The 105,885-nt window shown below is 46.2% G+C and overlaps 1 protein-coding gene and 1 pseudogene across 1 annotated transcript; both read left to right on the forward strand.

The window, feature by feature from the left end:
• Positions 1 to 326: 326 nt before the first annotated feature.
• Positions 327 to 496, forward strand: LOC125174321 (uncharacterized; annotated as a pseudogene).
• Positions 497 to 4,120: 3,624 nt separating this feature from the next.
• Positions 4,121 to 92,196, forward strand: PLPP3 (phospholipid phosphatase 3). The gene is made up of 6 exons (XM_047870786.1): positions 4,121 to 4,795; positions 49,964 to 50,121; positions 65,386 to 65,666; positions 66,106 to 66,163; positions 77,029 to 77,205; positions 90,258 to 92,196. The coding sequence occupies exons 1-6, from the start codon at positions 4,657 to 4,659 to the stop codon at positions 90,381 to 90,383; spliced, it is 939 nt and encodes a 312-aa protein (XP_047726742.1). The 5' UTR covers positions 4,121 to 4,656; the 3' UTR covers positions 90,384 to 92,196.
• Positions 92,197 to 105,885: the final 13,689 nt, after the last annotated feature.

The raw sequence follows: 105,885 nt of genomic DNA on the forward strand, positions 1-105,885 counted from the left end.
ATGAGCTAATGTTAGAATCATTTCCATTTTACCTCCGGGGAAAACCAGTTCTAGCCAGTTAAATGGGCTTGCCTCAGTTTTCTCATCTATAAAATGGGCTGATGAAAGCAACCCCACCTACTTCAGTGACTTGTAAGGATAAAATGAGGTAATAGATGTGAAAGTGCATTTACAGTGCGAGTACTCTCACTTGTACAAGATTGTTAGTTTAAGCGAATGGCTTTTCTTGAGTTTCACAAACAATCCTGAAGAAAACAACATGTAACTAAATAGGCTTTTAAAAATAAGCATGTTTGATTTACTTCAGAAATCTCAGGAAATTGTGCATCACTTCTCGGCCTTTGAGCTAAGATCAAGTGTAGTATCTGTTCTTATCAGGTTAATATCTGATATGTCCTTTATCTGAAGACAATCTAGTAAATGGATTTTTGGAGCTTGCTCAGTCTACTCCACATGGACCTGGGAATGCAGTACCTCTAGGAACTGCGCACCCCCTCAGGGCGGGGAGGAGGAGAAATCTCAGGAGATCGCACATTTAGAAAAAAAAGACAGGAATAAAGAAGCCTAAGGTATCATTGCATTTAGGGAAGGATAAATTCAAACTAAATGGTATATATTCAGAGTTAATAGTTGATAAACACTTTTTGAATATGTGTGTTTAAATTAGGTGTATTGTAGAAATAAAGTGTTCGCTTAAAATACTAACATTCAACTAAACATTTATCAACATTTATCAAAATGTGTTCTTTCATTTTTAATGTTTTAGTCCTCAAAACCAGAAAAAAATTGAAATTAAATTGAAATTGAAATTAAAAGTTGAGAAAACTGAGATTCAGAGAAGTTGCTCAGTTTGCCTCAGGTCAAACAGCAGATCCAAGATGTTCAGACCTCAAATCCCCTGTTCCTTCCTGCCTTTTCTTTTTAAGTTTATTTCCTTATTTTGAGAAGCAGAGAGAGAGAAAATAGGGGAGGGGCAGAGAGAGAGAAGAGTGAGAATCCCAAGCAGGCTCCTCTGTCAGCACAGAGCCCATGTGGGGCTTGATCCCACATACCAGGGAGGTCATGACCTGAGTCCAAAGTCAAGAGTTGGCCCTTTAACTGCCTGAGTCACCTAGGTACCTCCTTCCTGCCTTTTCCTAGGCCCATTACTGTGGCGGCCTCTACTCACTCCTGTAGCAACACTCATGATTCCAAATCCAGCACTTACAAAAAAGCAATCTAGCAATTTTTGTCTAGTATAATCCAGAGGTGGAATGTACCAGTTTTAAAGAAACTGGATAAATGGGGTACTTCATAACCAAAACTTATCTGTCTCCTTAAGTGAATTTCAATGGCTTGCTTTGACCTTTGGACGACACACTCTCATGTAAAGGCACTCAGTTACCTTTCCTCTAAATATTTCCAGAACCAGTTCGTGCCTTTTCAAAAAACAAAACAAAACAAAACAAAAAAAAAAGATTAATTATTAAATGTTAGGGGTTAAAGAGAAAGAGAAATAAAATAATGAGGTAACAGGAGATCTTAGAAATGAAAGCCATTTAAATCTCTTGGGAGGTATCAGTTATTTAAGAATATGATGTGCTGTGGTTGTCACACATAATAAGTTAATCTTAAAAAAGGCATTTATCCCTGCTGATGCTATAGTTCTTATACAGACTAGTTTAGTGAACTGGATGCCATTTTCAGGAGTGAGTTTTGGTAAGCTATGTTTACCAGGAATTTTAATGACTTAATTACTTTGAAATGACACCATTCTAAACTATGAAGTCTGTTCCACTGCATTTAACTTGCTAGTTAGATTGCTCAATTTTGGAGTTTAAAGCAAAGATGCCTTCACGTTCACGTATCTGGTTAGGTGGTTTGATTTCCTATTATGTAAAGAATGATATTGACACTGTACTTGTGATTTGTTCACGTCAATTTTAATGAGTATCTCTGCCATTCTGTTCCCTGGAAGAGTAATTCAAATACAGTACTTGTTTGCATACAACTACAGGCTTCAATCAGCGCTGTGATCTTTTTGTTATGAACAAAAGATAACCTGCAGAGCCCTGTGAATGGAAATATAAAACTTACTTCAACATCCATTCATTTTCCCTCTTATCTGCTCTTGGAACAACAGATTTTTTTGCCTTCTTAGCAAGCAGCTGAATTCAACCTGGAGAACTTGAATGTTAGGTTCTTAGTATTCAGTCTAGTGCCAGCTAAAGTTAACAATCTCACCCAATTACTTTAGGAACCGACAAGATTGAAGAGTTGTAATACCATTTAGCTACAGTAAAAGGCTGGCTTTTACAATGTTTATTCTTAAATATGTTTATTCTTAATACAAGTCATTTCGCAGATAAGGAAAAGCATACAGGAAATGGAAAAGGAGGTAACTCTAAAATTCTAATGATAGAACAGAGTAGAATACAAGGAGCCATCTGAGTGGCACAGGTGCCCAAGGAGGGGGGAAGATAGGAGGGGTCTGAGGTTTCAACAAGACTTGGACTTACTCGCAGATCAAAATTCCAAAGACAGGGGTTGGTGACTTAGAACTTCAAGGGTGATTATCATTACAAAGAGGGTTGAGTGGGCAAGGGAAAGACTCCAGAATCCCCATCCCCAAATTCCTTTCAGAATGTCAATAATCACATTGTATTGTTTCTGCCATTTTAACATTTCAAGAGGTGGGTCTCACTGAAAAGCTACGGAAGGAATCTGTTCTCTTAGCTATCCTGGCTTTTACTTGTTGCTATTTGAATTGAGAGTGCTGTGTGTGTGACACATCTGGATGCCCCAGCTCCAAAGCTGTCTTGGAGATTCCAGAAGACAGAGATTTTACCTTTCTTTGCCAGCCCGACTTGTCGTCCAGGGTGGACGTCACCTTAATTCAGCAGATACCAAACCCTGTGCTGGGGACGGTACAGATGCTGTGCAACTGATTTTTCCTAACTATAACGCCAAACCAGACGGTGATAAGTGCCACGACAGTGTTCTAAACAAAGGTTGAAAGTGAAGTTAATTCTGCCCAAGGGTCAAGAAAGGGCTCAGAGAGGTGACATTTCAGAGGACTCTAGAGCAACAGAAGCCTTTTGCTAGCTAGAGAAAGGATAGATGTGCGTCATAAGCAGAGGGAGTAGGAGGGCAAGAGAATGGTGTCAAAGGACTGTTCTGGAAAGGACAAGTGGTTGACGATGGCTGGATACAGGTGTCACTGAACCCCACAACAAGTCAGTGTAAATGTATCAGCAAGCTACAACTCTTTGTTGATACACAAAAAAGACAGCTGGAAAACGTGTCCATTTGTCGTCCACTGTGTGCCCAGCTCTCTGCCAAGCGCTATAGAAGATATAGGGGAAGACTCTTGACCCGTAAATGTTGATAGAGTATTCTACCTGGAAGAAAGATGAACTCATATAAAATAATGTAAAATAATATTACAGATATTGCAGAGTGGCTTGATGGCTTGGGACGCCTTCATCCCCAGAAACTGGAATAAAGGTCATGGCTAACTCTTACGTAGCATTTCTTTGTACCGGGCACCGTTCTAGATGCTTACGTGGATTAACTAATTCGATCTTTACAGTTACTGTATTTGGGAGAAACAGTTAACATATGCATTTACATATGGGGAAACTGAGGCACAGAGCCACAGTCGCGATTCAAATCTACAGGCTCTGGCTCCAAAGTCTCAAGTTCCTATCTTCAGAATCTAGCTCAGAATCCAGTGTCGGGCGTTTTTCCCTGAGCATTTTCACGATTAATACGACTCAAACCGAAATAAATCCTTGAAAGCCCTGAATCTGTAAGGGAGGAGAAACGAATGCATACAGCCTCAACTTTTGGCCGACCCAAGGGCCAGCAAGACAATGTTTTTTTATTTATATCGTTTTCCTTTTGTGACAACTTGGTGTTTCTGAACGCTAGGGGCTCCCGGATTCTCTGGTTTGAGAGTTAACTTTTCCTTTTAGGATTTTTTTTTTTTTTTTTTGAAGGGGGTGGGGGAAAATGTGGCCTTAATTATCCTACGTCTTAGGCAGTTTAAGGAAGGGGCTGTGCTTTCGGGATCTCTTCGGAGCCAAGTAAGGACCCCCCCCCCCGCCCCCGCCTTCTCTTTTTAAAAGGACCTCGTGCAATAAAGTGCAGAAACAAACACAGGCGACCACAACAGCAGCCGCTACGGCAGCAGGAGGAGGCGGAGGAAGAGGAGGGAGGAGAAGTTGGGAGTCGGGGCAGGCGCTCCGGCCGGGCTCGGAGCAGCTCCCATTCATTAAGGAAGCAGCAGCCGAGGAAGGTGGCCGAGCGCCCGCGCTGCCCACTCGCCCGCTCGCGCAGCCGGACACGCGCCAGCCCCGCGCGCCCCGGGCAGCACAGCTCTCTGCAGAAGTTTCTGCTCGGCATCTGGCTCTCGTCCCCCCGGACTCTCGCACGGCTGGGGGCTGAGAGAGGAGCGCGGAGGAGCAGCGGCGAGCCGAACACAGCCCGGGCTGCAGCGGGAAGCGCGCGGCGGGCTGCACCGTCGCCGCCGCGCCGCCAGCGGGGGCCGACCCTCCGCGTCCCCGAGCAGCCGCGGCCGGGAGGCGGGCCGGGCGCGCGGGTGTGTGGCCGCCGCCGCCGCCGCCGCCGCCGGGCGTCTTCGCGGGGCCGGAGGCTCGCGCCGCAGCCAGCGCCATGCAAAACTACAAGTACGACAAGGCGATCGCCCCGGAGAGCAAGAACGGCGGCAGCCCGGCGCTCAACAACAACCCGAGGAAGGGCGGCAGCAAGCGGGCGCTGCTCATCTGCCTCGACCTCTTCTGCCTCTTCATGGGTGAGCTCGGCCCCGCGCCGTCAGCCCCGGCCCCCCACCCCCACCCCACCCCAGCCTTGTCCCGGAGCCCTCGCGCCGCCCGAGCCCCGGCGCCCGCCCTTCCCCGGGCCGCCGGCTTCCCGGCCTGGAAGCGGGCGTGGGGGCGCGCTCAGGCTCCCCGGGCCACCGGAGCCCGCGGCCCCTTACAAGCCGTCTCCGGCTGGGGGCGCAGGCAGGGTCCCGCGGAAGGTGCGGGGTCGGCCTCCTGACGCAGAGCCGTGGGCGGAACCGTGACCCGGAGCCCGCGCCGAGCCTGTGGCCCCGCGTCCGAGTAAAATGGATCTCCGGGGGCGCCGGGCCCCTGCCTGCAGCCGCGCTGCCTCCTCGCTGAATGTGTGTAAACACCCAACCCTTCCGCTCGCGCCGCCGCGGCCCGGCGGCTCTCGGGCTGGCCTTTCCCCGCGCGCCCCCCGGGGGGGGCAGGAAGGTGCGCCCCGGGGCCTTGATGCGGGCGCCCGTTCCGCTGCAACTTGTTGGGCGCCTACTGTGTGCCAGGGGTGGGCGGTGTCGCGGTCCTGGCTTCAACCAGCCCTCGCCCTGACTCGGTGCGGGATGGGTGAGGAACCCCGTTTCACCGATTAGGAAGACCGAGGCACGGGGCAGGCAAGCCAGGATCGAGTTCGTGTTGTGGCACCACGGTTAACGGCAGTCCCAGAAAGTTGAGGCGATGGTCCTTTGCTGTTTTCCCCACTAGTTGGATGCCCCCGCCGGAAGAGCGGTGGGCGTTAAAGAATGGAGCGGGGAGCGAGGAGGATTTATGAACATGGTAGGAGGCAGGAGAAAGCTATTGACATGAATCTACAGGAGTTCCAAGGTTGAAGTCAGAGTAGAATTTTTTTTTTTTTTAAAGCGCTTCATGGCGTAATGGAAAGCGCGCAGGACTTGTCATCAGAACACTGCCACTTGCTGGGTGTGCCACCCCACTGCCTCATTGGCCTCAGTTTCCTCGTCAGTGGAGTGAGTGGGTTGAATTAGATGCTCTCCTAAGGCCCCTTCCTGCATTAAGAACTCGGATTTGGTCCAGGAGCTGTTCTGCCAACTCTGCTAACTGAAGAAACATCTGTGTTCCCAGTTCAGTTCCCTTAAAATAGAACTCCTGCACGGAGACTTAAGTCCCCTTTGAAATGGATTTGTCCGTGCACATTGTGCAAACCAGAGACTTAGTGGGCTGGAGGTACACTTCTCTTTGTGTTTGCTGACTCTTTCTGCAGCGAGGTCCTTACTGACGTCCGTCTGTCCTTGGCTTGACTGTCCGTAGTAAGTTTGGGAGTCAAAGAAAGATGGGACCCTTAGGGTTATGAAAACATAAGAATGGTCCCCTTTGGGCCCAGAGAGACAGCTGTCCATAAAACTGTGCTCTGTGGAAGGGAAGAGAGGCACAAATCCCCTTGGCACCTCTTGCTAGAAATTGAACGTTAAGATGCTATGTAAAGGAATTGTCACTGGGGGGCCTACCTTCCTGAGGGCCGCGGGCTTATTATCCTGCACAGTGGGAAGATTAGTATTTCAAGTCTGCTGCCAAGCTATTGAATTTTTAAAAGGCCCTCCCTGGTCCTGGGGGAGTACAAGGAAAACACTAAACACATTGAAGCTGTTTGCTGTAAACTTGTCTGGGGCTTCCCAGTGTTTACTGGTGCGTGTTGTTGGCGGTAAGGTAAACTCTTCCCAGACGGTCTGTGCCTCGTACCCTCCTGCCTCCCACTTTGTGATTAGGAAAACAAAGGTAGAACATGCCTGACAGCCTTTGAACAGTTTCATTGTTCTCCTCCCCCCTTCCACTCTGCTGATTTCAGAAGGCCGTCCCCAAGAGACGATGCATTCTCAGTAAAGGGAAAAGAAGTGTGAAGGAATTTGCAAGAAGACCCAACTATCGGCTATGGTTTAGCCAGGGACACTCTTGTGCGTGGAAGGTGCGAGTGATGTGTATGATTGTGCATTTTAGGTCATCTGCCCCAAATCTCCCTGTGTCCCCCCCCCCCCCCCCCCCCCGGAAGCTAATATTCTCTACTTTGCTATTATGTTGACTCACTGCAGGTCTGGTTGAATAAATGATTTTGTTTACCTCGAAAAGGTGATAGCCGGACCCTGCATTTTATTATGAGGCATGTAGCTATCTATTTTAAGGGTATATGCCGTGCCATTAAAACTATGTCAACAAAGTCCTTTTCAAAGTGACTTATTATCAGCGTCTCCCCTATGCATAGACCAAAATACATCATCACCAACTTAATGCCTAACACCTTTAATTAATGGGAAAAGCCATAAGGTAAGCACTTGAGAAACCCATGCAGGAGAACTCTTTGACTTCCAAAAGAAAGTTAATAACAAGCATGTGATTTTTAATATCCCCTACACAACGGTCCTAAAACATTGTTTCTACTTGGTTCACTTTTTGCCTCAGACTGTCAGTATGATTTAATTTTTATATAGTTTATTGATCATATGGTCTGGATTACAGGGCACTAATATATTAAAAAGAGAAGCATAGTTTTCTGTTTATTCTCTCACAGGAATACATAGCAAGCTTCATCTCCTTGTATCTGGAAAAAATAAAAGCTGATGTGCTACATAAGTGTTATGTGAGTGGAAATATGCTAGTGGTTGAACTCGTTTCTCATACCTTCTTGGAACGCTAAATTCTTAGTGAAAAAAACAAAACAAAACAAAAGTCCACTCTTGGCTTGAAGGCCAGAAGAATCTGGTGTCTGAGGACACCAAAGGGAGTTTACCTCCCATTGAACAGCTGTCTTTGCCAACTAATTGCTTTTGTAAACACAGTTAAGAATCTTTGTGTGGTAGTCTTTCCGAAATTGGTTTTGTTTTCCTTCCAATTATGTAACATGTACCGCCTCCTGTGTTTTGTGCCCGGGTTCTGGTGTAGCAGGGGACATGAGAGTGGCAGAGGACCTTCCCAGGCAAGAAGGGAGGAGCATCCACTGTCCTTCTAAGCCCTGTTCACCTCTTCTTAATATAAATGTATCTCCTCTTTGCTGTAACCTTTGTGGGGAATTCACCTCCATTTCCTAGGTGAGAAGACCAGCGTGTCAGAGAAGGGAAGGACTGAGGTTCACACTGAAGTCAATATGGGTTGAGGACTAATTCTCAGTGAGCAGGACTGGAGTCAGTCTCCTTTTCAAGCTCAGGTTTTTATTTTTTTAATTTTTTTTTTTAACGTTTATTTTTATTTTTGAGACAGAGAGAGACAGAGCATGCACGGGGGAGGGTCAGAGAGAGAGGGAGACACAGAATCTGAAGCAGGCTCCAGGTTCTGAGCTGTCAGCACAGAGCCCGACGCGGGGCTCGAACCCACGGACCGCGAGATCATGACCTGAGCCGAAGCTGGACGCTTCACCGACTGAGCCACCCAGGCGCCCCTCAAGCTCAGGTTTTTTAAAAAATGTTTATTTATTTACTTTGAGAGAGAGTATGTGTGAGCGAGGGAGAGACCGCGAGGAAGAGAGAGAGAGAGAGAGAGAGAGAGAGAGGGAGAATCCCAAGGAGACTCCACACTTAGTGCAGAGCCCTGCGTGGGGCTCGATCTCAGTGGACTTTGAGATCCATCATGACCTGAGCTGAAATGAAGAGTCAGATGCTTAACTGACTGAGCCATCCAGGCGCCCCTCAAACTCAGATTCTTAGCAGAAAATTCCGAAACCGTTCGCACAAAGTCCTCCCTCTCTACATTTCCCAGTTACCCATTTGCACCAAAGCAAATGGATAAACGTGATTGAACTCTTCTAATTAGTGATACGGTTTTGTGGCCCCATGGCATTGTTTTGATTTGGGGCTGGTTGTGAGTCTAAGTAGTTCACAGATTTTTGAGGGCACCTTTTTACTCTGTGCAACTGCAGTTCCAAAGAAGGAACACCAGCAGTCCGTGGCTGTAGCAAAAGGCAGAGATTTGGTAAATCCATGCGGAGCTTCTATGCCCCTGCTTTCCCTCTTTCCTGTCCGTCAACGCAGGTATTTACTGAGTGCCTCCTTCCAACACATGCACTTTGAGGTCTAGGCAGTTTGAGACAGGTCCCGCTTTTTATGCGTGGGCTTTGTTCCAGGCCCTTCATCCTTCGAGCGCAGTTAGCTAATCTGCAAAACAGTGGTCAGCCTGGCCACTTCGTTATGTTGCTGCAAGGATCAGAAGAAATACTGGATGTGAAAGTTTTTTGTCCTCTCTTAAGACTTGGGCAAATGCAAGGGATTTATACCTGAGCCCTGGATGAAGGTTTTGTGGTTGTCTTCATACATTGTATCTCAGAATAATAAGTAGATGAGACCGTGAAATACTCAGTAAGAATAGTATGGTGAAGACCAGAAAGCTTCATTTCAAATAGGAGAATGTCACGTTTGCCCAGTAAGTTGAAGACAGATGATTCCCATTCATCGGGACGCTAAACTGTAGCTGAGAAAGTGGACCCTAAAACTGAGCAGAATTCTTGAGCCAACTGCTCAACAACAGCGTACCTGAGCTCTCTTTAGAGAAAGTTGTTTGTTCAAAAAACAAACAAACAAACAAACAAACAAACAAAAAACCCAACTGTCCTCATTTGGCTTTTGATACCCGAAGGTAGGTAAGTTGAACTTAAGGTAGGGGGTGGGAGGTGTTTGAAGAAGCAGGTGCTTGGTCAGATTTAGCCTGGAAGGCTGGATTCCTGTGCCCTTCCCCGCCAGGAAATGCAGTCGATGGGTGTAGTATCACGAAGCAAAGAGAAAAGAAGCTCAAACGGGTAAAAATCTAGAATCTGGACACTCAGCAACTATGCTGGGTAATTTAGTGATTCCAGAATGTTCTTGGATGTTTCTTGATTTTCACTTAAACAGTGGAGGTAAAATCCTAGAACTGGTTCCATATATGGGCTACAGAACACTATCTTGTGTTATTTTTTTTTTTAATTTTTTTTTTCAACGTTTTTTATTTATTTTGGGACAGAGAGAGAGACAGAGCATGAACGGGCGAGGGGCAGAGAGAGAGGGAGGCACAGAATCGGAAACAGGTTCCAGGCTCTGAGCCATCAGCCCAGAGCCTGACGCGGGGCTCGAACTCACGGACCGCGAGATCGTGACCTGGCTGAAGTCGGACGCTTAACCGACTGCGCCACCCAGGCGCCCCTCTTGTGTTATTATTAAACTACCCACTTTTAACTGTGGAAGAGAGGCTGTGTGGTGTAGTGAAGAGAGCAGGAGACTTGGAGCCAGAAAGCTTCCAGTTCCAGGGTGGCCAAAGCTACCATCCAGTTGTGTGGTTGTGGACAAGTTGGTTTTCTGTGGATCTCGGGGTTTTTTGTTTTTTTTTTTTTTTTTTTTTCCCAGTAGTAAAATGACTTGTTGGGCGGGATTATCTCTAATGTGTAAAGCTGCCTTGCAACATTCTGTGACGGATTTCTAGTAGAGAGGAGTGACACATTTGTGGAATATCTACCCTCATGGGTGCACTCTGCTTAACTCTTCATTGTCCATTATCTCAGTGAGTCACAACAGTGATGAGCCTAGAAATAGGGGTTCTGGCCTCAGACTGCCACTAGGTCACTATGTAACTGTGGAGAAAGTCACTTGACTTCCCTGGGCCTGGGTTTCGTCATTATCACAACAAAAGGAAGGGACTAGATCATCTTCTCAGATCTCTTGCAGCACTAACAGTTTTATGATTCTGTGCTGGTAGATACTGCGATGTAGAAACCCAGTTGTTCCTTCTGTTGGACCATTTACCATCAACTGAAGTGTCATCTTTTTTAGCAAAGAATGAATGCTGACCATAAGGTAATATTGGTATTCTTTCTGGAAGGAAAAGTAAGCACCATTACTAAAGTTAACCCAATATGCTGAGAAACTAGCTAGATTTTTCCTTGGCCAGATGTGTCCCTTAACCTGCCTCCTGAAATGTATAGTACAGCTGACCCTTGAGCAATGCGTATGACTTTTGACTTCCCCAAAACTTTAAGGGCCTTCTGTTGACCGGAAGCCTTACTGGTAAACATGAACATCAATTACCACGTATTTTGTACGTTATAGGTATTATGTACTGGGTTCTTACGATGAAGTGAGCTAGAGAAAAGGAAATGTTATTAGGAAAATCTTAAGAAAGAAAAGATACATTTGTAGTACTGTACTGTATTAAAAAAAATCTCTGGGGGCGCCTGGGTGGCTCAGTCGGTTGAGCGTCCGACTTCAGCCAGGTCACGATCTCGCGGTCCGTGAGTTCGAGCCCCGCGTCGGGCTCTGTGCTGACTGCTCAGAGCCTGGAGCCTGTTTCGGATTCTGTGTCTTCCTCTCTCTTTGACCCTCCCCCGTTCATGCTCTGTCTTTCTCTGTCTCAAAAATAAAATAAAACATTAAAAAAATTAAAAAAAAAAAAATCTCTGTAAGTAGACCCATGCAGTTCAAATCTGTGTTGTTCAAGAGTCGGCTGTAGTCACAAGCATACCATCACAACAGGTGACTTTTCCCTTTTTTTATTGCTCTTTTATTATAGTCACTATGTGTTTTTAATAACTCAATATGTTTTGATAGCTTAATCTACCATGTGAACCACAGAATGTAGAAACAGGTTTTCATTAATCCACTGGTGAGCTGTCGAGCCAGGCATCCTGCGTGGGTTGAAATAAAGAAGGGAACCTCCAGGGGCGCCTGGGTGGCTCAGTCGGTGAAGCGGCCGGCTTCGGCTCAGGTCATGATCTCGCGGTCTGTGAGTTCGAGCCCCGCATCGGGGCTCTGGGCTGATGGCTCAGAGCCTGGAGCCTGCTTCAGATTCTCTGTCTCCCCCTCTCTCTGCCCCTCCCCCATTCATGCTCCGTCTCTCTCTGTCTCAAAAATAAATAAACGTGAAAAGAAAAAAAAAAAGAAGGGAACCTCCATTTCATAGGTAAGCCATGATGACTTTTCCAGAATGGTTGAAAACCTCAGTTTCCCTAATTGCCCGAACGGCCAGGGTCTTTCTGTGCTGTTTTTGTTTTCCCTTAGCTCTTTCTTCCCAAGACACCAGGGGGGTTTAGCTGTCTTTGTGGGAGGCTGTTAAAGCCAGAGTTGGTGGCCTTTTCCACTTTTAGCCCCTTTGATTTCCTGTCAGTTTTGGATTTTTTCTTTCCCCTTCCTGTGCAGTTGTTTGGGCTGGCAAACCCAGTTGGTCACAGCATGATGCTAATGAGATTGTAGTCGAGGACCTCTTCCCTGTGTGGGCAGTTATATTTATGGAGACACCCTACCCAGTGTGTCAATTCAACCAGCGCACATTATATGAGGGGTAATGACTTATTTGGGGGATGCCTACTATATCAGTATGTCACAAACTCACCTAGTAAGGAAACCCATCTGATGTGAAATGGAGATTCTCAGGCTCCTTCTCAGGAGATTCAGATTCGGCAGGCTTTGGGCCAGGACCTGGGGTCCTGTTTTTTATAAAAGCTTCTGTTGATTCTCATCAAGCCAGTCGGATATTAACTATGTTGTTCAACAGCTGTGTCTTAAGGGCAATTGGTCATGTGCTGGGCCTGTTGTCCCTGAACCGATTGTTCTGCCAGTTTTCACGTTGTTAGGTCGTCTGTAGTTTTTTCGTTGGTGGCCAGCACACCTGTCTTTCAGCAAAGATCATGAAGCTTGTTAGAATTCTTTCGAAAGGAGGGGCGCCTGGGTGGCTTGGTCGGTTGAGTGTCGGATTTCGGCTCAGGTCATGATCTCACAGTCCGTGAGTTCAAGCCCCACGTCAGGCTCTGTGCTGACAGCTCAGAGCCTGGAGCCTGTTTCAGATTCTGTGTCTCCCTCTCTCTGTGACCCTCCCCCATTCATGCTCTGTCTCTCTCTGTCTCAAAAATAAATAAAAATGTTTAAAAAAAAATTAAAAAAAAATAAAATAAAAAAAAGAATTCTTTCAAAAGGAAAAACTACCTCTGCGTGCGGGCCTGAAGGTCTGTGATTTTTAGTGCAGGGACTAGGCGTGATGTCTTCTGATTGCCGAGAGGCCGGGATTTTTTATTTATTTTCCAGGTTCTAAACTGAGTTCTGCTCGGTGAAAGTTGCCAGCCCAGTGACCACTTTGGAAACATGAGGTGTTAACTTTGTAAATATTTTCTTTTGAGATCTTGAAGTTTGTGTATGAGTGACAAGCGAAATGAATAAATGAGGTTCTTGAACAGAGCCTTCAATGGATCAAAGTTAGCCTGGCAAAGTATTGTAGAAACAATACCAGCTTTGGATTCACTCAGATCTGCGTGTAACTTGGGCAAAAATTGTTTAACCTTTCCAGGCTTCACTTTCCTCGTCTGGAAAATAAGCAAGAAACCTAGTGACCCCCTTGTCCGGTGAAACTCGGATGAGGTCATGAATCTGAAAGCACTTTGGGAAGTTAAAAAGCACTCTATCACTACTAGGTATTGTGTTGCTATTATTACTCCTGGTAATAGTAGTATTTCCCTTTCTTTCCTAGTGTTCTTACTCCCCAGTGGTGCTATGAAATCCTTGCATTTTTTGGCAGCAGAATTGCCTGAAAAATATGCTAGGGGGAAAAAGTGGGAAGAGAATCCTAAGAAAAAGCCAGGCAGAGGGAACACAAATGTTTTCCATTAGCGGAAGAAAAGCAGGGGCAGGTTTTCTGATCCCCTGTGGGAAAGTCACAATACAGGAACCTCAGTAATGTCTGATGGCTGCTTTCTTCCCCTTTGCAAGGGACACGGCTGCATCATCTGGAGAGAAAGACAAACACACCTTAGGAAAGGTGGGAGGGAGTTTGGACAAATGGTATGTCTCAGGGTCACCTCTTATCCGTGTCTTCTGCCATGCCAGCCCAGGGAAAAATCTGACTCAAAAGAACAGCCATGATTGACAGTTTTCAAAATGCCTGTCGTCCAGGGCACTCTGTATTTCTTGAGGAAGTGGGGGACCAGCCGTGCTAATTATCAGATTGATTATGCAGGCCGACCGTGTGGGGTCGGTACCAGATTCCTTTCCTAGATGAGGAAACTGCAGCTCAGATGAGGAAACACGGGCGCCTAGCGGTCATTAGTCATGCAGTTTTCCAGAGCTCTTGTCCTCTTCCATCTGTCTCGCTGCCCACTTTTCAATGCAATTAATGCAGCGAAGACTTGCTTTTTTCTAGTTCATTCTATTTCATTCATTTCAGTTTTATTGAGTCCGGATATGTACTGTATGTTCTACGGGACCCAATATAGGACATACGTAGGAGTCTTTTTTTTTTTTTTAATTTTTATGTTTGTTTATTTTAGAGAGAGAGAGAGAGAGAGAGAGAGAGAGAGAGAAAGTGGGGGAGGAACAGAGAGAGAGAGGGAGACATACAATGCAAAGCAGGCTCCAGGCTCTGAGCTGTCAGCAGAGCCCGACGTGGGGCTCGAACTCACGAACTGCGAGATCATGACCTGAGCGGAAGTTGGACGTTTAACCGACTGAGCCACCCAGGTGCCTCCGACATAAATAGAAACCTGAAGGATCACGTTGGGCAGTGAAGAGCTAGCTGTATATAATTAATGGCAAAACAGCTCAGAGTGTGTTGAATGAGCCTTTCTGTAGGAACAGTTCTCCACTGCCTTAGATTCATGGAATCGTTAGAATTTGGAAGGGGCTTGGAGGCATGATGATCAACAATATCAAGGTCTTTTTTTTTTTTTTTTTTTTTTTTTAATTTCAGCCAGAAACACAGGGCTCTTGGTCGGGAGGTCGGAGAGGGAGGCACAGACTTTAGAGTCAGACAGATGAGAGCTTGCCTGCTAGTACTGGCTTTGTACTCTCAGGAAAGTCACTGAGGGGCACCTGGGTGGCTCAGTCGGTTGAGTGTCGGACTTTGGCTCAGGTCACGATCTCACAGTCTGTGAGTTTGAGCCCCGCGTCAGGCTCTGTGCTGACAGCTCAGAGCCTGGAGCCTGTTTCAGATTCTGCCTCTCCCTCTCTCTGCCCCTTGCCGGCTCATGCTCTGTCTCTCTCTGTCTCTCAAAAATGAATAAACGTTAAAAAAAAAATTATAAAAAAAAAGGAAAGTCACTGCATGTGTGCGAGGCCTCCGTTTTCTCCTTTGTCGGTGGGATGGTACGTGTGTTGTAGGGTTGTGAGACTCTGCCAGGCATAGTGCCTGGTGCGGGACGCTCAGCAGGTGGTGGCGGCTGCTGTCATCCTTGTCACTGTGTCCTCATCTGGGCCCTTGATCTGATAAGAGGAGCCTGAGGCCTGAACTGGGTGGTGATCGCCTGGCCATCATGGAGGAGCAGGGCCTCCAACCAGTGTCTTGCCTTTCATGCCATTTTTCCTGTGTTGTGTGGCTGTGAGTTTGAAATCAGCATCGTTCGTGAGGTCCAGTTCTCCAGAACTTCTCTTTTTTCCCTTGCTGGTGTCAAAGGAAGAACAAGGCAAATGGGTTAACTTGTAATCTAAATCGGCAGGTAGTAGTTGAGTGAGGCCAGAGACACAGGCAAATTTGAAGGACAAGGCAGCTTTTCGATACCATTTTTCTTCAAACCAGCACTTGTTCTGGAAAGTGCTCATTACCAAAGATCGCTGCTGACTGATTGGAGTTTGAACAGGCGCCCACTTTTTCAAACGCTGTATCAGGAAGGAAGAAAAAGAAAACCAAGTTTGCGAAGTTTTTGCTTTTTAAAAGCTTCTTGAGGGGCGCCTGGGTGGCGCAGTCGGTTGAGCATCCGACTTCAGCCAGGTCACGATCTCGCGGTCCATGAGTTCGAGCCCCGCGTCAGGCTCTGGGCTGATGGCTCGGAGCCTGGAGCCTGTTTCCGATTCTGTGTCTCCCTCTCTCTCTGCCCCTCCCCCGTTCATGCTCTGTCTCTCTCTGTCCCAAAAATAAAAAAAAAATTAAAAAAAAAAAAAGCTTCTTGAGGTAGAAAATATTCTCATGTGACTGAGGAGGAAACAGAGGCTCTCAGATTAAATAATTTCCTCAGGGTCATGCACTAATTACTGGTGCCAACATTCAAAAGAAAGCTGGGTCAGGTTCTCCAACATCCTTGTGGAACTCTCCTTCCTTTAGATCCAGATTTATAAATTAGAATGTGCATTAAAGTCCCCCCAATTTAAAAGCAAACCAAACAACACACATGAGATCCAGTTGGAAACTTTTGAAAGGAACTTGTTGATTTCTGTGTTCCTTGAAAGTATATGTTGCAATCAGAATATTGGTGGTAAGTGTGTTTTTGAGGTTTGTCACAAATTAACAAAATTATATGCCTCGAGAGTTTTGCAGAGAAATGCAAATCAGTATAAGCGCCTTGTCATAATAAGCAGTATGCTTTGGTTCCTGTTTATGTACCCCCAAAGCACATAATGCACATAATTATATTGACACGAAGGAAGCCGTTCTCATTGATGGTTTCTTTATATCTGGCCCCCAAATTAGTTTGTGGTATCAGTCAGTATAATTTCTAGAGAGCCTGTTTAATTAAGTCTAGGTTGGTACCTGTCTTTCGAGTAGGGGTCTTGTCTTCCACGGATGTTCCTTGAACACCTACTATATGCTGGGTCCCTCGGGGTGTCTTGACCTTTAAGAATTCCTCAGGCTGGGGAGTGAGAAACAGACTTGCATACTTGTGCACACTAAGTGTCGCTGATGTGGAGTGATAGAGGAGGGGCTCTAGCAGAGAAGTGAAGAGTGGGGAAGTTTGCCTGAGCGACTGGAGCTGGGTCATGCAAGAGAAATCCTGGCTTACGTGCCCGGAAAGAGGAGACGGCGATCCAGCAAAGGGACCAGCAGGTGCTGAGCCGTGGAAACAGGAACATACATCCGGGAAGGGTGCGTATGCGAGGCTGGGGTGTAAGCACAGCACTGTGTGTTTGTATTGTGTGTGGGAGGGAGAATGTTGTGGATGAGGCTAGAAGAGAAGCTTGGAGCCATATTATAAAGGGGGGGCTGTGAAAGGCAGGCAGCCGAGGTACTTGAACTTTATTTTGGAGGACCAGCCGAGCAAATGAAATTTTATTTTTGTTTTCGTTTTCCTTTTTATTATGGAAAATGTCATATAGAAACCAAACACCATATATACCTAGGCGTGGAATTGCTGGGTCATATGGTAACTCCATGTTTAACTTTTTGGGGAACTGCCAAATTGTTTTTCCATGGCGGCTGCAGCATGTTTTAGAAATAGCATAACATTAGTTGAAATATGTCAGGAAAAAAATTAAAGGTTTTATAGACAACGTTTCGAATTAACATATTCATGAACCATTTTTTTTAAATTTTTTTCAACGTTTTTTATTTATTTTTGGGACAGAGAGAGACAGAGCATGAACGGGGGAGGGGCAGAGAGAGAGGGAGACACAGAATCGGAAACAGGCTCCAGGCTCTGAGCCATCAGCCCAGAGCCTGATGCGGGGCTCGAACTCACGGACCGCGAGATCGTGACCTGGCTGAAGTCGGTCGCTTAACCGACTGCGCCACCCAGGCGCCCCTCATGAACCATTTTTAAGAGAGGATTCATCTACTCTGATTTGTGTTGGAGATCACTGGGTCTGAGAAGAGGGAAATTGGAGAGTGAGGACCAGTTATTAGGGAGGCAGAGAAGGTAAGAAAGATGACAGAGGGGCGCCTGGGTGGCTCAGTTGGTTAAGCATCTGACTTTTCATCTCGGCTCAGGTCACGCTCTCACAGTTTGTGAGATCGAGCCCGCTGATGGGCTGTGTGCTCTGGGCTCTGTGCGGATAGCACAGAGCTTGCTTGGGATTCTCTCTCTCTGCCCTTCCCCCAGTGGCACACACTCTCAAAATAAATAAATAGAAAGAAAGGGAGGGAGGGAGAAAAATTAGATAGATAGATAGATAGACAGATAGGTAGGTAGATAGAAAGAAAGAAAGGAAGAAAGCTAGATAGACAGCTAGTTCCTGATCTCCTTGGTGGGAACCTCTGAACAGTGGTGCTATTATTACCTCCCTCCACACTTTCAAGGCAGTGCTTATATAAGACTCAATGAAACCCATCTTGTAGGACTACTAAAACGCTTCATGTTCATAACCTTACTAGACAAGTGAACTTGTGAGTTATCTCTGCACCCCTGCCTCCCGGAACTTTTAGTTTCTCAAATGCCCCTGAAAATAAACGGGCCATTGGATATCCTCCTGGTTTAGAGAAACAATTTTTCTTGGATTGTAATGCTGTCTTTAAAACGGCGTTGTTGAGGTGTAATTCAGGTACTGTATAATTCACCCATTTAAAATGTACAGTTCACTGGCTTTCTGTATATCCTATGGACTTGGGCAACTGTCACCACATTCAATTTTTAGAACATTTTCATCCTGTAAAAAGAAACCCGTACCTGTCAGCGGTCACTCTCCATTTACCCTCCTGGTCCCGCCATCCCACGGCAAGCACTTATCAACTCTTTGTGTCTATATGCATTCACCTCTTCTGGACGTTTCATGTAAGTGGAATCGTCAATGTGGTCTTTGTGAATGGCCTCTTTCACTCAAGATAATATTTTTAGGGTTCATCCATATTGTATCACGTATGAACAGCGTGTTTGTTCAGCATGTATCAATACTTCATTTACTTTTATTGCCAAATAATATTCCATTGTATGGCCATACCACATTTATCAGTCAGTAAGACCTCTGGGTTACTTGCACTTCCTGGCTACTACGAATAATGCTGCTCTGAACATTCGTTGTACAGACTTTGTGTGTGGCTATGTTTTCAATTCTCTTGGGCATGTATACTTAGGAGTGGAATTGCTGGACCCCATGGTGACTCCGTGTTTAACTTCTTGAGGAAACCGCCAAACTCTTTTCCACAGCGGCTGTACCATTTTAGAAATATCTTTAAGATCGGGGCCGCCTGGGTGGCTCAGTGGGTTAAGCATCCGACTTCAGCTCAGGTCGTGATCTCACACTTTACGCGTTCGAGTCCCGCGTCGGGCTCTGTGCTGACAGCTCGGAGTCTGGAGCCTGCTTTGGATTCTGTGTCTCCGTCTCTCTCTGCCCCTACCCCTCTCGCATTCTGTTTCTCTCTCTCTCTCTCTCTCCCTCAAAAATAAACAAATAAATAAAAACATTAAAAAAATTAAGGAAAATGTCTTCAGATTAATTAAAATATGTAAGGAGAAAACACAAAAGTTTTACCAAAGACCTTTGGAATTAACATATTCATGAAACCACTATAGTGTCCCTTTGTTCTCAGGGCCATTTTCCACAAAGAAGCAAAGTTTCTAATCAGTTTACTACTGTCCCTGGGTTTAAGATGAGTGGGCAGAGAACAATAAAGCGGACCGAGGAAAAAGATGCCGGGTGGTCAGCTAGACCGCTCACCCGCTGAGTAACCTATTTCCACAAACCGGGATGTTACAGGCAGATTCCTGCCTCGGCAACATGAAAACAAGACTTGGATCTTCAGAGCCTCTTGAAAACAGTTAAAAGTGCAAATGTTTATATTAAGACCTGAGTATTCCTGAGATCTGTCTTACAGTATTTTTAAGGCTATGGAATAGAGCTGTCGTGTCTGCTAAGATTGTTCCTTCACTCTCCCCCCTGCCCCCAGTTGTGTGGCTGTGTACATAATGATCATGTCAGAAATGAGAATTACCACCTGTCTTTTGGACTTGGGCTGGGTGCCAGAGATGGTAAAGAGCGTAAGACCCGAGCACAAATCTTTAGGAATTAGTTTAAGTATCATGCTGTAAGTTGTTCTACAAATGAAACGGTAAGGGCGTGAAAAGCCACAGATATTACAAAAGGGTGAGGAAGAGACTCACCTTTGTTTATTTTTTAAAGTTTATTTACCTTTGAGAGAGAGAGAGAGAGAGAGAGACAGAGCAAGGGGGGAGGGGCAGAGAGAGAGAGAGAGAGAGGGAGAGAGAATCCCAAGCAGGTTCCACGCTGTCAGTATGGAACCTGATGTGGGGCTCCAACTCCCAAACCATGAGATCATGATCTGAGCCGAAACCAAAAGTCGCATACTTAAGACTGAGCCACCCAGGCGCCCCAACACTCACCTTTATTAATAGGAACATTAGTTGCTGTCTCGCTTGATCTCTACAATAACAGAATAAGGTAGATGTCAATGACTTGGTTTTACAACGCGGAGAGGGGAAATGATTCGGCCAAGTTCACACAGCTCATGTGTGTTGGGGCTGGTCTGGGACTTAGGCCTGCCAAAATAATGTTAATTGCTGACATTTATCAAGTACTAGCTCTGTCCCTCTCACTGGGTTAAGCAGTGTGCCCTCATTCTCTTATTTAATCCTCCCAATGAGCTTGTGGAGTCCTTATTACCGATATCTCCATTTTATAGGACCGAGGTTCAGAGAGGTTAAAAAATAACTTCTTAAAGATTATGGGGCAAGTGAGTGTCAGTGTTGGGGTCAGAGCTAAGCAGTCTGTCCCATAAGACCAGGCTTTACTGCTTTTGTTCTCCAGGTGCTTCTGAAGCCCCCTTTGTCCATACTAGTCCGTGCTGGCTTTCACATTGGTGACACATGATGAATTGTCCAACATGAGTTATATTTGTGATTCTCACCCTGGGTTCTCTGGGCCTGTAAAGCTCCACTGGGGCAATTATGGGGCATCTTATGCTATTTTCTGTACTTCAAAAATAGCTAACATGTACTGCACATTCATTTACCCACAGTCAATTAGACTGGACTAACTCAGACCATCAGCCTCTGCCTAGACGAGTCAAAGCATTGGTGTTCTGTGCTGTGACTTGAATGTGTAAGGACACTTGTCCACTCACTCTGGTCCTGCTGGTTATCTCTGCTCATTCGGAGATGGGATTGGCACTGTCTATGCTTTGTTTTACAAAAGCGGAGAAATGATGTAAAATACAGTTTACTTGGTAAATAAGGACATCTTCCAGAGGTCACAGAGGGTCAAGAAGGAAGTGGCAGGTATCTTTGGTGGTGAAAAGGTTGAGCATTCCTGGATGGAGAAGCCGCTCTGTGAATCTAGAGCAGAGGAAACCACCAGGTCATGGGAAGGTGGCCCAAATGGAAGAGGGGCTGGAACCAAGCCTTTGTCACCGGCATCAGGCAGCAGTAATGGGTTGTTGTGTTAGTGACCTTTTCGTTCCATGGGCTTGATGTGCTGTGCTTGTGGTGTGATGTAACCTTTGGGTCCCATGGAGAAATTGGCGCTTTTCTGGTTAGTGGCTGTGGGTGCAGTACCTTCATTAGATGCGGTGAATAGAACTTCTCCCAATAGCCTCTTCCCCACAGATGACCCACATTTTTGTGGAGTTGGTGACCACCAACAGGAAGTTGCAGACATGCTTGTCAGCCGCACGGTGGATTTCATTAGACACTTGCCCACAGTAGCTGATTTGGTCAATTTGGCCTCCATTGGTTTCTAGGGAAGAATGACCTGATGTATTAGTTCTCATCATTGCATTGGTCTTGGCTGTCATCTTGGCCTTGATGGACATTTTGATGAAATATATAGTGTTGTCTTTTGAACAGCTGTACCTACTTTCAGCAGGCTAGGATTTTTAAAATATTGCCAAGGGTGTTACCAACTTAGCCGAGTCTTTTGTTTGATGGGCTTCTCACTTAAATCTCTTTGGAGAGAGTGACTCCAATAAGTAGGCAGGAGGGATGGTCTCCACTCATTACCTGGTAAACGATTGCTTTGGAAGATCTGTATCATAGGCATTGGGTGAATGCATGATTTCCAGGGGCTGGCTGGAAAATTAAAATATGCTTCTTGGGTCAAAACATTCAAACTACTGGCCTTTCAATCCCATGGGAAAATAAGCCATCTTGATTTTTTTTTTTCCCTTTGGTTCAATTTCCCTAGGGCCACTGATGATTGGAAAAACCTTTCATCAACATTTTGCCTTAAATTTGGTGTCTGCAGTCCCGCTTGTCTGGGTGGTGAAATCCAGTTATTATTAATTAATAATCTCTTTCACTGAACAGTTCCATCAAATGCATCTGAGAATTTGAACGTAAATATTTTGTTTTGCCCCAATTGATTTCTCTCATTCTAGATAGATCTCTGGCTACCTAAACCCTGAAAGCTAACAAAACAAAACACAAATACCCCCACATTCAGACTATTTTTCTCCAAATGTCAATTGGAAAAAGACTAGGAAACGAACATTTTTTGAGCCCTTCTGGTATAGTCACGCATGATGTGTATCTCATCAAATTGTGTAATGCCGAAGGGGGAGATACTGCCATAACTGATTTTTAAAGACGAAGCAGTTGCCCTTTGGAGAGGTTGAGTGGCTTGCTGGGGATCCTGTGATAGGAAAATGGTTGAGTGCCTGGGGATAAGAAGCAATCAACACCTTAGCTCTTCCCTCCCACAGTGAAGACTAGCATTGGAAATTGCACTGGCTTCTATTTTCAATAATAAGCTTATGAAGAAAGCAAGCAAGCCAGAAAGTTTTAGAATGAAATGATCAGGCCTTCTAAAGTGTTCAAGTGTGATTTGGGATTTAGAGCCTTTTAGTTTTTTGCCTGTTGCTTTGCAGATTCCTGGAGGGTCGAGATTAGACTCAAAACCTTCAGGCTGGAAGGGGGAAGGGCGTGCATTTTGCTGGAGACTTATCTGGCAGGCTGTAATGCAAGGGGCTTTACAGGCATTATTAACTGACTTGAATTTCACAATAACTCTGTGAAGGAGCAGGTTGGAGTTCATTTTAGTTTTCTCTGAACTTAGTTAGCAATGCCTGTCTCAACTCTTTCTGGTGAGTAGTGACACAACGTATTAATAATTCAACTAGTTAATCACTAGCAAAGATCGTTTACTAAGATTCCAGGGGAAGTGCTTTTCTGGGATCTGTTTTGAGCTGGTCACTCATGCCACGCATCCGTTTTTATTGAAAATACGCAGGAGATTCTTAGCTCCAGCTCCGTAGAGCATTAAAGAAGGGCAGGGGCCTGGCAGGAGAATAGTTTGCCAATTTCATACAGAAATGGATGGACTTTTCTGTGTAGAGATTGGGGACTTCAGATTCTGTCGTTGCTGCTTATCAGTCTTGCCCAAAAGAGTTAAAAAGACCCCGGGGAAATGCAACATTTTGAGGGAAGTAGCCTACACTTTGGTTACAGGCTCTGTGTATTTCCCAGGCTATTGTAGGTTTCCTATTCATCTGGTTTTGAATGGTGGTATGATTAGCATGAGAGCAAGTGTATAAAGTAGGTCTTTTTCTCCTTTTCCTAAAAGAAGTTTTGTGGCGTTTCTTTTTCTGACAGAGTTGGCATGAAGCTTTGACAAACACAGACCCATGGAAAAGTTAAATAGGACTTAGAGCAGACCCATTTTGTACAGATCCTTCACACTTAGCATGCAGAGCAGCAAAGCAGCTGGCAAGAGGCACTTGGGATCATAGGAGTCATAGCAAGGGCTGTTCCTCCCCTGTGGACCAGTGATGAATGGGAAATACCCACACAAAAAAAAAAAAAAAAAAAAAAAACCAGTGAGAAAGTGCATTCTTGGCTATTGACCATTCTCTGTTGTCGGAAAACTACAGATGAGAACATTCCTGGGACTCCCGGTCTATCTTATCTATCCTTCAGTGTTTATTGAGATACATACAAAGGCTGAGAGAGACACAAAGAATCTGGAGAGATGGATCCTGCCCTTAAGGGGCAGGTGAGAAGATGAGAAGATAGGTACACAGTCAGTTGACCTAGAAAACACAGCCAGGTGTCTTGGGTGGATAATTAAATGAAAAACTTAAAATGTGGAGTCTAGGAAGCAGCTCCTTGCTGATCCTGGGCTGTCTTCCCTGCTTTGCTGTATTGGTTGGGGGTCCCCTGGCAAATCAGTACTACTTTATAAATGATACGGTGGGGGTGACAATTTATTTTCTGCTGACCTGTTAGAGCTATTGAGACCACAGGGTATGGTGTCACGAATATACAGGAAATGCCTTAGGCTGTAAAATCATGTATGTATTATGCAATGGATATATATGTGTGTGTGTATTCATATATATATGTATATGTATATACATGTATATGTATATATATGTATATGTATATATTTGTGTATGTATATATACATATATATGTATGTATATATTATCTTCTGAGTTTGCTCTCTTCTCCATTCTCCCTGTTTCTATCTCATTTTAGATGCATGCTATCACATACTTGTGGCTGAAAACATTTCTTCAGAGGTTTTATTTCTAAGGTGATAGTGTCTCCCCTCCATATGCATTAAGAATAAAGGAGTAGGGGCGCCTGGGTGGCGCAGTCGGTTGAGCGTCCGACTTCAGCCAGGTCACGATCTCGCGGTCCGTGAGTTCGAGCCCCGCGTCGGGCTCTGGGCTGATGGCTCGGAGCCTGGAGCCTGTTTCCGATTCTGTGTCTCCCTCTCTCTCTGCCCCTCCCCCGTTCATGCTCTGTCTCTCTCTGTCCCAAAAATAAATAAACGTTGAAAAAAAAATTAAAAAAAAAAAGAATAAAGGAGTATTTCTTGGGGGCGCCTGGGTGGCTCAGTCGGTTGAGCTTCCGACTTTGGCTCAGGTCATGATGTCACAGTTCGTGAGTTTGAACCTCATGTTGGGCTCTGTGCAGACAGCTCAGAGCCTGGAGCCTGCTTCAGATTCTGTGTCTCCCTCTCTCTGCCCCTCCCCTGCTCGTGCTCTGTCTCTCTCTGTCTCAAAAATAAATAAAAAAAAAAAATTACAAAAGAAAAAAAGAATAAAGGAGTGTGTCCTAAAACAGCAATTCAGATTGCATAGGCCTTTCTCTTCAGACCGGGACTTTTATGACCTCTTATTGACAGCAAAGTAACCTTTTATTTTATTTTTTTTAGGTTTTTAAAACTTGTTTTGAGAGAGAGACAGTATGAGTAGGGGAGGGGCAGAGAGAGGGAGAGAGTGAGAATCCCAACTCTCCCAACACCAGCGCGGAGCCTGATGCAGGGCCCAAACCCATGAAGCCGTGAGATTGTGATCTGAGCCAAAATTAAGAGTTGGACGCTTAACCGACTGAGCCACCCAGGTGCCCCTACAAAATAAACTTTTAAACGTATTTGAGACCCTTCGGAGTGAGGCCCCAGCCAACTGTTTGTGTTCCTCATTCCCTTGCTTCCCATTCCCCCTCTCCTCCCCTTCTCCATGCCCTTGGCCCCGGGCATCTCCCTTCTATGACTGCTCACTGGCTTCCCCACTGTCATGCTTTCTCTTTGTTCACTGTATGCTACGTACCTCCCCATATTCAGTCCAAGTGCAATATCTGTGAAGCCTTACTCTATTTCCTCTGGGCAGAATTAGACCTTCTTCGGGCCCTCATAGCACTTTGTGTTGATCTTTCTCAGGTAGAGCGTTTGGTTTATTTTCACTTTTGTATAGTTCCATCTTAATAGATTATGACTTCCTGGCATATAATAGGTGCTCAAGAAATTGTATTAAAGAAAATGTCAGCAAAAAGTTATGTTAGAAAGTAGAGACAAGAAGCAAAAAAGAAAAGTAACATTTTGCACAATCCTAAGGTAGCCGCTGGCACACTATCTCTTCTTTCTATAAATAGCTACATTATTATTAAGTATAATTATAATGCTAAACACTGTATGCTTACTACATACTTCCTGCCAGTCAGTGTGATGAAATAGGAAAAAAAACCCAAAAAAAACCCCTTTGCTTCCTAGACTTGTAACAGCCCATCATAAAGTACTAATGAACTTGAGAAAATTGAGAGTATGTAACAAAATTAAATGCCGCTAGATATTTTGAGTTCGGTTTCACATTCATACAGTGTTTTGTGGTCAACAGACTGAATTTGTACTAACCACGACAGCTTCTGTTTTAAAAAAAAGTGTTTAACTTACCTTAAAAGCTAGGGCTATTTTTAAACTATTTCTTTACTTTTTTAAAAAATATTTTTTTATTTTTTAGAGAGCATGAGCAAGTAAGCAGGGGAGGGGCAGAGAGAGAGAGAGAGAGAGAGAGAGAGAGAGAGAGAGAATCCCAAGCTGGCTCTACGCTGTCATCACAGAGCCCAATGCAGGGCTCGATCTCACAACCCTGAGATCATTACCTGAGCCAAAATCAAAAGTCGGACGCTTAACCAGCCGAGCCACCCAAGTGCCCCAAAAGCCAGGGCTATTTTTAGAATGAGAGATTTTTCTCATCTGGTCCTGTCTGAAGGTAGGATTCTACATGGAGAGAGAGAGGAGGCCTTCTGTGGAGGAAAGACATCCAAACTGGGAAAAAGAAATCTAAATCTGGGCTTCTGTTCTAACCTTCTAATTTTACTGGATCACCTTGGCCAGGTAACTTTCCTTCTCTATGACTGTTGCCTCAAAGACTGTTAATATGCAATCTGTCTTGCTATAATTTTAATCCAGCATGAACTATGTTTGGTACTGTGTCGTTAATTATTAGCATTATTAATATTAATCAGCTTTATCATTAAAAGCCCTAGAATAAATGGTCATGGTGTGTCATTTCAACAGATATTCCTTGAGCATCTTTTTTTTTTTTTTTTTAACGTTTATTTATTTTGAGACAGAGAGAGACAGAGCATGAACGGGGGAGGGGCAGAGAGAGGGAGACACAGAATCTGAAACAGGCTCCAGGCTCTGAGCTGTCAGCACAAAGCCCGATGCGGGGCTCGAACTCACGGACCGTGAGATCATGACCTGAACCGAAGTCAGATGCCTAACCGACCAAGCCACCCAGGCGCCCCTCCTTGAGTAACTTTAATGTACCAGGTAAAGTGCTAGGTGTTGGGATCTAATGATGAATTGGATGTGGTCCCTGCCCATGAGTATTCTGGAGCAGACACTGGGCAGATACGAATCTAGAAGTTCAACACGGACATTGTATGGGGGTAGCAGAATTGGTCTGGGGAGACCGAGGGTAGTAATATCACAGTTGTTTGGACGGCAAATCGGGAGAAGGCCGTTAGGCACCGTTGTCAAATAAGGCATTACACCAGCAGAGTGGTTCTTCTTTCTCAGCCCTGACCTGTACTGATGACCATCCTTTAGAAAAGTCTTAGAATGCAGAAGGCATTGGGCACAAGCACCAAGGGTTTCCCCTGCCCACCCCTATTTTATGGGTGGGAAAACTAGGCTCAGAAAAGTTAACCGTCTTGGAAAATGGGTAAAACCCAGAGGAAATAAAACGCTTACCTTGTGCAGGTTCAAGTTTAAATCCAGTAAGTACTTTATTTTAAAGCATCCCTGCACGCTATGGATTTGGTCGTTTTGCAGATCAGATACTGACCCCATGTGTCAGTAATCTACAAAGCCTTTTAAACCTTAACACAGCATACCAGAGCACAGCGAAATATTCTTACAGTAAAAAAAAAAAAAAAAAAAAAAAAAAATTCCAAAAATATGATAATGTTAAAAGGGAATAAATAACCCCCTCACCCATCATCCCTCAAAATCCTAATCCCCAGAGGCATCTACTGTTAACAGTTTCTAGTTCCTACCAGGCTTATTGTGAATACACAGGTATTCTCCTTGACATCCACATTCAGCCATATTGCTCTCATTCTCAGTGTTTCCTAGACACGCCCCACAGATGGCTGCCTTCTGGCCTTTGATCACGTCTTCCCTCTTCAAAGCACCCTCCCCTTCCTCTCTGCATGTGGGAAAGCGTATCCATTCTGATGGCTGGTTTCTGCTCATCCCACTCCCTCACTACGTCCACCTCATCTGAAGTCATCCCAGCTGTGGCACTAGTTAGCAGCCTTAAACAGAGCCCTGAACTCTGTTGGTCTAATATTCCTCACTTAAATAATGGGGCAGTTGAATTAGGTGGCCTTTTTTTTTTTTTCCCCTCAAGTTTATTTATTTATATATTTCGAGAGAGGCAGAGAGAGTGAGAACAGGGGAGGGGCAGAGAAAGAGGGAGAATCTCAAGCAGGCTCCACACTGACAGCGCTGAACCCCACTGATTCACAGGGCTTGAACTCACAAAACTGATATCGTGACCTGAGCTGAAATCAACAGTCGGGCACTTAACCGACTGAGCCACCCAGGCACCCCTAGGTGGTGGTTAAGATCTGCTGAGGTCATACAATATTAAAGACTGCACCTAACACAATGCTTAGTTACTTTGGAGTCTTGATCGTATTGGATGGCTGAGTCCTGTCCCAGGATTTCAACACAAGAGAGATGAAGAGATTGACCGAACAAGTTCCCCCAGTCCAGCGCTTGCCCAAAGTGTTAACCCTTTATAAAAAAAACAGTGTGGCACAATGGAAAAAGGATGTGTCTTGGGACAGTTCTGGGCTCAAATCGTGGTTCCACCATTTGCTAGCTTACAACCCAAGGAAAGGATTGTAACCTCTCTGAAACTCAGTTTCCTCATCTGTAAAATGGGGGCAGTCATCCCTATCTCAGAGGTTGTCCCAGGATTGGAAGATGCCCTGGCAGACAGCAGCCTATTCCACACTGACCTCTACCTCTGCCCTGCCCCCCCCAGAAACTTTTTGTTTGGAAACCGTTATCTGTCTGAGGTAATTGGCAAACTTCAGAACCAGTAAGTGTGTCAAAGAGTGCTACCTGGATTTATAGCATGTGTAGTATACAAAGTGTGGATTAGATGTAGTTTATCTGATCTTTGAAAAGTCGCTTTGGAGCCCTTCCAGAGAATCCTACGGCAGCTGCACAGATAGCTACCTTGCCAGCTGCTCTTGCTAAAGGAAGGTGTTTTCCAGTTGGGAGAGAGTGTGCACGCTGGGGTTTTGTCTTTAATGCATTCCAGTGTTCTGAGGCAAAACTTGCCCAAGAGATTAAGCTGAGCATATTAACCAATATCATTTAAAGTTGATTAAAACTATCATCTTAATTAAATACAAGGGAACAAGAAGTTCTCAGTCTTCTGGTAGCAATTAAAGACTAAAGAGTCAATTTGAAGTTGTTTTTGCAACTCTTAAAATAATACTCGGTCTCCCCCCCTCCCATGAAACAGAGTTTCTTAGCTATAGACATGCCCTCACATTGAGGTTTTTGAAAGCTGTTAGGACTACAGACCTGCTGGCCAACGCTTCTGCTGCCAAGGCATCGGAGTTCTCAAAAGCAAGAGGGTTCAAGCTCAGGATACGCTGATTTGGAAAGAGAGCCCAAACAAAGGGCCTTTTGAGGCAGGAAACGGGGCTTTGGCTTCAGCACAGAGCCGTGTGGGATTGGAACAGCGCCCCGGGACTTGCCGAGGAGGAGAGGGACTATGGGATCGATGGAGGAAGTATAAACTTTCCCCATACGGTGAGAGTTTATTCCAAAACCCTCGAAAGTCGGTTTCAGAAGCTGTTATCTTTCCTCTGTCCGCTTAATCTGCACAGCCTGTCTAGTGTGGACTTAACACTAGTATGTCTTTTAGCAGAAGACGGAAATGATCCGTGAAGGTACACACAGACATGACCACTCTAGCAAGGATGTCTGACCTGAGACCAAAGGTTTTCCTCTCGCCACCCAAAGTGACTGCGTTCATGAATTCACTGATGCACCCGCTTATCTGTGCAACATTTTCTGATCACCTGCTATCCGCCAGGTTGATGGAGCTGAGTTAAAGGAGTACGATTCCAGTACAAAGGAGCTTAAACTTGAGTGGACCAGAGCGCGAAGATTGGAAGTGAAGGAGACTGCCTTTCTTCATAAGCACCCACCACCGCGTTCACATACGTGTGGCCCTCTCCCAACCAACAGGCTTTTAAATTTGACCTTCCCTGAAGTGAGACTTCAGTGGTCGCCTCACAGATTTTCTAAACAGCAGCAACCCCACCAACAGATGGAGCCCTGCAGGGACGGTTCGTTAGAGAAGGGCTATAAACATGGAGAAGACTCAGCGATATAACTCCCGGAAGAGCAAATAAATTCTGGCAGAGCCCATTGATTTTTTTGTTTTCCTTTTCTTCATTTTTACGTATCTAAACAGTACCTACTAAGCAAAAACGTCCATGAGCAGTAAAGACCCACTTCCTGTCAACTGCTTCGTAAGGTTGGAGCAGGGGGCGTGGGGGTCGACAGAGAACAATGGGAACAACGAAAGGAAATGAGTGGGTTTGGCAGAACCTTTGACAACAGACAGGATTCTGGGAGGGCCTGGGTCCACCGGGACTGTCACCTAGACGAGGCGCAGCGACTCTGGGTCACCCATTTGGAAAACTAAGATTTCAGGGCAACAGGACTCAGAGATGTGAGCAAGGAGGGACAGTTTTTCGTAGATTAGTGATCTTAACTATTTGTGCTCTGTGCCCCAAATGGGTGTCAGTAATGTAGTCCATGCTAAAAGGCTCCTGAGAGTCAAGACCTAAGCCTCTGCCTTGTAGCATTATTTATGTGGTGGCAGTTAACGAGTATTGTTCTTCCCCTAGTAGTTTTACGGACGCGCTTGACCAACAAAGTCAAGCACACCTGAATTCAGAGGTGCCAGGGCTTTGAATCTGCATCCAGGCTAGGTTATTCTTACCCTAGTTAGGTGTTGTCATGAGATGTAGGGACAGCATGTCTCTCTCTTTTGATTCAGGTGGACTTAATTCACTTTGACAACTGGACTCAATCAGAGACATTATAACAGCTGATTGGTTTATTGAACAATGACATTTAGAAGAAAAGTGTCCCATGTGTTTGTAGATATCTGGACCACGCACACAACTTTTCTTTCCCTCTTTGAATGAGAGCATTTTGTATGGTGGATTAAGATTTGGAGAAAATACCATATTCCTATACATATTGGGAGAGACACAGAGAATAGCTATAGGTCTATGTAGAACCCTGAGAGTGAAATCTGAGGCAGGGACTTTCTCTTTTTACTTCTGTATTCCTGTTGCCTAACTCAGGGCTTGGTATACATAAATTGTTCAGTAAAAATTGAAAAAAAAACAAACAGATAAACCGAAGTGATTTTTACACTAGCATAAATGTTATAGCCTTTCTTTCTTTTTAAAAAAAAATTTTTTTTTCAACGTTTATTTATTTTTGGGACAGAGAGAGACAGAGCACGAACGGGCAAGGGGCAAAGAGAGAGGGAGACACAGAATCGGAAACAGGCTCCAGGCTCTGAGCCATCAGCCCAGAGCCTGACGCGGGGCTCGAACTCACAGACCTGCGAGATCGTGACCTGGCTGAAGTCGGACGCTTAACCGACTGCGCCACCCAGGCGCCCCGACTTTCTTTTTTTTAAATAATGTCTTTTTTTTTTTAAGTTTTTTTTAAAAAATTTTTTTATGTTTTATTTATTTTTGAGAGAGAGAGACAGCATGAGCAGGGGAGGGACAGAGAGAGAGGGAGACACAGAATCTGAAGACAGGTTCCAGGCTCTGAGCTAGCTCTGAGCACAGAGCCTGATGCGGGGCTCGAACTCATGAACCGTGAGATAATGTCCTGAGCCGAAGTCGGACGCTTAACTGACTGAGCCACCTAGGTGCCCCTGTAGCCTTTCTTTCTAAACCTATCAGTTTGTTTTTCATCACTGATGTTTTAAACTTGCCCAAATTTGGGAAAAAGGGAGAAAATCACTCATATCCACCACCTGACACAAATTCTACCACCATTGGGGCATATATCCCATTAGCCATTTTTATTTGAGTTTCTTTTAATTTTTTAGGTATATATATGTACATATATATGTATGATTTTCTGTGTTGCAAAGAATTGCCATAATCAAAGTTATTCATCTTTACCCTTATTCAGAATTAAGGATTACCCTGTAACCCTGTACCTTTCCTCCCCGCTTCTCCCCTAGATTGATTCTCTCTCTGGGGTAGTACTGTTGGCCCTGTTTGCTAGGGCTTCTATTAATAAAGTACCACACACTGAGCGGCTTAAACAGCAGAAATCTATTGTCTTACAACTCTGGCGGCTAGAAGTCCAAGATCAAAGTGATGCACGGTGGTTCCTTCTGAGGGCTGTGAGGGAAGAGCTGTTCCATGTCTCTCTCCTTGGCCGAAGATGGTGATCTTCCTGGGCCCTTGGCGTTCTCTCTCCATGTGCCTCTCTACGTCCAGATATCCCATTTTATTAGGTCACTTGTCATGTTGGATTGGGATCCACCCTAATGACCTCACTGTGAATTACCTCTGTAAAGACCCCATCTCCAAATAAGGTCTCACACTCTGAGGTCCACACATGTTGGGGATGGGAGGAGGAGACACTTCAAGCCATAACACTCTTCCATTTATACGCGAGGAAAACGAGTCCCAAGTCAAGTAACCGGAGCTTTGAACCTAGGCTTCTGTGACTCTGAAATGTGCATTATCCTCACATCCTGTTTTCTACTCATGAATTGAGAATGCCATGAACGGTGGGAAAAAAAAATGTCTTCCTTGATGTGATTTTGATTAGTGTGAGACAATGTTTGATGATGGTTAGTAACTGCTAAATTTAACTGCTTGACCCTTGGAACCTGGGTAATCATGTTATCTAAAAATGAAGAGAAGTACAGTACACTTTGCTTTGTGAAACCTTTCTATTGTTCTGCGGTGTTTGCTAAACCTGTTGCACAGATTGTTCCGTTCCTCTTGGCTCCGTGGCATCCCAATGATTCCCTGGCAGTCGGATCACATTTCAGAGTGAAAAACCTATCAATATTACATAGTGGTCATCCGTTTTTATCTTGTTTCTCTTTTTCGTAGATCCCTTTTAGTTTTTCGTTCTTCGGCGTGACTATGGCCAACTAGGAGTACACACGTGCATACGTGCTACACCCCCACATACATACTATTGGTAAGGAAAGTAACATGTATTCAGTAATGTGTAATACGTGGGCCATCCTCAAAATGGCAGAATGGGCCCAATATGTCTTTTACAGGTGTTTTGGATCCAGGATCTAATCAAATTTCACTCAGTGTATTTGATGACTGCCTCTTCAGTCTGAAAGGAGACCAACGATCTGTAGCAGATTCTTTTCTCTTCTTTCTTTTTTTTATAACCTTGAATTTATTGAGGGGTTCTGGCGAGTTGTGTGAAAGACTGCCCCACACTTTGGGCTTTTCTGTTTCCTTATGACTCGATTCATCCAAGTTTGGCGTGAACATCACATACACCCCAGTAGGCCCCAGGGAAGGCCAGACCCAGCGTAACAGTGCCCAGCTGACGTCATCAGCCAGGCCGTGGTCCTGAGGATGCCATGCTCACAAGAAATCCAAGGCCCCTGTTGAAGCTATTGAGTAGAGGAGGTTGCACGGGGCCTGCTCAGCCTTCTCCATGAGGCAGGAGTGGAAATGGCCCTTAGATTCAGGCCTGGCTGACCCTGAAGCCTGTAAGTAGTGACCTTTGGGGTCGTGCTGTACATAAATACCTGAGTCCCTTTTTCACTGGGTGCGCTCGGGCAGGTCACTCTTCTTTTTCTTAACTTCCTCACATGAGCTTTAAAAAAGGGTTTGACCCGGGATTACCCCCAGCTGCCCTCACATCTGTACTTTGTTCATTGTGGGTGCATAATAATATTGATTGGAAAAAAGTGAATGAAGAGAAGGTGAACCAGTGGTTTCTGTCTGTATGGAGACTATCAATATGAAGTGAAGGCCCCAGGCAGTCCCAAGGGACATTCCATTCAAACCAGCCTGCCGTGTTGAGAAAATCCCCAGTTATTTTCCGTTAGCGGGAAATAATCCAACATCCAAAAGGCTACTGGTGTTTTCGAAAACTCTGCATATGTTGTTGCCCTTGACTGCTTGAAAGGAAATGAAGAGGTCCCACTCGGGGACAAAGGACTCCCCTAATCTCTTGGTTCTGATGGGTTTTGTAGGAAAGACCGTCAGCGATCACGATCACCTCTATGAACGGAGTGCACTTTATATATCATGCTGTATGTTTCAACCCCACACTCTCCCTTCAGGAGTGGCTCAGCTAGCCCCACCTAACAGATGGCCTTACAGACTTCAGCAGCTTGCCCAACGTCACAGGTCTAAGAAGAAACCGATCCAAGCTTCAAATGCAAAGTGAATTGACCCCAAACCCTGTGTGCTTTTTCTGATCATCTATATTGTCACTCACTCTCTCACTCACTCACTCACTCACTCACTCACTCACGTCTCCTCAAAAAGCTAAAGGCTTGGTGACCGTCATGGTACATATTCGGCAACTGTACGTAAAGTAAACCGTGGCCCTCTTCATGGGCCAGGATAACACCTGTCTCTCTCCTTGTTACAGAAGGCACGTCATCCCATAGTCCCGATAGCAACGGTTATTGGGCGTTTCTGTGTGCCAGGCATTGAATTAAGCATCTTTGCACCCAATGTCTTATTCGTCTCATGTCACCGTGAGGCATGCTGACTTGGTTAAGGTGGAGATGAGCCCCAGGTGTGTCTGACTCCCCAAATCCACCTGCTTAGAGCACCACTGAAGCCATCATAGTTCAGTTGCCCATAGATGGATTGCCCCTTCGGCAGTCTACACCGAGGCGTGCTCCTGAATAGTGCTCTGTGTTAAGATAACCCGAGAGTCTGAACAGAGAGGCCGCAGCAGTCTGTTTCAGAGAGGTGTTTAAAAGCAAAGAGGGAAAGAGCCCCAGACTCTCCCGGAGAGCAGGCCGTGTTTATTTGAGTTGTGCTGGCCAGGACCTAGTATGGCGTCAGGGCTGTGGGAGGCCTTAATACATCTTATTCAGAATTGATGGGGATGTGTCTAAAAAACGCGGAAGGCTTTTCCTCGGGAAGGTGGTTGGTCACACCTCAGTTAGCAGGGAGCATTAGTTCTAAGGGCCCTGTGCTCCAGTCTGTCCTCCACGTGGCTGCCAGAGTCATCTTTGTAAAGCAGCCTGGCCATGCCACTGCCTAGCGTAGACCTCTTCCTTCATTTTGAGTGTCTGCTGTGTACCCAGCACTGCAGAGAGTAAAGAAAAAGCCCTGTCTCTGCCGGCTAAGAAACGAGTCTTGTTTGAAAGCCGGCTACATGAAACCTAATTTTAGAGCCGGTCAGAGATCCTTTAGTCGAGCTTTTCTTAGAGAGCGTTCTGGAGAGCTACAATTCTTCCAGTCTTGAAGACTCAGCAGAGAACTTTGATGAAGGCTCCAGGGAAAAGGTTTATGCTACATATGCTCTCGGGTGTGACCACAAGGTCCAGTCTCCCCTCTTTAACAGATAAGGAGGCACAATGAGGAACGGAGGCCGTAAGTTGAGAAACACTCCGACCTTGGGCTCTTTCAAAACCCAGCCCAGGGCTCTGTCTGCTGTATAGGGAACCACTCTATTTCTCTGTGTTCAGACTAGGCAGGCTTAAGGCACATATTTTCTCCTGGATCTTGAAACCATATGTTTCTCAGGCTTTTCCGCCCCTTCTAAGATAGGCCTCTGATGTTTGGTACCTGAAATCATCCTGTTTCGTTTTTGGTGCCATCTTGGCGAAGAGACTGGAAAGCAAAGTTGACCATGAGACAAAAGAGAAAGCGAGGAAGAGCCGCGGGTTTGTAGTCTCACAGGATCCCTGGGTAAGAACCGCTGGCTTTCCTGTTGGGATGTCACTGCATCGCTAGACAGCGAGCTCTTCTGAGAGCAGGAACCCTGGTTTTTTCCCCTCGGTTGTCCCCTACTCTCACACAGTAGGTGCTCAGCAAACATTTGATGTTCATTGTGGTTCAAAATTGTAATCATTTGGTGTATGCATATATAAATTGCATTTTATGTATATTATTCATCAATTTTTTTTATTAAAAAAAAATTTTTTTTTTAACGTTTATTTATTTTTGAGACAGAGAGAGACAGAGCATGAACAGGGGAGGGTCAGAGAGAGAGGGAGACACAGAATCCGAAGCAGGCTCCAGGCTCTGAGCTGTCAGCACAGAGCCCGACGCGGGGCTCGAACTCACGGACCGTGAGATCATGACCTGAGCCGAAGTCGGACGCTTAACCGACCGAGCCACCCAGGCGCCCCCGTCAATTTTTTTTTAAAGCCCTCGAGTTCGACAGTGAAATTGCTTTTACTTTTTAGAGCAGTGATTCCCAAATCACCTGGGAATAGAATCATTTCAAAGGCTTGTTAAAAATGAGAATTCTCAGGCCCTTGTCTTGGGAATTCTGATTGAGTTATTAAGTAGGTCTGGGTAGGGCCTGGAATGTATTTTTTCATGAGTGCCCCTGATGATTTTGTTGATTGGCCAGATCTGAAAGTCGCTGTCCAGAGGATAACTTGGTTCAATCCCCAGCTTTACACTTAAAGACAGCCATGAAAATAGGCACTAGCCTTCAGGCCTGGAGCCTTGAAACAAAGCGTGCTGAGAAATGCAGAAAGGTTATTCGCAGAACAATTGGCCAGTATACCTGGTGTCAGACTGAGAGGGGGTGATGGAGAGAAATGATTTGGAACCCTAATTAGACCTGCTCCCTAGTTCTCAAACCTGCGGCTCTAAGCCCCCTGCTAATTGGCAGTCCCTTAATAGATTAGGACTTGGCATCGGGCTTGCATGTTATTATAAACCACACACAGAAAAACCCAGTGGCTGAGGAACTCCTGCCAAACCCAGGCCTGGGTTTTTGTGAAGCTTTTGAAGTGCGCTGGTCTTTCAGTATTTTGTATAGTCAGTGTACTGAAAGGCATCAAACCGTTCCTTTGGATGGGATTTGTGAAGGGCCAGTTTGTTGAATACTTAATTCCCCGAGACCCATTCTGTCATCTTGATGGACAAGCAGGGGCCCACATACATGGTTTTGCTCCCAGCGGTACAAGGAGTGTGATAGGAGAGATTATTTCTCACGGTTCCTGTCCTGTGCTCAGCAATCTGTCCCCCTCCCCGCTGTGCTTTCGGGGGAAGGAAGAAACAGGCCATCTACTCTCGTGTCATGCCCAGCTGTTTAACACCCTGTCTTAGGAAATCCTTAGAGCAGCCCTTCCAGGCTGCATGACCTCTTTTGAGGATCCGGAGGTTCTGAGAATTCACTAATCTAGGGTCACAGTGCCACAACAGAGAAGGGAGGGACTCCTATCTAGGTCCGCTAATTCCAAACTGTCACCAAACTGGACCAAACCCGGAAAACCATTTTTCGTTTTGCTTGGTGGTCAGTTGATTAAGATGGCTGTGGGGGCGTCTGGGTCGCACCACCGTCGGACTCTTGATTTTGTCTCAGGTCATGATCTTGCGGATTGTGAGTTCAAGACCCGCATTGGGCCCCGTACTGGCAGCATGGAGCCTGGTTGGGATTCTCTCCCATTCTCTCTCTGCTCCTCCCCTGCTAATGTTTGCTCTCTCTCTCTCTCTCTTTCTCAAAATAAATAAATAAAACAAACAAAAGATGGGCTATGAAACAGTTTTCTGTCGTTGACCTCCTGAGCCAGGGATACCTGGGGGTAATATATGCACTTACAGTGCTCCCCTTTCCCCTGAAGTTCTGTAGTAGGGTCCCTACTCTGGGGTGAGGCTGCCCCTTACAGAGAGCCACATTGTGCAGGCGGATGAGTGGCTGGAGAAGGCGGGCTCTCGAGTGTGCAGAGCCCCGTTCCAGGCTTCCGAAGGCAGTCAGGTATTCCTCAGGCCTCCGAGCAGTCCCAGGGGCCTTGCTCTCTGCTCTCGTCTGCCCAATTAGGTTCCAGTTAGAGGCCCTTCCATTTCTTTCCAAGTCCATTTCCACAAAGGGAGAGCTGTAGTGGAGGCCGAGATTTCCATGAAAACCTTCCAATTTTCAGGCACACATACCAGGCAGCTCTCATGGCAATACCATGGTGAAGGGGAATAATGTTATTTGGCATTTCGCCCTTAAAAAAAAAATGTATGTGTGGGGGGCGGGGGGCGGGTAGGGAGGCTGTGGGAGGATGGGCAGAGAGAACAGTGGGGGCTTTGTAATTTACTGCTACAGAGAGGTCAGGTGGGCAGGGCCATGAGGGGAGGTGGGGTGCAGAGGAGGCCTGAATGCTCCCCTCCCCACCTTGGGATTCACTACCTGCTTCTCCCCTTTTGCCTGATTCACACATTTTGAGAGGTTGTAAGGAGGAAGTTGAGGAGTTTTTATGTTTCTGTTTGGAAGAAGGACTCTAGACATTCTGTCCCTCTGAGGGAAGCTGGCTCCTTGCTGCTTTGCAAGGATTAAGGGCCTGGTTTCCAGTACCATTGAAGAAACATCCCAGGAACTACCCTTTTCTCTCAACAGCTGAAAAATGCATCACAGAGCAGTGGCTTCCTGGAGAGTTTTGGCAAAAGAGCTTCCCTCTGGAACAATAGGGTTCCTATAGCAAACCACCTAGGGTTTTGGTTTTTTTTTTTTTTACTGCTGCCAGTTCTCCTGTATCTGAATGCCCACATTTTGTTATCCCCATCCTGGTGGGGGGAGGGGGGCTGCCAGAGCAACTGAGGGTGGCCCCAGAGACATTTCTGGGATTTCTTACTACAGAAGGCCAGCCAGTTCACCAGAGGCACCCCCTTCTCAGTCTGGGCAAAAGCACCTAAAGATAGGAAGTGTGGTGACTGCACAGAACTGTGCAAAGCCAGTCTGACCCGATGGCATTTCTGCTTTGCTGTTCTGTGACCGTGTTTCTGATCTTCAGTTTGGGCCTTTGCAAACCCTAGGTGGTGCCGCTTACGTGGAAGGGGTTCCTGGGAGGAATAAAAGAGGCTCAGCTCTAAATCACCTAGGAGAGTATCCAGTTGGCTGCAGTAGCTGATGCGAATTCCCACCTGCTTCCAACCCACACTGCATTTTTGCTGATAACCTGCTTCTTTGACAGAGCCAAGAGCTGCCAATCATTAACTCACTTTGGATGGGAAGGCCTGCAGATTTGGGGATGTTTTCTGAAGCTCTTGTTTATAAATGAGCACCTTTGAATTCTGGAGGGTTCTGCTTGGCCAGTCTCTCTTCCCCAACTGAAAGTAGCACCCCAACTGAAAGTAGCACCGCTCCTCAGTTACCCCAGGGGCATAGCGGGCAGGTGGCGAATCCGCCCTGTAAGGACTCCGTGGGAATGAAGCCTGCAAGTTTGTTTATAGAATGCCTATAGGCTAAAGGCAAAAACTCTCCTGAATTAGAAATGTCCCTAAGCCACCTGATGAAACCACCCCTTTCCTTTTGCACATGAAGAAACAGAGCCTGAGAGAGCAGAAGTGAGTCTCTGTATAGTTAGCCAGCCGCGGAATGAACGCTGATGAATACGGGTCATTATTATTGTCAATTATTGTTAGTTGGTATTAGTTTTTGAGGTCGCCTTGCCAACAGAAACTTCCCTCGTACTCCCAACTCACTTGTGGTAACAGGTATCTCTTCACCGAGTCAGGGACTAGTGTGGAGACCATTTTCTTCTCTAGGACCCTGGCTGAGCTGACCCAGCTCCGACTACTTGAGACTTCATTAGTCAGTAGGTGAAAGGTTGCCTAATTCACTAGGATAGTCACACAGTGTAGAATGACCCTGATCCTTCTATTTGGATTTGACTTACTTCCATTTAGAGTAATCCTGGTGATTACTATAGATCCTTTCTTAAACTAGAAACCTAGTTTAAGGGTTGGGGAAACCTTCCCCTTTTGGGGGGAAACCCCAAATAAGACATTTCTTCTGGAGTGAACAACATTTTTAACTGCCAGTTCTCCCTTTGTAGCATCTTTTCAGCATCTGTGAAATTAGATGGGCTCCCTCAGACTCCCTTTTCTCATTTTTCCTCAGAGTTAAAACTTGGGTAGGAAATGAGGGTAGGTTGCAACAGCAGTATTGTTAACTGGCTCGTCGGGGTGGTGGTGGTGGGGGGGGTGGTTTCCAGTTCTGAATTTTTATTTATTTATTTATTTATTTATTTATTTTTTTATTAAAATTTTTTTGTGTGTGGCCTTACCTACATTGTTGGCGTTCAGATGACAGCAAGGAATCTTTGAAATGTGTTTACTGGATTAGTCAATAAACTGGTGCTGCGCGTCTGCTGGCTTTCACGTCACGTGCTAACGTCTGTCCTGGACATTCCTGTCACGCTGCATCATGGGTACGCCTCCACAGACGCGTGTGCTGTCCCCCGAGCGTGCACTCTTAGAGGGCAGGGGCCACCTCTTATTAATTTCTGTAGCCCGTAATTCTCTCAGTACGGACTCTCCTTCAAAAGCAGCCTTTTTCTCCTTCACTTTCTTCGCCACCCAGTGCAGTTCGGAAAACTCGGGGCCTACACCAAGCCTCAGATGTCGGGGCAAGAAGTTTGCCTTGTACTTTAATCAGGTGTTTTGTAATGCCATCCACTCCCTGGATACTTCTAAAACGAAAATGTGGCCCCATAAGTACAACACATAGGGAGGAAATACACTACAAATTAAAAAGTGATTAGCGCGCATTTAGGCAGAAGGTCAAAGGGATTATTTTGGACTTCAAACTTTTCAGCTTTTAGGGGCCTTGTATTCGGTTTCAGAATTGCATCCCTGAATTATTTGTGCAGGTGGCAGCTGTCAGATTTGAAGGAGGCTTCTGGGTTTTACAAAAGGAACGTTTGACAGGCTGGGGAATGGGGAGTGTGCTCCTGGCGTGAGGCTGGTCTTATCCCTGAAGCTGGAATCGCTCCAGCTTTACTGAACTCCAGTGCCGGTCCTTGTCTTGAGCTGACACAGCCCCGGCCAGGGTAGTCTGGCCACCTTCTTGGGGAAACCAGTCAAGCCGGCTGATACAGCTGGATAGTAGATTTGCAGGCTGGGAGGGCAGGGAACTCACCTTTGTTAAATACCTACCATGTGATCTGTCATCCTCCCAGCTCTTCCAAGTGGGTATTGACCTCCTCTTTTGAAAATTGGGGCTCTGAGAAATTAAGCAGCTTGCTGAAGTTTGCATAGATTTCAAGTGGCAAAACGGGTTTCCAAACCCGGATCCGAGTTGCCTTCTTGAGATTTGTGCCCTTCCTCTGATTGGGAGCTCTCTCCTGGGCAGCGGCTCCCAAGAGGATCACAGGAAGTGGGTCAGAGGTGTGCTGAAATGGATCCCTTAGCCCTCGGGGTGGCCGGGCAGGGTGGGGTGGGGCGGGGCGGCTGAATCACTGAGTGGCAGCTTACCTGGGGCTGCCCCACAAAGTGTTTTCTGATAGTTTCACTACCTGAAAAAGATGAGGAAACTGAAAATTCGGGGTCTTTGCGGTCATCCAGCCCAACAGCCAGAGGCTTGAAGCCGGTTAGGTTCCCCGTAAATAACTCCCGATGGATTTGTCTGGTCTTCATGAGGTTGTGTGGCCGTGTGTTGTTTCAGGGGATTGTGTTAGAAAAACAGGATTGGAGATGTGAGAGAGATCAGATTAAAACTCCGAAGGGTGGGGGAAAAAAGGATTTACAAGCCATACACTGTATCTGGGGCAGCGCCAGGTCATCTGGATTTTAGTTTATTTCCTTTATGCATTTCTCCAATATACGTTGGTGGAGCACTCACTAGGCACCAGGAATTAGTCTTTTTGTGCGGGGTATGCAGAGATGAATAAAATATGAACCCTTTTCTGAAGAGACTATCAGCTGATGTAGGGGGCTTACAGAAAAAGGAATAATTAACGGTGCTAGGATGTGATGGATAAATTCTTGGATTTATAGTTGAACACATAGATAGGGTTAAGATGAAAACATATACATGGGGTGGGGGGCGTGCCTGGGTGGCTCGGCTGGTTAAGTGTCCGAGTCTTGATGACTCGGGTCATGATCTCACGGTTTGTGAGTTCAAACCCCATGTCGTGCTTTGTGCTGACAGTGCAAAGCCTGCTTTGGATTCTCTCTCTCTCTCATTCTCTCTCTCTCCCTCTCTCTCTGCCCCTCCCCTGCTCTTTCTCTCTCTCTCTCTCTCTCTTAAATAAATACACATTTAAAAAAAATTTAAGCAATGGGTGTCCAAACTGAGCATCTCTGCCAGCCGGATTTGGCCATGGGCTGCCAGTTTGTGACCTTTGACCCAGGTTGGACCATGCAGCTGGGCCCTGGTGGCCTTGGATTGCCTACCAGCGTGATTTTGTTCTCACAGCGTCTCCAATAACACTCCAACTCTTCATTTTTGGCACCGCGTCTGGCTCCAGTCTTGCCTTTTGACTATCTCGAACTTTGGCCCTCCCAGGTGTCTGATGTCCTGCCAGTCCACATGTTGTTTATTTTACCGCCACGTGAACCTGGTATTTTGTGTACACCTGGGCAGCGTGGCTGGGGTGGGAGCATGCCTGCTGACGCATGTGTGCGTAACTGTTGGGAAAATAACATTTTTTTTCACCCTCGTGGACTTCCCTCCCATTCAGCCTTGTGCGACCCTTTGATGACACGCGGCAGGGTTCCTGCCGTGATATTTCTTCTCTGCATCAGGGTGCCAGGTCCTGCTAACCACTGCTCAAGCCCCTTCTGTTTATACAATCCCGAGAAGTCCCTGGAATTGCAGGATTTTATGAGCATGCTTTTCCCATGGGATCAGATTGCAGTTGGGAAGGAGCTGGCGAACCCACAGCTGCGTGAGTGAGCTTTTGACTGAACTCTGATCACATCTTATACCTGCTTAAAAGCTTTCAGTGGCTTCCTGTCACCTACAGGAGCAGGAGCTAACATGGAGCCAGGCAATTGGATATTTTATAAACTGTGTCTTCGTGCATTGGGAACTATTGTACAAGGTCCTGTTGTATGATGATGAAGCTCAGAGAGGTAAACTGACTTGCCCAAGGTCACACCATAAGCATGGCAGGTGGCAGAAGTAAGACGTGAAATCCTGTCTGCCTGACTCTGAAGTTCACAGATAAATTGAAAAAAAGTAACTGCCAGAGTAGCTTACATGGCTCAGTGAATCCTTTGTAGAAGAGATATCTAAGTCTTACAGGATGAATAGGAGTTTGCCAGTGGTACTTTAATCCAGATGTTAAGACATCATTTCCTGGAGTTGTTAGGAAGATTAAATGTGGTTATTTATGTAAGAGCTAATAAAACCCCATGCACACATGGGATTCTTGCTGTGTCCTAGCTCTGGGGAGCCATATTGGAAATAAACACATTGGGTCATAACAGAGACTGAGGCAGGAGAGTAGGTGGATCTGAGAGATCCAGAGAGATCAAGAGGGTAGGTGGTAAGTCCATCTTACATATAAGGGGGAGCCCTGCTTTTTATCCTCGTTCAAGGTCAGCCTACACTTTTCAGAGCTTTGTAGCTTTGCTAATCTCTACATAGACATATTTCCTATGTACTTAGCAAGAAAGGCTAACTGGCCCCATCTCTGAATGAACTCTAAGGGTCTTGGTATTCTATGATATATCCTGGTTACACTGGTTATCAGCAGTGGCAAATTATAATCTCTCTGACTCTCAATTCTTTGACTGTATATTAATAATTATTTTAGAGGATTGTTTTGAGCGTTACATCAGTTGACTTATACAGAGCTCCTGGCACGTAGTATGGGTACCCAAAGAATGCGTATTACTCTCGTCCTTATTGAAAAGAGGGGTCAAAAGAGGAAGGACGTGACCCAGTTTGACCTGGGGAAGAGCAATTATAAGTCCTTTTAATTTTGGTAGTTGTGTATTACTAGAAATATTATGTCGAGGGGCGCCTGGCTGGCTTAGTCGGTAGAGCATGTGGCTCTTGATCTCAGGGTCATGAGTTCGAACCACACATTGGGTGTGGAGCTCACTCAAAAATTAGACATATCATGTCGACAAAAGAGGGCTGGGACTCTCTTCGTGAAAGGTCTGAATCATGCTGTTGGCTAGTTTGTTTTTTAGGGGTGGATCTGACACCCCTTTCAAAGTCCAAATGAAAAGGCCAAAATAGCGCTAAGAGTTTTAAGGTGGCTGATATTATTTTGGAGAATAAAGTGGGTTTTTTCCCTTTAAGCACTTCCAAATAAGAAAGGCCATCCAAAGTTCTTTTTCACATCCATGATTAGACTAAAGACAGATGTCCCTTTGTCACGGAACCGGAGACTTTCCAACGTTGAGAAACTCAGAAACAGTGTGGTTTCTCGATACTGTGTGTCCCCAGCACCTAACAGTGCCCAGTACTCAGGAACTGTCAGTACGTGTTTGTGGAATTGCATTGAAGGCCTTGGATTTGGGCTCAGGAAACCCAGCACCGGGACCAGATCTGCCACTAATGTCTTTGTTTCTCCCATGGAGTTGCTTTCGGTTATGACAGTCTTCTTTTTGTAAAGAAAGGTCTGGACCTTCCAGCTTTGAAGAATGACCATTTGTCAAGGCAAACCCCTAGACCCAGAATATTGCATGTTCACACCAGCCCACAGCGAGTGTTTTTCATGGCAGCCCTTTTCAAAGGTAGGAAACGCCTTCATAGTAAACTCAGTTTTGTCTCATCTGGATTGTGTCCAGTACAAAAATCTGGACAAATAATCGTAAACCAAAGAAAGTTTGCACACTTCTAAGACCAGTAGCAATTAATTACTTTAAATAGAAACCTTGTCACTTACAAGCAACATAAATATTTGTATTTTGAACCTCTAAGTAGTAGTTGGGTTGACCATTCTGGCCTTAAGTGATTAAAAAAAAAAATCGGTCATATTTTAACAAGGCATACATTTATAAAGAAAGGGAGGGTCAGGTCATGGAGTAAGAAAACATGAACCAAAAGACAGACAGACCTGGGTTCAAATCCCAGTGACCAACTGACTCAGTGTGGGAACCTTGAACATGTTACAAAACTTCTGGCCTCAGCTTTCTGTTGGGTACAGATGAAAATAATAATGCACATTTTCACAGCTGTTGTGAAAATTCAGATACATTAATTCCTAATCGGATTCCAAGTTTGAACTCAGAAGCCCAATGTCTTCCATCTATATCTATCTATCTTTCTTTCTTTCTTTCTTTCTTTCTTTCTTTCTTTCTTTCTTTTTCTTTCTTTCTTTCTTTCTTTCTTTCTTTCTTTCTTTCTTTCTTTCTCTTTCTTTCTTTCTCTTTCTTTCTTTCTTTCTTTCTTTCCTTTTCTTTCTGTTCTTTTTTTTTTTTTTTTTGAGAGAGAGAATCCCACGAGGGGCAGAGAGAGAGAAGTGGGGCTCACACGGGGCTTGAGCTCACCCGATATGGCACTCGAACTCACTAACTGTGAGATCATAACCTGAGCCAAAGTCAGATGCTCCACGACTGAGCCACCCAGGCGCCCTTCCGTCACTATTTCAAACATCCGGTCCACGTTGGTGCCATTTGCCAGCTTTGCATTTTAGATGAGCTGCAGTCTTCAGTCTCTGAGCTTCAGTCTTTCATTTGTAAAATGAGCACAAGAGTGAAGTCTACACTGTAGGTAAGACGTAGAAAACTCTGTTGTAGAGTTCTCCCAGCTGCCTGATTGGAGCAGTGAGCCTGTGCTTGATATCCACATACGTGGTCTGCACCCAGTATTCTTCTGTGGGTAGAAGTGTAGGCTTTCTGCAGATATTAGTTTAGTTATTACTCTCACAGATCCTGGACTTTGTTTATTCTAAGGTAACCACAGATTGGATGAAATGGCAAGTTGGACAACTCCGGGAAAGGCACTCGAAGGACTTGGTATATAGGAGCCACGGGCAGCCCCTTCCTGATGCTCTGAGTCAGGTCCTGCTGTGGGTCCCGCCCAAGTGCAAAGATTTCTTATTCACTCTCCCACCCCCACTCCTTCCCTTTCTAAAAAAGCACTTTGAGAGCAGGAGGCTGTGTTTAATTTTGTGCCAACGTGAAGCTGTGGCTGAAGGGAGCAGGGCTCTGGGGCTGGGTCACTTTGGTAACACTTCCCACATGACTTTATCAATGGGTGGGCCACAAAAACTTATCCTGTGTTTTTTTACACCCCACCCCCAAACCACCCAACCTGCTCAAGTGTTAGTTTTTCAAAGCCCAAGAAGTTTCAAAGGCCCGAACCCAACACAGGGGCCTTTCTTCACGCTTTGATTTTCTGCCCGTTAAGTGTTTGTCAGTGAGTTCGTATTTCGCCTCCTCTGCAGCCTACATATCCCAAGGGGTCCCTGGAGGTATAGGAAGTTAATTGATCCTTGATTAAAAGAAGGAGAAGTGCTTTGAATTGGGGTCTAGAATCACCGTATGGTATGTACACACACACACACACACACACACACACACACACACACACACTTCTTGTTTCTACTTTGCAAAAAGCTTGTAATGTACCATTCATTATAGATAAATCTAAATTCCAGGATATTGGCTTCAGAGTGTTGGTTAAATTAGATACTGAGCACAGATGTGTATGTGGTGAATATTCAGTGAGTAATCGCCCATGCTGTTGCCTTGACTGTTCCATATAAAGCATCTTTTTCTTCAAAGGCCATGAAATTTAACTTGAGCTTTAACTAATTTATCAATATACCTCGGGGCTTCCTTCTCTGTTTCAAGTGACTTGCTTACTTTAGAAAGCACTCGAAAGTCCGAGTGTCTCTGGTAAGTCACTTTAATCCCTTTGAACCTTCGGGTGACTGAATGTGTTCATTTTTATGACTGTTTCTCCCATTAGCCTTTGGGCCACTTGAAGGTTGGGACTTAAATTCCCTCTCAGCACAGTGACCCAGTCAGTGCCGAGAACAGTAATGGGTATCCAGATTGTCCAGATGGCAGTCCTTTATGTGGGGTTCCTCAGCACAGTTCGGGCACAAAACAGTTATTTAGTAAATGTTAGCTACTCTTGCTGTTGTCTGTGTTGACTCTCTCTTTCTTCCTTTCGTTGTCCACCTGTGTGTCTCTTCCAGCTCTGGAACCAAATCTAAAATCGTGTTCTTGTCATGGCCATCGGTTGTGATGACTGCCTTATTGAAGTCCCTAAACTACTTTGAGTTTCTTGAGCGTACTTAGTCCCTGGACCCTAGAAACCTCCTACTCACATAAGGGTTCCCTCAAGCCTCCCATCCTCTGTGGGCCATCTTTAGTGTCCCTGGTGGAGAAGCCTTACGGGCCCTCCCTGTAATCTATACATACGTCAGTCTGCCCATTTAGAAATATTTTAGTGTGCTTGTTTTTGCAACTTTCTTAAAATACCATAAGCCTCTTGAGGGCAGGTGCTATGATGTATTCACCTCTAGGTTCCTAGTCATTAGCACTGGGGATTTTTGGGAAATGAACTGATCAAGAACTATAGTAGTTGGTTATAAAGACGGTGCCAGTGTTGGAAATGGAGATCCTGCTTTGGAAAAGAACAGCCTCCTCTCTGGGTCCTGGAGAGGCAAGGAAGGCATGGTGCTGTGTCTCTTGAGGACCAGCTCCCCCAATGGAGAAAATGCCTATGCTTTTCCCATCAACTGAAGGGAATCCGAGGTTACTCTCTCCTGGAGTGAAGTCAAGACTTGACTGGCATCACCCCCGATCATACCACACATTTTTAGAGGAAACAGAAAAAGCCATTCGGTCTTCTAAATGCTCTCTCCATGGCTTTCAAGAAAATAAACAGAACACATTCAGATCCAACTTCTTGACTGTTTGTGGGCACCATCCACATGATCAGAACCGGAAGCTCCCCGAGCTTTAGGCAAGGGAGGAAGAGAAAGGATTTGGATTGCTCCCAGGTTAAGAGAGGGCAAAGGAACGGAATAAACAGATTTTCTTTCCTAACTTTCTCTGTGGGATTGTTCCCCCCACCCCCTCTTGGTCCTTTTAACATTTATTGAGTGTCTGTGGTGCGTGCCAGACCCCGAGCTGACATGACCCAGTGCTGTTGTCTGGTTTCCTCTAACTAAAACCCCTTCCTGCACTGATTTTATTCCATGACGTCTTGCCCTACTAGATTGCAAGCTCCCTGAGGGCAGGGCTCGTGCCATGTTTGTACCTCGTGTACGTAGTGAAGATGGAATCAATATTTGTCGACTAAATGAATGGATTAGTGTAGTAGTAGATGACATCATCCCAGCAATCCCAAAGCTAGACTGCACTCTTCCCATTGCAGAGATGAGAAGAGCGTTTTGGAGATGTGAAATAACTTGCTCAAGTAGCTGGGAGCAGAGTTGAGGTCATTAACCCAGTTCTGTCTAACTCCACAGCTCTTTTATATGTGTTTTATTGTCCTTAGAAACATATGTTTTACAGGCCTATCATGTGAACACCATTAAAAATAGAAGCTGGGGCCTAAGAGCCCAGCCCAAATGTAAGGCACTCGAGGTCTGTTCCCTTCCTGAGTTTATTAGCAACGCTTTGGCTCCCAGGCACCACAGAGGCTGCGGCCGGGCTCAGACGTGGAGCTCAAGGTTTTTATCACGATGTGTGGAGCTTTAAAAGCGGACTATTAATATCATAGTGCTGGCTTCTTGGCTACTTTTCGTAGCCAACTTGGCCCCATTTCAAAATGTTTAGGCAGTGGAATGAAGATGGTTTGGGCCCGTAGGATATTTTTTTCTCTCCCAGCGCCCCACCCCCCAAAGATCAGCTGACTGTTCTTGCCCCTTCCTCGCCATAGCATTCCCTCCCTGCCTCACCTCTCCCGCTTCACTCTTTTGCAGAGACACGGTCTCAAGAGCTAATGGTTATTGCCTTCCAGGGTCCCTCTGTGTTTACTTTGAGAAGGTCAGGCACAATGCTGTGGTATGTTGCTGTTTCTTTCTTTTCAAAGCACTAGTATGAATTTGATAAAGTAAATTGTTGTTCTAGCAGGAAGCAGTTAGGGGTCACAAAATAAATAGCCGTAGAATTCAAATAAATCCAAAGAATAAAACCAAATAAATCCATGTGTGTATGCACAGTGATACATAAATACACTTTTTAGAAAGTGAGCGTTTTTATCGCTGCTGGTCTGGACCAAAGTAATTGAAAAATTGTGGAGTTCGTGGTACATTTTTTTTTTAAGAGGCGGTCTGGGGCTTCGAGCAACGTGACGTGAATTCAATTCTTTTTGAAAAACACGAAAGTGGAATTTTATCTTTTCAACCACCGCTTATCTTGGGATTTTTCGGCTAATGAAATTCACAGTCGGACGAAACCAATTTGCAAAGTTAAATCAGGGATTCAGGCATTTGGGGGTAGACTAAGAGACCCTGAAGGAGCTAAATATTCTCTCTAAATATTCTCTCGTAGTCACTGTTCTCTTCACTTGAAGATGAACGGCACATGCTTAACTGATGGTGTAAAATGACCTCTTCAGGTTGTTGGGAGATCCAATACAGAAATGAATGAATGCCTTACACATTGTGGATGGCTCTTACATCGGTGGTGGCTGTTAACAGGATGTTTTTCTTGGTCTTCCCTAGTCCTAACATTTACTGGCTCACCTTTTACTTAGGGGAGTGGTATTGCAGCTTGGTATTGAACTTGGGTGGTAGGGGAAGAGGTCTTCCAGTCTGAGAGAAGAGTAGGAACTGAGGCAAGAGTCGCCGTGTCCTGTTTTCTTGGAGGCTGTGTCAAGGGGGCCACAGACCATGAGTCAGGAGAAGGGAGGTCCAGGTCGCGGGGCACTCCAGAGGTCACACTTTATCTCGTGCGGTGCAACGGCGAGCCGCGGAAGAAACTTAAGCAAGGCAGTGACGTGCTCGTGGTCAGGAAGTGAACCGGTAGATATGTGTGAGAGGCGGTGAAGGTCAGGAGACCGATGCGGAGGCTGCTGCAGTGACCAGGCCAGAGATCTTGTAGGCCTTCGCTTTTTGCTTCAGGGTTGTGAGGAACTTTTCCTGGCAGGTGATGGAATCCATTCGCCATGACCTTTAAGGGAATGGCATCTGAGCCGAGCCACTGATAAACCAGCAGCAGCTGCGGGAGCAGCTTGGTGCTCCCAGATGCCCTTGGGCTCCGCTCCAGAGCTCCAGGCCGCAGGGCCCTCTGCTCAGCTCTAGTTCGTCTTGGTAGGGACTCTTCAGTGGAAGAAAATGGTTGAGCAGCTACCGTGTGCCAGGCACTACGCTGGAAGTCGCGTGTGGCTGGTTCTCCTTTTGTCGTCCCTGCAACTCATGTGTGGGGAGACTGAGGCTCAGAAAGATGGAATGACAACCAGGGGTCACATTGGACCTGAGATCCAAATTCAGCTTATCTGACCCCGAGGCCTTCACGGCTCCAAGCAGCAGAGCCTTACGATGAGCCTCTCGAAGGGGGAATGGTGACGTCCGATGCACTTGGCGAACGACACATCATTAGACTCGGGGCCCTGTTGGCGATTGTCACTCGTTGGGCTTTAATGTCCGCAGGGTGTGGTCGCGCGGTGGGAAAGCTCCTCCCCGGCTCTTCCACTGCCTCCCACTGTGCCCTTGGACAAGACCAGAGAATAATGCGTTGCTCCTCCCGGGGGTGACCAGGAAGGAGAGGGCCTGCAGGTGCTGAACACTCTCTGTGGGCTGTACATAGCTGCAAATGCACGAAATTCCTGTCCCTGGCAATGGTGTTACCTGGGCTGGTCTTTGCTGCAAGTCATTCTCCGGCTTCCTTTTATTGATGTTTTCCCTTTCTCTCTCCTCTCCCTTTTTTAATTTTCCGGTGCCTGTGATGGTCGCATCTGGACCAGCGGGCCTGCCCTTCCTCATCATTGAGACAAGCACCATCAAGCCTTACCACCGAGGGTTTTACTGCAATGACGAGAGCATCAAGTACCCTCTGAAAACCGGCGAGACCATAAATGATGCTGTGCTCTGCGCCGTGGGGATTGTCATCGCCATCCTCGCGGTAAGCGCCCGGGCTGCCGTGCTCCACCTGTCCGACTTCCCCTGTGTCCCGTTTCAGGATATCTGAGCCAACGGAGGTTGGCCGCGCAAGCAGAATTTCATTCGGTTAATAATAGTGTGTATTTCATGCGGTTAATGCTGTTACCAAAAGCATATACTAAAAGTATCATCTGTATACACACATATATACTGAACGTCTTCTAAAAGTATGCTAAGCACCCCTCTACTCTACTTTGCGTGCATTATCCTCACAGCCATCCAGTGAAGTCCAGATACCGTCCTTGTCTTTCTTCTACAAGTTAGGAGACTGAGGTCTGCAGAGTGAAAATAATTTGCCCACGCTCACTTGGAGCGGTAGAGTTGGAATTTGAACCCATCGGTCCCTTACCCCAGAGTCTGACCTCTGAGCCATGAAGGTGAGCCCCCGAGGAGGGGTATCACAGGCATGTTCTGCTGTCTTCACACTATGGCTGTACCTCTGTAATAGTCATGCCACTGGTGTTCTCTGGCATATTGTTTACTTCTCTCATCCAGGGGCTGGGGTGGCAAAGCGAAAATAAAATTGGGACTTGGCATCAAGAGACCGAAGTTCTAGACCTGGCACCCTGCTGACAAGCTGTACGTGCTTAAAACCAGGGATGACCCCCTTGCTGCATAGTGTTGTATTGAGGAGGAAAAGAGAGCATGAGCATTGAAATACTTGGCAAACTCCTGAATTGCTGAGCGGGTTACTCAGGTGCAAGTGTAAAGTCTAGACTTACATACAGCTCATCCCTTAAAGGATGAAGGCCTCGTTAGGAATGCACACATGTGCCACGGTCTTTGACAGAGTCCAGAATTACTTTGGAGCAGTGTTAGCCTCGTGGAAATTGGGGCATGGCCTACTTGGGCTTTACTTGGGAGGTCACCACCTTTTGTTTTTAGATGTGTCCATTTGGGGTGTTTGGGAGAGTAATTGATGATAATCCACTCTCCTAATTTGTGAGTCATACATTTTCACAGATGTCCGTTCCACATCTCCAGTATTTTCTGTTCTTTGCCCTTGAACCCCAGCCATGTAGACATAAGGGATAGGCATCATGTCCACCAAGATCATAAATTCTCCCTCTCAGATCCTTGAGTCATGTTTATATTAGCCAGAGCCTGGAAGCTTATCTTTGGCCTATATGAGAAGCCGAGAAGGAAGGAAGCTAGAGTTAAACACACTACATGTGAATTGAGTGCTAGTATTCCCATTATACGAATGGAAAATCAGAAGCTCGAAGGGGTTAAGTGATAGGTTCAAAGTCTACAGCAAGTAAAAATTGGGGCTCAAGCCTATCCCTGGCTTATTTCAAAGCCCTGCTTCCATTTTGCAGGCGTGATTTCAAATGCAGAGTGGCTGTTCTATCCAAATTAATTGCTTAAGGGATCGGCATTTGTCTACTCATGCCTACTCTGGATCAGATGGAAGCTGCTGATGGTCCTGAGCCGCATTTCATGAAGTTTTTCTTTTGACTTCCCCACTCTGGGGGTTGGTTGTAAACTTTGAGACCCCTCTTTGTTTTTTAATAACATCGTAAACCAGGCACACAATCAACAGTTTGAAATTGGGGGGGGGGGAGGGGGGCTGGTAGAATTCTTTCCAACCTTTAAAATAAAAACAGTCCATTGGGCAATGCTCGTAGTTTCTTAAAGGTGCACTGAGGATCTTTGTGTTCAGAAACTGAGAGATATAAAATCTAATTTTACTGTTTGTTCCAAATGGACAGCGTGGGGTTGAGTTCTGTAGGAAGAATGGCTTTTCCTGGAAGAGAAGTTTGTCGTAGAAGGCACATAATTGTGCAGTATCGTCTACTAAGGTTTGAACAGGTGTTTTTGACACTCGGGAGGATCAGTTAATTGAGTGCTTTTAGGAAGCTGACTATAACCCAGGAGTGGTTAAGATAAGAATAGCACAGGGACAAAGTGTCACATGCCCTTTGCTCTTTCTACATGCAATTGTTCTTGGCTTCGGCTTGCCTAGTGGGACTGCTCCCAGACCCAGCACGGGAACGAGGCACTCTTCAGAGGCCGTGGCACCCCAGCTACGTGAATCAGGTGAATCGTGACTCTGTCCAGCCCTCGTTTTCCTTACCTGTGTTCAGATTCACTCATGGGCCTTGGTATAAGGATCAGATGCCATCATTCGTGGGAATGGACTTTGTAGCAGATGGACATGGGGTGCCAAAGTGGCTTTTCCGAGGGCTGTGCTTCTCGTCTGTTCTTCCTTCCTCAAGCAAAACTCCTGGTCAGCAGCTCTTTCCCTGCTGTCGGCCAAGACCAGCCCCTTCTTCCTCTTGAAATGCTAGCATTTCTGAAAAAAAAAATTCTGCTTTTAGGAGTTTAGTTTGGCTTGCTCTTCTCCTCATGTCATGTTGGTGTTTTAATTAAAAGCCTCCCTGACCTCCCAGGTTTCCTTGAAACGGTCAGTCGTGCGCAGTGACCTTGGTTATAGGATGAGCAACGGCATTGCTTCCACATCCCATACGGTGTCAGCAAAATAGGTTTGGATAGTGCTTTCCTCTAGTTCTCCGTGCTCCTCCCACCCACCCCCTCCGAAACCCAAAACAAAACAGGCAAAACAGATAATAATTAGTGTCCTTCGTTAGGTGCCACTGTGTGCCATAGAAACCTACAAACTGTGTTCAAGCATTTCACCCGTGCGGAAACCCTGACAGCTAGGTAACCTGCCTCCATATAGTCTGGAGTTAAAGGCATGTGCTCCGGTGCCTCTCTGAACTCCCGCTGGGCAGTGTGTATGCTGCAAGTGAATTAACCCCGCTGAGCCTCAGTACGCCCATCTGTTGAATGGAGATAATATATCTCCTTATTAAGGTTTTTAGAATTAAATGAGATGATGCATGTAAGGTAACTCAGTGCTTGGCGCCTGGGGCATCCTCGATAAATGTTAACTGTTTTCATTATAAATGACTAAACAGTCAAAAAGTGGTGGAGTGACTTTGCAAAGACCTCATGTCTAATAAAAATAGAATCAGGAAAGGAACGCCAGCCTTGGGACCCATCCTGCCGCTCCCGCTCTTTCCTTGTAGTTAATTCACTAAAACCCAGATCTCTTGACTCTTCCTCCCGTGCTCTTTGCAAAAGGACCTTTACCTCTGGATCCAGCTGGGGGCATGTGTGAGATGTGGGCTCATAACGAGGTCTGCTTACCCACTTCCCTGCCATTAAGTACTAGAGTACTCATGGAAATAAGCAGAGGCAAGACCTCAGAGGAGAAATGAGTAATTCACTTTAGTGCACCCGATTCTGGAAAAGCTATATACAGCTTAAATTAAACAACAACAACACGTTTCCCACTTCCCCATCATGACTGGTCACAGAGCCTGGCTGCCTCCATCCAGGATCTGCTTCTGATCAGAGGGCGTGAGTGACAGGGAGGGTGGGGGTGGGGGTGGGGAACCCGGTCTGGAAATCTAATCATCTTGATATTTGCTGCCCGGGCCTTCTCCTGCCGACCTCAGGTTTGTTTAAAACAACAAGAGAATCCTTGGCTGACTTGCACGCCCCTGCTCCAGTCTGAGTGTCCCCACAGCAAAGGAGTGGGGTGGCGGTGCCGTTTCAAATGTGACCGGGAGGTGCAAATCATCAGAAGTTATAGAGAAAGCAGACACCTTTCGATGGCAGGAGATATGGAAAAATCTAGTCGCTTTGACTTCTTTTTCAGATGTATCTCAGATTCTGGAATTATAGCATAATAGGAATTCCTTCCAAATCCGCGAAGCAGCGGTTCCTATCTCTGCCTTGTAAAGGTTTAATGACTCTAGCAGCAGAGAGATTAGGAGCAAAAACAGTGAAGTATCACCCCCTACCTAGCCTCCTCTCAATTTGCCTTGTACCGCACTATGAAGAGTATCAGGGGCGAAGATTTTAATATGGAAAAATGCTCAGTATTCTTTTTAAATCAGCATGGGCTCAGGGCTTGCTTTGGTCAGGCCCTGAAAGTGGTTTATATAGCTTCTTAGCATCTAGGACTTGATGTGTGAATGAGTCACGGGTGAATCCCCTTCTCCCTCTGGCCATATAAATTTGACTTTTCCTCTCAGATCCCATTGAATGGGACTTCTGTAATAATACTCCTAACTAGAGAAAGAGCTCAGACTTTGGCATCATCTGGTTTAGGTTTATGTCCTAACTTTTGTGCTGATTATTGATTGTCAGACCCCTTTGGAAAAGAACTATACCTTCCTTTCCTGTAAGATGGTGACAGTAGCTCCCCAACCCCCTAGGCTTTTCTGGAGGTCCAATCAAGTGACATTATGTGTGTCATTGGCGAGAATCCTCCTTGTCATTGCTGTAGTGTCATACAAGTAACAGAGTGCCCATTATGTGCACATTCCCTTATTTGCACCTGGTGGTGATTCTGGGAGGTTGACTGTTAAAGTTAAGGCCACTGGGGATCAAGGATATTAAGTGACTTTCCCATAACTACTTAGTGGCAGGGCCAGACCAGAGGTCCTCTGATTCACAGGTAAGGCTTTTAAAATAATAATAATGATAATGATAATGATAATAATAATAATAATAATAATAATAATAATAATAATAATATAAGGCACCATTGCTGCCTTATAAAGCCTGCCTGCCTGCCTGCCTTCCACATTCACTTGTCTAGCACCCCCGAAGTAGCAGGTGCTGGGGACCCGATGGTGAACCTGCTGCATCTCAAGCAGGCAAACAGCACCTTCAGTATTTCTGCCTGGTAATGTGATTTGTGTCGGGGTATTGTCTCCCCAGCTAGATGATAGGTCCCTGGAAGGCTGAGACCAGCCTTTTCTTCTTGCCCATGGTATGTATTAAATAAACCCCAGGCAGACATCTCCCTCTCCAGGAAACATTCCTTGGCTGCCTCCTTCCCCACCTTCCAAAGGTCCCAGAGATCCCTGGGCTGGCCTCTGTCTTTGCCGTTACTGTGTGCAACTGTCCTATCTTTTTCTCGGTGACCCCGTTAGCTGCAGCAGAGACAGGGAGCGGCCTGATCTGATTTTAAATTGCTAGTCTCTAGTGCAAGGCACAGACTGTGGTGCTCAATACGCGTTTGTAAAAATCACAAGCCATACGTTTTGGGCAGCAAATCAAAAGCATTAGGCCAGGAGATGTCAGAGGACCTAGGCAGCCGGGCAAAGTATTCCATTTGCTTCCCTAAAATCTTAAATACGGTCCCCGACGCACGCGGGAACGGGCTGTGTAGCACACGGCAGATGTCTTGCTGCAGAGACAAGAAGAAGAGCTTAATACCTCCAAGACTTGTTTATTCAGGATCGGGCTTCAGTGTGCCCACATCTGGACTTCATTACTTCCTCCCCACCCCTCCAACCCCTTTATCTGAGAGCACACTGCCAAGAAAACAAGGTTCCCCAAGATTGCCTCATTAAGGGTTAGTCGAGTTTTCAACTCTGCAAAAAGTGAAGTCGGGCTGGCCCAGCGGTGCCCCGGTAGGAGACCCGGTCCCCCAGTTTACAATCCACTAGGCCTGTGCAATTACCAGGACCACCCACAGAGAGTGGCCGCATGAATCCTTCCACTGTGTCGGTCCCTGATCAAATGGCACAGAGTTCTTCTGAGACCTTCTTATCCCTGAGGGGCTGGTGGCAGGGGGCATCTATTTGCAATTTAACAAACACGGGCATCGGGATTAGGATTTAGTTTGTCCCCTTCCACACACACACACACACACACACACAGTCCATGCTGTGGCACCAGTTTTTCCTCAGGCACATGTAGCTCTGAGGGGGTTAATGACCACTTGGAAAATGTCTCCAGTGTGCAAGTGGCTTTTCATTTGTCCATTAAAAACATTTTTTTTTGATGTTTATTAATTTTTGAGAGAGACACAGACAGAATGCGAATGGGTTGGGGTGGAGAGAGAGGGAGGCACAGAATCTGAAGCAGGCTGCAAGGCTCCGAGCTGTCAGCACAGAGCCCGACGCGGGGCTCAAAGTTGGAAACCGCGAGATCATGACCTGAGTCGAAGTCGGATGCTCAACCGACTGAGCCACCCAGGCGCCCCTCATTTGTCCATTTTAAATGATAATGCTCTGGAGGCCGAGAAGTCCATTCTGTGAATCATTGTCTGTTCGGGATTGGGGCAGAGAATCAGGTAACATTTACAAGCTATCTGATGGATGGGAAACTAATGCCTTATTTTAAATCCTCTTCTTTAGTTAGATGAGGTAGGTATTATTATTTATTTTTATTTTTATTTTTTTACGTTTATTTATTTTTGAGAGAGAGAGCATGCCCGGGGTAGGAGCAGAGAGAGGTGGGGACAGAGGATCTAAAGCGGGCTCTGCGCTGACAGGAGAGAGCCCTACGCGGGGCTCGAACTCGCAAACTGTGAGACCGTCAACCTGAGCCAAAGTCGGACGCTTAATCGGTTGAGCCACCTAGGTGCCCAGAGGTAGGTGTTATTTACCCTGTTTTACAAACGAAGGAGGGCACGGAGGCTCCCAAGGGAGAAGTGGCTAGTTTAAGGTTACTCTGTTTAGTGAATGAGGGAGCAGAAATGAGAACCCAGGTCTCTGTGGCTTCAGAGCCCAGTGCCTGAACTGACATTTATTCAAGGCCTGCTCTGCCAGGAGCTATGCTGGGTGCTCTTTATTTCAGTGAGCTGTAAAACCTTTTCGTTTCTGGGCTTGGGGAGCTCAGTGTATGGCGGAAGGCAAAACGTTGAGACCGCTAGGCAGACGGCCGCCTAAGATCCTCCCGTGGACGGTGTGCGATAGTGTTTTGGGCAAAGTGGCTTTTGCAGAAGGTGGTAACCTGCTGGGAGGGTGGATGTTGGGTGAGTCCCCCCTCCTTAGAACAAGCAGGCTTTGTGGTAGACACCTCGCCCTAGGACCCAGATGCTACCCTAGGGGTTTACGGTCTAAAGGGGAAGCCGGGCAACTACAAGACTGACAATACTGTTCCCCGCAGGGAGACTGAGGAGTTGGTCAGAGAACAGGACGGGGGCCAGAGCGCCCCCGGTGGTGCTGGTGGTGCTCCCCGGAACCGAGAGCTTCAAGGGTAAAACAGGCCAAAGGCTGTAGATGGTGTGATGTATAAATCAAGTGCTGCTGTGAAAATTCACAGGAAGATCGCTGAAGGTTACTTTTATGGGTCAAGACTGGGATCATCATTGTCCCCTTCATCATTCATTGGGCACTGGTCCCACTTAATCATCACCACAGCCCTTGAGCTCTTGGTATTGGCATCGTCCCTTTTTCACACATGAGGAAACTGAGGGCTACAGCGCTCTGTTGTCCAAGACCCATTAAGTGAAGAGAGCCGGAACTCTCCCCCATGCACTCGTTGATTGATGGAGCTCCGCCTTGAAGGGTGGGTGGGACTTCCATCAGAGATCCTGACCTTCTAGGCAGAAGGGCTTGCTTGGAGAACGAGAGGCTGGAACAATGGAGTGTTTTCAGGAAACGTAGAGCAACCCTGTTTGGCTGGAGAAATAAGAGTATCGGGGAGTAGATGGAGATAAGGTAGAAAAGGATCACAGCGAGATTGTGAAATTCCTTGAATGTCAAGGAGTTTTTACCCCAGTTAATCCGCTGGAGATTGTGATGAAAGCCTTTCAAGCTAGCTTCGTCAATTTTGCAGCCAAGGTGAGGAGGAGGCCTGAACCACGATGGGGCTGATGCAAGGGGGAGAGAGAGAGAGAGAGAGAGAGAGAGAGAGAGAGATATGAGACCCCTTGTAGAAGTAAGACGACCGGAATTGGAAGACCGTGCAACAGCCTACAGGGTCATGTCTTTGCAGTTATATGATGGTAACTTGAGCAGGAATAAGGGGAAGAGGAGGGAGGTTTGGGGAAAAAGTGGGAATGGGTGTGACAGACTGGGTTAGGTTGATGTACTGATACCATTGGTTTGATAACTGGTTGGGAGATTTGGCAGAAGACTGGAAGAAGGCTGACCACTGGGGTAAGGGGTAAGCTGAAAGTAGAGCTGGGGTGAGGGGGGGAAAAGAGAGAGGGAAGTGCCCTTTTGATGGTCGTCTTCACAGAGGTAATAACTGGAACTGTTGAAGCAGCAGAGATGAGGGCGGAAAGGCAAGGCTTCAACCCCAGGAAGACCCACGTTTATCTGGGAGAACCCTGAAGGGGAGCCTCTGGAAGGAGAAACGCATTTGAGAAATAGGAAGAAAAGCATGGTGGTGCGATATTCAGGAAGGTCAGGGGATTCAGTGTCAAAAAAGAGCATGAGATGGGCAGCAGGCAGTGCTACAGAAAAAACATTCAGGAGACCCTTACGCGGACAGGCAGAGCTAGCCATCTAGGACACCCGTGGCTTTGAGTCCCTGACTTTTGGGAAAATGACGATACTTCGCACTTCAAATTTTTTTTTTTTTTTTTTTACATTTATTTATTTTTGAGAGACAGAGAGAGACGGCGTGAGCAGGGGAGGGGCAGAGAGAGAGGGAGACACAGAATCCGAAGCAGGCTCCAAGCTCTGAGCTGTCGGCACAGAGCCCCACATGGGGCTCGAACTCGTCAACTGTGAGATCATGACCTGAACCCAAGTTGGGCGCTTAACCGACTGAGCCACCCAGGCACCCCTACGACGCTTTGCACTTCAGACTGCCTTCTTCCTAAGGCTTCTGGGCTTAGGGCAGCCACTGCTGATTTCCGCCATAGCTAGCTTCTGTGGCCTCTCTCTGGCCTCTTTGCTGTCTGTATTCTGGATATTGAAGTGTTGGCTTATCCACGGAGTCCAGAAACTCCACTGGTGGCCTTGGACAGAACTATGTGCTCAGTGCTTTTTCCAGTCTGCGAGGCACTACTCTTCCACCCAAGCAGGAGAAGCAGTGAAGATTAAATTTCTCATCATTTATTTCTAGTCATTAAAGATACTGCATTTTGTTGTCCTGGATGGAGCATCCAGCTTCAGAGAAAATCCAGCCACACTTCTGTCTCCGTCCCGCGAAGCGGGATCCAAATAACATTACCTTTTTCCTTTCGCTGGGGACTGAAAAAAAAATGATTCTCCCTTCTTTATTGTCCATCATCCAGTGTTTGTTGAATGAATCTATTCTTCTGGATGGAAAGAAGTTCACTAGTCTGCATAACTGAGATGTGAAGGAACAGGTTGGCCCTCTGTGGCTAGCAGGGGCTGAGGTGGGCAAGCGTTTGGCAAGATTACCTGACCTTCCCAGGTGTTCTAGCAGCACCTGTCTCACTGGAAACACAGACCCTGCCGCCTGCTGGGACATCTAAGAGAAAGCCAGCTTGACACCATCGGACAGGACCCAGGAGCTAGAATGAGGAGTCCAGGCTTCAGTGACAGTTCTGCCATTGCCTGATTTCTAAGGGTGGATTCCCTGGCCTCCCTGGCCTTCCCCATACTCACTTATAAGGTGTTAATAATAATTCAGTAATAGGATGTTGGGAGAAGCAGATAATGTAGTAGTTGTGAAAATGCTTTGTAAGCTATAAAGTGCTAGGCGAATATTATTATCCAAGCAGGTCAAAAAATAAGGAAGTTTGTCCTTCAAACTCGGCAGGGGAAGAAGATGAGTTCTCAGTCTCTAAAAGAGGTGTTTGTTGGGATGCTGTGCAAAAGTCTGACTTTTCTTGGGATAAGTTACAGAGTGGCCTGTGACAGATGACACGAACAATGCACTAGGCTTTCCCTTGCTGCCCTGGGTTGAGACTTCTGCTTTGTCCCCCTGAAAAAGACATCCTATGGATAAAGTGGTCAAAGCCAACATATCCATACACATGTTTTCTGGTTCTACTCTGGAGGGGTAGTACTTCCAAACTCTTCACTTTGGAATGTGCTTTTCCAAGGAGCTTTTGAAAGTATCTTAGAGAAGATATTTTCAGGGTGCCTGGGTGGCTCCGTCGGTTGAGCGTCCAACTTCATCTCAGGTCATGATCTCATGGTTTCGTGAGTTCGAGCCCCGTGTCAGGCTCTGCCCTGGCATCACAGAGCCTCTGCTTCTCTCTGTCCCTCCCCCACTCATGCTGTCTCTGTCTCTCTCAAAATAAATAAATAAACTTAAAAAAAAAAAGAAAAGATTTTCTACAAGTATTTGTTAATGTTGTGTTTCCTCTTCCCTAAGGGGAAGAGAAAAAAATTATAAGAGAGCTCTAGGCTTTTGACATACCACCTTCTTGCGTCCCTTGGCAATCCTACCAGGTAGATGTTATTGACGTTATTTTCATAGAGGAGGAGCCCTAAGCCCAGAGAGGCGAAGTCACTTGCCTAACGTAAGATGTGCTATTCAGGCTGAGGTTTTTCTGGCTCCAAAGTCAGTGCTGTTTTGACCACCCTGTGCTCTCTCTTTTCCAAAAAGTCAATGCTCTCCAGATTTCCTCTCTGGGACACTTCCGATATTGGTGAATATGTGGACAGTTGAGGTCTTTTACACCAGAAAGGAGAGGCGGAGAGGAGCTGTCTTGGAGTTGGGGACAAACCGTCACCGTGGTCGGGGGGCAAGCGCTGGTCGTTTTCTGTCTCCTTGTAGCTTTAGTTGCGATGCTTCCCCGCTTTATTAGTTTCCAGATTCTGTGCCAAGTGCTTTAAAAGGCAGGTAGGGGAGAATTCTCCTCTGCTGCCTGGCAGCTTGCCATTACCCCCGGAATCTGTTGCTTGCTGTTTCAGAAAGGGATCAACATTGAAGGCATTTTTCTCAGTAGTGAAATTTACATATCACAGCCTTGCTGACTGAAGCAGAAATGAGGGCTCCAGGGGCTGGAGTCTGGGGGTGGGGACAGAGCCTTTGTAGGGGGAGGGAAGAGCTTATTTTATTACCCGGGAATAAAAACATTGTGAGTAATGAATAAAGTCCGAAAGCAGTAAATCTGGAACTCCGGCGTTAGGTGTGTAACGTGTCGGAGAACAATTTAAGCCTTCGCCTCTTCGGCAGAGGTGAGGTATTCGGGCCGCCTTTCACAGCCCGAATTTCATTAAATGGCCTTTTAAGGGTTAGGATTACAAGAAGCCAAGTCCGGCTGGTTCATAATGATGATTTATGGCCGTGTTGTCGACTCCCCGACCCTTCTGTACAAGGGGATAGAGAAAATACATAATTTGTTGCTCATTAACTGTAAGATCTGTCAGGGCTGCCCCAGAAGCCATGTGGTCCTGGAGTCATGTGTCTGCTAAATGGCTTCAGCCTGGCCCTGTCCTTGAAAATACGCAGTTGCTGTTGGGCCGTGGAGATCGTTTTTAGTAACAATAGAAATACGGCTGATCCCCAACTTAGGAGGGTTTGACTTACAATTTTTCGACTTTACGGGGGTGCACAAGCAATACCCATTCAGTAGAAACCACACTTTGATTTTGAATTTTGATTTCTTTTTTTTCCTGGGCTAGTGATCCACGGTGCTGGGCACCAGCAGTGAGCCACGGCTCCCAGTCAGCCTTGCCAGCACGAGGGTAAACAGCCTGTACTCTTCACGTCATTCTGTGCCCGTGCAACCGTTCTGGTTTTCACTGTCAGTGCAATATTTAATAAATTACGTGAGCTGTTCTACACTTTATTGTAAAATAGACTCTTTGGTAGTGATTGCGCCCAAATGTAAGCCAACGAAAGTGTTCTGAGCACATTTAAGGTAGGCCAGGCGAAGCTGTGATGTTCAGTAGGTTAGGCGTGTTCAATGCATTTCTGACTTAGGATATTTTCCACTTAGGATGCGTTTATCGGGACATAATGCCATCATAGGTTGAGGAAGATCTGTAATCAAAAATTCTCTCAATACAGTGTGTTGTGAGTCTTTGAACTTAAATATCTGGGCTCTCCTTTTAGCTCTGTCACTTAGAAGCCTCAGAACCTTCAGGTTAGTGACTCTCCCTCAGTGCCTTACCATTCTCAGCTGCAGAATGGGTATAACTTCACAGAGCCGCAGATCAAATGAAACCAAAAAGTACGAAAGAAATGTAAAAGATTGCTGCCATTATTAGCATCGTTTTGAGGAATCTGAGGTGCCACGAAATGCCTTCTTTACCTCTTTCTCCTCCAGTGAGAGGAGGAAGCATTTTAACTGTGTGAGACACTGTGGCACCGAACCCAAAGTTTTCAAATGAAGGGATGTTAGCACTGGAATGAGTCCTTGAGTTGTAACCAAACCCTTTCTCCCTAAAGTGACTCAAGCACAGCGGTGAATCCCCTGAGATTAATCCGTAGATTTGTGTAAGAGATGCTGATTTGCAGTGAAAAGCTACGTGTTCTTTTTCAGCATCAAATAGGAAATCGGGCTCAAACCAGGCCAGCTTAGAGTTTCTTCATTTGTGGCCGCGGTATGGTTCAAGGAACTCAGGAGCCGTCCAAGGGCGGGGATTGTGCACGGGGCCTTGGTTCTGCTCCGTGCCCGTGGCATCATCTCGGAGGGAGTACCTTACCTCTGCTACTGCTGATTACCTTTGCTTGGTTAGGAGGGTCGTGGTGAAGGTAGTATGGGAGAGTTGAAAATAAATGTCATTGCACGGGCGCCGGGGTGTCTCAGTCGTTAAGCATCTGATTTTGGTTCGGGTCATGATCTCGCGGTTTGTGAGTTCGAGTCCCACCTCAGGTGAGTTCAAGCCCCGCTTCTGGTAAGCTCGTGCCCTGCTTCAGGTGAGCCCCGCTTCTCTCTCTCTCACTCCCTCTCTCTCTGCCCGTCGCTCACTTGCACCCCTCCCCCCCCCTTTCAAAAACAAGAAAATGTCATTGCAATGAGGAAGTGATAAATTACGGAGTCTAGTCTCCTCAATGGAGAAACTGGCTTATCTCAGGTTCACTCAGTGAGTAGAGACTCGCTCAGTGAGTAGAGAACGCTGGCTACCGACTCCTCCTGTAGTTTTCTTCTCCCTGCATCCAAAGTCATGTGAGCATCATTTATAAATAAAGAAGAAGAAAGAGCATGACGGTGGTAGTGAACATCTGGAACTTGTTAGCCTGTAAGGTTACACAGGGTAAAAGTATAAACAGGTTCAAAGGGGAGTTAGACCAGGAACCGTAGGAAAGAACGCTGGGTGGGGAGCTAGAACACCTGGGTCCAATCTTCAGTTGCGAGTTAATTTGGACCTCGGTTTCTTCCGTGTATAGGGGACCCTTTCATTTCTGACTTGCTGTGCTTCTCAGATTTTAATCTCTGCAACATGTTCTCAAAGGGCTTTTGGTAATATTTAGAGGATATTTCCAATTTTGCAATAAAACAACTGCGAAAACTGTGGTCCTGTTTCCATCCGTCCATTCGTTCAATCAGTAGTCTGAGCACCTCTGCGAGAGCAGGTACTTGTCCTGCCCCTCAGGGAATGCCTAAGCCAGGATTTTGCGTTGGACTGGCCTTTGACCGTCTCTCTTTATTGTAGAATCACACTCGGTGTGATGTGGGAACCAAAGTGTAGCACTTAGAAATAATCAGGTATTTATAAACACAGAATCGTTGTGTAAGCGTTAGCAGTGCTGGTGGCTGTTCTCGCTGCCACACCGGCTGGCCCCTGGGCCTGGCTGGCATCTCCCTGCCACCTGGCCATCCTCCCGCTAGACGTGGGAGCCCTTGAGAACTTGGATCAGATCCCCTACGTTGACCCCTTCCCCAGCGTTAAAAAAAAAAATAATGGGAGACGTTGAAAAGGAGTGCCCGGATATGTCAGTCTATTGCTTCCCTTGCGGTTGTGAACACGCCGTCTGTTCCCTGAAGCAGCAAGTGTGGCTCGTCACCCTGCCCTGGGAGGAATTGTGAAAGGAGCTTTGTGGTGTGTGATGAGTTGAACGTCGCTCTCCCTGGACTGTGGTTGCAATCAGGAAGTGGCCGGGGCTGTGCTATGGAGTTAAGACAAGAGCAGCAGGCTGTGTGGTGGGGCATCACCAAAGTGGGATCGGTCCTCTGCTGTGTAGGCATCAAGGGCATTTGCCTTACGGAGAGCAGGCTGGCCCCCCACTCCTAATATAAAACCAGGCAGTGTGACTTGATCTTGAGCTTCCACCGTACCTAACTCATGATTATTGTAGGCAGTTCATGAAATGAAGTGTATGAAAGCAATACCTAGTATGCAGTAGGTAATCAATAATTTTTCCCGGAGTGACAAACGTCCCCTAAGTATTAGGAGTAAACAAGGTGGGATGGTGAAAGGGTATGAAAATCCAGACTCATTGGCTGCCCTTTAGGATTGAGGAGATGGGAGACAATGTGCTGAGACTTGGAAATTTGCAAACACTGAAGGGCATTGTGTTAAAAGTTCCTTGGTTTGGGAGCGCCTGGGTGGCTCAGTCTGTTAAGTCAGACTCTTGATTTCGGCTCAGGTCATGGTCTCAGGGTTCATAGGATCGAGCTCTGTGTTGGGCTCTGTGCTGTCAGTGGATTCTCTCTTTCTCCCTCTCTCTCAGCCTTTCCTTCATTCTCTCTCTCTCTCTCTCTCAAAAATAAATACAAAAAAGTAACTCAATAAAGACAGCTAAAGAAACATGCCAACCAAATACAATGCTTAATAGTTAACTGGATTCTATTAAAAAAAAAAAAAGCTCCTTGGTTTGTAGAGCAGTATTCTTTTCATCACAGCATTCCTCTACAAAGGAAAATGAAAGAATCCCTTTCTACAACCCAGGTCGTTTCCCGTCCGTGTTACCAGATTGAAGCCAACAGCTCTGCAAAGGCCTGCAGCCTCCTCTCAAGGAGAAGGAGACTGAAGCTCGGAGAGGTTAAGTCATTGCTGAAGGACACCGGGCAGGTGGCAGAGCTGGGACTCACACCCAGGACATGGTCTTAGGCATCCACCCTCCTATAGAAGCCCCCACCACGGCTCAGTGTTGACACAAGGCTGGGATCCCTTACTCAAAAGCTCAGAATCCTGACATTTGCTCAGATCCTCTGACATCCTGGCCACCCTTGACCATGTCCTTGATTCTTCATCTATTTTTTTTTTTTTCCATATCTGGGTCCTTGTCTCTTTCTTTGTTTAAAAAAATACGTATATAATTTATATTATATATAATATTTATATTTTTTACATATCCATAATATTTATATTTTTACATATCATATGTGTTTATATATAAATATATTTAGTTGTAGATTTCTGCTGGGACTTTTTTTAAAAAGGAGAAAATGACCATGTTATTAGCACTTTGCTCTTTCCTCTCCTGCGTATTTCTGTCTGTATATTTCTTAAATAGAAAACTGGGATTTTTCTAGATTATAGCCTGCGATTACGTACTGAACGTTCTCTCGAGCCATGAAATATCCTTTACGGCATCCACTTTGATGACGGGTCTTGAGACCACCTAATTCCCCCCGTTGGCTTCCTTTCAGATCATCACTGGGGAGTTCTACCGTATCTACTACCTGAAGGAGAAGTCCCGGCCAGCGATTCAGAATCCCTATGTGGCAGCCCTCTACAAGCAGGTGGGCTGCTTCCTCTTCGGCTGTGCCATCAGCCAGTCCTTCACCGACATTGCCAAAGTCTCCATTGGGCGCCTGCGTCCTCACTTCTTGAACGTCTGCAACCCCGATTTCAGCCAGATCAACTGCTCCGAGGGCTACATCCAAAACTACAAATGCAGAGGGGACGACAGCAAAGTCCAAGAGGCCAGGTGAGTCACCACCTGCCGTGGCCACAGCGTGCCTGCTTTGACACGGGCAGCTCAGGGAGCACTTGCGAAGGCGCCTGCGACATGAGGTGCCAGGCTCAGTGCTGGGCTTTGGTTTCAGTGGGTGAATGAGGCATAGTCCCCATCCTTAAGGAACTCGGGGTCAGTTGATTTAGATGCATAGGTAAATAAGCAATTATGGTAGATTACTGGTAAGTCCACTCATTCATTCATTCATTCATTCATTCATTCATTTTTTTGCTTATTCATTCTTGGGTGCCTGCTAGGTTCTAGAAAACATGTCCCACGGACTGCCAAGGTGGCTAAACCAAACAAGACAGTGCTGGTCTCAAGGTCACGGTCTAGGGAGAGAAGAGGGACAGGCAGACATGTGTCAGGGATGTGCATATGGCCCTCTCATGGCCCTCTCTTGCTCTTGCAGGAAGTCCTTCTTCTCTGGCCACGCCTCCTTCTCCATGTACACTATGCTGTATTTGGTGGTAAGTACCTTCCTTCTGATTCCAATGGAGTGTACTATTGAGCCCCAGCTTAAAGCTCTTCTGTGCAGAGAGCCCTCAGAATAGTTAGGGATAGACCCCACTGTGAAATCCTTGAAAAAGAAGTTAGCTAGAAAAGTTAGGTTCCGTTTTGAGCTCTGCCACAGCGTTAGAAGTTGTTTTCCTTTCTAGGCTTTTCCCATTTGTCAAATAAAAATAATATTGATCATGGCTGCTTGATAAGGCTTGTGTGCCCTTTTTGAAATTATAAAGTGATAAAGACACTTGTGTAATATTTTATGGTAACGAGTACTGTCTTCTGACCATCTGTTTACTCAGTTGACCCTTCCAGGCACCCTGGTACTACTGTCTCCGTTGTGGGAAAGGATTACTAAATAAGGCTCCGAGAATTCAAGTCAGCTGTCAGAATTGACAGGCACTAGAACTGTTGCTCAAATGCAAACCCTGTCATCAAATTCCTAGTGTTCACCATGCCAGGCCTCTTCCATCCCCCGCTGATGGAAAGGCTTTAAAAATCATCAATATCCGACTACATAGAATGATTTCAAGTTTTTCAGAATACTTCTGCTCCATGAGCACACATCACCTCATGACAGCATGGCGAAGTATGAAATGTGTATCCCCACTGCTTGGAGCCAGAAACTAAGACCCAGGGAGGCTAAGCGGCATGTTGGGGGGGTCCCTCAGCTAGTGGTGGGGCCATGATCTGAACCCCTGTGGCCCTGTCTGCCCCGACTTCCTAGAGGTGCTGGGAAGGGACAGGTGAGTGCCCAGTTCTTCCCCAGCTGTTGCACAGACAGCAGCTGGTCTGTTTCTCTTTGCGAGTTAAAAAACGGTCCCCTGCCTCTCCTCTCCCCTTGAATGAGGCCCCTGTGCCAAGGCACTTCCTGCTTTCGGCCCCTTTGATGCAGAGCGAGAAGGCGCTGAGAGGTCAGACATAGCTCAGGGGAGCAAAAGCTGTTTGCAAAAGAACGTTTTGATTTTGACTTATTTAAAAAACATAATTAGGATTTGGAAAACCTAGCAGAAGGTTTTTTTTGTTTTGTTTCCCCCCTCCTCCCAAAACAATCCTTTCCAAGCCTGGAGGCCTCCCGGCTTCCCGTTACCTGGGATGCGGAGCTGAAAGGTGGGCCCCAACCTATGAAAACCTCAAACATGGATTTTGTTTATACATGAATCACACTCCCTCCATTCTTCATTTGTTGTTGTTTTGCTTTCGCTTGGCTTTTAGAAAGCTAATGTCGCGAAGATCTTTCGTTTCCTATTTCGTGTTTTTTTTTTTTTTTTGTATTCTATCCAGGTCTGGAAGCAGTTTTACAAATGTAATTTCAGTGTTTTGCAAAGGTGCTTGGAGGAGTGGGTCTCTGTTCATTTTTCTCATGTTCCTTCATTTTCTTCCAAGAGAAAAATACTGGGTAATTTTGAAACCAACTGTGTGCACTGTGTGCTCTAAGGCTGCCCAAAAGATAAAGGTGCTGACCTGTTTCTGGTGCCTTCTGTGTGCCAGGCACTGGGTCAAGCTCTCTCTCCCACACTGGTTCTCTCAATAACTCGATGAGATGCGTTTTGATTACCCTGTTTTAAGCTGAAAATAAACCAACCAACCTGATGCTAAGAAGTTTAGTAATAAAAGTTCTACCTCCAGGGGCGCCTGGGTGGCCCAGTCGGTTAAGCGTCTGACTTCGGCTCAGGTCATGATCTCACGGTTCGTGAGTTCGAGCCCCGTGTCGGGCTCTGTGCTGACAGCTCAGAGCCCAGAGCCTGCTTCGGATTCCGCGTCTCCCTCTCTCTCTGCCCCTCCCCCACTCGCACTCTGTCTCTGTCTCAAAATAAGTAAGCATTAAAAACAATAAAAGTTCTACCTCCTGTGAGAGGCAGAAAAGAGATTTGAAGGCTGGTCTCGATGCCACTAGGATCGCTGCCTGTTCTTTTCGTGATACTGCACTACAAACCCAAAACCAACCTCGTCAGGATAAAGTTAAAGAATATAAGCTCCCGACCCTAATTTCAATTTCCCCTGAAGGCGACCTGCCTTTCTTCAGAGCTGCCTTAATGGATGAGATGCCCCCCTCGCCCCCACCCTCCACCACCAGGATGATTACAGCTGGAGATCTCTGCAGGGGTGAGGAGTAAGGGGTAGTTCAGACTGGGTGTTTATTTGCATCTCTGAGGGAGGAAAAAAATTACAGTGCCTTTATGTTCCTGGAAAGAAGGAAGGGAAGGAGGGAGGGAGGAAGAGAAGAGCGTCCTTAGTCCGTCACGTCCCTCGCATCCTGCTACACGTGCACACACAGCCATGCGCGCATCACACGTTGAAGGACCCTTGCAAACAGACACAACTCGCGGACACCCACATATACAACATGGAAACACATAGCTCCATTTTTAGCTCCGAGGTTATCTTGCCCTAAGGCAACCTCTGAGGCTAAATTCCAAGGAGGACAGTGCTCATTCCCAGGGCTCTTCCTCTATGTGATGTCACACTGAAGTCTCAACCCTCTCTATGTCCAATTTGCAGAGGTTTCTAAAGCAAGTTAGAACACCACGGCTGCCCGTCAGGGTCAGCGGGAAATGCTGTAGTCGGCCAGAGCAGCCCTCAGACCCATCCCCCAGGGATGTGGAGCTTCCCAAAGTACTGGAGCTGGGCAAATGAGACCACAGGAGACCCTGGCCTCCCCCTCCCAGGGCAGCTTCCTTGGGGCCTTGGGGGAAAATCGCCTTTGAACCAGCTGGGTGTCGGCAGCATTGATGGCGTTTGCCCTCAAGGTCAGACAGACCTGGAAGATTCTGCCCTGGTGGTTACTAGCTCTGGAACCAGGCATTGCTCACTGAGCTTTGAAGCCTCGGTGTATTCCTCTGTAAAGTAGAGACAATAGTGTATTTTGCAGGGTTTTCGCCACTTCACTTCTTTAGGTCCCACGTTCTCCAGCTGTCCTATGAAAGAGTGGAATTAGATGGCATCTACTTACTTCTCAATCTCTGTGGCTCTCTTTGAAAGATGTTTGAACTACCCTAAACTCTGCAAGGGAAGATGGGAAGCCCTCGGGGGCAAACTTATGCCCTCATGGCCCTGGCGTTCAAAGAGAGGGGCGGACAGGAAGTACTCTAGGCCTGTTGACGGCAGCTGCCCTCTAGAGCCTCCCATGGCTTTGAAGGACACTCCGTATTAGGTTTTGATTTGTAAAATGGTTAGCTTGGAAAAACCATGCCCCAAACACCAAATTATCTCTGGGCATAGAAGCTTACAGATGAGGTTAAGGCATGTTAGTGATTAATGCAGATTCTAATAAGAAAAACCCACAGCATGTATAAGCGCATGTGAAGCTTTCCTAGCCCGGAGTCCTGGCCCCAACCCCAGGGAACCACATCTGGACTGGCCCTGTACCCTCCACGGTCGGGGATTGAGGATAACTTGGCTTTCTGGATAAAACGCCTATACCAGCACAGGCACTAAACCATGTAGCAACCAGACACCCTGGTGTTTCTTGTGTTGTGCCAGCACCCTGCTACCTCCCGGGGCCCCTGACGTGCATCGGACGTGGGCCCTGCCCTCCAGGGACTCAACACGGTTTCGGCATTTGGCGTTCAGCGCATATTCAGTGGGTGGTTGTTACACACCAAACAGCGTGCTAGGGGGGTGGAATTATAGACATGGGGAAGTCGTGGTCACAGCCTTGGGGAGTTCAGTCTAGGGGAGCAAGGAGACAGTGACAGCGGTTGGGTATGCTGTGTGCTGGGGTGGGGGTGGGGGTGGGGGGTGGATGTGGGATCTTATGGAAGCTCGGGCTCGTGGCACCCCCAGACAGCCCAGAGCGGAGGGGCCAGAGCTGGGGAAGGGTTCCCGTAGGGTAAAGATGGGCAGATTGGAAGGACCACCCATGTGCAGGTGAAAAGGGGGACAATGGTTTGGGGGCTGCAGGTTTTCATTTCGGTCTAGCTGGGGTGGCTGGTAGGGGAGGAAGCAGGGGCGGGAGGGCGCAGTGAAAGCTGAGAGGACCTTTGGGACCAGCCACCCCAGCTCCTCCTTCTCCAGTCCAGAGCAGGCAGCAAGTTGGTGGTGAGGCCTTTCCCTTGTTGCTGCGCTCCCCTCCCCAAACGTGAACCTTGGCCGCTTGCCTTTTTCAGGGTCAGAGAAGCCTTTCCTGCCTCCTTTCTGCAATACTCCCTGACTCCCCTGTGACTCCCTGACTCCCCTGCCCCCCTCCCCCGACCAGTTTCTCACCATCTGACATACTATATATTCTTCGCTTCTTTGTTTATCTCTGCCGGATAAATTGTAAGCTTCATGAGGGAGACGTTTTTGTCTCTTGACTCACTCTTGCAGCCCACTGCCCCAAACAGCGTCTGACACTTAGTTGCAATGAATATTTGACGAGTGAGTGAATGAATCAATCTCAGGGCTTCAACATTCCCAGGCCATGCTTCTTTCCGTTCCATGCAGATTTTGTTCCTCTCCTCATTGATTTGTTCCTCTCCTCATTGAATTGATCGATCGTGAAGGACCTATGTGGTGTAAGGAAGGCCTCTGCTGCCTCTTTGCTGAACTGTTTATGCACTGGCTCTTTACTGCAGTGCCCATGAGAAATGTTGATGTGTCAAAGGGTTTGTCGGATACCAAGGAAACAGGGAAGCGGCCGTCCTCTGACTGCCATGTTCCCTGGCCTGTGGTTGTTAGTCATTGAGGTTTTGTTCAGTGTGTTTAGAATCCTGGAGCGGTGGGGTCTGGTATGCCCACGAGACATGCCCACAGATCCTGGGAGTTTCTGGTGAAACCCCTTGTAGGGACAAGATGGCTGTTTGTAAGGGGAATAAACCACTGTACCAAATGTTTTCCAAACTCTTCCCCACCCCCATCTACATCCATCCATCCAACCAGCCTTCTGTCCATCTGCCCAGCCATCAGTCTGTCCATCCATTCAGCCAGCCAGCAGTTTCTGAGCCAGACCTTGTGTGAGCACCTGAGGACACGAAGAGACCTCATATTTGGTGTGGAAGTCCTGAAAGGTAGAGTCTCAGAACAGTTGGATGAGGTCCCCAATTCGGGTGGACTGAGGCACGGAGCCCCAAGGGAAGGGCTGTGACCTCCACTCTGAGGCTCACTGACTCAGTTCACAGGGTCTCCTTAGCTTATGATCAGGTCAGAGATTCTAATACCCTGACTCTTCCAAAAGCTGTGTACTTGTGCTTTGACATGGGCCTTGTAAAAGTATATGACTGCAGGAGTGTTCAGATGTTCCCTGTAGGTTGTCCTTAAGTCCACGACAAGCGGGTAGTCCCCTCAAATTGCTTTTCTCCCAAGACAAATCCAGTATAAAAGACCGTTACTTTGTGTGGAGAGCACTTATTTCCTCAAAGGAAGCCAGGCTCTGTGGTTAGATCTCAGTCTTAGAAAAAGACACATCTCACTCAGTGTAAATCGTGGCTCTTTGTTACCTTGAGCAAGTGACAGGGCCTTTTGGCCTTGATCTCTTCATCTGAAAAATGGGCACAATGGTGGTATCTACCCAACAGGATGATTGTGATAGTTGCAGGTGAGGCCATTTAAAGCCCCGGCACTGTGTCTGAAACCGTGCTTGACAAATGGGGAGTGTATGTTTCTCCCCCTGATAGTGACAGAAAACAAGAGCTGATTCCCTTCTCAAGGAGGAGAAAAGTCGACTAAATATTCTTCTTTTGTCCTGAAAGTAGTCGAATAGCTTCCCAGAGAGAAATGCCCGTTCTGCACCACGTAGACAAATCACCAGGCACAGGCACCAGAGCCAGGCGTGAGCCGTGGAGGAGCTGAGAGGAGGGAGAAAGTTTCTCCCTGTGGGTGTCAGTGATCTGGACCGACTTCCAGGAAGAGAGCATATGCAGGGACATAAGGAGGGACAAAAGCCTCCTTTTCACTCTGAGCAGAGCAGTCCCAAGAGCAATGGAAATGAAGTAAGAGGACAGTACCGACCTGTTTCACCAGTATGCAAATCATGTAATGAAACACAAATGACTTCGCAAGAAGGAGCGTGACTCACCCCACATGTGACTCGGCTGGTTCAGACCAGAGGAGCCAGCTTGAGTTCAGCCAGACCTCTCTAAAGAGTTTTTGTTGAATTCCACAGGACCCCAGTTTGGGAGCTAGGACCAGGAAGGAGAAGAGAACTCCATTTAGGGAGTGAGTTGGGTGTGCCAGGGACTTCCACATACATCATTTTGGGGATGGGGGTTCACAGGCAGACATAGTCCTTTCTGTTGTAAGCTACCTGTCTACAATCAGCAGTGTTATTTTAGCAATTGGGGAGAAAAATCTTAGTCAAAGAATGAGATTTAATTTAAAAAAATTTTTTTTTTTTACATTTAATTCCTTTTTGAGAGAGAGAGAGAGAGGGAGAGAGAGAGAGAGAGAGAGAGAGAGAGAGAGAGAGAGAGATGGAGCATCAGCGGGGGAGAGGCAGAGAGAGCGGAAGACACAGAATCCGAAGCAGGCTCCAGGCTCTGAGCTGTCAGCACAGAGCCCGACGCGGGGCTCGAACCCACTAACCGGGAGATCATGACCTGAGCCAAAGTAGGACACCCAACTGACTGAGCCACCCAGGCGCCCCAAGATTTAATTTTTAATGTGAACATATTCTTTTTGCATGGAGGAACTTATTTTTTAATCATGTTTCTCTCTTTCACAATTTTGAACAGATGTACACGATATGTGTTGGAGGTTTTTTTTTTTAATGAACAAAACCCCTTACTCTGTAAGAGAAAGCAGAAATTTCAGAGAAGCAGAGTGACTGGTTCAGGGTCCCCCAGCTGGCCTGGAGCAGAGAAGAGATTCAAGTTTGGTTTTGCTCTGATTGCAAATCAGACACTTTTCTGCAGTGTCACACTGATGGTTAGAAGTGGATTCTCCCAGCCCAGAGGTCTTCACACAGAAGGGGAAGTAAAGACAGATCGGTCAGGACCTCAGGGCTGCTGACCACGAGGAGAGATCAAGGTGATTCAGCCTTTCTGGTTTTGTCCAACTCTGCCTATGTCTTTGCTAATTACTCGTTCAGGGTGCCTGGGACTTTGCTGAAGCCCCTGCAGAAATTCTGATTCCGGGCAAGTCTCCTTGCTGTTTGGTCTAGGACAGGGGCCATGGGAGTGTTGTGGTCAGAAGTGTGACTTCCTCCCGTGGAATGGCAGTGAACGCAGCCTCTTGCCCCACTGGACTGTTCCAGGCTCAGGTTTCCGAGAGCAGGAGAACTGGGCTATGAACCGGCAGAAGCTAATCCATTTAGCGGCAGGGTTGCTGGGGCATGGAGGGACTTACCAGGTCCTTCGGTCAGCCTCCAAGCCTGTTGTAACAGCTTCTCAAATCAGAATTAGCCACAAGGTGGAAGGTGATTGTGCAACCTTTTGCTTTGGTAATCTACTTGTTTTGGCGAAATCCCTCATCGCCAGCGAGTAAATGGCATTCACCGACGTAAAGGGTTGACACAGGTTTCTGAAGAGTGCCTTGAGTTCCCGTGTCACGCCACGCAGGGTCCTCTGTGTCCCATTCGATCCCGGCAACCCTGAGAGGGAGATAGTGTTGTACCTGTTCCACAGATGAGAAGTTGGGGCCCACCCACTTAGGAGGTGACAGAGCCAGGAATGGAGTTGGGGACGCTTCACCCCAAAATTCCCGGTGCCGCCGCCGCTGTGCTTTCCCCCTGCAGCCCCAGCTGCAGACCCCAGGATCAGCCCTGAGGCCTTGAGCCATTCGTGGGTAAAATGTGTTGGTTACCGATGGGAGCGGAGGAGCAAGCTTCAGCGCACTGCCGGCCAGTCCACGTCTGACTGCTTCCCAAAGGGATTCTTTTCCTGTGGCCCCTACTCCTTTTTCATTCATAAGCACTCCCTTCCTGAAGCTCTCCTGATGACTGGTCTCTTCCTCTCTCTTCAAGTTCCTCTGGTGTATTTATTTTTTTTCTTTTCGTGAGCTCCAGTATCTGAGTCAGTAGAAGGGGAGATGTGGGCCGTGTCCGGTTGGGAAACCCACCCTTCCTCTGGCCCACCCTCATTTCCAAGGCCCATGACCTAAACTGCATGGGGAGGGAGAAGCCCTGGAGGATTCTTTTTTTTTTTTTTTTTCAACGTTTATTTATTTTTGGGACAGAGAGAGACAGAGCTTGAACGGGGGAGGGGCAGAGAGAGAGGGAGACACAGAATCGGAAGCAGGCTCCAGGCTCTGAGCCATCAGCCCAGAGCCTGACGCGGGGCTCGAACTCACAGACCGCGAGATCGTGACCTGGCTGAAGTCGGACGCTTAACCGACTGCGCCACCCAGGTGCCTCCCTGGAGGATTCTAAAGAAGCATTTTCTGAGGATCTGCAGACTTTTCAGTTGAGGGAAATGAGAAAATCTCAGGGCCGGGTTAAGAAATGTGGTTAGAGGGGTGCCTGGGTGGCTCAGTCGGTTAAGCGTCCGACTTCGGCTCAGGTCATGATCTCGCGGTCCGTGAGTTCGAGCCCTGCGTCGGGCTCTGGGCTGATGGCTCAGAGCCTGGAGCCTGCTTCAGATCCTGTGTCTTCCTCTGTCTCTGCCCCTCCCCCGTTCATGCTCTGTCTCAAAAATAAATAAAAACGTTAAAAAAAATTAAAAAAAAAATTTTTTTAAATAAAAAAAAAAAAAAAAGAAATGTGGTTAGAGAATAAAATCTGTGTCTTGAGCAGAACTTGGTGCCAGGCACCTCTACCGTAGCAGCCACCTGTACTACAGCCTGAGAGATAGTGGCTGTTCCACTTATTTTCTTTGTGAGAAAACTCAAGGCTCAGTGAGATTTTCCTTTTTTTTTTTTTTTTTTTATGTTTTATTTATTTGGAGAGAGAGAGCATGAGTGTGAGCAGGGGAAGGGCAGAGAGAGAGGGAGACACAGAATCCGAAGCAGGCTCCACACTGTCAGCACAGAGCCCAGCGCAGGGCTCGAACCCACCACCTGTGAGATCATGACCTGAGCCAAAATCAAGAGTCCCGACGCTTAACGGACTAAGGCACCCAGGCGCCCCATTACCTCTTCTTGTAGATTTTCAACTGTTTATTTTTTATATACGAGAAACTGTTGATCTTTATCACTTGTTCAACCGTGCCCATCAGTGCATTCTTTATTATTTCTCATTCGTTATTCTTAGATTGCCCAATAACGCATTCATAGCATTTCATAATGATTATAGAGTTGCCTGCTGTTTTCTTGGCCTGGGTTTTAAAATTGTCTTTCCGGTTAGTTGTGGATTCAGTGCTGGCCAACTTTCCCGCCCTGTCAGGGCTGGCTCTGGAATCTTCCACCCTTCTTTCTCCTCAGGACCAGCCAGTGGCTTGCTCCTTCCTGACCACCAGGAGGAAGGTGTCCCTTTGTCTCCGGCAGGGCAGAGTCCCATCCCTGCCGTCCCAGGTCCATCTTTGGGCCATCGGCTCCTCCCCTGTGCTCTCTTCCCCTTTCTCCTGGTCTCCCCCTGCGCTTGCCTTTGATTTGTCTTCGGAAGTTCCCCTTGTCCACTTGCCTTTTCCCCTTCATTTCCCAAGTTCCCACAGGAACCTGGGAAGTAGGTTGTGCCCAGAGGTTAGAACGGAAACTGCAGCCAGATAACTCCAAGGGACAATGCTCAGTTGACGTCATTTCTTTGCCTCGGCCAGAGGTGGTTTTTTTCTTTCTTCCATTTTTCTTCAGGTTACTCTTCTACTCCACCCAGCCCAGTGTCTGTCAACCTCTGTGTGAAAGCTCCCTGGCATTGTCTGGTTGGTTTATGTGTTTCCTTTATATTCAAGCTCAAAAATCCATAGTTAGACTTAGACACTTGGTCTTTGGTAGGGTTGCTTTGTTTTGAAGCAGAAGCATCCCCTTGTGACTATCTTGATAACCTCTCCTATCGATCCTGCATTTATTTCCAACACGATCCTAAGAGGCGAGTCATGTAGGGACTGTACAGTCATATCTCCAGGAATACACACAGATGTGTGAAATGAGTTGTCACGGGTTGCAGAAAAGAAAGCTTTCCTACCCTGGTTAGTATTCTTTAGTGAGTTTCAATCAAACTTCAAATCTTCAAAAGAAGATGATGAAAAGAAACTAGTGAACTTTTAGGAAGTGTCCAGTGTGGTCCAGGCTGTGGATTCTTTTTTTTTTTTTTTCTTTTTAAGTTTATTTATTTATTTTGAGAGAGAAAGAGCATGTGTGCACATAAGTGGGGCAGGGGAGGAAAGGGGGGAGAGAGAAAAATCCCAAGCAGTCTCTGCATCGCCAGCATCGAGCCCGACGCGGGGCTGGAACCCACAAACCGTGAGATCATGACCTGAACTGAAGTCAGACACTTAACCAATTGAGCCAGCCAGGCGCCCCCAGGCTGTGTATTCTAAGGCATTCCTTGCTGTCTCCATTTTAATTCTTTCTTTCTTTCTTTCTTTCTTTCTTTCTTTCTTTCTTTCTCTTTCTCTCTTTCTTTCTTCCTTCCTTCCTTCCTTTCTCTCTCTTTCTTTTTCTTTCTTTCTTTCTTTCTTTCTTTCTTTCTTTCTTTCTCTTTCTCTCTTTCTTCCTTCCTTCCTTCCTTCCTTCCTTTCTCTCTCTTCCTCTTTCTTTCTTTCTTTCTTTCTTTCTTTCTTTCTTTCTTTCTTTCTCTTTCTCTCTTCCTTCCTTCCTCTTTCTTTCTTTCTTTCTTTCTTTCTTTCTTTCTTTCTTCCATCCATCCATATGGGAGCTGAGGCTCAAGGCTTAAATAACTGGCTTGAGGTCATATCCAAGCTGAATGCTTTTTGTAAAACATGCCACCTGAGGTCCAGATGGGTCCATTTAACGGAAGTGTAGTGTGTGTCCTCGTGGTGTTCTAATGCACTGAGCTTCTGTTCATTTTCTCTCCTCTGTCCAGCTCTACCTTCAGGCCCGCTTCACTTGGCGAGGGGCCCGCCTGCTCCGGCCCCTCCTGCAGTTCACCCTGATCATGATGGCCTTTTACACAGGACTGTCACGTGTGTCCGACCACAAGCACCATCCCAGCGATGTGCTTGCAGGATTTGCTCAAGGAGCCCTGGTGGCCTGCTGCATAGTGAGTAGCATCGTATTCTTACTACACACGCAGAGCCCCACACCGCCTGCTTGTTAAATGTTTCCAGCTCAGTGACCAAAGCTAGGGAGCTCTCAATCCTTTTTTCTGCTTGGTGTATAAAGAGTCACCCCGCCCCGGGACCCCTTCAGTAAAAGGAAAGTCATTTCTGTTTCCTTCCAGCCTGTGAGTTTTCATTCAGCAGAGTTTGTGAGTCCTCAGGTTTGGGCTCATAAAACGTTGCAGCCGGAGATCTTTGATAGTGGCCACCTTGCTCACTTTATTGATGAGGACATTTAGGGTTTGAGAGGGGAAGAAACTTGCCCCAGGTCACATGTCAGGTGACCAGCAGAGTCTGGGTCCCTGACTCCGTGCTCACGTGCTGCTTTGGTGGACACTTAAAATTGAGTTGAATTCAGAATCTTGGGAAACTTCCACCCTTCCCAGTGTGACCTTTAGGGTGACTTGGTCAGACCCTAAACGTGGTGTCGGCTAGACAAGAGGGGGCTTGGTCAAGGCTGAGCCTTACCTTGGCTAGCTAAAGGGCCTTGTACATCAAGAGAAGGCCTTGTACCTAGCGAATGGCCTCAGGATGGGCCAGGTTCTCATTTGCCCCAGGTGACTGGGTTACCCTTTTCCCATATTTCATCCCTGACTCTGTGAATGTGCATAAGGCATCCCAGCTCTCTGAGCTTCTGTCCCCTCAAGAATCTCTGCTTTTCTTGCCTGCTAAAAGTTTTGAGGGGTTTATTCAGCACACATGGTGGAGCTCCTGCTCTGATACCGTGCCTTCCTGGGCCCCACTCTGGGGAGCTCACACCAGGCCAGCGAGAATCTCAGAGCACAGTCATGGCTGGATGTTTAGGCACCACACATGCGGGTCGTGTTGTTCGTATAATCCTTGCCCACTCGCAGTAAGACTCATGAACAATAGAGATCTGGACGAGCCCTTGGCCTTTCTTCATTTCTAAACCTGGCTGCTGCCCCGAGTCTCCCTTTGATCACCTCTCCCACTCACTCCTGTGATGGCGTTTGTCACCCTCTGCTGACATTGCAGATGTGTGTATCCCTTTAGACTGTAAATTTCCCCGGGGACAGGGACCATAGATGACACACTGTTGTTCTCCCCGTCTCCCCAGTGCCTCTCAGGGAGTCTGGCTCAGAGTAGATGAGTCTTTAATCCATAGAAAGCTTGAGTCAATGGGTGGCTCTCCTCTTCCTTGAGAACACTACAAGAGACATTGTGTTGGAGGCAGAGGGATGAATAAGGCACGGGCCTTGCTTCCAAGGAAATCCCAGTCTACTCGCTCCCACCGCCTGGCCAGCACAGGGGTTAGAACACAGCACGGGGCTGTCATGGAGATACGGACAGGGCGCTTCGGCTGCAGGCGAGGGCCGGGTGCAGGGGGAAGGAAGTGGGCAGGGAGTAGTGGCGATCGAGTGGGCACCAGGTAGAAAGTCGTGTCTGAGCTGCTTGTCAGTTTTGGCAGGAGAATCCTGGCCTAAGGACTTGCCTCTTTTGACGGCTTTGTTCATCACTTTCTTTCTTCCTTTTTTTTTTTTTTTTTTTTTTTCAGTCAAGGTCAGAAGGGAGAGAAATTGGGGGAGCAAACCGTTAAATGAGAGCATCGGTCACCGGCCAGCTCAGTCTCTGATGCTTTAATGTGAAGTGACAGCAGGGGACGGGTGTTTGCTCGAGGGGGTAACCCTTTGTCGACTGTGGCCTTCTGAGCCGTGCTCTTGGCAGGCGCCCGGCCCACCGGCCTGCTGCTGTGTTTTCTTCCACGTGCTGCTGTCCTAGTTAGGGTCTCCTGCACCCCCAGTTTAAAAAGGTGCAGAGATGCTTTGTAGCCTGCCTCTTTCATATCCTATAGCACTCTCCATGCACAATGAGACGGTATCTGGGAGGACCGGGGTTTATTTTCAACAAGGGAAATGAGAGGTCTGACTTTTGTCCTGTTTGACTCTGGCTGACTGTCGCTGAGCAGAGGAAGTTGGTACGAGCATTTACTAAGCCCCTACTCTGTGCTGGCACCATTCCAGATCCTTTACCCATGGTCGATGGCTGCTCCCAGGTGCTCCCTGACTTGAAAGCTTTGCCCTCTGCACTTGGCAAGGAAGGATGGTCACTGGGGCTGAAGGCCAACCAGAGTTAACCCGAGGCGGAACAGCACAGACCACACAGATTTATTTTCTGGCAGTTCTCGAGTTTGGAATTACAAAATAGGTCTCACTGGGCTAAGATCAAGGTGTTGGCGGGCTGCGTTCCTTCTGGAAGCTGCCTGCGTTCTTTAGCCCATGGCCCCTTCCTCCCCCTCCAGGTCTTTCTTTCCTTCTCTCTGGCCTCTGCTTCTGTCACTACATCTCCCCCTGTGATTCTGACTCTTTTGCCTCCCTCTTAGGAGGGCTCGGGAGATTCCGTGGAGTCCGCCCGGTGATCCAGGGAAATCTCCCCATCTCCAGGTCTTCAACTTCATCCCACCTGCAAAGTCTGTTTGGCCATGGAGGGTAACATATTAGCAGGTTGTAGGGATTAGGACACAGACATCTTTGGGGCACCGTTGTTTAGTCTATCACACGTTTCCCGCCATCTTCCTCGAAGACAGAATTGTCTAACTTTCTCCTCCTGTTCCCGTGGCCCTTTTCATGGTTTTCCTGCTGTGGCCTTCAGCCTGGCTTTGTTGAAGTTGCCTGCTCAAATGTCTGTCTCCCGAACCAGGCTGCCAGTGCCTTAGCAGAATCCTGTGGCTTCACCTTCCAGCTCTTTGTCATCCTCAGGCCTTATACAGTGGCTGGCACAAGGGGTGCTTGATTAGCCTTGGTTAAAGAGGGCATGTGACGAGTGAACTTGTAACCTCAGGCGAGACACTTCCCCTCTGAGCCTAGTTTTCTCATCCTGTGAATGGACCTTGGAGGCGTGATAGCTCTGGGACCTTCTCCCACAGAGATTGAGAGGCACGGCCGACTTTTGTAGCGAGTAAACTACCTGCCTTCTCAGATGGAACCGTCTTCCTGCAGTGCCCACGAAGATGGCCTCTTTTGGGGGGCTGGGACTTGTTTTTAAGTCCCAGTGGGTGCCTTGCATCACCCTAGAACGTTGGCTGAGTCACTGCAGAGCCTTGGGCAACAGGCCGTGACAGCTTAGCACTTTTACTCAGGTCTTCTGAGAGTAAGTCCTGCACAGCAAGCACATGTGTCTAGACAGAAACCACGTGTCAAGCAAGAGCAGATCCGATTTCCTACCCTACTGCTCGCTAGTTGAACCTTTCCAGAGAGGGAAGCCGATGGCACTCACCACAAACAGAAAACCTATGTGGCATCACAGACTGAACACGAAGACATGGGCACACGGGGTCAGATAGGCCTGCGCACTGATGTATGTCTTTACACGTGTGGCTGGAGGTAGAGAGACCCAGAGGCGCATGGACAGACCCAGCAGTACCCAGACACATAGACATCCATCCTTTTTCCGATCAGAACCACAGAAACACACAGTCAGGCAAGCCAATGCAAACAGCCACAATGCAAACAGCCACATACTGACCTTCACAGTGCCCCTCCTGCCTACACACACACACACACACACACACACACACAGTCAGCCCTACCAAGATATGAGCCCTACAGCTGGACTCACCCCCTAGAGTAACCCAGGGACTCCGACGAGGCGACAAACATCAGTTCATTTCCTGTCTGGTGACAACTTGCCTATCTGGTCACCTCTTCCCTGACCCTCCAGCAGATGGCAAACGATGGGGCCCTGGGAGGGGTCAGGGCAGGGCCAGGCCGCCATTGCTGTGGGTGCAGCAGAGGAAGCAGCTGTTTTCGAATGTCATAAACACACGGCAGAGTCTTTCCTGGTTTTCCTCTTCCCCGGGGGTGTAGCTCAGCTAGCCGTCGCTCTTTTGTGTGCTGCTGTCTTCCTCCAGGATGTAGGGAAGGGAGAGGGCGTTCTTTGTCTCTGCCCCAGTGCGGTGACCTTGGGAGAAGAGACCAGCAAGAACACAAGTGTTAAGAACTTGGTGATGACACCCCCTTGAGAGGAAATGGATGCAGAGAGGGTGTGGCACACCCAAGGACACACAGTGGCAGAGTTGGGACCAGATCCTGGCTCACAATTCTCTCTCATAGGACTAAAACCGTGAACTCCAAACATGCTTGGTCTATGCCATGAATTTGTGAGATCTCTTCCTTCTCTAATGGAAGATTCCCATCTATTCCCATTGGATTGATTGCACTGTCGTCTGGGCACAGGAATATGGATGAAATGACCTTGCAAGTCTTTTCTGGCCATGCAGAAGTCTAGCTCTTTGCCCAGTAGGCCCTGGGGCTGACCTTGCCTCCTCAGGGCCCCCACTCTGAGGAGGGGTAGGGGTGTCAGGACCGTGATGTGGGAAAGAGAAGGGAGCAAGGTCTGGAGACAAACTGTGGCCCCAGCAGATGATGACTGGATCCTCCACCATCTTCAGTGTCCTTCGAAAATCTCGTTTCTCATTCCACTGCTGAGATGAATGAGTGATGAGTCAGAGACTCCAAAGGGAATCCCACTAGCCACCTGCTAATTAGGCATATGGGCATGTCACTTCTTCTCAGCCACCTTTCCCCATAGTGGGGTGTGGGGATGATAATAACATCCCACTCTCTTTAGATTGTGGAATCGATGAATAAAAGATGCTTGTGCTTGCCACATGCAACACATCAATTGAATGTGTATCATGGAGGAAGTACTATACTTTGTTTTAAAGATTTGGAGCTAAAAAGAGTTGGCCCTTGAAGAGTTTTAATGCAGGAGCTTCCCCAGACTTGACCACGATCCGTAATAATAAATTCATTTTCCAGGGCGCCTGCGTGGCTTGCTTGGTTAGGCTTCTGACCCTGGATTTCGGCTCAGGTCATGATCTCATGGTTCGTGAGATAGAGCCCTCATTGGACTCTGTGCAAGCAGCACTGAGTCTGCTTGGAATATTCTTTCTCATTCTCTCTCTCTCTCTCTCTCTCTCTCTCTCTCAATAAATAAATAAACTGTAAAAGAAGTATGTTTTCCATTATAACCCAATAGAAGCACTCACACATAACTGGAAAATTTCCCAAAATAAGACTTACCCTTACTGTGTGTGATACAGTCTAATATTTTTCATTCAACCTTTAAAAATGCTGGTAGTGTATCCAAAAACAAAACAAAACAAAACAAAAAACAAATGTTGGTAGTGACCACCCAGTAAATGGATTTTGTAACTTTCTCAGGACTTGTGACATGAGGTTTGAAAAACACTGATGTAGTGGGGACAATGGGGGGCACAAGAGAGGGGATAGTTAGTTCATTCTGAGGGTGTTGGAAGGCTAGAAAGAATTCCTAGAGGAGATGGAACCTTGATGAGTGGACACTTTTTTATGAGCTATAAAAGAGAAGGAAAGGCATTTCATGAAGAAGGAATGTTGCAGAGACATGGGGATGGGTGAGAACAATGGGAACACAGTGTGTCTTCTGATCCTAGAAGGCTTCAAAATGTAGGACTTCTGGAAGCAGGGCCCCTGCTTTTCCCAGCCTCTGTCATCCTTGAGCATCATGTTCTGGAAGCCCAGATCTTGCTAGATGTAGCTCCCCACTAGCTGAGCTGTCGGTGCTGTGCCCGCCCCCTTCCCGCCTTCCCAGAAACCCTCCTTTGCCATAGCCTAGAAGCACCTTCCTGGAAGGGTCCTAGGCAGGCACAGATCCCTGTTCTCCTCCAGAATTGCCCCCAACTCTCCTCCGCTGTTCCAAACACACCTTGTTTTTGTGGGACTAACTTCATCCATGACCCTCAGTAGCAGTGATGGTCATGAATGATGATAACTGGGGTAGGATTTGAGTAGCCCTACATCAGTAGGAGGTGTTTTCATGTGAATTCTCCCACTGAAGCCTGACAACTATGGGAAGGTGAATTTTTAAATAATGCTTGCACGCACATACAGAGACGATCTATCATCTGAAGTTATAAACCTCTTCATTTGGTATAAATTCAAGTCCCAACAAGAGTGTGACTTAGTCTGAGGTCACACACAGCAGGCGCAATTTTGGTACCAGATCCTGCTGCCTGATGCAAGTCTTTTCTGTGACCGTTTCCACCCCATCAAGTTCCTCTCAGATATACCAGGAAACCATTCAAATGAGATGCTGGCAAGTCCCCAGTGCCAAAAGCCACTGGAAGTCCTTTTCTGAGGTCAAAAAGTGATGATTGCAACTGGGTAGCTCTCATTTAGTCAAAAGACAGGGCTGCCAAAGATGGCTTTTCTTTAGACAGCACTTATTATACTTGGGGCACGAGGGTGAGCCAGGTCCCAAGGCTTTCTCCTGCAAAGAAAATGATTCCTTAATTCATGAGATTGTTTATTATGGTAGAGCAGGATGCCAAAAGGAAATCCTGAGGCCAAGGCGTGGGGAAGTCTACAAAAAGGAACAGCGCAGGGGTGCCTGGCTGGCTCAGTCGGTGGAGTGTGAGACTCTTGATCTCGGGGTTGTAGGTTCGAGCTCTGGGCTGGGCGTGGAGATTACTTGAAAATAAAATGTTAAAAAGAAAAAGATCAGCTCATGGACTGTATCCTCCCGTAGGGGTGGAGTAGAATTCGTTGAGGGCCACAGCTGGGCTCTGAGTCGTTCATGCATTTGAGTAGCTCACAGTCTAAAGTGGAAACGTTAAAGCCTGTGCCCAGTGCTAAGACGGAAGGTCATTAAAAGTTGAGTGTGGGTAGGGGTGCCTGGGTGGCTGAGTTGGTTGAGTGTCCAACTCTTGGTTTTGGCTCAGGTCATGATCTCCACGTTCATGAGATCGAGCCCCGCGTCAGGCTGTCCACTGACAGCATGAAGCCTCCTTGGGAGTCCCCCTCTCGGCCCCTCCACCGCTCACACTGTCTCTCTCAAGATAAATAGATAAATAAACTTAAAAAACGTTGGGTGTGGGTAGCAAAGAGAAAACACAGGCAGCTCTGGGCAGGTATCCTGAAACCCAGTGTATAGATACAGGAGCTGCTTTCAAAGCAATTACAAGATGTGTAAGACCTTCAGCCATTAACATGGCAGATCTAGCATTTGAGCCCATCTGTGTTATCTCCATAGGGTGCCCATTGGCGGTTCTCCTGACTTTAGTCTGCATAACAGACTAAAATAGGGTTTGTTAAAACCCTACACTTCCCGTAGGCCTAGGGTGGGCCTAGGAATCTGCTTTTTCGAGAGGCAGCCAGCTGATTCTGAAACAGATGATCTGAGGACTACATTTGGAGAAATACCAGAATAGACAACCCTCCGTGTTCTTCTGGTTGTTAAGGTTCTAACATTCTTCTCCTTTAGTATTTAGCTGCTCTGGGCTGGCATCTAAGCTCAACGGGGGCTTATAAAAATCCTTGATGTATGAGGAGGTGATTCCTATTTTCAGGGAGCTAACTTCCACATTCTCAGGAGTTGAAACACTCCAGGACTCCAGAAACATTTAAAGAACACTTTTGTTGTCATAACCGAGGGTAGATTAACGAAGTGACCCTCAGAAGTTGCCGACGTGGCCATTAGCAGGCAAGTGGGAGTGGAAACCTTGCTACCGACCGGCCTTCTTGTTTCTGGCCGGCTTGGTCCTTGCTGAGCTCCAGCCAGGCCGTACCCCAGAAGGGCCTCTCTGCTCCGGGGGGCTGGCATCTCTGGGGCCAGTGAGTGCTGACAGCAAGACATCAGAGGCATCTTCCTTCTTGATTGTGCTGACTCATTCCCCAAAATAGCCTCGGAAATTATAGGACTTGGAGATCAGATTCTATCTGTCCTGTGGAAAACTCCTACCTGCGTATGATCTTCCTGTCTGGCTCGACTTTTACCTTTTGGCTTATTTATAGTCTTCATCATCCGTCTTCCCCGCCCCCACCCCCTTTTCCTTTCTTCTAGTTCCTTCTCTTGTTTCGTGTCTTCCCACACAAGGGGCGGGGAAGGAGAAGTGACGTTGTGTAGGTAGGCACTGGACGCCTGAGCCAGTGGCCATGGCTCCCATTTATTAACCTTTATTTATTTATTTATGGTTTATTAACCACGCTGTCAACACTTGTGCCTTCTGTTACGTCACATCCTTAGAGTGACCCTCCAAGGTGGGTACTGTGTCCCTCATTTGGGTATTTTACCGAAAATGGCAGAGGCTGGATTTGAAGACAAGTCTGTCTTGCCCTTGTGGGCAAGGCTCGTTGCCAGTGCTGCATGTGCTGGATGGGGAGGGGGGGGGGGGTGATGACACAGTGGCGCGCTGGGGATGCTGGCTCCCTGTACGCTTCTTACCTCCTCCTCTTTGTAACGAATGGGATTCCTCAGCCTGGACTTGCCTCGTTTGTGTGGAGTCTTGCTCTTGGTCGAAGGACTCCACTCTCCTGAGGGCTTGGGTACGTCAGGGCATCTTGCACACTTGGGTCCCAGAATGGCCTGGCCATTCTAACTCAGAAGAAGGCCACACCTGCTTCCCCAAGGTGCTGTCAGAGGGACCCCAAATGTTAGAAGGCAGATGAAAGCGGAGCTAGAATTTTTTCCCCCTGGCGTGGTTACCCCCGCCGCAAGAGCTCGGGGAGGGGGAGCAAGAGCAAAGATTTCTAGAGTGAGACGCACAACTAGGAAGGAAAGCATTGCCTTTTTCCTGCACGCGTATCCACCTCCACACGTCCACACCACCCCCGTCAATTCTTATCAACTGCCTTCTGCTCTCCACATTCCAGAAGTCCATCTCTTCTGCGTCTTCACAGCTTGGTTGTAGCGCGGGACCCGTCTTCTGGACTCTGCGGGTCCTGACTTGGTGCCCTTGCCTTCAGGTTCTCCATTCCCTGACTCCTGCATCTTTAGGTAACAGCCTTCTCAACAGGCTGCTTCTCTGCTACAGCCTTGACAGTGGCTCCTGAAGCCAAGAGGATGAGGTCCGAGTTCCTTAACGTGTCCTAGAAGCCTTCTCAGGATCTGGCTGTCTCCTCTGCAGCCTTACTGACCGCATGGCTGTAGCCATGCTGAGTTTCCTGCAGCTCCTGAACGTGCTGTTCTCTCTCCCGTGCCTTTGCACGCACTGCTCCTCTGCCTAGAACAACATTCCTGGCGTTCGCCACCTGGCTAACTCCTACTGAGCTAAGCTCAAATATACCTCCTTTGGGGGAAGCCTTCTTTATAAAGCCCCCCACCCTCCCCTTCAGCGTGGGTTCCATGATTCTTCAACCCCCCTGGCTTCCCTCTATCATGATCTTTAAAACACTGTATCGTAACTATCTGTTTGCTTGGATCTCTCCCCCCCATTGCCCTGTGAGCTTGGGAGGGCAAAGGGCTCTTAGGTATATTTATCTTTATAATCTCAGGGCTTGGCACAGAGCAGATGTTCAATACGCGTTACTGGTTGCATTTTTCAAAAAAAGCACTTTATAGAATTCAAAGAATCGGAGAGATGGAATTGAAAGCAAATGCTCAGGGCAGTTTAAACAAGAGCTTTTCTTGGTGCTTAGGGTATAGATTTCCGGCTCGCTGACACTGTGTTTATTATCTAATGTTGCTCTCTTCTCACAGCAGAGATCTGTGGAAGTAGGGCTGTGGGCTGGGAGAGGTTCCCTGGACATAAGATAGCTACCTAATTTGTATAGACCCTTCCCCGTCTGGGCCTCTGGGTTTTCTTTTTGGGTGGAGAGCACCTTCTGCAGGAAATGGAACTGCTCGGGGCAAGGTTTTCACTTCTGCTAGTCCTTTTTGTGCTCTGCTGTTCAAGCGTTGGGAAGACTGAGCCCTGTTTGAGTCTTGACAGGATCGAGTTTCGCGATCCCAAAAAAGTGTTTGTGTAAGCTCAAGCCACGCTGAAAGCGAAATGCAAGTTTTAAAGGGGGGGTTCTGCTGGACCTGACTCAACTTTTCATCTTGCCGCCTGGCTGCGTACATGCAGCGTGCGAGCGTGTGGTTCCCCAGAAGGCTGGGGGATTCGCATGTGCCGGTAAGACCCAAGGCCAGCATGCTTGCTTCCAGTAGAGAGGAGTTTAGAAATTCAACTGGGTGTTGTATGGAAACCAGTTTGACAATAAATTTCATATTTAAAAAAAAAAAAAATTCAACAAGAATTTTTTTTTTAGGTTTATTTATTTTGAGAGAGAGAAAGAGAGTGAGCAGGGGAGGAGCAGAGAGAGAGAGAGAGAGAGAGAGAGAGAAGCAGGATCCCAAGCAGGCTCTGTGCCATTAGCACAGAGCCCTACGTGGGGTCTCAAGCTCACGAGCCACGAGATCATGACCTGAGCCGAAGTCGGACGCTTAACCGACTGAGCCACCCAGGCGGCCCCTACATTCTTGCCTTTAACGTCCATATTATCCCTGTTTCGCAGCTGGGAAACGGAAACCCTAATATGCGGTAGATAATGAGCTCAGAAAATTAAACTGGGAAATAAGCCAGTAGATTAAGTTGGTGTCAGATTCTCGGAGGGAAGATGTTTATTGGGGGCTGGGGGTTCATCCCCTTGCTATGTTTGCCTTCAGCAGGTGGGCTGAAGCTGGGAGAAAGATCTCTAAGAGATGGGAGCTGTGAGAGCCCTCATTTGGTGCCACCGGCGGCTGGGCAGGAAGAAGTGCAGTTGAGAGTCCGCCTCGGAGGGCTAGATTGAAGCCTTCCTCCAAAACCAAGTAAAGGAGGAAGGAGAGGGTAGTTTCCAGGTGGAGATGGGGATACTGGCTCTGCACCTGTCAGAGAAGAGTTGAAAAGTGTAATTATTTCCACATTTAACTTCAGTCACGGTCGTTAGTGCTTCCTTATACGGGAAGCACTTGCAAGCTCCTTCTGTGACCACATGTAAAGGATTCCCAGCCAGGGGGCCTCGAACCTCCTGGCAGGGTTGGGTACACATCTTTCCTTTCCTGGTTCTCGGGTTTGGCCAGGACTAGGAGCCAGGAGTTCTCACTGTTCACACCTCCTTGGAAAAGAAAGGGACAGAAGGTTTAATTTTTTTTTCTTTGCAAAATGGTACATTCTATAGCACTGGGGCTGTAAATGTTATTAAAATGTTAACATTTCTTGGCAACATTTCACTTTCTGATAGTAGCACAGAAACATCCCAGCCATCTTTTCTTATTTATTACTTTTTTACAAATAAATAATAATTAAACCTTTGAGTAGGCGATGTATAGAATGGGTACAAAATTCAAAAGATGTCAGGGTTGGGGCGCCTGAGTGGCTCAGTCGGTTAAGCGTCCGACTTCAGTTCAGGTCATGATCTCATGGTTCGTTGAGTTCGAGCCCCGAGTGGGGCTCTGTGCTGACAGCTCAGAGCCTGGAGCCCGCTTCAGATTCTGTGTCTCCCTCTGTCTGCACTGCTTGCACTCTGTCTCTCACATTGTCTCAAAAGTAAATAAACATTAAAAAGAAAAATTCTTTTTTTTTTTTTTAAAGTTGTCAGGGTTTTGTAGCGGCTGATAAGTCTCTATTTCCTGTTCCTCTTCTGGTCCCTTGATCTCCTGAGTAACCAGCACCACCAGTTTCTGGCTGTGCTTTCTGTGGCACTTGGTTGATGCTCTGTCTGACTATAGAAAGGACATCATGGGGGGCGCCTGGGTGGCGCAGTCGGTTAAGCGTCCGACTTCAGCTCAGGTCACGATCTCGCGGTCCGTGAGTTCGAGCCCCGCGTCGGGCTCTGGGCTGATGGCTCAGAGCCTGGAGCCTGTTTCCGACTCTGTGTCTCCCTCTCTCTCTGCCCCTCCCCCGTTCATGCTCTGTCTCTCTCTGTCTCAAAAATAAATAAACGTTAAAAAAAAAAAAATTGGTTAAATACCTTTAAAAAAAAAAAAAGAAAGGACATCATGGAAGTTGGTTCGATAGGTGATCCAAGGGGTGATCCATGGACCCTTGATGCATGATCCAAGGATCAGGGTATCGAGCCCCACATCTGGCTCCGCACTGAGCATGCTTGCTTGGGATTCTCTCTCTCTCCCTCTGCCCCTCTCCCTAGCTCATACTCTCTCAAAAAAATTTGAAAAGTAACTTTTTAGCCTCTACTGTGTCCAGAACGAAGTCACAGTGCCATCATTGTTAGTGAGTGCATGACCCGTGTCCAGAAAGTTGGCTAGGCATAGGGAATTTGGAGGTGCTCTAGTCTCCATTTCGAAAATCTGCCCTGTGTTTCCTATTAAATGACATGACTGATAGCCGCCTCTTATGGTTACGCAATACAACCTCCTATTGCTGAACGGCTCAAGTGGATGTCTGTGTATTTATTTTGCCATGTAATACAAAGCATAAATTTTTCTTACTCCACTAACTCATCAGGCTCTTGAATCTGTCCTCGTAAGCTAATTGGGACAGGAGCTATGCCTCAGCCATCCCCGTACCTTTGCAAGTTGGGTGTCTGTAAATGTTCCTCAGGGATTGTTAAGACCGGGTGGGGTCTTGTGCTCACAAATGGGGAGGACTTTGGGAAGGAGCGATAGGAGATTGCATTGACCTCTCCTCCGGGTTAGCTGCTGACTCCCTCAGCCACAAAACCCTGGCTTCTGCACCCCCATCAAATTGTTGAGATCCGGACTTTCAGGAAAACGTGGTCACATCGGCTTCCTTCTCCACTCCTGCTGATAGGAATTCATGTTGGCTGATCTCTTGTGGTTACACCCTAGATTTCTTTGTGAGGAAAGGGAAAGTATCGTAGATTAATGAGCATGACTAATTATGACTTGCTTCCTTATGTAGGAATTTATTTTTCACTGCTGTTCGTTTTCCTTGAGAAATAGGGAAGTAGCATTTTTGGTAGGAAGCACTGGAGAGTCCAGAGAACAGAATTCTACTCCCACCATGGCTGTGCATCCTGGGACATGTCACTGTCCTTCTCTGGGCTTCAGTTTCCCTACCTGTATAACACAAGTTGGTGTGTGTATATATATATATATATATATATATATATATATATATATATATAATCTCCGTAGGATCCTTCCCTAGTCAAAGATCTATGGTTTGGGGGTCCCTTTTTCCCAAAGTCTGTGCTTCTGTGACCTTCCCTTTGCCTGTCCCCAGGCCCCAGATGTCAGTTATTAATTTCGATGTCTGATTTTGTGCTTCTAGGTTTTCTTTGTGTCCGACCTCTTCAAGACCAAGACGACACTCTCCCTGCCTCCCCCTGCTCTCCGGAAGGAAATCCTTTCGCCTGTGGACATTATTGACAGGAACAATCACCACAACATGGTGTAGGTGCTGCCCACCTCCTGAGCTGTTTTATAAAATGACTGCTGACAGCAAGCTCTTGCTGCTCTCCAATCTCATCAGACAGTAGAATGTAGGGAAAAACTTTTTGCCCAACTGATTTTAAAAAGGAAAAAAAAAAAAAAGTCTTATCTTGTGGCCTTCCAAAATAGGTAGCATTCACCTATATGGAAACAACAGCAAACTAACACCAAGTGCCGAAATCCTGGATGTGCAATTGGTCTAAGTGTTCATGTTCTAGTGAACACGGGCTTGTTCTGGAACAGACACTAAAATGATTTGAGTAGGGTCTGCCAGTCACGCTTGTGACCCGAGGAACCCCAGGCCTGTGAGAAAAGATCAAATTCACATTGTAGCACACAATGCCAGAAGTAGCACTGAATCAAGAAAACAGCCATTGGGCGGGCTCCTGTCTCGTGTCTCTCTGTCCACACCACTCTGATCTGTGCTGTGACTTTGGTTCGGGAAGGTTGGTTTTGTTTTGTTCAATATAAGGGCAGAGCAGGTGTGCTAAGTCAGGCCACGCGATCCCGAATCTGGATTCCCAGTCCTGAGGCCTTTCTCCCTCCCTCCCCCGGCCCCCAGGCCAGCAGCCACAGCCCCTCACTTTAGCGATTAGGAGACTCTTTGTGGATGAGTGAGTTTCACAAATAGCACAATTTCAAAAGCGATCGAGGGTGCTGGCCCTCCTTTGTCTTCTCTGGCCGCATCATTGTGTGATGCGGGACGTCAGCAGCGGGATGCCCCTGTTGTGTTCACCAGTCACGCGGCACCTTCACACTCTTGGTAACAGTTAGCTTCGGTCACTGCTTTCTCCCCGGAAGTCCTTGCTGTGTGCCCCCCGGGGTCTCCCGGGAGGGTCCCGACACCAGCAAAGGCGTGCTCTGCCGTCGGCTGACGGGAAGCAGCCTTACGTGCAAGAGACGTGGGAGCGAATGGGCAAGAATGAAAAACTCACCAACCTTTTGGCTACTCAGAGTCAGAATGAGCCAGAGCAGCAGATGGTCTCGTGCCTGAGAGGCGGCCCTTCCAGATCTCGGAGCGGACGAGCGTCTCTGCGGGGGCTGCTCTTGCGAAGCTGTGTAAAGCACTATTGTCTTGGGGTTGATCTCTAGGGCAGTTCTCGGTAGGTTCTGCTGGGCAGAACACATGGGTTAAATCTCCGTAGAGTTTTTCCTCATCCTCTCTCCGTAAGTGTCCTTCCAAGCAAGGTCCCACGCGGGGCAGTAGACAGGGATCCTTTCTACTGAACCTTCGAGGAAAGGAGGAAGGAAGAAATGCTTTCAGATCGCGGGTGCAAACCTTGCAAAGGGCTAAATGTAACCACATGGATCAAGCACATGTACATCCTTACTCCAGAAGCCGTCCTTTTCATTTCCACTTCTAGCAAGCTATGATTTTTATATATAAATATTATATAAATAATGTATAAAACATTAAAAGTTAACTATGTAAGATATTATTTCTGAAACAATTTTAGCTACATCCACTATGATTATAAACTGTCTCGACCTGTGTTATTTACATTAGCTGCTTAAAAAAGCATGGAGTTAATTTTTTTTTTTTAATATCAACTAAAATATCGTAGTTCTGTGGTAGACATTGTTTTACAATGAAAGAAATAACTGCAACTAGAGAAAACTGTATAAAAACATTAAAGTGTCAGTATTTTTGTAAGGTTCCATTTTGTAAAGAGAATAATATTCAAAGACTTTTGTAGAATACAAAGTGAAAACTTGTATCTGCGAAACTACACTTGTATTAAATGTGCTTTTTAAATAAAAGCTCATAACCCAACTAATGAAGGGGCTGGAATCCTGAAATGTGTGAGGGGTGTTTGTCTCGGGTGTGTGGCAGGAGGGAGGGGGCTCGCAGGCCCTCTGAGCTCTTTCAATGGGCTGGCTTCACCTTGGGGCACCACTTCCTGATCCTTCCAGTGGGAAATATGGTGGCCGTAGCTGCCTCAGCTGCTCTTTCATCTCTGAAAGCCTGTTTGCCCAGCCAGAATCTGGCTCTGATCTGTCTCAGGCTCTAAAGAGCTTCTGTATTCTAAAGGGGTTTGTCAAGGAGGGAGGAGCTAGTGGGTCCCCCAAAGGCAGATAAGAAGCAGGGCTCCTGATAAGGTGTGCTTGGGGAGCTCCCAAGGGAGCTCTTTACTATCAAAAGAAGGAGGGTGGAGGGCGCTCCCCAGAGAATGGCACTTGGCCCTTGCTTTCTCTCCCGGTGTCTCCCCAGCCTGGAAGAAGAGGGGGAGCTGGTACATGTCACACCCGTTGAGCACCTGTGTGCCAGGCACGTCTGCCTGTTTGTCACTGCTGATCCTTCTGGCAGTTCTTTGAGAACTGAGGAATGTGAAGGAGCCCAAAGATGGAACGACCTGAGATCCTGGAAGAGTAAATTGCCGGCCAAGACTTGCGTCCGTTGCCTATTGCTGCTGTAAACAAGTTACCAGGAACACAGTAGCTTAAAACGGCACAGATTTGCTATCTGACAGTTTTGGAGGCTCTGGGGAAGAAGCTGTTTCCTGGTCTTGTCCAGCTTCTAGAGGCCATCTGCATCCCTTGGTTTGTGGCCCTCTTTCTCCATCTGCAAAGCCAGCAGTACTGGACCAGGTCCTTTCCATTCTGCGGTCTCTGGGTCTCTACTTCTGCCACGTCTTCCACATTTAGGGCCCTGCTGATTAGATGGACCCACCTCTCTTACCCAGGATGCTCTACCTGTGTTAAGGTCAGCCGGTTAGCAACCTTCATTCCATCTGCTACCTTAATTCCCCTTTGCCATGTCACAGAGCATATGCATAGAACCCAGGGATTAGCACACGGACGTCTTGCAGGGTGGTCAGGCTGCCCACCACAGTTCACCCTCTAGGCCTCAAAAGATTCACATCCAGCCCACATGCAAAACAGATTCACCAGATCCCAACCTCCCCCAAAGTCTCAAGCCATTACAGCATCAACTCAAATCCAAAGTCTTCTCTAAATCTTGACTCCAGAATCTCAAATCTCATCATCTAAACTAAATCATCGAAGTCAGGTAAGGATGGGGTTCTGGGTTTAGTCCATCCTGAGGCATAATTGCTCTCCAACTGTGAATGCATAACACAAGTCAGCTGCTCCCCAAAATTCAGCGACGGGATAGGCATAGAATAACAGTTACAGACATTCCTGTTCAAAAGAGAAAATGGGAGGAAAAAAGCCGTGGATTCCAAGCACTTTGAAAATCCAAGGAGGCAAAACTTCATTATGGGGGAATAAAGCCCCCCCCCCCCCAAATCAGTCTGCTCTTCACTTCTAGATAAGCCTGCTCAGGCCCTGACACTAGCTCAGCACTTTCTCAGCATTCTCCTGCAGGCAGAAATGTACCTTTGGGCCCCAGTATGCAGCTAGGGAGACCCTCAAGGTCAGAGTCCAGATTTTCCCTTCAAATCCAGAGGAACAAAGGTCCAGATAGACAAAATAACTTGCTGGGGGGAGAAGGCAAATTAGAGGAGGGACCAGGAGACCAAACCCCTGGACTGCTAATCCTCTAGTCTTTCCATCACACCTTTCCAGTAGCACTTGACAGACTCAACTGGTCTCAAGAAGAAATAACCCCATTTCCTGGAGACTTAAGGGAAGATGGAGCCATGCCATAGTATGGGGCACCTCTGGGATTCAGATCCAACCCATTTCAATTATTTGTTGACTAGTATTAATTCCCTACAGTGTACTGAGCACTAGTAAACACGTAAGGTGGGATAGTGGATAAAAGGAACAGGATCTCAGTTTTAAGGAGTTTATAGGCTAGAGGAGAATGTAAAATATCAAATAATCACACAAATATGTAATCACGAATTAAGCTGTTATGAAGAAAGTAGAGGAAGCCATGAGGTGTAGGCAGAAGGAGATGTCCTATCTGAGGCTGGTTTCCCTAAGAGCTACCTTGGGCCAAAGCCTGTTTGTATCCCTCCCCGACCCCAACAGAACGAATGAAGAGTCTGCCAAATGCAGGTCTAGGACAAGAGACAAATGAGTAGGTAAATAATTATGGCAGTGGGATGGGGGAGCAGGGCCCTGTATAAAGTGTCCTGGGAACTTAAATGGAATGAATCAGAAAGACTGACACCCTCCATGTGGACCCTCTTCTCACCTCACGTAAGCGTCCTTTCTAGAACATCCAATCCCGAAAAAGATGCTAGCTTCTGCAAGAATCCTTCCAATGATGATAATCATGCCTTTAACAGCCTTTTGCAGTTTCAAAGACCCTTGAGTGCACACAGTCCCATTTGGATTCTCCACGTCTCTTTCTAAATGACGTGGAAGGAATGGCCCCAGCTGGATATCAGAGAAAATGTTAGTGACAGGGAGGCTTTGGTAGTTTTCTTTTGACACCAAAACAGGTTGTAGATAATAATGAATAAGAAAAAGAGACTAAAGGTCCCTAGTTCGATCCTGGGTTTGGGCAAAGAGTAGACTTCTTGGAGCGCCTGGGTTGCTCAGTTGGTTATGCGTCCTACTTCAGCTCAGCTCACAATCTATCTCATCGTATGTGAGTTTGAGCCCTGTGTCAGGCACTGTGCTGACAGCTCACAGCCTGGAGCCTGCTTCAGATTCTGTGTCTCCCTCTCTCTCTGCCCCTCCTCAGCTTGCATATTCTCTCTCTCTCTCTCAAAAATAAACATTCAAAACAAAACAAAACTGGAACTCATGCATGGCAAATGGGAGGTAAATTGGTACAACCATTTTGGAAAACGTTGGCAGTATCTACCAAAGCCAGTTATACACATACCCTATCCCCCAGAAATTCTCCTCCTAAATATACACCGAATATATACCCTATATATATCTCCACATACTTATCAAAAGACAGGTACAAGAATGTTCATGGACGCACTACCTAAGACTGGAGACAACTCAAATTCTCATCAATTGAGTGGATAATTAAATAGCCACATGAGGAATACTATTAAACAATGAAAATTAACAAACCCCCACTATGCACAGTATGAGTGAATTTCACAGAAGACTATAGAGTGAGTGAAACCAAGCCCAGCAGAATACATACTGTGTGAGTTGATTTGTACGCAGTTCAGAACTGGCAAAGCCCACAGCAAAATAAATGATCGACAAAATGAAAAGACAACCATGGAATGGGAAAAAAATACTTGCCAATCATATATCTGATAAGAGGTTAATATTCAAAATATATAAATACTCATGCAACTCAATAGTAAAAGACCAAATAACCCAATTAAAAATGGCCAAAAGAGGGGCACCTGGGTGGCTCAGTTAAGTGTCTGACTCTTGATTTCAGCTCAGGTCATATCTCACAGTTTGTGCGATAGAGCCCCGCGTTGGGCTTGGCCCTGAGGGTGAGGAGCCTTCTTGGGATTCTCTCTCTCTCTCTCTCTCTCTCTCTCTGCTCCTCCCCTGTTTTCTCTCTCTCTCTCTCCCTCAACATAAATAAATAATTTTAATTTTAAAAAATGGCCAAAGGACTCGAATAGACACTTTTCCAAAGAAGATATATGAATGGCCAACAGGTACATGAAAAGATGCTCAGCATCACTCATCATCAGGGAAATGCAAACCAAAGCCACCTCACCTATATATCACCTCACCTATTAGAACGGCATCAAAAAGACAAGAGGTAACAAATACTGATGAGGATGTGGAAGAGAGGGAACCCTTATGCTTGTTGGTGGGATTGTAAACTGGTGCAGCCACCGTGGAAAACAGTATGGAGGTTCCTCAAAAAATTAAAGATAGAAATACCATATGATCCGGCAATTCCATTTCTGGGACGATATCTGAAGGAAGCAAAAACACTTTGTCAAAGAGATATCTGCACCCTCATGTCACTGCAGCAATATTTACAATAGCCAAGACATGGAAACCACCTAAATGTCTATCAGTGGAGGAAGAAGTTGTGGAATATATATACAATAGAACACTATTCACCTATGCGAAGGAGGAAATTCGGCCATTTGCAACAACATGGATGCACCTTGAGGGCTTAAGGCTGAGTGAAATAAACCAGAGAAAAATAAATGCAGTATGATCTTGCTTATATGTGAAATGTAAAAAATAAACCAAAAAAACCCAAAGCCGTAGAAGGAGATCAGATTTGTGGTACCAGAGGCTGGAGGTGGGAGGGGAAGGAATCAGACAAAGGTGGCAAAAAGTACAAACTCCAGTTATAAGATGAATAAGTAGTAGGGACGTAATGTACAACATGATGGCTATAGTTAACGCTGCTGTGTGGCATATTTGAAAGTTGTTAAAGAATAAATCCTTTTTTTTAAAAAACGTTTATTTATTTTGAGGAGGTGGGCAGAGAGAGGGAGAGAGAGAGACTCCCTAGCAGGCTCCACAACCAGTGAAGAGCCCGATGAGGGCCTCAATCCCTGACTGTGAGATCATGACCTGAGCCGAAATCAAGGGTCGGGTGCTTGATGAACTGAGCCACCCAGGCACCCGTGTTAAAGAATAAATCTTAGGGGCGCCTGGGTGGCTCAGTCGGTTAAGCGTCCGACTTCAGCTCAGGTCACGATCTCAAGGTCTGTGAGTTCGAGCCCCGCGTCAGGCTCTGGGCTGATGGCTCAGAGCCTGGAGCCTGCTTCCGATTCTGTGTCTTCCTCTCTCTCTGCCCCTCCCCCGTTCATGCTCTGTCTCTCTCTGTCCCAAAAATAAATAAACGTTAAAAAAAAAAAAAAAGAATAAATCTTAAATCAGCACAAGGAAAAAAAAATTTCCTTTTTCTTTTTTGCTATCTTTACGAGATGATAAATATTAACTAAGCTTACTGTGGTAACTATTTCACAATATATGTAAGTCAAATCGTCATGCTATATACCTTAAACTGACACAGTGCTGTATGCGTATTATAACTCAAAACTGGGAAACAACAACAAAAAATAAAACCAAACTAACAAAAATAGTTCAAGGAGCTCAATAAGAACAGAAAATTCCAGGGTAATGATTATACGTCAGACAGAAAAAGACTCTTGAACCAAAATAAATATTTGTACTACTTGATTCCTAGCATTGAAATGGCCTGGTTGGAAACCAAGGAAATTATTTAACTATCATAAGGCGCCTGGCCTAAGAAGGTTGTTCTTAACCTATCCTCCGTCATGGAGTCTAAAGAAGAGGGTCACTGGCTTTCTGAGCCTCCTTGCAGCTGCTAATATTCTATGTATTTGAGAAAACAGGAAAGCACTTGAGGAGGTGTCTCATTAGCTTGGTTATGGCTGCTTCCTTCCTTCGGCATTGTCCTGTGAGGGTATGATGTTTGGGGTTATGGCAGCCACCTTGCCAGCCATAAGGAAAGGGCCAGAACCTCACAGGGCCGTTGACCCGACGCCCTGGATGGATCAGCTCTGGAACCATCTGGATGTAGACTCTCATAATACGTGGTCACTAAATGCCTTCGTTATTTTAATAAATTCAACTCAATATTTAAAAAAAAAAGACAGAATAAACTCATCTTCGGTGACAGAAGTCAGATTTGTGATTACATTTGGGAGTATACTGGCTGGGAGAGGATTTGAGCTGGGTGGTGGTCAGTTTGTGAAAACTTATTAAGCAGTATGCTTATGATTTATTCATTAGTCTATTGCCATGACATACTTCAGTTGAAACGGGAAAAAAGGAAAGTTTGTAAAAAAAAAAAAAAAAAAGACCAAAGGACAAAGGACAAAGGAAAAGGCTGATAGTATTTAGGCAATTTTACTTTCTAAATTACTTTCAAACTCATCCCTTCGTTTCACTCCCTGGCCATGAACTTAGGCCAGGTCTCATTACCTCTTTCTTAGTCTACTGCAAGAGCCCTGCCTCCATCTACATTATCATAACAATCCCTCCACACAAGGGCCAGAGGGAGCTTTCCAAAGCACAAAACTAACCATGTCATTCTCCGCTCAGGGAATAAAATCTTTGCATGGCATTTATTCTTATTTGAAAATTCAATTTATTTTAAAAATGTAATACAATACAGAGAGTAACGTGAGAACCATATGCCAACCCCTCAGGTATAACAAATTTGCATTTTGCCCCATTTGTTCCAGATCAAATAGTGTTATAATTTAAAAATGAACCATTAAGATACAATTTAAGCTCGGCCCCTCTCTTCCATACAGTCTGTCCCAGAGGTAACCATTATCCTGACTTCTAGTCCTTTCAAATCAGATCTTCGTAGTTGAACAATAATACATGGATGCTTTCATGAATAATGTGTAGAACTATTTTATGAGCTTTAAATATACATATATGTAAAAATTATCAAAATAGTATGTATTTTTATAATCTGCTCTAACTAGTCAGCACTGTGTTTTTGCAATTTATACATGATGCAACACCGATCTAGAATGTTCATCTTAGCCACTCTGCAGCAGCACTGTATGAGTAAACCATTCCTCATGAATCCACTATAGTGTTGAAAGACATTCAAGTTGTTTGCAGTTTTTGACTATTATACACAGTGCAGCAATGGACACCCTTATGTCTCTCTCCCTGTCCGTGTGAGTTTTAGTCACGAGATCCACAGACATGGAATCACTGGATAGAATATATATATATATATCCCTTCTTTAACAGACATTGTCAAAATACTCTCAGAAGTAGTTGTATCACACTCAAACTATTATTAGCAGCACAGATTTCCAATTGATTTCCATCTTCAACAATTGTTGGACTTTAAAATTTTAATGATCTAATAGGTATGAATAAGTAAAATCCCTTTGCATTTTAGTTTTCTTTTTGGATACTAAATAGGTTGAGCTTGTGTGGTTTATAATGTTTTCATTCTGAGCTTATCTATGGCAGGGCTTATGTTTAATGTGGGAGTGCCATGTGCCCTGGTCTTTAAAAAGTAGTTCTGTGTTTGCTCCTGCCAGGAGGGAGTCCCAGGGATTTCACAGGCCTTGGGCAATGCAAATCTAATATGCTATTCTCTTTTTAAGCTTTATTTTTTTTTAATGTTTTTATTTATTTTTGAGAGAGAGAGAGAGAGAGAGAGAGCAAGCAGGGGAGGGGCAGAGAGAGAGGGAGACACAGAATCGGAAGCAGGCTCCAGGCTCTGAGCTGTCAGCACAGAGCCTGACGTGGGGCTCGAACCTACGAACCGTGAAGTCATGATCTGAGCTTTAGTCGGATGCTTAACCAACTGAGCCACCCAGGTGCCCCATCATTTTAAACTTTCTAAAGAGGGATTTCAGGAAAGAGTTGAGACTCTTCCGATGTATAGGACTGTGTGATTTGATGGCCGCCTCTCCAACATCAACTTTAGCCTCAAGGTCTTACCTTGCTCTTGAACTTCTCTTTCATTTCAGATATAGGGAACTTCTACTCATCTGGTCCATGGATTAATGGGGGCATGGAATTGTTATACTTTATTCAGTGGAGGGAGGCAGTATATTGTATTCAGTATTTCTATGTGTTTTTCTGGGAGAGGAAGTTCTACATTAGTCAAGTCTGCCATGTTGCTAGATTTGGAATTTCAGTGTGGAATATAACTTTCATGATCTGGGACTTGCCTATCCCTCTACACCTATATTTTCCCAATGTACTCACTTTTCCCCCTTGCCCCCTAAAATCCAGCCATGCTGAACTGCTTGCAATTCTTCTAAACTCATACTGCTTTGCTTTTGTATCTGTAGCCAGTCATCCTTGAGGATCGGATCTGCCTCCACCCTCTCTGGAAAAACTCTGAGTCCAGAGGTTGGGTTGGATGGCTTTGCTGGTCTTCCAACTGCCCTTTTGTTCTGCAGTTGACCATATGTCTCCCTATCTCATTTACTGACTGAGAACTTTTTGAGGGCAATGATAATGTCTCATCCTTCATTTTTTCCTTAAGATGGAGCTCAGGGGTTAGCACAGAGTAGGAACTCCATAAATAGTTTTTGATTGAATAGATGACTAGAGAGTCCCTCTTTCAGTTTATATGTGAAAGTTGCATGTGTGGGGGAGGGGGGTGGGATTGCATGTGCAAGTATGTATATGTATTTGCAGATGCGTGATTTGTATCTCTGGATATGCATGCAAATGTGAGTGTGTGCATCCAAATATATGCATGTCCATGTTCACTCTGCTTCTGAGTGGGAGACACAAACCGTTAGGTGGCATTTGTGGAGATGCTGTGATGTTTGCGGTGACAGTGGAGAGGGGAAATAAAGGATAATTGCCACTTTGGTGACCAAACTGTGGCATATGTGGTCCAAGCAACCCTCAGCCAGAAACTCTCCCTATGGAAGGTGCCTCTAATGGGGGGTGCAATCCATTCTACCTAAGCAAATACTACACTGCTTTTACACTTAGGGTGTTGGGAGGAGGGGGAAGAATGAGTTTTGACATCAATGGGACAGCCTCGGTGGACAACGGTTCCTATGGACCCGATCTCTTTAATGCCAATTGAAGCTTATGTGCCAAGTTTTCATTTTTCATTTTCTTTTTAATCCTTTGAGGCTAGTTCCTGCTGCACACTGGGGCCTCTTTCCATCCCATTAAGCCTCTGCCTTCTATTTCTGTGTTTCTTTTCCTCTCATTACTCTGGCATGTGTGGGCAAACAGAAACTTTCTACCAGCACTGCCATTCGACATCTTTCTCTTTCTGCTTGATTCATGGGATGCTGTCTAGGGGTCCACCTTTATTGGCAGAGGAGTTCCATGACCATGATGTCACCTCTGCTCTGTTGGAGGACCCCAGCATGAATCAAGACATCAGAGGAAATGAGTGGTGATCCCCCAAGGAGACAAGCTCATAAAGTCATCATCAGTGACAGCAAAGGAAATTAAGGAAAACCGAGGTCAGATTTATAAGAGTAATACCAGTATTTGTTTATTCATTCTCCATTCATTCAATGAAGAGCTCCTATACTGTGACTTAGACATAGCTCCTGCCCTCAAGGAATTTACAGTCTAGGGAGGGAGATTGATTTATGGACAGAGAGACAGAGGTAAGCCCAGGATACTATGGAAACACAGAGAAGATGAATCTAAATGGCAAGAAGCCCAGAGAGGCAGGAAATCACACACAGTGATAAAGAATGTGGGCTTGGAAGCAGTTTAAGCCTCCATTCTGCCACTTAACAGTAGAAACCGCTTACTAATGGAGACTCCATTTCTTCAGTTGGATACTGAAGATAACGTACTTGTGTGAAATGGTCTGATGAGCAAATGACATGAGTTTTTAGCAGAAGGTCTGACTCACTGCAAGCATTTAAGTGGAAGATATTTTATTTTTTTTATTTTGTTTTTAGTAATTTCTATACCCAGCGTAGGGCTTGAACTCACCACCCTGAGATCAAGAGTGGCACACTCGGGGCGCCTGGGTGGCTCAGTCGGTTCAGCATCTGACTTCGGCTCAGGTCATGTCTCGCGGTTTGTGGGTTCGAGCCCCGCTTCGGGCTCTGTGCTAACAGCTCAGAGCCTGGAGCCTGTTTCGGATTCTGTGTCTCCTCCTCTCTCTGCCCCTCCCCTGCTCATGCTCTGTCTCTCTCTGTCTCTCAATAATAAATAAACGTTAAAAATTAAAAAAGAGTGGCACACTCTTCCGACTGAGTCAGCCAGGCCCCACAAGTGGAAGATATTTTATTATATCACATATAGATGATGCTTAAAGCTAAACTTTGAAGCAACATGCAAGACTGGCTAGAATAAAAGTGTTCTAGTGGTGTTCTAGACGAGGAACACAGCCTTGTCCAGAGGTGTGACACATGTAATGAACTGTTATATAGTTTGATATGGTTGAAACGAAGTGTTCACTCACAGAACAAGTGGAAGCTGAAGTCAGAGAGACAGAGGTCAAATCATGCAGTCCTGTATACCTACCTAAAAAGTCTGAACCATTTTCTGCACTCCATGTTTAGAGATTTAAAAAAGAGAATAATGTGGGGCACCTGGCTGGCTCGGTTGGTGCAGCATGGGACTCTTGATCTCAGGTTGTAAGTTCACGCCCCCACATTGGGTGTAGAGATTACTTCAAATCTTTTAAAAACACTTAAGAAAAGAAAGTGATTAGATTTGCATTATTTATTCATAAAAAAACTTTTTTAAGTTTATTTATTTATTTTGAGAGAGAGAGAGAGAGAGAGAGAGAGCATGAGTTGGGTAGGGGCAGAGAGAGAGAGGGAGAGAGAATTCTACACAGGCTCCTTGCTATCAGTGCAGAGAGCCTGATGTGGGGCTCAAGCTCATGAACCGTGAGATCATGACCTGAGCCAAAATAAAGAGTTAAACGCGTAGCCAACTGATTTGCATTAAAAAAAATTTACTCTAAGGCAAAAAAAAAAAAGAAAGAAAGAAAGAAAAAAAAAGTTATGCTGAGGCAACTTGATAAAAGTGTCAAGTGCCTTAAGCACTTTCATATAATTTGATCTAATAATTTTACTTCTAGGAATTTATAATAAGGAAATAATCAGAGATAAAGACAAAAATTTATGTGCGAGAATGCATATCGAAGACTGTTTTATAATAATGAAATTATAAATAATCTAAGTGTTAAATAATTGGAAAATGATTAAACGCATTATGATACATCCAAATGATAGAATATTTTAAATCAAATACATTCGACAACATTGAAAGGTATAGCAGGCATTCATAATAAAATGTCAATGCAAAAAGAAGAATTCAAAGTTTAAATGCAATGGTTCTGGGTTTGGTTTATTTATTGATTTATTTTTAAAGTTTATTTATTTTGAGAGAGAGAGAGAGACAGAAAGAGCACAAACAGGGGAGGGACAGAAACAGCGAGAGAATCCACAGCGCCTGATATAGGGCTCAATCCCACCAATCTCAAGATCATGACCTTAGCCGAAGTCAAGAGTGAGATGATTAACCGACTGAGCCACTCAGGTGCCCCTGGTCTTGTTTTAAAAGAAAGAGAAAGAAAGAGAGGAAGAAAGGGAAGAACTACACCCAAATAAATAAATAACTGTACTTATCTCTGTGTGGAGGGATTATTGGTGATTTCTTTTCTGCTTTTCAAGTTTTTTCTGTGCTTTCCAAATCTTTAGAATGGATATATAGCTTTTACAATTTAAAAATATTTTTTGAATTATCACTCTTATAGGCATGTACAGAATAGAGGCTTATGTAGGGCAGTAAGAAAAAAATGAGACAACTGATTGACTATTATACTAATCCAGGAGAGAAGGATAAGATTTTTAGCCAAGGCATAAGCAGAAGGGATATAGAGAAGCAGGGACAGATTATAGAAATATCAAGAGTCAGCACTGAGAAGATCTCATTTTCTGCTAGATATGGGTGAAATCATCAAGAAGAAATCTGGTTTCTTACTTGGGCAATCAGGTGGAGTGTGTACTGATCTCAGAGAGAGACACAAGACAGGGAAAGGGCAGTTTGGGGGACAGAGTAGTAGAGATGAGGAGGTCTGCTTTGCATGTGCTGAACTTCAGGTGTTTGTGGGAGGTCGAGGTGAACACCTCCAGTGAATAACAGAAAAATAGGTTTGCGGTCCAGTTACCCATTCATTCAACAAATATTTATTGAGTATCTACTACATGCCACACAGTGTTTTAGCTCTCGGCATGTAGGAATGTACAAAACAAAATAGTGCTTGCATTCCAGTTGGGGGTTAGTAGGCTTTTTGGAGTCAACAACTGGCGGAGGTGGAGAAAGCCAGTAGAGGTGGATGAGACAAATGGTCCAGTGGGAGAGTGTAGAATAAGACGTGTACTTATTGGGGATCACAGTCAGTCAGGCTACTTCTTTTTCATAGTGTAGGGAATTGAACCACTTTGGTAAGCGTCTGCAAACCCCCTAAATATGACTACTTTCTGGCTGTAGTCAACTCCCAACCTAGCTGCCACTTCTGTGAGAGGTGGGCAAATCAGTCTCTCTTAGATTTAGTTGTCGTATCTCTAGCATAGAAGTAATATGACTTTAACCTGCATCAGTGTAACTTTGCTGCTTCAGGACCTCTGTACTCTCCGTTCCTTCTGCCTGGAATGCCCTTCTTTTTGTTCTTCCCCTGCTTGGCTCCTTCTTGGCATGTAGGTCTCTCTTTAATACTTTTGCAGAGACGACTTCCATGATCCCCCCCCCCCCCCCCCCCCACTATAAGTCAATATAAACCCAGGCACTTGCTACTCCATTACCCTCTTCTAATCAGGGCCTGGAATTTTACTGATTGTTGGTTCTCCCACACTCCTACCAGAATGTGCCATGAGAGTATGGATCAAGTCTGTCTTGTTCTTTGTGATAGTCCATCTCCTAGAACAGAGCCTGGCTCAGAGAAGGCAAGCAGTAATTTTTGAATTATTTTGCATTCAAATTTTGAACTATTTGAGTAATTTGGAACAAGCAAATAAGGGATTTTCCAACTTTAGGAGTAAACATTAAAAAACAATTATTGAACATTTCCATGTGCCAAATACCTTGTTAAAGTCCTGGGGATGCAGAATCAAATATTTGCTTCTTATTTGCAAACAGGTATACAATCTCATGAGAGATACAGACCTCTACAGAGCTATCATAAGAGAGTGAATAAAGGTGAGCAGAGGTTTGAGTTGGTGTGAGAACCGATCTGGAGATGTGTTGTATGCTTGGAGAATGGAACTAGGTAGTCTCAGGGCTCCAAACTGGAACACTGGGATTGTGGTGTTAACTTGATATTCTGACCCACAGCTTAGATTGATGGAATAATAAATAGGACAGGAGAATGGGTCAACTTTGAAGTCTACAGTAGACCGTGAGCCTTACATCTGTCTGGTAGGTCGTACGCAAATGTGTATGCAGAAACATAGCATCTTTTGAATTAAAAAAAAAAAAATCCCATCTCAGTGTGAAATAAAATTCAGAGTTGGTATATACCTACAGTGGAATGTTATTCAGTCTTAACAAGGAAGGAAATTCTGACATATGCTACAAATGGATGAACCTTGAGGAAATCGTGCTAAATGAAATAAACCAATCACAAGGACCTATAAGAGATGATCACCCTTATAGGAGTATATAGAATAGTGAAAGTAATAGAAACAGAAAGCAGAATGGCAGTTGCCGGAGACTGGGGGAGGAAAGAATAGAAAATTGTTTAATGGATATAGAATTTCAATTTTGTAAGATGAAAAACTTCTGGCAATTAGTTGTACAACAATGTGAATACACTTAACACTATTAAACTGTACCCTTAAAAATGGTTAAGATGATAAACTTTATACTATGCCTATCTTACTATATTTAAAAGTTAAAAAAATAAAATAAAAACTCATTGTGTGGCTGGTGATGCAGCCGTATCTGGATCTGTGTTATTCTGGTCTCCTGAGAAGTTAAAGAACTCAGAAAAGTCTGTGTTCCCAGTGAGAGCTCCTTCTGCCCCAGATTTTGTGCACCCCATGAAAGGGGAAAGGGAAAGCTAAGGCTCAGAGAGGTTGTGTAACTTGGGCAAGCTCACACTGTCAGCAGAGACTAGGTCCCATGAGTAGAACCCAAGTTTTTTTATTTTATTATTTTTTCTTATGTTTATTTATTTTGAGAGAGAGCGCGCGAGA

Source organism: Prionailurus viverrinus, chromosome C1, assembly GCF_022837055.1.
Source record: "Prionailurus viverrinus isolate Anna chromosome C1, UM_Priviv_1.0, whole genome shotgun sequence".
NCBI lineage: Eukaryota > Metazoa > Chordata > Mammalia > Carnivora > Felidae > Prionailurus > Prionailurus viverrinus.

Bases quoted from the DNA above. Each gene is read 5' to 3' on its own strand.
- PLPP3 (XM_047870786.1), top strand. From the start codon at position 4,657: ATGCAAAACTACAAGTACGACAAGGCGATCGCCCCGGAGAGCAAGAAC. The intron at 4,796-49,963 runs GTGAGCTCGGCC...CATCTGGACCAG, and splicing joins CCTCTTCTGCCTCTTCATGG to CGGGCCTGCCCTTCCTCATC. The intron at 66,164-77,028 runs GTAAGTACCTTC...TCCTCTGTCCAG, and splicing joins ACACTATGCTGTATTTGGTG to CTCTACCTTCAGGCCCGCTT.